The sequence below is a fragment of the Chenopodium quinoa genome, unplaced genomic scaffold (assembly GCF_001683475.1).
Source record: "Chenopodium quinoa cultivar QQ74 unplaced genomic scaffold, ASM168347v1, whole genome shotgun sequence".
NCBI lineage: Eukaryota > Viridiplantae > Streptophyta > Magnoliopsida > Caryophyllales > Amaranthaceae > Chenopodium > Chenopodium quinoa.
The window spans coordinates 4,156,763-4,289,855 of NW_018743920.1; the positions used below are offsets into that span (position 1 = coordinate 4,156,763).

Below are 133,093 nucleotides of genomic sequence, written 5' to 3' on the forward strand. Positions count from 1 at the left end.
AGCTCGGTGCCATCCATTTGTTTGAGTCTGAAGGTACCGGGCTGAAGCTCTTGATAAATTTCATAAGGTCCCTCCCAAGATGCTGAGAGTTTGCCATGAATGCGACTTTTTTGAACAGCTGCAGCATTCCTCAAAACTAAATCCCCAACTCTGAGAGGTCGTTGATAGACTCTTCGGTTGTAGGACTTGCTCATTCTGAGCTTGTGTGCAGCCATCCTTTCTCGGGCTAGATCTCTAATCTCGTCAAGGAAGTCGAGGGACTCTTTCATGAGCTGCTCATTTTCCTCGGCTGAGAAGAGATTCACTCGTAGGCTTTCTGAGCCCACTTCCACTGGAAGCACTGCTTCGGATCCATACACCAGCTGAAAGGGTGAATGCCCCGTTGCCTCCTTCTCGGTTGTCCGGAGTGACCAGAGGGTTCCCGGAAGTTCCTCTACCCACTTGGACTTTTGATCCTCTACTCTTTTTCTGAGAGCGTTAAGGATCTGTTTATTTGCGGCTTCGGCTTGGCCATTACTCTGAGGGTGGCAAACCGCGGAGTAAGCCAATTTTATCCCGAATTGATCAGTGTATCGGCGCAAGGGCAGGTTGTCAAACTGTCTGCCGTGGTCGAACACAAAAACTTTTGGGATGCCGAACCGAGTTATTATGTTCTGCCAGATGAACTGTCTGACAGTTTGCTCAGATATGCTTGAAGCAGCTTCCGCTTCAATCCATTTGCTGAAATAGTCGATTCCGACTATCAGCCACTTTCTTTTGTATGGGGCCTCGGGAAAGGGTCCCAGAATATCCAACCCCCATTGTGCAAATGGAAGAGGATTAAGAATTGGCTGGAGATCTAGGCATGGCCGATGGATTACCGGTGCAAATTTTTGGCATTTCTCGCATTTTCTGACCATGTTCTTTGCATCTGAGATCATTGTAGGCCAAAAATACCCTGCCCTGAGAGCTTTGTGGGCTAAGGTTCTCCCTCCTATGTGGTTTCCGCAGATGCCGAGGTGAATCTCTCGGAGAATATAGTCGGCATCCGTTGGACCCACGCATTTCAATAATGGAGCGGAGAAGGATTTTCTGAGGAGTTGGCCGCCGAAGACGAGGAATCGTGAACTGATCCGCTTTATCTTGGAGGCCGAATTCCTATCCTCGGGGAGCTCGTCCCTGAGTTTATAAGCCAGGATGTCATCCATCCAGCTCGGCTCGAGTGCAGCGCAGCAGATTGATATTGCTTCGGCTACACTCTTTTCTCGGCGCACCTCCACATAGACAGAACGGCTTAACTCAGTCAGAGTTGAGCTTGCAAGTTTGGAGAGTGCGTCCGCTTGAGCATTTTGACCCCTTGGGATCAGCTCTACTTCGAAAGATCTCAGCTTCGCAATTGTCGATTTGATCCTTGTGAGGTAAGCTGCCATTGAAGGCTCTTTAGCCTCATACTCCCCCCGGATCTGATTGGCGACCAGCTGAGAATCTGTCTTGAGGTAGACATGCTCGGCTTCCAACGATATGCACAGGTCTAAGCCAGCAATGGCTGCTTCATATTCGGCCTCGTTGTTAGAGGCTTTGAATGAAAATTTTAGTGCATACTCGAAGGTTTTGCCTTCGGGAGAGGTAATGACGACCCCTGCCCCCGAACCGTTCACGGTGGAGGACCCATCCGTGAAGACGGTCCAGATTTTCCTCCTTGCATCCAGAGTCTCCTGATAGGAGCACTCGGCCAAGAAGTCTGCCAAGGCTTGCGCCTTGATGGCTGTTCTCGGCTGATAACCGATACTGAACTCGGTGAGCTCGAAAGCCCACTTTGCTAGTCTACCGGATTTTTCAACCTTGCCGAGGACTTTCTCTAATGGCTGATCAGTTAGAACCGCTATTTGATGAGAATCAAAATAGGGTCGCAACTTCCGAGCAGCCACCACCACTGCATAAGCCACTTTTTCTAACAATGGGTAGCGCGTCTCGGCATCCGTCAGGGTGTGGCTGACGAAATAGATCGGCTGTTGAACTTTTTCTTCTTCCCTTAGCAGCACCGCGCTTACCGTGGCTGGACTGACCGCCACGTATAAGTATAGGATGTCTCCTACGACTGGCCTTGCCAGTGTTGGGAGTTGAGCCAGGTGTTCACGGAGCTGCTGAAAGGCTGACTTTTGTTCGTCTCCCCATTCAATGCCTTTTGTATTTTGGAGCTTCAGCGCCTTGAAGAAAGGGAGCCCTTTGTCTGAGGCTCGTGAGATGAACCTGGACAAGGCAGCCATTCTCCCGGCTAGACGCTGAATATCCCTTTTTGTCTTCGGCTCGGGGAGGTCTAAAGCAGCTTGTACTTTGGCGGGGTTTGCATCAATCCCCCTCTTGCTGACCATGAAGCCGAGGAACTTGCCTGACTTCACGCCGAAGACACATTTCTTCGGATTCAGCTTCATTTTGTATTTTCTGAGGGTGGCGAAGGTTTCGGCTAGGTCCGTGACATGATCTTTTTCTTTTATGCTTTTGACGATTGAGTCGTCAACATAAACCTCCATGTTTCGGCCTTTTTGCTCGGCGAAAACCTGATCAACCAACCTCTGATATGTTGCCCCCGCATTTTTCAATCCGAAGGGCATCATTCTGTAATTGTACAACCCGGAACTTGTTATGAACGCTGTTTTAGCTCGGTCCTCGGGGTGCATGAAGATCTGATGGTATCCCGAGAATGCGTCCATGAAACTGAGCAGAGCATGCCCGCTTGTCGAGTCGACCAGTTGGTCGATCCTCGGCAGCGGATAGGAGTCCTTGGGACATGCCCTATTCAGGTCCGTGAAGTCAACGCACATCCTCCAGTTACCATTTGCCTTCTGAACCATTACAACATTGGCCAGCCACTCCGGATACTGACAGGGTTCAATGAACCCAGCATCTAGGAGCTTATCGACCTCAGCTGCGATGTTCTGGTTCTTTTCGGCGGAGTAGTTCCGCTTTTTCTGCTTAATGGGTCGACTGGAGGGGTCGACATTAAGCCTATGGGAGACGAAGTCCGGATCAATCCCGGGCATTTCTGCGGCTGAGAAGGCGAACACGTCTCCACTGGCCCGTAGGAGTTGGACGAGTGCCGCACGGGTGTTTGGCTCCAGTGACGACCCGATGCTAACACATCTGTTCGGATCTCCTACGGTCAGTTCTATTGACTCGGTCAGGTCATCCGTTTCCATGCTCTTAGAGTTGGATTCCTCGAATTCCGGCCTGCTATCAATATTAGCAGACTTTCCTGACCGCGGCTGGCCATCAGAGTCGTTCGGCTCTGAGGCGGAGTCAGCCTTTTGGCCCCCATCAGATTTCTCGTTGTCTGGGGCTTCATTAGCCGAAACGTCTGAGCCTCTCGGCTTTTTGGCGTTTCGGTCCCGGTGCTTTTCCTCCCCATCGCCACGGTCGCCTCGGCGAGACGTGGATGGCTTGAGGTGATTGCATCGGCGGGCTTCTTTTTGACTGCCCTTTATTTTCTCGGAGCGTCCCTCGTCTGAAACGTATATCATGATTTGATGATACGTGGAGACGACTCCTTGAATGCCGTGAATGAGGGGTCTCCCCATGATCACGTTGTATGCAGATGGAGCATCTACGACCAAAAATTCGGCCATGATATTCCTAGCTGCTCGGCCTTCGCCGATGGTGACAGGAAGTGTAATCTTCCCGTCAGGATACGAGGAAGAGCCGTTGAATCCAGACACCGGGTAGGGTGCGGGGGCCAGGTGCTCGGCTCCCATCCTCAGCTGGTCGAACGCTCCTCGGAAGAGGATGTTCGCCCCGCTACCGCCGTCGATGAGGGTCCGCCAGACGTTGCGGTTGGCGATGCCCAGAATGATTACTAGTGGGTCATCGTGGGGGTATACCACCCCCTCACAGTCTTCGGCTGTGAACAGGATGTTCGGCGCCGGTGACTGGGACTGCCGAAGCTCAGCCTGATGAATCTGATGGGTTAGACCCCTCAGTTGGCGTTTGGCTGTGCCTCGCGAGATTCCCCCGGAAATAACTAGGATGTCGAGGGACTCCTTGCCCTGAGGTCCCTTATCCTTCTTCCGAGCGAAGTTGAGGTCCTGCCGAGAATCTTTTTCAGCTTTTTTCTCCTCGCGCCTGTCCGCGAGGTATTGGCTCAGGTACCCCTTGCGGACCAGATCCTCAATCTGGTCCTTCAGCTGGACGCAGTCCTCGGTGCGATGTCCGGGTGAGTCATGGAACTCGCACCACTGGTCCTTTCCCCTCGTCTGATGCCAGGGAGGCAACGGACGAGGTTTTTTGAATCTCCCCTCGTCCTTCGTCGTGCTGAAAATCTTAGCACGGGGAAGGGAGAGTGGAGTGTATGAATCGTACCTTCCCGTGTAGGGAAAGTGTCTTTCCTTCTTCGGCTCGGCAGCAGAGGACGGTTCTGAGGCCTTAGCCTTCCCTTTCCTCTGCGCCGAGACTTCGGGCTGCTGCCCTTTCGGCTTCTCAATTCTCGGACGAGACTGAGACCTGGATCTGTTCCACTCCTCGGCTCGGATGAACCTATCCGATGCTTCCAAGGCTTCCTCCAGGGTCTGCGGGGGATGCATGACCATGAAGTCCAGGAACTTTCCAGCTTGGAGGCCGTTCCGTAGCGCGAACACGGCCAGGCCTTGATCCAGGCTTGTGATTCCGGATGACTCGTTGCTGAAGCGAGTCAGATAGTCGCGGAGGCTCTCGTCCTCCGCCTGCTGCAGACTCATTAGCTCTGCAGTGGTCTTCTCTCGGCGGTTGGCCGTAGAGAATTTGCTCTTGAACTTGTTGGAGAGGTCGCTCCAACCGGTTATGGAGCCTTCCTTGAGCCCTTTGGTGATCCAGGATTGGGCAACACCTTTGAGGGTCGTAGGAAAGTATTTACACCAGGTAGCCTCAGACCTCGGGTTCAGATACATGTGCCCCTCGTAAGAGGCAATGTGATCCTTAGGATCTGAGGTACCATCGTAAGTAATATGTGCCGGGATTTTGACCGTTGGCACATGCTCTTCCAGAATCCACTTCTGGAAGGGCGAGTTCGATGGAACCATGACCGCCTTCCCCTTGTACCCGGCCTCAGGGACCTCGCTCCCTCCTCTCTCAGAGGTGGAAGTGGTTTTCGTCCCCGGCTGAGACAAGGTTGGGTGGGGTCCGGTATCCTCTGGGAAGGTGAGGCGGCTATGCACACTCACCTCCCTCGAACCCAAGCGTTCGTGAACGCTTTGGCGGGCGAATTCCGGGTCCTTGGAGGGCCCCATGGAATTCTGAGCTTCAGAGTGGTCAGAGGGTTGAGGGTTCCTCCTCCTCTCCTTACCGGAGTTTAGGGTGTCCCCTCGCCACCTCTGGCCGAGCTCTCTATGTGGTGGAACTTGTCCACCATCATCCTGACCGATCCTCCTTTTCAGGTTTCTCGGCTGGTGATCATCAGGCATCTGGATTGGAGCCCCTTGAGCTTTAAGGAACTCCATGCAGATGGCCACTGCTCTGGCCACTTCCTCGGTGGAGGGTCCGGAGGGAGGAGTCTCCCGCGGATGTGACCTGGATTGCACGCTATGGCGCGGCGGGGAGTTCCTCGCACCTGAGCCACTCGGTCTCGGGGATGGCCCCGGCTGCCGTGTGTGGTGCGAGGTGTTCTCCTCCTGGAGGCTAGGACCTCTTGAGGCTTCCCTTTCCGGAGAAATGGGGGCCTCCGATTCGGAAGAGGCTTGCTCCGGGGAGGGATAAACCGGCTGGCGTTCCCTCACCGTAATCTGGCCTCCTCCCTTCTTAGCCTTCTTGGAACTCTTTCCACTCTTAGTCATGGCGACTGCCGGAGTGTTTGATGACTGACGCGAAATTTAGTAGCGTTCCCCACAGACGGCGCCAAATTGTTTCGGATGAAAACAATCGAATCTCGGAAGATCCTTTTATCTTGAGGGAACTTGGTCTCGGTCCGAACGACGCAGGAGCCGAGGGTTTCCTGCACAACAAATACACGTAAACTAGCCTCGGGGGGACGCCGAGGAAGGCCCCTCCGATGCTTAAGTCAGTATATTAGAGAGAGAAAGCTGTGCAAGAGTTTAGTTGCTTGAGGCTTTATTGTCTTACCAAGAATTGACCAAATTGTTGGCTTTTATACCTTGGCTAATGAAGGAGGCGGATTGGGCCCGGAAGTCAGTTGGGCTGGGCCAAGCTGATTGGGCCGTTGACTGACCTTGACATGGCTTTGAGGATGTTGATTTTTGACTTTAGCACATTTGGAGAGTTGAACCTTAACCTTGGGCTTTTAATTGGATCATTCAGTGACCAGGCCCAATTGGACTAAATTGGACCCAAACATGCTTAATTCCTTCTTAATTGCCAAAACGTACGACCCCCATGAGTCTTCTTTATACAATGAATTCAAATGAAGTTGCTTTCATGAGTGTGACCTATAAAATTTTTTAAACCAGAAGCAGTCAAATATATAATATAATTAATCATGCACAAACTTTATATTATAATTTTATAATATGGTTTCATACTTTTACCCTCCTCATGCACTACTACTTACCAACGACCCTTTTTTTTAACAAAATCTCAAACACAAAATGCCATTAACTCCACCATTAAAAACTAGATATCTTAAACTAATGATTTGACTTGCGCATAATTAGGTTGCTTAAAACTTTAACACTTATATAAAATGCCCTCACCATAACTAAGAATAAACACACCAATAATCTCTAACTCTTCATCTACTTGTTAAAACTTAACAATACATTAAACTTTTATCTTAACAAAGAATATGTCAATAAAAATTCATCCCCATCAACTCGCGGCACCATTAGCAACTCCGGTTTCTGATCTATCAACCTCGCAACCGGATGATCTATCGCTCTCCTCTTCGGGAGAAGGAGAGATCTTCACCATTTGGATGAAGTCACTCATTCTTGGAGGTAAAGGTTGTACCGTTTTCGACTCGAATGGTGAAGTTGTATATAGGGTTGATAATTATTCTTCTAAAGGTTGTAATCAAGTCTTCCTCATGGATTCTCAAGGCCGTGTTCTCCTTACAATCCTAAGAAAGGTAAATGAACAAAACAAATATTATTTCAATAAAAGGGTATTTTAGTAATTTTATATATGATATCGCTATCTTTAATTTGTAATCGAGTTTACTAATACTATTTTGTGTGTGATGCAGAAATTTAGACTATTGGCACGTTGGGAAGGATATAAGAATGAGAAAACAAAGGGAGAATCATGGTGGTTTCAAGTGAGAAAAAGTTGGAAAATTCCTAAAATGCCCTTGGGAAATGAGGTGGTAGTGAATTTGTATCATGATAAAAAATCACCCGCATTCAAGATTGAGAAGAGCAAAAACGACTTAACATCATGCAAAATTGTAAATAGATTGGGAGGTCTCATTGCTGAGGTAAGAATCAACATCAATTTTTCATATATTCATCTAATTATTTCAACATAAAGATTAAATTTCATTACATATTATATGATACTAGTACTACAATGCAGTCGTCTTATATTTTGATGTTTGTATTATGCAGATGAAAAGAAAACAATCAACAGGAGGCGTAGTTTTGGGAAGGGATGTATTGACATTAATGATTGAGCCTAATATCGACCATTCTTTAATTATGGGATTAATGGTTGCATATAATCTAATTCACTGTAGAATGTGAAGACTTTTTATTTTCTTTTGTACTTAAGGATATAAGTATAGATCGAGTGCCCAATGTTTTTTTGGGGTTTTGGGATCATGATCCAATTGTAGATATTCTTTTTTTTTTTTATCTTTTTTTATTTCTATCTTGGACAGTTGTTTACAACTCGATGCTGTCAAAAAAGATACTAAGATGTATGTAAATGACATGATTTTTATCCGACTCCCATGATTTGCATAATTGCATATGACTATTGTTCATGTACGTTATATTATCATGTATATACACTCCAAATTTTGGTTTCAATCAATGTTTGTTGTCTCTTTGAATTTCCGTTTCTGTTTTCATTTCCATTGGCCGGTTTTTGTTTTTGTTCGACGAGCGATGATGTCGAGAAATACAGCTTCATGATGGGATCATTCTTTTCCTTCTTGCATACTTGTTGATGATCTAGTAGTAACATTGATTTACGTTACAAGTTGAAAATTTACAAACAATAATAGATAGAAATTAAAGATTATCATTATTATTGTCATCATCTAAAAGTTTACATCAATTTCTGCTATGATAACATTACTACCTTGCCAAGAATTTGAACAATCCTAACAAAAAGAATCGAAAAAATAACTTGGTATAATGACAGGAATTTGTATGCTATACGACTATACGAGTATAATTAAGTAATAGAGTGTGAAATTATGGTTTTTGTGTAAGTTTTGAAGCAAATCAATCGAAGTAATTTTTGGATGAACAATGATGTGGACTTAGACCAAATTTCAACGTGCAAATTTGATTATCCTTATTCTTTGAAGTACATGATCATTACTTTAGATTTATTTGTTTGTTTGATTTGGGATTATGATGCGTGGGTTCAATCTATTGTAATTGGGTCCACAAAAAAAGAATGTCCCAAAGGCCAAAGAGAGATTATTATTCTCATTCCTTAATACTATTAAAGCTAATGAGGTATTTGCTTTTTACACTATGTTTATAGTAATACTACTGATATGGTAGCTTAAGATATAATAGTACCTAAACAAAAGAAAGTTCGTTTTGATTTGTTTGTATTTTAGTTTTAGGTCATTAGATGGCCTTGGCTTTTGAGGATATGTTTGCCCTCTTTTGAAGGATACAAGAAGGTCTCTTCGGTTGGCTATACGGTCAGGGATTCTGTGTCATGGCCAAAAAAAGAAAATTAAAAAGCCGTAATCCTTATCATGACTTCCATGTTTTACTCTCGCCACTTGACATTGATATGGTAACTTGTCATTTGTCATTGAATGACCATAACTTGCCAAAGGTAGGCTCAATTTGAAATAATTTTTAGCCTTTAGTAAATAACAAGTATAATAGGGGAGAAGACTTTGTATATAACAAGTCTACAGCAATTAGCAAGTAAAGTTATGGTTCAAATACCAATTATTGCAAATAAAAATATACAAATGGAAAAATATTTGTATTATACAATTAATCTTACAGCCAAATTGATAACAAATTTTTTTTCTCATGTCTCCTTTTCCAACACTACATCCACCATTGCAAGTAGGCAGGAGCTAATTATGGTTCTACCACTCTTTGAAAATTACATTTAGAACTTGTCACGGACATGATTAATTTCCCTCCTCATCCATGACAAGTTTCGAGTGATATAGAAAAAAATATTATTAGTTCTAATAACCTGTCTCTCTAAAGCTACTCTGTATTATATTTCATTTGAAAGGATAATTTTGGCTCGGAATCATAATCTACGCAGTCCGCATGTTTTGAACGTCTTCTACAAGCTCTACCCAATTTTCTACCAGAAAAATAAAATGTTCAAACTAATACCCCCTCTCTGTTTTTGTAATTATTGAGATTAAAAAGTAAGACGATTTCAACAAATATGCACAAAATTATAATTTTTTTATTATGTGTAAAACATTAATTATGGTCAATGTGCAAGTAGTGCAAAATGTTTAATCAACGCAATTACAAAAAACCAAATGGAGTACACAAAATTAGTGGAGTAAAGTGGGCTCTTCAAAAACAGCCGGCCCAAACAAACAGAACCTGAAGCCCAATCTTACGTGGCAAAATTATCCATTTTTTCTTTTCATATTTCCAGAATCTGCAATTTTTATCATTTTTCTCCATTTCCATTATTTTTATTTCTCCACTCCGTCGAATCCGAAATTCCGGCACCGGAAAATTCAATTATTCCGACGAATTTCGAATTTATTCTTACTTATATTCTCATTTCAAATAAAAAAAATCAAAGAATAATCAAAATTATTAAATAAAAAAAATTGCAAAAAATAGTGAATAAATGTGGTATAGATCTCCTTCCTTCATCCTTGATAACCAAGCACAAGAAAAATTATTACTTCAACAACAACAGCACCAGCAAAACGACGACGTTTTGAACCCACCACCACCTCCTTCAATGTCGGAAACTTCCGTCCTAAACCCTAACCCTAACCCTAATATTTCGGCGTATTATCAAACAAGGGCGGCTCATCATGCGGTTGTTACGAGCGATTGGTTGGCGCAAGCTCAGGCAGCCGTTGCCGGCGGAGTTTCCGGCGAGGTTACGGCGGCGGAGGTGGAGGATGGTTGTGAGGTTGAGAAGGGGGGAAGTGTGATTGAGGAGTTTAATAGTTGGCGAAAACAGCCTGATTTGGCTGAGGCTGTTGCGGCAATTAGGGCTTTGGCTTCTGTGATTAGGTCGAGTAATGCTACTACTATGATGGAACTTGAGATTGAGCTTAAGAAAGCTTCCGATTCTCTTAAGGTAATTTTTTGATTGATTTTGTTAGTTTTTATTTTTTTTTTTTTTTTTTTTTTATTTTTGGGAATTTTGAGCTGGATTAAGTGGTGTAAGTAATTTATCTGGGTTTAAGAAATTTGGGTGGAATTCTCTTTGATGATCATCATGTACTTCCTTCCTTTTTGTTCGATTGATAGTTTTGGATTCATGGGTGATTTTGTTGATCAATAAAGGGTATGCCTTTCAACATTTACTTACTATTTAAGTTCCGAGTAATGAGAGATAGGGAATGTAGCGCGAAGCAAATTATATGTTTCAAATGATTGTATTAGCGTTAGAATTTGTTGAGGAATGGGGACCCTGTTAATGGTTGTTTTTGATTTATTGTGACTTGTATAATTGACAATTTAAGTTGGTTCTGCTGCATGCTGTGAGAAACGTTGTATTTTCGGGGTTATTTGAACATGAAGTGAATGTAGGCTTATGTACAGGTTTTGTATCTAGCATCAGTGCATTACATAGTATTATGTGGAACAACTTGTTTTTCTTATAAAATTGATCAAATGCAGATGTTTGAAGTGATTGCTTGTTTTCTGTTTTATGTGATGTGAAGCTGCTTTAGAACCTTGTAATGGTTGAAATAGTACCTCATGGATACTATTGTTGAGCTAGGTGTAGCCTTTTTTGTTTTAGTTGTTACTTTCCGGTGCCTTGTTAACTGAAATAGGATTTGAGAATGCCACCCCCTTCTCCATCTCTTCTAATTCAATCCATTTGCCATCATAATATTTCAGTCATGGGATGCAACGTCCATCTCGTTAACTGCTGCTTGTGATCTGTTTATGCGATATGTAACCAGAACTTCTGCCTTAGAGTATGAAGACTTTAATTCCGCTAGGTCTCGCTTGATCGAACGTGCAGAGAAGTTTGGGGAGATATCTTACAAGGTGAGTATAGCTGTCAATGAGTTAAAGAATATTTTAAGGTCATGAGGTGGAGAAACTAGAACAATACAATTGAGTTCATTGTTGCAGGCACGTAGAATTATCTCAATGCTTAGCCAAGATTTCATATTTGATGGATGCACCATATTGGTTCACGGTTTTTCTCGAGTTGTCTTCGAGGTGTTGAAGACAGCGGCGCAAAATAAAAAGTTGTTTCGTGTTTTTTGCACAGGTTTTCTTCTTATCATGTTACTGTTCTTTAGATTTAACTTTTCATTGCCTTGGGCAGGATCTACTCTCCGTTCTCAAACAAGTGCACAAGCTGAACTGCTGAAGTGTAAATAATGGCCAAACAAACTTATATAAGTTGATTTTTGAATTATAGGGTTGTTATGACTCAAGTCTTTGAACAATTTCTTCATCCAATAACAGAGCCAAATGTGAATTAGTTCTCAATTGCCTTGTGGCTATTCAAATTTTTATGTTTATAAGTTGCCTATGTTGAAATTTTTTGACCCTGCATCAGTTATGGTATTGTAGAACTGTTTCAGATCCTCATGCCAATGTGTGCAAATACTAATGTGTGGCAATTTTATACGAAATGTTATTTAGGTTTTTCATTTTTCTGCCTAACTTAAAGAATATGATTTGTCCACCTCTGATAGCTAAATCTGTCTTATATTACTCATGAGTTCACGCTAGTGGGAGTAATTTAGAGAGGCTTCAGTGTTAATTCATGTAATAAATGACCTGAGGTTAGAGTACTTGGGAGTGTTGGGATGTATGAATGTGCAAATTGTCAGTGGAAAACTTCTAAGGAATATGTCTTCTGGGACTTATTTGTTCTGTGGACTCTGTTTTGATTATATTGGGAACTTATATGAAGGGTTTTTTACCAGAAGTAACTTCTTCTCTTCCTCAAAAGTAGATTCTATGTACTTTGTTTTTGTAGGTGTACATATTATTGCATTTTCGGTTATTGGCCTTCCTTTGCTTGCTTAATTTTGATTGCTTTTGTTTATATTTTTTAACTTCCATTGTGTTAAAATTACAGAGGGAAGACCCGACAGGACTGGATTACGTTTCTCAAATGAAATGGCCAAGCTTGATGTTCCTGTAAAACTCCTTATTGACTCAGCAGTTGCATATTCTATGGATGAGGTTGATATGGTTTTTGTTGGGGCCGATGGAGTGGTTGAAAGTGGTGGCATAATTAACATGATGGGAACCTATCAGATTGCATTGGTTGCTCACAGCTTGAACAAACCAGTTTATGTTGCTGCTGAAAGTTACAAGGTATGTTCTCTCTACATCTCTGTAACTTGTTTTGTCTCTGTGTGCTCTGGCGGTGTTTAGGGAAGGGGTGTAAGAATTATGAGATGCTCTGTCTGTCTGTTTTAGTAACAGTTTAACTCTTTAAAAGTGCCTGACTTAGTAGTAGTATCTGAAATAAATAAGCAAAGCTTTTCTATGCTAACCTATTACAAAGTACTTCATACAGAATTATGGAGTACTATATCATAAGCATCACATCAATTATATATATACTGAAGTTTTGAATATGAGTATAGCTTTATGACAAGGTAATCGGATATTCGGAGTACCATAGGCTGTTTATTGATTGAGTAATCTAGGCTAAAAATCACGGTCAAAAGGTCTGTATGGTTCTGGATTAACATTTTCTTTTACTGGTATGAATTTTCTTCCTTTTCTTTTTTTTTTTTTTTTTGTTTTTTTTTTTTTGTGAAGGAGGTATGAATTTTCTTCTTAAAAAGCTCAACTTTATTTTTCTTGTATGTGAAAATCAGTGGTCACTTACTCCTGAGTTTCAATCTTGAACCAAATAGTCCGTTTCCATTCCTTATTAAGCTCTGAAATTATTATTAACAACATTGAGTATAATTATGCTTCTCTGAAGTATAAATCATTGGTTGCTAATTGCCTGTAATTTGAGATTTCTCTGAGGTGGTTACTGCGAAACCAATTATACAATAGCATTACATCGGGGTGATGGATCTTAGATACTAGCTGGTCTCTGTTTGGCGCTTAAGAGTCTGGACACTAGATTAGCCTACTAGTGTATACTGGTGCAACTAGTTCATTTGTCTGAGTATCAATGGCTTGATGCGACTACAATTATATGTTTCGCTTGGCTTCCAACTGTCTTGTTCCTGCCCTTGCAGTTTGCCCGTCTCTATCCTCTGGATCAAAAAGACATGGCTCCTGCCCTCCGCCCTATTGACTTCGGTGTGCCTGTTCCATCAAAGGTTGAGATCGAAAAATCTGCCCGTGACTATACACCTCCACAATATCTGACTCTTCTATTTACTGATCTTGGTGTTTTAACACCGTCTGTAGTCAGCGATGAGCTCATTCAACTTTACTTGTAGTTGTGCCTGGATTGGATTTTGATTGTTGGGTTACTAATGTATCAGCATCGCGTAACTCTTATTGTAATGATAAAATCCCACATAGGGGTTCAAGTTTTGAAATTTTTGGTTGAAATTTTTGGTCATCAATGATATTGTTGTTATATATTACCATTTATGTATTAGACATTTATGAGTCGTGACTATGTAGCCTGTGGGCATCAAAGTATTAATCACCTACCTCATAAACTCGAATGCGCAGTCTGAATTTTGGTCATTGTTAACTAACTGATGGTGCAAGTTTTATTTCACAGTTTTGTTTACTGAAATTTCTAATAATTGAATTATGCCTAGCCAAATTTCGGGTAGAGCCAAAAGTGCACGGTGCACCGGTGAGGGTTGTGACCTTTAACCTGTTGTTCCAAATCCCAGATTAGGCGGGCCTGTTCAAGTTTGGACATAAATTGAGGCTAATCATCATATCAATTAGTATTTTCTAATTAAGTAATAGAAAATTAGATGAAACCCGTGCATCTTTGTTTGTACGGAGTATTTCTTAAAACAAATATTCGTTGTACTTAGTATATCATTTGATATTTTTATTTTTAAAAAAATTGTGAATTTTCTCTCATTCATTATATATATTTAGATAAAATTCCTAATCACAATAGTAGGATCTCTCATCCAAAATACTTCTCTTAACTGTTTGTTTGTCATCGGAAAATTATTTCCAACTACTTTCTCACTTGCATCGGATGCCTTGTTCTTCAATACAGGACCATTACTAGCTATAATCCTTATACCATCGCTTGCAGCTGATGCATATGTCCGTTTACTGCATAATTAACACACAAACACAAAAATTATTATATGTACATGCATGCCACTATTAATACCAAGTATCTATGCTTTAACCTAGGAAAACTAACGCGACCTAAAATACTATATATGTAACAGAGGTCAAAGGTAGTAGCTGGATTTATCCTGATATGATAACTCGATTTATACCTTTGACCTAATCCAACCTGATAGAATTAAACCGGATTATTTTCCAATTACGCTTTGATAAACCATAAAAAATACCATACCCATACAATTGTAATTTAATTGGCTATAGTACATATCATATCATATATGGAGTCAATTTCAATTTGACTGACTTGGCCACTAAGTCACCAAACAGCATAAATATTTATTGTCGATCTCTAACTAAAAAACAAAAAAAAAAAGTTAAAATAACTAGCAATCTTTTTTCATCTATTTATCTATCTATTTTAGATTAAGTTATGATATTACCAATTAAACTTATCGTCGTAACTTTATCATAATCATAATTCAAATTACATTGTCGATAACATATAATCGACATTGAGAGACTTAGTAAATAACGTACGTATGCAACTCACCTCAAAAAGAAAAGGTTGTTCCTGATCACTGAAAGCCTACCCATCATATTTGATGATTTCAACAGACAAGCTAAGGTTCTTTTTGACGAGGAAGAAAGGATGAATGAAGGAATTCTAGGGTTTTACACAAGGAAATCTTAGTTTAAAGTTTGAGGTTTAAAGGAAGTTACACGTATTTATAAAGCTTTGGAAGGCGGTTATTATGTAATCTAACTTTTATCAGGAAAAGGATTCTTAATTTTTTTTTTAATAAATATTGTGTTTTGCTAGTCAAATCCATAAATTATGCTTCCTTCGTCCCTTATTGTTTGTACCATTTAACTCAAAAAGTGGGCCCATGGTGCAAACAAAAAGAGACCAAAGGGATAAGGTTGTTAGAAATCTTGTTATAAAATAATTATTTTTAAAAAAAAATAATAAAAAATCAGGTTATAGACTACCCCGTAGTATATCAGCGTGTTGTGTGATTAATAGCTCATTTGGATTGAGTATTTGGATTTTAGATTGTTTAACGATTTGAGTCTCATCCTTAACAAAATCCACTTATTTCGAGAGTGAGGAATAGTTCAATTGGTAAGAGGATTAGAGCTTTCCTCTCAAATTTAGGAGTTATTGGGATCAATTCTCATCACCCATGCAACCTTGTAGGCTTGTAGCTCTATAAATACCGAAAAAAATCCTTATATTCCCACAAGGAAAATAGGCTTCTTTTAAAAAAATAAAATAAAATAATATACATTAGGTTTCTCAGATTAGATGAAAATAACAAATAAGTATCCGTTAACTGTTAATGGAAACACCAAGTTGTTCAAAAAACAGATGCCAAATACAACCACATATACGGATATACCCTTTTTTGTTCTTAAGTTAAATTAGCAAAAAGCTATGAAGCTTATGATTAATGATTTCCATGCATTGTTGTAGAAATTCAAGAGAATAACGTAAGAAGCCTCATAAAATATTCTAGGATATTCTATATTGTATCTTGTATCTTGTCACAATTCCTAAATTTAGATTAGTGGTTTCCTTACTAGTGTTACTACTTAACCTCACTTCCACACCTTTAATTTTGATTTCGTACTAATCTTCAATGCATCAATATTAATATGCTATAGTTCATAGTGGAATATTAATTGGATATTTCTGTTATTAGAAAATATTATGCAACTTTCCTTTGAAATCAGATTAGTGGGAATAAAATTAATAATAGAAATACCAAAAATTCAACATGTATTGTATGTCTAATTATGCTGCAAAACTTATACTGAAAATAATAAAAACAACTAATTTTGTTTGTGTTCAGAAAGGTATTTGGGGTGTCACTTTATAATCCATTATCGCTCGTCAAGTCCTTTGACTTTGTTGCTGACTGTTTGGCAATGAAGATGTGTCCAAAAACTTCTTAATAGGTGTTACGTGATAGAGTCAAGATGCGAGCTGTCTGGAAGAAGAGGAGAAATGAGAAGCGGGCTGCCTGGGATGACCAGAAAAGAAGATAGAGACCAGAAAAGCGAGGAATTAAGAGCAATCAAAGAGGAAAAAGAACCTTGTTGTGCTGTGGACTACTCAACTAACGAGGACAAATTGGAACCTCTCTATAGGATTCGATCTATGTTCAAGGTAATGGGGTCAATTGACCCCACTTATTTTTGTTTAAGAAAAAAAAAATCTTGTTATAAATATTTGAAAGATGAACAAATAGCAAGTTATTTAATATGAGAAAAGTGGTATAAAATTATGATTAATCTATCAATACTAATAACTTATATGTGTCAATAATGTGCAATATAATATATAAGTAGTTTCATGTTATTTGTTAATTTATAAATAATTATAATATAATTTATTTAATTTGAACCTACTTATCTAAAATGCTAGATTCGCCACTGCCTCCAAATGCTGCTGATTACTACTCTAGCTAGCACTGAGAAAGAAGAGATTGAAGATCCATATGATGTCAATATTGAATATCCCTAATTAATATCTTCTGAGCCAAGCACTTAAGATGCATTTTATTCTAAGTCAAGCACTTAAGATGCATTTTGCAAATAGTATTGGTACTAGGTTAGATCTCGTGCCATGCACGGTAATCTATAGTTATAAACTATTGATTGATAAGTATTATAATCATAAATTAGTCGATGAATAATAAAAGCATGTGATAGGTGGATTTGATATTTGCATTTTTTAATTGTAGCGGTTGCCCATATTATTTTTAGAAAGATTTGTGAAATCTTTTTATTTTGCATATAATAATTCCTATGACATTAATATGGAATAAGAAAAATTGGTTTTATTAATCCCAACTTTAGGCCATTTACTTTAAAGAACCTCAACTATCGATTATTCTTGAATAATTCCAACTTTCGGGGGTATTTTCTTTTAACAAGCCCAAATGACTAATGACCTGAAGAAAATGTGAACTTTTTTAAAAAAAAAAAAAAATTTGATTGCCACATTTCATAAGCTAAATTGTCCAAAAAATAAAAACAATTTAAAAAAAAAAAGTTTGAACCACCCTCCCTTCTCTTTCCTAAGCTAGCCCAGCCCCCTATCGGAAAACCCATACTAAAAAACAACCCTCCCACCCCGCACCATACCCGCCCCGCCACCTCACCTGGATCGAAGACCAAGCCGGCGATGACCCTACTTAATCCGACGACCCCCACCCAACCCAAACCCACATCCTAAAACAACCACAAACGAACTCCCACCAACCCTAAACCCCTACCCACAAAGTTGTGAGCCCCCTGCCCTTGATTTTGTCGCCAAAACCACCCAATCCAACCTTACCCTTTTCATCAGGGTGTTCGTGGGTAGGCTTTTGTGGGTGGGGGTTGTTTGTGGTTGTTTTAGGTGGGAAATTGTACATGGTTGCGGTGGGGCAGTGGAGTTTGTGGATGGGCACGTAGAGTGGGGCTGCCGGCAGTGGAGCTAGGGAGGGGAAAGTTCCCGACAATGAAAATGGGGTGTTAGTTGCTGGCAGTGGAAGTTCCCGGGTTGGAGGTAGTTTAATTTTGTTTTTTTTTTATTATTTTTTAAACCAATAGATGGTTGACACGTGGCAAATGACATGCTATTATAGGTTAGGTAACCGGTAAGGCTTGATAAAAATCAATAACACTCAAAGTTAGGATTATTCCCGAATAATCAATAGTTGGGATTATCTAAAGTAAATGGCCCAAAGTTGGGATTAATAAAACCAATTTTTCCAATGAAATATGTAAAAAAAATAAAATTAAAAAAAAAAAAGGAAATTCTCTCTAGTAACCACAAACTTTTATTTTTTCTCAATGATAAAATCTGAAATTTTTATAATCAACGGTAATCACGAATTAATATTACTAAACAAATGGTAACATTAATGATATTAAAACATCATTAAACGATTAACTAGGGTTAATCTTGGTTAAGTAATAATAGATTTACATTAGTATCCTTTAAATTATTTAAAACAAAAAAATCCAAATCCCTCCCCAGCCACCAGCCAACCGCCAACCCCCTCCCCGAGCCGCCCAGCCTGCTCCCTCACTTACCACCACATCCACATCACCAAGCTTCATCAATTGACACAAACAACGCGCCAGACCACCGCAGCCAACCACCTCCAAATTCGCACCACCAAATCACCATTCAGTAGCACCTCTGCTCCCTCGCATCTCCCTCGCCCCACCTACTATGTTCCTACCATGGTTAGCAGCAAAACGGCAGCTAACCGCCGCATTCACCTCGCCACCATGACTACAACCACCGTCAGCCGCCGAATTAACCACCAGCGCCTCCAATTTGTCCCACAACAGCCTCCATCGCACTCAGTTCCCAGCCGCAAGCTTCAATTTCATACCAAAATCAAATGTCTTTTGAAGCGGGAGCTCTTAATTTCGAAGCGGTCGTTCTTAATATGTTCAAATTTCAACCTTGAGGCAGAATGTTTGTGATGATGGGTTTTGATGATGAAGAGCAGCAAGGAAAATTAAGAGAGGAAACGAGGGTTTGATTCATTTTTGGGGGATTTTTGGGGTCGAATTTGTTGATTTTTGGGGTCAAATTTGTTGATTTTGAGTATGGATTTATGTTGTTTTCGAGGGAGGTGGTGGGTTTTCTCTGGGTTTTGACGGGGAATGCAGTACGGTGAGGCAGGGGCGGGGGATGCGGGGAAGGGAGGTGAGGCGGCGACGGGGGTGCTCAGCAGCGGCGCAGGTGGCTAGAAAGGGAGGTGCAGCGGGGAGAAAGAACTATGGAGGGGGAAAGAGAAAGGAAGAAGAAAGAAGGTTGGGGGTAATTAAATGGGGGTAGTTATGTCTTTTTGCACTTTAATTGCTAAACCATGGTTAAAGAATTAACAAATTATTTAACTTGAGTTACCATTGGCTTAGTTATATTACTTCGTGATTACCATTGATAATAAAAAGTTTCAGACTTTACTTTGTGGTTACTAACGAGAATTTCCCAATTTAAAAAAAAAATGGTATTTTTGTAAATGATTTGTTTCTTTAATTAATAGATTTTATTTATGAGAGCATGTAAGTATTACAGCTGTGAAAGAACTAGTTTACTACAGCACAATTTTTTTTTTTTTTTTTTTTTTTTTTTTTTTTTTTTTTTTGGTGCTAATAGGTGTGACCGTGTGAGCATAGTTTATTGATCATGTCACCTCAATACCTCATGCATTCTTCTACATGGGTATGCGCAGTCTGAATTTTGGTCATTGTTAACCGATTGATGGGCCAAATTTTGTTTCACAGTTTTGTTTACTGAAATTTCTAATAATTGAAATTATGTCTAGCCAAATTTCGGGTAGAGCCAAACTTCGCACAAGAAATTGTGCACGGTGCACCTGTGAGGGTTGTGACCATTAACCCTTTTGTTCTAAATCCCAGATGAGGCACCCCGTTCAAATGCGCGATAAATATAGTATTTGCAATTGGTTTATGCTAATTCAATCTGCATTTGAAATTTCTACGAAATATAAGTAATAGAGTATAGTTATATTTTCAATCCTCCGTTTCAAATTTCAAAATACTCCCTCTGTCTCTACATATAGTTCTCGTTTGGAAAATAACACGAGTATTAAGAAATGGGAAGAGAAAGCAAGTACTAAAATTACATGGGAAAAACAAATTGGTAATCATTTACAAAAAAAAGAGAGAAAAAACGTACTTTTTTCAATGAGAAATAATATTAAAGTAAACAAGTAGAGTAATGATGCACAAACAATAAGTAAAATTAGAGAGTACTTTTGGCACTTCACCTAAAACAAAAAAAAAAAAAAAAAAAAGTGATTTCCAAGGAACATTAAATGGTAAAAAAGGAAATGAAAACTATATATTTAGGACTATCAAAAATAAAAATGGGAACTATATTTAAGACGGAGGGAGTAGGACATACACTACGATAATGCCAAAGTAATAAAACTCTAAAGGTAATCTTGGTAATAAAATCATCAAGTATGTTTAAACAAATACAAACACACAGATAACATTGCTAAAATAATGAGTATTTGTCACACAGTCACACTATCTCCAAGCTCGAGCTACGCTTGTTAAATCAAAGTATAACTATGAAGAATATGATCTATCCTTGTTTATTGTAAAGGAGTTTCTGTCTTAGCTCCGCCACATCAACTTCGTCAAAGTGGTTCTCCGGCATCCAGAATCCAGTCGTAGGATCTCTCATCCAAAATACTTCTCTCAACTGTTTGTTTGTTATCGGAAAGTTATTTCCAATTACTTTCTCACTTGCATCGGATGCCTTGTTCTTCAATACAGGACCATTACTAGCTATAATCCTTATACCATCGCTTGCAGCTGATGCATATGTCCGTCTACTGCATAATTAACACACAAACACAAAGATTATTGTATGTACATGCATGCTACGTACTATTAATACCAAGTATATATGCTTTAACCTAGGAAAACTAACACGGCCTAAAGTACTACCTCCGTTACATATTATGTGCAACTTTTGTGTATTTTATGTGAGATATAAAATAAATAAATAAAAAAAATCAAAGTTGCACATAATATGTAACGAAGGTGATAGCTCGATTTATATCTAATTTTATATGACCTAATCCAACCCGATAGGACTAAAACGGATTATTTTCCAAAATAATTCAATTCATTTTTGATAAACCATCTAAAAACACCATACAATTTTAATTAATTGACTATTGTACATACACATATCATATATGATGATTCGGATATAATCTTGAAGAGTCAATTTTAATTTGATTGACTTGGCTACTAAGTAACCAAAAGGAATATATATTTATTGTTGATCTCTAATTAAAAATAAATAAATAAATAACTAACAACTTCATACAAGTTTTTTTTTTTTTTTCTTTTTTTCATCTAAATAATCTATCTACTTAAAATTTAGTTATGATATTACCAATTAAACTAATCGTAGTGACTTTATTATTATCATAAAATAATATACAATCGACATTGAGAGAGTTAGTAAAATAACGTATGATACTCACCTCAAAAAGATAAGGTTGTTCCGCATGATCACTGAAAGCCTACCCATCATATTTGGTGATTTGAACGGACAAGGTTGATTGATCTTTGACGAGGAAGAGAGGATGATTGAACAAATTCTAGGGTTTTACGTAGGAAAATCTTTAGTGTTTAAAGTTGAGGTTTAAAGGACTTGGGAAACACATATTTATAAATCTTTGGAAGGCGGTTAATATGTAATCAAACTTTTATTAGGAAAAGGATTCTTAACTTTTTTGGTTTTTTTTTTTTTAAAAAAAAAAAATATTGTAAATAGAGTTTTTTTTTTTTTTTTTTCAAATTTTCACTTATCTTAAGTTAATTGAACATATTGAGCTTTAAGTTTTTCTGAACGGAATCGATCTTCTACTTATTAAAACTTATTTTAGTTGTAATTTGAACTTGGATAATCCTTATTAAAACTTATTTTTACTGAACATAACTTATCTGACGTGAAATAATGTGAACAGAACATACCCTAATCCATACATGAGTGTGTTGTAATGTTATAGGACTAGTAGCTCACTTGATGTTGAGTATCTCCGTTTTTAAGATCAGATCTTCTAGCTAACAATTGAGTCTCATCCTTAATTAACATTATCCTTTTTTGTTTTTTTTTTTTTTTGAAACCTCATCCTTAACAATCTACTTATTTCCCACAAGGACAACAATTTGTCAATGTTTTCGCTTTTTGACAAAATTAAATTGACACATGTAGGTTATTTATTTATTTTAATGTACATTAGCTTCTTGATCAGATTATATAAAATTAAGTATCCGTTAATTGTTGGTGAAAACACCCAAAGTTGTCCCAATAACAGATGCCAAATGCAACCACATATACGAATATACCCTTTTTTGTACTCAAGTCAAATTAGCAATGAAGGTGTATGATTAATGATATCCACGAATAGTTGTATAAATTTTAGAGTATAACGTAAGAAGCCTCATAAATATTCTAGGATATTCTATATTGTATCTTGTCTCAATTCCTAAATTTAGATTAGTGGTTCTCTTACAACATAACTTCACTTCAGACCTAGAAACGTACTGATTTTCAACGCATCAATATTAACATGCTATAGCTCATTGTGGAATATTACTTGGATATTTCATATTTCTTACTAGAAGAGTTATTTTTTAAAAAATAAAATCATAATCGTTAAATTAGGGTAAAGTACCAGTAACTTTATAAACTAGTTCTCAAATAAAGAAAAAGAAAACAATTTAAGGAATTTACAACAGTCGAGCCACTAGACAATGCAATCTTTTCACGTCCCAACATATAGGAATGTATTAGGAATTTGTCAAAGAGTTATTTTAATATTCTTTGATTGTTTTCAAAAGATATTTACTTTTTAGGTCGATTTAAGTTCAAAGTAATGCAATAAGAAATGGACCTTCGCTAATCTTGCCACTGTATGCAGAAAGCCAGTTAAGAAATTGAACATGGTGAATGGTGACTGAACCAGAACCAAAAGCCCAATGGAGCAAAACCCACCATGTTCATGACAGTACAATTAGAATATATTCATGGGCCTCTAGCTTCTTCCTTATTATATTGGCTTAGTATTTAATAATTAACTAATTATCTCATGCAACCACTGTTATTAAGGTTTATAGCTTTAATAAGACTTCATAATTGAATTATTATTTAAAACAAACAAACCAAAAAAAAAAAAAAACCAAAAAGATCGTCTTGCAAGACAAAACAAATAGCACAATCGAAATCATCACAAAGAAAAACTCGAAAACATCATCATCACCAATTTACACAATTACACTAGACCAATAATTGCTAAATGTACTTTGCATATATAACTCAAAAAAAATATATATGTGGCTCATAATTTTTTCCAGGTGGGTAAAAAAGTATCTTATTCAACAGTAGCACTGATGCACTATCTTAGTAATGTTTAATTCATTCACAATCCTTATTTTGGAAAAACACACACACACACACACAAAAACTCATTCACAGTCTTTGAAAATGGAGTATTTATAGAAAATCAGCTTAACAAAAAATGTTAAAAAATAAATTTGTAATAGTTATGAATATTCTTGGTATTATATTATTGCGTCACCTATATAATACAACTATTGCGTTAGATAATACTCCCTCTATCCCTATTTTTTTTTTCCTCCATTTGACTTTTCAAGGTCTCCAATGTACATCTTAAAACTTATTTATCTCTTATTTTACATGCGTAAAAATTATAAAAACTTGATATTAATAAAATATACAACGAAGCGAATTTAACAAGATCTCACATTACTACGTCACTTATAGATTAATGAGAATGTATGGTCAAATATTTTAAAGTTTGACCTAAAAATTATCAATGAGGCAATAAATTAGGGACGGAGGAAGTAAGGGATAATCCATGAATGATCGAAAACTGAGGAAGAGCAAGTGAGATGGGCTGGTGTGATTGAAAAGTGAGGAGCTAAGGTTTGAAAAAACTAGTGATTGAAAAAAGAAAAAGAAAAGGAAACATCATCATCATTAAGTGAGCAAAAGTCACGTTAACCATGTGTGCTATAAATGAAAGTTCCAATTTCCTTCGCTCGTGTGGGACGCAGGAAAAGGACATACATCGATATAGACCAAAATAAGATTTTTGAAAACTTGAAAGAGTAACTGCTGATTTAATCCGTTTATCTTCATTAGATCAGTAAAAAATCATATAATAAACGTCTCTTTAAAAACATATCAAACGCATTGATAGTGAATCATAATTTTTTTTTTTAATTACACTAATTTATACGTAATTTTGTCATGCATTTCTAAATTAATACCAAATAAGGAAATATATTTAATGCTTATTTGTAGCCCTAAGGTCTACATATAGCATTACCCTTTTTTATATAGGAAAATTATAATCTAAGGACAAATTGGTGATGGAAGCTCCTTCAATTCAGAGATGTAAATCATTTAAATGCAATTTTGCATTTGATACAATAGTTTTATAAACTTACAAGCTCATAAACAATATGCTCTGCGGTCTGCCCACTGTTTGGTGCTTTGTGCTTTGATGGCATTATTTTTTATTTTTTATTTTTTATTTGTTGTAGGTAAGATGAAATCATGAAATGCTCTATCGGATCGAAACCCTCCACAAGTCAACATGATTTGGGTTAGCGTGCTAGACAATTTGGAAAAGTGGAGGAAAGGTAAGGGAAACCCATTTCCCAAATTCTCACTAGTGGAAATTGAACCTTCAACCTTTCAACATTTGAAAGTGCTCTCCTTTTTACTAGACTAAACTTAGCTTGATAAAATTGAATATGAGCATGTTTTGATGGCATTATGGTTGGTTCCTTTATATAATAAGCTCTTCGGCAAAAATACTCCATTCATTTGTTAAAGTTACTGTATTCAATTCGACTTCTTACAATTTCCAATTCATGATTTTTTTTATATATGTTAAAATACTAGTACAATCATTTTGAACTATTGTAACGCTTTGACATAAAGTGTGAGTAGAAAATGTTTAATCATTACAAATAATTCAAAACGAAGGTAATATATAGACCAACAATTGCTTAAATATACAATACTTCCGTCTAACCTAATTAATTAATCTAAAAACAAGTGGAAACTAAAACCCTGTCTATAAGGAAATTTTTAAACATTAACATACAATCAACTACGTCATCCTCACTTATAAAATGACCGATAACATTACCAATTTATTACTTTCTTATGTCTTTTTGCTCTATTAAACACATGATAAATATCATGAAGTACTATCATATATCTTCGTTAATAAATCGTATTTAAATTAGTATGATTGCTTTAAACTTTTTGAAAGAAAATTGATAAACTTGTTCTCTTCAAACCATTGACAACCACCAAGTTGTCATTTTAATTATGGTTTGTATAAATAAATAAAAATGGTTAACTTAGTACTCCGTACTACTAAAACATCAACATTGGCAGATACGAGTAGTACCTTATAAATAAACAAAAGAACAATATAGTACAGGTTTTACTTTTGTCACTCCAAAAAAAAGCAAACGCGGTAACTTTTTACACTTCCCAATTTCCAACAGTAAAATATTTAACACACGTCTTTTCAGAAATTAAATAAAAAAATTTAACACACGTAGTTTAACACGTGGGTCGGCACTCGGTAGTAAAACCTCAAACAAGTTTTTACAAAATTCAGTGCTTCCTCCATCTCTTATCTACATACCTATTTTTTTTTTTGGGTTTTAAAATTATATGTCTATTTCTATTTAAAAAATGTACTTTTTGACAATATTTTCTTTTTTTTATGAGTTGTCATATTTTTCTTTTATTTTTTTTTGTATTTTTGAGATTATTTTCCAACACTTTCTATATTTGTACTTCCCAATTAATTTCCGTGTAAAATGAAAAGTAGGCATATAGATAAGGGACGGGGAAAGTAAAAAATTATGGTATACGGAGTACTTTTTAATTGCTTTTTATTTATTACATTTTGATTTTTATAGTCAATTTTTAAAAACTTTGATTATAAAAAACAAAATCATATCAGGTAAGATTGTACTACGGTATTAAATTTGTCTTGAAATGTACAAAGCACTTTTTTTAAATATCAATTTCTTAGAATTTTTACTCCTATCATATTGAATATATACATGATCGATTTTTTTTTTATTTTTTTTTTCAAATACTCCCTCCATCCCTTAATTTTTGCCTCATTGCAAAAATGTGGGTTAAACTTTTAAAACCTTAACCATGAATTCTCGTTGATCTATAAGTGATAATATATCCACGTGGGATCTTGTTAGAATTGTCTCATTGTATAGTTTATTAATATCAAATTTTTATAATTTTTACGCGTATAGAAATGGAGATATATGCGTTTGAAGACGTGTATTAAAAATCGTAAAAAGTCAAATGGGGCAAAAAATAAGGGATAGAGGGAGTATGTATATTGTAGACCGTGTGTAATTTAAAACGTAAAGAATAAAACAATAGAGACAAAGGAGTATATATATATATATATGTATGTTACTTTGTAGTTTCAACTTATAATGAGTATTTTTATTTTTGAAAAAAAGAAAACCATAATCAATGCCATGAAGTTTTTTTTTTTTTTTTTATTAATTTTGTAGACAACGGATTATTTTATAGTACTTAAGTAGATATTGAAAAGTGTATAAAATGAGACTTATATTTTATTTTTTTAAAAAAAACAAATGTTTTCATGCTATCTATATAATAAAAATAAATAAATAAATTACATCACATCAATATGCACAATGATATAAGAAAAAGACTTCATTTAAAAGTTTAATGTTTTTTTTTTAAAAAAAACTACTTTATAACAATTTTAATTTAATGTTGATAGGGAGAAATACTTTACTCGTACGGTATAAAATGAACACTTTTTACAGGTCAATCAGTTCAGTTACACAAGTTAACATGATTTAAACTAGAATATAAATACAAACATTATTTAATGTACGAAGTATCTAAAAAAAAGAATCCAATTTTTTCCTTAGCCAATACTCCGTACCTTTCACAGATAATTAGCCAGCTCAGTTACACGGGGCTACTGCTTGAGTGTGAAATACAACATTTCTCAAAAAAAATAAAAATAAAAAATAAAAAGAATCTACCATGATTTGTTTGTTTGTTTATATATCCATCATTCATTTCATTTAATTTCCCCACTTCATTCCAACTTTCAATTTCTAACACCTCACCCTTTATCTCTTTCTCTCTCTTACTCCATACTTAAGTGTCACTCCCTAATTAAAGAGAATCCTACTACAAACAACCCAAGGAAAAAAAAAAAAAAAGATAGAGAAATCTCAATATTAATAAACCCCTCCAAAAAAGAAAAAAAAAATGGTTTTATCATTAGTAGGAAGTATAAAAGGTGGAGAAATTTCATCAGCAGGTTTACGAATTGTAATACTTCAGATTTCAGAGGTTGAATGCTCTAATATTGTGGTTAAATCTGGGTTAAGATCCTTAACAAGAACACCCATCAATTCAATATCGTCAAAAACTAGTTCATCTTCGATGATTATTGATTGTTTTCTCAAATCATGCCATTTATGCAAGAAGCCTCTTTGCCCTGATAAAGATGTTTACATGTACAGGTAATTTACTTGATTCATTGCTACGAACATACATTTTTTATTAGTGAGTAGTTATGTGAAATAGTTGTATATGTATGACTTTATTGTAAATTATTACATGCACTTGGGATTACTCAGATCGAGTACCTAGAATGGTGCTCTTGCTGGCGCGTGAGGTATCGTTTGGATACGTACTCTTTGGCTTTGATATCATAATGTATATAGTTAAATAATTTTGGAACAATAATTAATTAATTTTAGATATTTTTCATAGAGTAGTAATTTATGCATGATTTAGATAATTAAGTTTGATTATTTTTAATTGGATTTTAATTACGCCCTTAGTCCATTAAATATTTGTACTTTTCCGATTAATAAAGTTGTTTACTGGCTAGTGGTGGTTATTGTCACATTGATTAAAGATGTCATAAATGATGCTTATCCATAAAGTATCAAAAAATATCCTAAAAAATCAAGTGAAATTAGGTTGGTTTAGAGTTTAGAACTTCTACTTCAAGCTTTAACCATAAAAACTAAAGTGGTAAATCTTCATCATATCGGGTTCTACAAAAGCCCACGCCAAACAATAAGACGTACTTCACATAAAATCAATTGGTGATATATGGAATAGCACACTAATTTATATGTTACACAATTAATTTTAACTCACACATTGATTAATTTTCTAGCACAAAGTCTTAATAAACTTATCTAGCAATAGCAACAAGAATACTTACTAATTTTGACATATGAATCATGCCCATAGAAGTCCACTTCATAAACAGTGTGAAGTGTCAACATGATCTATAATAAAATAATTTCCTATAGCCCATTGGACCACATAATTCCAAATAATTGAAACCAATGCAATTTGACTCATAATTATTTTAATAGTAAACCATACCAAGTACTACGTATTATATACTGTATTTATATTTGTTATTGTACTTACATTTCAACTAAGTTCACTAACCTACCACCCAACTTAATGAACAGCAACTAATTAACTGGCAATTGCAGGGAATTAATGAAATATAACACTGAAATTTTGCATTAATTAGAATAATGTTTAATTTCCACCAAAAAAAAAACAATTTTAATAGTTCATCTATATGTTGTACACGGTACACTAAAGCTACTTTATTGCATCATTTGCTCAATTGAGAGAGCTCCCGGTTAGCAAAAAATGAGTGTATGAATCATACGTATGTTGCGAGCATGATATACCTAGGTGTGTAATATGAAGTACATAGTTCTACTGCAATTATTATTATGAACTTAATTGTGTACTTAATTAAACGGCCCTGTTAATATTATTAGCAAGGAAATATTGTTATGCTAATATATTTAATCATGTATGCAGGGGTGACCAAGGATTCTGTAGCATAGAATGTAGGAACAGGCAGATAATGGTGGATGAGATGAAAGAGATTGAAGTGAAGACCAAGAAGAGGCTTGCTACTTCTACTACTTCCATAGATTGTGCTGGATGTGAGACTTGTAAGCTATTAGAGGTCCTTCGACTTCGTCGACATCACCGTAACAACAAGTTTAAATCATTAGTCCCTCCTACAAAACAACAACCACCTTTACTCTCTTTTTCATAGTTTATATGATATGAAATTATGAACCATATGATATAATGTTCAGTTGATCATATATACAAATATATACGAAGTAGTAATTAGGAGTATTTTGGTGTAGAAATTTGGTATGGTATGTAGCTAGCTAGCTAGGGTTTATAAGAGCACTTTACTAAGTGGCCTGGTCGGAAATTCCAAGTTAGATCATTTAGCAAATGTAATCAATTTATTTTATTTTTTAAGCTAAATTTCGAATTTTCAATTATTATTTACGAAATTGAAGGAATTTCATACAAGTATGTTTATTTAACTGAGTACATGTATCAACTTGAAGGTGATGATTCATCACACTCGAGCAAAAGGATGTTTTTCTTTTAACCGAGATACATTTTTCCATGTTTGAGCTAGCTTTATCGTCTTCCATTGATAGTACGCACGTAGTACATGTTTAAGGTTGTAATTTGGATCGGATCGGACCATATATGGCAGCCAAAGGCTCCTCAATATAACACCATCATGTTTCGATTCCCGTCACTATCACAAAGCATGATCGTTGTCTCTAACAAAAATATAGAGCTCGAACTTGTGACGTCAAGGTTACAAGGTGATCTGAATTCCCCCTAACTCCACCAAGCTTATTATTACTTTTTTTTTATAAAGATAAGGAGAAGAGCCCTATCGGACCAGAACCTCTCACAGGTCCAACTCAACCCGAGTTAGCGAGCTAGATATTTGGGAGCGGGGAGGAAGGGTAAGGGCTCCACCAAGCTTAATTGCTAGTTGGTTAATGTGACATTAATATGCTTACTACGTTTTGTTCAATTTTTAGTTTATATAAAATACATTAAGGATGACTTCAAATAAGTTTCAATATGTTTGATTCACTAATAATCCAGGTTTTTTTTTTTTTTTTTTTTTTTGGTGTAATATTTTTGGGTATTTTTTGTGAAATATAAAATATTCTATCATTGCACATAATTTGAAACATAGGTAGTATTTATAGTTTTGTAAAGAGGCAAATAGACAAGTCATACTTCATACAATAAGTTCAAATAAGTTAATTTTTATTGAATACAATATAATTAGCATTTTTCTTAACTTTTTAGTGGCCTATAAGCGAGATAACAAATTAGAGTCCTAACTGACAAAGAAAGTAAAACGAATAAATGAATTTGCAACAATTATATATGCGAAGTATATTTTCTGTTATATAGTGGTTATTTTCTTTATGCTTAATGAAATATCAAAAAAAAAAAATAAAAAAAAATCAACTTTCTTATTTAAAAAAAAATAAAAAAAATAACACTCAACTTAATTAATCATACGATACAATGTATGTGAGCATTTTTTATGCAAAATCACTAGAAATAGTCTTCGGAAAACTAATTCATATATACCTGAAATAACTTACTTAAAGCTTGAACTCAACTTGAGATCACTTAACAAGATATGGCCTATCTCAAATCAATCTAACACAAAATTTGAAATTATGAAAATACACATTTTTATCTATTTTAATAGAAAGTTAAGTAGACATGGAAATAATTAATTTGGAGAAAAAAAATTAATAGTGAAAGTAAGCAGTTAGGTAGTAATATAGAAATTGTGGAAAAAAAGTTGAGTAATGTTGCTATGTACGATTAAGATTTGGACATGCTAATGAACCTGGGCTATCGTCTCTAACAACTATGTTTATATAACATCCTTGAACATGAGAACGAATTCATAATCTTTTAATTTTATACGATACGATATTATTTCTTTCATTATGAGACATTTTTGAAAATTTTAATACAACTACTAATTGGGTAGCTAATGTCTAATGTCGACCACCTTACTACAAGGTAGTTGTGTTCTATATCTAATTGACCATGAAGCTTAATGAGCTTAATCACTCTCCTTGAATTTTATTCTTACTATATTTGTGGTGAATAGGCTTCAATCAATTGAAAATGGACATATTTAATGCTATCAAGGGTATTTTAGTCATTTAACCAACAAAATTTCAAATTATTGTAAAGAAATGAAGTTGCATCACTTTGCTCGCTTGATCCTTTCTTAAAACACGGTTATCTTCCTAATAACACAAAATTAGCCAAATTCAAATATCATAAGGTTGAAGAAGCTTTAGCTACTCACTAAACCTTAAAACCATGAAACATTAATACCACGTACAATTAACAAGTCCAAACTACTTCTCCAAGTCATCAATCAATTGCGTTGGGTTTGATGCCAAAAAAAAAAAAGGAAAAAAAAAGAAAGATCAGACGAATCAATGAAATTCCAACAAATTCTACTTCCACACCAACAACACTAGATCTTAGAAATTTAATTAATTTGGTCAAAAACTTTCATAAAAAAAAATCAAATCAAAAATACCCAAAATTAAAAAAAATAAAAAAATTAAAGATGCTACATACAATAATACAACAACAATCTAGATTTCTATCGATTAAACTTTTTAATCTATCAATCAAAATCAATTTCAATTCTCAAGTGGGTTTTCTTAATCGGGTTCGGGTATCAAAAGCAACTCACAAAAAATCGTAATACTTCAAAATCCCCCTTCTTCAATTTACAATTCATTATCCCTAATCTCAATTTTTTTTTTCTTTCTTTCTCTCTCCTCAAATCTCCCAATTTCTTCTCTTTCTTCAGCACCGCCGTGTTTTCCGCCGGCTTTTAATCGCCGGCAACCGTTCTCCGGCTTTTATTTTGTTGTATTTTCGCTTCAATTGGTTCTCTGAGTTGCGATTTTTGCAAACCCTAGTTTTGCTTAAATTGTGAAATTCCCCAATTTGATCAGTTATTTTGGGTTGGATCAAGTTGGGAATTTCTGGGTTTTGGTTTTTTTCAGCTGGGTAATGGAGCAATTGAGCGTTTTTGCGGGAAATTTACGAAGGGTACGATATTATTGGGGAAGAAGGGTTTTGTGAAGTTGCTGTAATTTTGGTGAAAAAGAAGTTAATTTCTTCTTTTTTTTTTTTTTTTTTTTTTTTCTGGGCTTAATAATTCTATAATAATAAAAATATGATGTTGCATAATAGTAGCAATGGTAATATTCAAGGAAGTTTGAAGCAAAGTTGTAGTATATTAGCAGTTTTATGTGATAGTAGTAAACTTAAAGAGTGGGAAACTGAGGATCGGCAGCGATACCCTTTTCCTGAGCTTGAATCTTTTAGCCGTTTAGAGGTATGTGCTGAATTCATACTTTTTTTGCATAGTTGTTTAAATTGTGTTTTTGTGGGGAGAAAGAGTGATTTCTTGGAATAATTTGCAGGTTAGGACACTGAGAAATCCGAGCTTGGATGAGTTTGGGAGGACCCTTGAATCGTCGAAGCCGAATGTTGTATATTTACAGGGGCAGGTGTTGCCAAATGATGAAATTGGGAGTTTAGTATGGGATGGTGTTGATATGTCTGATGCTGAAGTGATATCTGAGGTGTTTAATCATGTGTTGCCTACCACGGTATGTGCATTTGGCGTTATTTTGTAGTGTATTCGTGGTGTTCTTATGTAATTGCAATGCTTTTTTAAGAATTTGTACTGAAATTTTGTGATGGTAATAACTATGTTATGAAGAGGATGAAGATAGATGTATCAATCAGTTATGCTAAGACTCATATAGGGAACTTATTGATTAGGGCAGTAATGCTTGTCCTGTCTTAGGAGCCTTGTAAGTAATTGAAAGGCATCGATTCATTTTATTGTCTATGTGCTATACAGCAGGCAGTTATGTAATATTGAATGTATTATGCTAGTGCCAAGAAGTAGAGGGTTTGTTCTGATGTGAAGCTGAGTGAGAAATTGAGAATTACCCTTCATGTTGAAATTGACCTTCTGCTTTAGATAATATACAGAAGCAAGTTCTGTAAAGGTTGTAATTTTGGAAACAGTGTCTGACTGGCCTTGGGGTAAAGTTGGTATGCTTTTAGACTTTCACAGGACTTGTTGAAGCTTACATTCTTGTTGTTGTTGATTTGCTTCTTCTCCTCTATGGTTTGTAGCTTAGAAGTGGTATCAACTCCAGGGCTTGTATCCTGACATTATATCTAAAAATGTACCAGGGTTTGTAAAACAAGGAAGTATATCACTGGAGAGAATTTGATATTGAGTATTGTAATTTTGTAGGTTTATTTGGAGATTCCTAATGGTGAAAAATTCGCAGATGCTATTCATTCTAAGGTGAGTAAAAGCCTAAATTTGTCATTTCATTATTGTTGTGTGTTGAAAGTGGCTACCCATATCATTTGCTGCTTAAAATTTGATTTATCAGGTAGTATATCGACTAAGACTTGTTATCCCTCCTTTTGGCAGGGGGTCCCTTACGTCATATTTTGGCGGAATGCATTTTCTTGTTATGCTGCTGCTCACTTTCGGCATGCATTCTTTTCAGTTGTACAGAGGTATCGGTTTCACTTAAAACAATGTTTTTCTTGTTACATAACCATATACTTCCTCCGTTCTAGTAATATTGCAACAACTGGACTTTTACACTATTCATCACGCTTGTTTGACCACATATTATGATTTATGCGTAAAGTAAAATATAGTCCTGTGGGATCTTGTTAGATTCGTCTCGTAAAATACTTTCATAATATCAACTTTTTATAATTTTTACTCTTATATAATTATAGATATTTAGCATATAAAATGTGCTTTGGGATGCGTAATTTCATCCTTGTTGCAATATTTGTGAAACAGAGGAAGTATTCTATGTAGAATAATTGTATTGTGAGACAAGGGAACTTGTTTAGGGCCATTACTTTCCATTTTTTTTTTTTGTTATTGGACTTTTGATTACTTGTCCATTTTTGAAATCTTATCCCTTAGGTTTACTTTCCTTTTAGGGCGCCAATAAATGATCTTTATCTGTTGTTAGATTGTCCTTTGATTTTAATCTTGTTATTCAATCTTCATACAAACATATTAGTTCCTCAGATATTGCAGTGTTGGCAAAAGGCACCTTATAATTTTCAGATCAAGTGAATAGGATCCTGTGAATCTGCCATGAGTTTAGAATTTGGCATGCTTAGTTGGTAGTTTGAATTTGACATGGTTGGTAGTTTGAATATGACATTGCTTGAAGTTTCTTGCAACTCTCAAAAAACTTTTGGCATGATAAAAATGCGTTAAAGTAGTTAGGTTGTCTTTAATACTAAATTCTGTCTCAAGCTTATTGTGGCCAAAATTTGCATGATAAAAGAGCTAATTTGAAGACAATAAGAGGTTTCATTGATGACAGTATGTTTTGTCTTTGATGTGGGAGAATATTCAAATAAAAGATTTTTTTTTTTTTTTAATTATTTTTTTTTTTAAATTTAACCATCAGTTAAACTTAGAGAACTCCTAATTTCCCAAGGAGCTTCAGGGAGAGCTTTTTATTTAAGGCTGGAGGTGAATAAGCTTTAGAGTACCTCAATTTGGGATCAGTTAATATCAGTATATGGCCTGTGTTACTGATCAACTGCATGGAGAAAAACCTGATTGTGTGGTGTTTATTGCTTATGCATGTTGATATGTTTAGGAACTATAATCTAACTCTTTTTCCATGCAGTACGCCCTGCCATACCTGGGATGCTTTCCAACTGGCTCATGCATCATTTAGTCTTTATTGCATTCGGAACAATGCAGTGGTTCCCCGGAACAGCCAAATGGCTGGTTGTAATCTGGGGGGGCCATCTCTTCTTGGGGAGGCTCCCATTGTTGAAGTTGCTTTGCCTGAGGCTGATGATGGTGATGAAGAAGATGGCTCTGGGAGTAATCTTTCTGCTGTTAAAATCCATGACGATGAAGTGAGTGTGAGATTTTTGATCTGTGGGGTGGCATGCTCATTGGTGAGTCACTGAATTATGAAGCCTGCTTGTTTCATGGCTATGAAAAGGACATTTGCTGATATACACATCTCTTTTGTAGGATGCATATTTGTTGGGATGTTTGGAGGATGGACTGAATGCACTTTTGGGCATAGAGGTAAGTTCACCTGTTCAGCACCCCCCCCCCCCTCTCTCTTTTTCCCCTCTTTATAAACTCGATTTATCTGTTTTTTTTTGTTGCCATGTTTTTTTTTTCCCCTCCATGTATAAGCATGGAGCTCATCTTCTGTACAGATTATTTTGTATTTTTGCATATGGACACTTGGTTGAGCAATAAGTTTTTTGCTGGTTTTCTCCATATCATGCCTCTTTAACGTCTATCATGTCTGTTCCAATGCACTGAATGTCATGAATGGTGCTGAATGCAATTTTATGGCAATTCCTGGCCATGAATGTGGCTGGGAAAATTAGAAGGGCTTGTCTATTTTTCCTTTTCTGTTCTTTTCTTCTTCTTCTTTTTTTTTTTTATTTTTTTTATTTTTTTATATATATATTTTTTCTACTGTCTAATATGTTTTTAATTTTTTAGATGCGTGGGAGCAAGCTTCAGAACCGCTTCAGGTATTGTATGAATGTATGCTTGGTGATGTTGCTGCTTATTTTTCCAATGTTGAAGGGTGATAATAAAATAGAGAGAGAGAGAGAGAGAGAGAGAGAGAGAGAGAGGTGGGGGGGGGGGTAAGGCTGATAGAATTCCATTAATTTGAACCATTTATGGATCAATGAATTTTGCCATTTCAATGTGTTGCAGTGCCCCACCACCACCATTGCAGGCAGGTACATTTTCACGTGGTGTTGTGACGATGAAATGTGATATATCTACCTGTAGTGCTGCCCATATATCTGTCCTGGTGTCTGGTAGTGCACAAACGTGCTTTGATGATCAGGTGAATTATTTTCTTGGCTCATTTTTGGTTCTTGATAGTTCTTGAGTTGGACAATGTATTTATACTTTGTTTTAATGAATGCTCAGCAATTGGAAAATCATATAAAGAAGGAGGCAATTGAAAGAAGTCAGCTCATACAGGCAGTGCCTTCTTCAGAAGAAATTAAACTGCCTTCATCTGAGCCTCGGACATCTGACTCAATTGCTTGTGGGGCAACAGTTTTTGAAGTCTGCTTGAAAGCACCATCATGGGCTTTGCAGGTTCTTGATTCAGACCCTTGTTCACATATATTTTCTGTTGGAAAATGATATTAGTGGAGTTTATTAAGCAGATCCGGTAATACGGAGAATAAGCATCTTTTTGGGCGATGAACTTTGCTCGGATATGATTGCCTACTTTTCTTTTTCCATTTTATTTTTTCATTTCATTCTATTATTGAGTGGAGGCGGAAGCAACCAGTCTTTGTTTATTTGTGAGATAAGCTTTTTATTTTTTTTTTAACTTTTTGGCTTCTGATCCCAAATTTTTATTGCTCTTGTGCTTGATTTGCAACAGTATATCACGGGTCCTGCTTTCAATTTGGGAAAGTTTGTTTTAAAAAAGTTTGCCTATAGATACAGGAGTTTGTCTTTCTGATGGTGATGTCTTATAAAGGTTTTTAAGTGACATGCTTCTGTCTGCTATAGATTATAGATTGCCTTTTGGCTTGGCTGACAACTTGATGTGGATAGCAATGTAGTAATAATTGGTTTCCTGGAGTGTAGCATTGAACTTTTCTTCATTGAAGTGCGCTTTCTTAATGCCTCTAAAGGTCAATGTTGTATTTTTGTGCAAAGATCTTACCGTATCTTGGTTGTCTCAGTTTTTTTATTTATTTATTATTTTTTTTAATAAGTATTATATTCTAATAAAGATTGATGTTTTAGGTATTGCGGCAGCTGGCGCCGGAGACATCTTACCATAGCCTGGTAGCCCTTGGAATTGCAAGCATTCAAGGACTGGCTGTTGCTTCGTTTCAGAAAGATGACGCTGAACGTCTTCTTTTTTTCTGCGCAAATCAGGAGAAAGATAGGCGCCCGCATAATGATGATCTCACTGCTCCACCTAGTTGGCTTAGACCACCTCCTCCAAGCAGAAAGATTTCTGGAACTGGTCAAGGATCAAGTCCTTGTTCACACGATTGTTATCTGTCTGAAAATCAAGCTGCTACAACAAAAGCTGAGCAAGACGATAAAGAAACTAGATTTTATAATGGGACTTATAATCCAGCTTTTCCCATCCGGCAGAAGATAAAAGTAGCAGCTATGAGGCCCATTCCTCAATCTAATATTCGGAAAATGATGCCTTTTACGGGTATAGTGCAGGCAGATAATTATGATACTGGCCAAGTGAAGCTTAGTTTGCCAGCGCTTCCACCTACAAAACATAGTGTCTTGACATCAAATCCTGCACCAAATAGAAGGGCAACAAATGCTTTTCAGGCCAAGCAGATCATATCCTTAAATCCAATACCTTTGAAGAAACATGGTTGCGGCAGACCACCTATCCAGTTATGCTCAGAGGTAAGGATCCCACTTTTGAAATCATAACACTATCACTTGGCTTAGTTTACAGTCTTTACACTCTGTAATGTCTGGCACAAATTATTTATTCCTTGTTACTGTATATGATGCTATCCATCAGGTCTGTATTGCATCTATTAGCTGTAAAATCTTAAAATTAGAAGATGCAATACTCCCTGCCCTACGCATTACCATGAGCATTGTCTGACTTTTTCATAGCTGTGCTTCACTGGAAGCTCACTAGCTTTGTCTTTTGGAAGTATAAAGTAATCCACTCGGATATTTGATGATTTACGATATTGGACAGTTCAAGATTTTTGCAAATTTTGTCCAGGGTTGATTATATTTCTGCAATATCAAATCGCTTGTTCTGATTAAAGTAATCCTTATTGTTTTATCTGAATCTTGGGTCATCCTAGACTAATTACTTTCCATTTTCAGGACGAGTTCTTGAAAGATGTAATGCAATTTCTTATGCATCGTGGACACAGTCGGCTTATCCCTCAAGGTGGGCTAGCAGAGTTCCCTGATGCCATTCTCAACTCTAAACGTCTGGATCTATACAACCTGTATCGAGAGGTATTATGTGGTTTCTTCTGATGTTGTAATGTGTAAACTGATGCTATTAATGCAGTATGCTGATGTAGTGATGTGGATAAAAATCTACGGAGAGGGGTCATCTTTCTTTAATGTACTATGTTTGTTTCTGGAAAACAAGCTGAATTTTTTTCGCTTTCAGGTTGTTTCAAGAGGAGGTTTTCATGTTGGCAATGGAATCAACTGGAAAGGGCAAGTTTTTTCGAAGATGCGAAACTACACTGCAACCAATAAAATGACCGTATGTTCTCTTATTACACCTGTCTTGCTTTTTTTGTAGTATGTAAATTATCTTCCTCCACTCCTAGGGTGCAATGTTATAATACAGGTATATCTTAGGGCAAGGTATGCTACATTTTGTCTATTTTTTTTTCCCGCCTCTCACCCTTTTGTTATGCTTTTTATCCCCTTTTGTTGGGGGTGTACCTCATTTTGAGGGGGAGGGGTTTTCATACTGGTTTCTCCCTACTTCCCCTGCTTGTAGTTGGGAATGTCAAATACTTTACCCCTCTTCCCTCTTTGGTGACATGATAACCCTGTTCAATCCCATGTCAGCTCTGAAGCCCTGTTGGACATTCTGACTTTGCAAAGTTCTGAATCTTTTGATTTCGAAAATGCAAAACTTTTCCACCTGATTGTGATGTTAAGGTATGCTTCGTCTTCAACATTTGTTGAGCTACTCCGGAGAGGACTGGTAGCCTTTAGGGTTTGCAAGAGAGAAGATTTTGATTGAAATCCAGAAAAGGCCTGATTTGCAGCTAATCACAAAATCTTAATTTCTAATCAAATTCCTAATATCAAAATCTTAATTTCTGAATTTTTTAGAGATGTTAAATTAAACAGCTATCGCTGACGACCCTTGTCCAGCAAAAATTGGGTCTAAGTTACCTCTATTTCTCTCTTCGTTATGTCTTTTTGTCTTCCATTTTAATATTTTCCTTACCTGCATTCCTCCTCTTCTATCTGCAGCTCTTAGCTCAAAGCCCATTGCCATCTTTAGCTAAATTTTTCTCTTTTTCTTATTGCGAGTTAGTTTAGTTGGATTGCCACTATCCTCTGATTTTTTTCTTTACCAACTACCATATTACTGGGGCTTTGATTTTAGAATTTTATCATTTGAACATAAAGTTTAAATGCTTTTTCACTTGAGGTATATATATTTATTATCTATTATGGATTGATAAAATTTATAAAAATTTGATATTTTAAAACTAGACAGGGAGACAAATCCAATAATTATATTACATAATAACATTTGTGAATATACTTGTGTATAGATTTATCTATGGTCATATTGTTTGCATGTGTGTACTTATTACCAATCCTGTGAAGTCTGTCTTGTCATGTAGCAACTCACTCTCTCTGTGCACCTTATCCTTGTTTTTCTTTGTTATCTGAGTTTTCACATCTATCCTCAATGTCTCATTGGCATATTCCTCACAATAGCGCATGTTATAGTTGAGGGCACTCGTCTCCCTTGATTCTGGTCCCTGTGTCATATTGTGGACTATATGGGAGGTGGACTTGTGGGTGTTTTTTTGTTGAAATGTTGCTGTTTGTGGTCTTTTGTATAATACACTTCTTATCCTACATTCTTTCAATTTCGATTTTTTTCCTTAATTCCATAGTTGAGCTTATTAGCTTCTAGGCAATTGCTGTGACTTCTTTTGGGTAAATATCCACTAGAGACTTGAAATTGTAAGATGAGATATTGATGTTTGCTTGTGATTTTGGCAGGGTGTTGGAAACACTCTTAAGCGACATTATGAAACATACTTACTAGAGTACGAATTGGCTCACGATGATGTAGATGGAGAATGCTGCTTGCTATGCCATAGGTATGTGCTTAAATTTTAGTATTGTCCCATCAGTTTCATTAATCGTTACGTTCTTGTGTTTTTTTGCTTTCCCATTTGAACATTTTTTCACTCATTCTCTGCCACCTATTAACAGTAGCGCAGCTGGTGATTGGGTCAATTGTGGTATATGTGGGGAGTGGGCTCACTTTGGTTGTGATAGACGGCAAGGTCTTGGCGCTTTTAAGGTAAAGTGAAATTGTCCAATATAGTACGGAGTACTATGTTTTTACAATCTTTTAATAGCGGAGAATGTACTTGGATTTTTACTTGGGCTCACAACAATGTGTCATCTTCGGTTTTGCAGGATTATGCAAAAACAGATGGATTAGAGTACATATGTCCACATTGCAGCGTCACAAATTTCAGGAAGAAGTTGCACAAGCCCTCGAACGGGTTTTCAGAAAGTCTTGCGTATTCAAGACACGTGTGATACTCATATTTTCGAATTTCTTTTCATCCTTTCACCTAGGGTAGTACTTTTGCTCCCATGGTTGAAAAATTATTTCGATATTCCTGGGGAAGGGTTATCAATTGAGGGATTTCTGGTGATATTTGAAAATGGACGATACACCAGAGGAGGCAGGCAATACACAGAAAGCGGATGGAGAAACAGTGAGGCAAGGAGGAGGTGAAACACGAAAGCTTTAATCTTAATATAACTTTTGTTTCGTTTTTTAGCAGTCCTTTTTTTCCTTATCAAGGGAGGCGCCGTGAATGATGGCAGAGTTTATCTACAGGAATAGGAAATAGATCCCAGGAAAAAAGGTCTAGTGTAAAATAATTAGAGCATATGATTTGTATTTAGGTAGATGTAGCATTATCAATATCAAAGCGATGGATCATTCAATTCTTAATAGGAGTTGACATTGTTGTTCCTCTGTCTAACAACAGTGTAAAGTGCCTTATTGTTATTTTTACCATTTTTGTCTCTGCCTTGCTTCCTTTTTCTTCTTCCCTGCGTAATCGTGAAACTAGTTGTAGTTAGATGATGTGCGAACTTATAATCGTGTTTTGAGAACATCACCCCTCCTTTAAATGTTACTTGTTCAAATGAGGAGCTGTCTTTATCAGTTGTTTCAAGGTACCAAATCTGTCCTATTTGATGATCAATCCCGAGTTCGACGTGGTTATTTATTTTTTTTTTTTCCAAAGATAAATATAGAGTAATGGGATTGAGTCAAAAACTTTTATCTTTATTCAATGGTATACTTCGTATAAGCATCTACTGCAACAGAAAATATATAAATTCACTAAAATTAATGTTCAAAATTCATCTTTTTATTTATTTATTTATTTATTATTTTATTATATATATATATATATATATATATATTTGATCCATACAATACGAGAATTAAAGTATTAGCTTCTTAAAAACCTCTGAAAAACCCTTTGAAGGGACGGCAAACTTTAATCTGAGGCATGCCTAAGAGGAAGAACGCCTAAGAGGAAGAACAGAGGAGGAAGTGTAGGATGTTTCGAAACGAAGAAGGAGATTGAGGCTATAAACATTCAAAACAATGAAGATTTACTTTCTTCAAATACCAAAACTTTTGATTGCCTCATATGCATGGATATTAGGCCAATAAATAACATCTTCCAACCCTACAAATTCACAAATAATCCTACTATTACTACTACTACTTGCTCCCACCCTTTTTGTATAGATTGCATTTCTAAGCACATTGATGCTAAGGTTCTAGAAAACATCACTTCTATCAAGTGCCCTGATGTCGGTTGTAAGATGGAAATCGAGTTCGATTGTTGCATCAACATCATCCCCAAACTTGTTCTGGATAGGTTGGTATTTGATTGTGTATGTTTAATTGTTTATGTGTTTTACGTAAATTTGAAAACATGACTAGTGAAAATATTAAGTTTTACATGTTGATACATTTATAAAAGTCTCAAATGGTGTGTAGGTGGGAGGAGAGTTTGTCGAAATCGATGATTTTATCATCTACGAGTTTATATTGCCCATTCAAGGATTGCTCGGCAGCCCTCCTGGAGGCAGAGGAGGGCTCGTGTGGGGAGGAGGCTGGGGTCGAAAAATCGACAAAGGTGAAGGCGGAGTGCCCACATTGCCAGAGAAAGTTTTGCACCAAATGCATGGTTGCATGGCATGATGGAATGGATTGTGAGGCATTTGAGAAATTAGAGGATATGAGAAGGCTAATGAGGATGTTTTGCTTAGGAACCTTGCCAAGGAAAAACGTTGGGTGAGGTGCCCTAGATGTAAGTTCTACGTTGAAAGAATTGATGGGTGTTCAGAATTGATATGCAGGTATGTTATTTATGTTCAATATTCGTTAGCATTACCAATTGACAAGTGACTTCTAAGCTTTAATAAGCAGTGGCGGATCTTGACCGAAAATATTAAAGAGGCCGTGATTTAACTCTTTTACCCCCTCGTTCAAAACAAATAACTATGTCTCAATATTTTATAAGTGAAATAAGGTTACTTCGGGGCCGGACCCTTAATGACCCCAGTGGAAGGTAACGGTAACTCGTTCTTTTTATCATATAATCGGTCGATTGAAGTAATAAAGTATATTCTTTATTTTTGGTATAAAAATAATATCAACTTTTTCTTATTTATCGAATTTTTAGTTTCATTTATGTAATTTTAATTTCAATTACCTCTCAAATTTTATTTTATTTTTTTTTAATTTTTTATGTTGATTAAAATTTTCAAAAAAATATATTTTCATTGTAGATATTAAATGATTAATTGTATCTATATTATAATGTGAAATAATAAACCGATTAAATTGTTTTATCATTAAAAATATATGCATCCATTTAAAGGGATGACTTTATAATACAAAAAAATGTTGATATATATATATATATATATATATATATATATATATATATATATATATATATATATATATATAAATGTTGATATTTTGCTTTCTCTATAGTTGCCTTCTTCCTTGCAATCCAATTTGATTTCTTGTGACTCGTTATTTTTTTTTTTGTTCTTCCTTAAATGGTATTTTCCTATGCATGAATTGTCCACTTTTTAAGAGCAACTCCAATGGTTGTAGTTGGGGACTTGCTTGTAATTTTCAAAAATCTCTAACTACTAGTTTGACTATTGGAGTTAAAAAATACAATTAGCTTGACCAACAAGCTAATTTGCTTGAGAAAAAAGTTACCAAAATTTTTGGAGATTAATATATTAAAATTATTAAATTAATAAAGCTAATTGAGAAAGTCAAGCTTATTTAAATAGCAAGCTAGTAGCTAACCATTGGGGCATAAAATAGCTACAAAGTGGTTTTTCTTGAAATCATATTTGACAAGTAAAGCTAATTTAACAATTAGCTTACCATTGGAGATGCTCTAAATACCAACTGACTGTATCTATAAAAGGTGGAAAATTTATGCATAGGAAAATGTCATCGAAGAAGAAACTTTTACAACAAAAGAAAATGATTAGTCACAAGAAATGAGATAGAAGGCAACTATAGAGATAGCAATGTATTTCTTATTACAATAAAATCAAATTTCAACGGCTAAAATTGGTCAAATTTAATAATCGATTAAGATTTAATAATATAATAATATAGCTACTCAAAAGTCATCCTAAGATCATAGAAACTTACAAAAGAAAAAAGATTATAAGAAGTAATAGTTGGATGGTCTTCATACTATGTTTCATTATTCGAGCAAATGTATATATTCCTCAATCGATTTAATTTATATTTGTTCGAGTTGGGTTCATATCTATCATTAACATTCAGTGTTCATGGAAAACTACTGCAGGTGCGGTCACGAATTTTGCTATGAGTGTGGATTATCCCTCTAATGATGAGAAGAAGATGGATGAATGCCGGTGTCATTTGAGTGACTTCTAAATATGGGAGAAATGTTATAATTTATTGATACTTAATTGATCATCTTTTCATCTAAAACATTTGTTAAGATATATTATAATATACTCGTTACTTCGTTTATGTTAAGAATATCGTATACTTCATACTGATGTACCTACAGACTTTTAATTATCTATTTAACGGATCATCAGTAGGCTGAGGGTGATGTAAGACATCTTCATCGAGTTCTAGATGTCGAAGAATATCCTCTATTGTATAACTAGGTTTGTTTAGGGCAGCAACAGCAGGTACGACTTGATTGTTCTCCTCTTGAGCATGTACCACTTGATGATTATGCTCCTCTTGCATGTACAACTTGATTATGTTCCTCTTGAGATTGTACCACTTGATTGTGCTCCTCTTGAGCAACCGGGATTGGAGCTTCAACGGGGACATCTCTTCCAAGTTTATAAACTTTGCATAGCACCCAGCCATTCAATTGCAAACAAAAAACAAAAAACTTGAATAAAATCCATCTAAAACAGAAACGTATATACGTAAAACAACACAAATATATCATATAACCTAAATATCTAAATTTAGGAATTGTTTCAAATGTATAGTGTGATTGCTTACCATATTTTTTGGCTTGGACCCGCATAAGCCATGGTGTTTTAATTCCCTGGTTTGTTTTTATTTTTTTGGAGCGGGTTCGATTTTAATAAAGAATGCTAAAGCCTTCCTATAACCAATAGTTATTCCTTGTTTGTTCCTTATTGTTGCATCCACCCCGGTAGCCTTCCAATAACCATTGCAAGCGGATCTTCTAGGTCGGCTTCCGTTTTCGTATAATTTTTCTAATCTTGTGAAAAAATACCATGTGTTCTCACTTTCGGGTTCATAATATACTGCATCAAAGATCAAGAATCATTATATACAATACCAACACAATGGCCATGATTTGAATCTCAATATTTTACAAGTGAAATAAGGTTATTTAAGTTCATTAACTACCCTTCAAAAAAAAGTTCATTAACTAATTAGTTACAATAATATATCGGGGGCCGGACCCTTAATGACCCCGGTGGAAGGTCCTCTCCCTTAATAAGGGCAACATAGCTTAGTAACTCGTTCTTTTTAACATTATAATGGTTGATTGAAATATGACTATCATAATATTTTAATGCAGATTAGACTTATTTTTCTTCAAGTAATAAAGTATATTCTTATTTTTTTATATAAAAATAAGATCATCAACTTTTTCTTATTTATCGAATTTTTAGTTTAATTTTAATTTCAATTACCTCTCAAATTTTTATTTATTTATTTAATTTTTTATGTTGGATTAAAATTTTCAAAAAATATATTTTCATTGTAGATATTAAATGATTAATTGTGTCTATATTATAATGTGAAATAATAAACCGATCAAATTGTTTTATCATTAAAATACTATGTTTGCTTAAATATGACTAATCTCATGCATCCATTTAAAGGGATGACTTTTTAATACAAAAAAATGTTGACAAATATATATATATATGAAAACTAATCCAATATAGGAACTTCAAAAGAGTAATACAAAATAAGCAATAGTGGAGGTGTAGTATGTAGGAAGGCTAGTGTGTATGGTATGCCTTCTTATGTGTGTGTTGAATGCCCATGACTCATATTTATAGTTGTAGATGGAGCTTGGAAGAAATGGTTGGAATATTCCAGAAATTCCTTCATCATTCTTGTATCCATGATGTTCTAGAAAATTCACGAATCATGTATTATATTCTAATTGCTTCCAATGTATAATGCTCTAGGACATTCAAATATGCTATTATTCTAGAGAAATCATGAGCAAGTAATGACCTTGGTTGATCATTCAAAGCTTCTAGAATATGCATTATACTCTATCAAAATAATGGGCCTAGAAAATTTGAGCCACACCCAACAAAATTTAATTTCATATTTGTTCGAGTTGGGTTCATATCTATCATTAACATTCAGTAGGTGCGGTCACGATTTTTGCTATGAGTGTGGATTATCCCTCTGTGATGATGAGAAGAAGATGGATGAATGTCGGTGTAATATCGATATAGGTGAATTTGAATGACTTCCTCCGTTTATTTTTAGTTGCTAAATTTTCCTAATTTGAAAATTGTTATTAGTTGCAGCACTTTCCATTTTTGACATTCCTTTCTCTCTATCTCTCTCCTACCCACATGTCCTTTTATTTTTCTCTCTATATCTCTCCTCTTAAAAAATTATCTAGGAGACCGTGAAAATAAAAGTGTAGCGACTAATAAAAAACGGAGGAACTGATAAAGTATATAATATCAGTTGGAGTTGGGAGGATGTTATAATTTATTGATACTTAATTGATCATCTTTTCATCTAAAACATTTGTTAAGATTAATTATAATATACTTGTTACTTATCGTATACTATATATGTTTGACAGATTTATGTTGAAAGATGTACGTACAGACTTTTAATTATCTAATTACCTTTCTTTTCATTAAAAAAAAAATGTAAGTATTATATTAATATAAATCTTGACGAACCAAATATATCAAATTAAAACAGGTCATTATCAGTTGAATAAAGGGTGTGTTATCTTCATCATGAAATTATGCAAATATAGCTTATAGCCCATTTTCTTCCACATTGTATATAGAATATTGTAATGGGTGAATATCGCTCCAAGGTAATTAAAAATTTAAAGTTGTTATTCTTATCAACCACAACAAAGTTCAAGTACGTAATATTCTTAACAAATTCAAAAATCAAACGATATGTTATTTAATATAAACTCTAAATTTTCTTTTTCAGAGTTATGTAGTGGTAATGGCATTTGTATGGAATTCTCCACTGATGTCCAGCTTACAAATTCATTTGGATGCCAAGTATCGTGTTCTTCAACGTGTAGTAGCTCTGGTTGAAAGCTCATGTCCATGTTAAATTAGTCGAATTTAACAACGGATCGTCAGTAGGCCGAGGGTGATGTAAGACGTCTTCATCGAGTTCTAGATGTCGAATAATATCCTCAATTGCATAATTAGGTTCGTTTAGGGCAACAACAGCAGGTACCACTTGATTGTGCTCCTCTTGAGCATGTACCACTTGATGATTATGCTCCTCTTGAGCATGTACAACTTGATTATGCTCCTCTTGAGCATGTACCACTACTTGATCGTGCTCCTCTTGAGCAACCAGGATTGGAGCTTCAGCCGCGACATCTCTTCCAAGTTTATAAACTTTGCATATATAGCAACCAGCCATCCAACTGTAAACAAAAAACAAAAAACTTGAATAAAATCCATCTAAAACAGAAACGTATATATACGTAAAACAACACAAATATATCATATAACCTAAATATCTAAATTTAGGAATTGCTTCAAATTTATATAGTGTGATTGCTTACCATATTTTTTTGGCTTGGACCCTTCGGAATGTGATGTTGTGTTGGAATGAACAGCATCATGATCATTTGTTTTACGTTTTTTTTCGATTTTAGAACATCATTTTTAAGCCTAAATTCTTGCATAAGCCAAGGTGTTTTAATTCCCTTGGGTTCATCAATTTTTTTTTGGAAGGGTGGGTTCAATTTTAATAAAGAATTAAAGCCTTCCTATAACCAATAACTATTCCTTGTTTGTTCCTTATTGTTGCATCCACCCCGGTAGCCTTCCAATAACCATTGTCACCGCATCTTTTAGGCTGACTTCCGTTTTCGTATAATCTTTCTAATCTTGTGAAAAAATACCAAGTGTTTTCACTTTTGGGTTCATAATACACTGCATCAAAAATCAAGAAATCTATATCTATACTTAGTATTTTAAAACACAAACCATCATTACCATCATGCCACATGTAAATTTTATTTTTCACTAATGCCACATGTCACCTCATTTAACCTTTCTTATTTTAATCCCATTTTTCATATTAACCTTTCTTATTTTAATCCCATTTTTCATATTAAAAAAAAAAAAAAGCTTTAATCCAATACATGTATGAATGTTGTTTGGTTTACTTTCCCCCAACTTTATATCTTCTACAATTACATTCAATTTTCACCCCTTCTTCTCCTTTTTAAACTATTCATTTTCCAATAAAAACATATTATAAAATAATAATTTATATTGTATACCTATAAATAAACCGTGCATTGCACGGGCCAAAAGGCTAGTTATTATATACAATTAATAACCACGTAATCTTAATTAATCACCATGAGATACAATGTAATCTATATCTATACTTAGTATTTAAAAACACAAACCAAAAAAGACCTATGTCATCATTCTATTACACTTCCCTAAGGCTGAGCAAAATTATCCGAAAATCCGAACGTAACCGAACTGAAAATTAGGGCACCTGTTTCAATAACCATAACGGTTCGGGTACCCGATCCTATAATTTGTTATCGGGTATGGTTATTGGGTATCATTTTAAAATTAACGGTTACCCGATCTGATCCGATAAGCAATTTTTTCATTTTTTTACTACTTAAATCTATTTATCCAAAATCTAAACTCTTACTTTACTTCATAATCACTTCATAATTTAAATGGTTAGTAATATTATAAGTAATTTTGTCATGATCATGTGGTTTTATTGTTAATTAGTGTTGAATGATATCATAATAACTAAATTATAAAGTCTAAATTTTCATTATTGGATAGTATATTGGGTACCCGATAACCGATCCGAAAATCCAGGTACCTGAACTTATCGGTTCGGTTAATGGATATCATTTTAGTGTTATTGGTTATTGGGTACCCGAACCGATAGTGTTAACGGTACGGGTACCCGACCCATGCTCTCCCCTACACTTCCCTATCTCCATCTCCCCTCTTCAATTCAACCTTTTTATTTTCTCTCTTTAATTTTAGTCCCTCCACCTTCTTTCTATCAAGCTTCATTTTGAATTAAAAACTTAAAATTTTCATTTCTTTAATTATGTTTTCAGTTACACATTCCATAATTATTTATTGATATTTCCTCACTCATCTCTAAATGCAATTTTCTATAAACAAGTGGTGCATTGCACGGGTCAGAAAACTAGTTAATTATAATTAAACAAAACAGAAGTATAAATTTGACGCATAATAAACACAATCAAGATAGAAAAGCATGCATACTAATGCTTCTGACTTAGGAATACATATCATCAGATTATGAAATTCTAGAGATACTACACCATTAAATTATGAAGGTACTGAACACGAACACCCATCACATAGAATATAAAAATATTTTTAAGGCTGCTATTCTTGAATATATCTTGAACAATACAAACTAAGGAAAATGTACAATAGTTTATACAAAATTTAAATTGTCGAATATGCATGAGTTAGCCTTGATATTCAATTATTAGTGACAAATTTTTGTATTAAGAATTCAAGAAATCAACGTAAGTAAAATAGTATAAACAGTTGCTACAAGTATTTACAGGATTCGATCCGTTTAGCTATCATGGTTAATTTTTAGTATTGTATTTATACCAATTATTTAATTGACTAAATACTTTTATTGAATATGAATTTTGATAACATAATACTGGTAGTCTGGTACGTAACCAAAAAAAAAAAAAAAAAAAACCCAAAAAAAGATCGATGTACGTGCAAGAATGAACAATAACATGATACCATAATTTCCCCCCCCCCCCCCCCTAATCATTAATTGCATAAATATATGGTTTTCTTGGCCAAAAATTATATAGGTGTATCCATAATAATAAAATATTAAATTATCTTAATTAAATTCATGATTTCTTGATATGCAATAATTGGACAATACAATCATATGAAGACATATCACAGAGTAGCATACGCGTACTATCAACAAGTAATAAATATTTCTTTTGTATAATAATCAAATAATAACTAGTTAAGTTCAAACTTTACTAACATTCACCATGCATACTATCAAGGATTAATTTCAGACGAATAAAAGGAAAACAAATAAGATCAGAATATGATTGATGATAACACACTTCCTTAGGCCCAATTTTATGAAATTAAATAATTAAAAATAATAATAAATTTTTTTATTAATCTTGTTAACTACAAGTCCACAACCGTACACAGTAATCGTACATACAAATACTTTTCATATTCGATCTCAACATGGAAAAATGTTGTATAAAAACTCCAACTCCTCTTGTGAAAATCGCGGCATGTCTTCATTGCGTTGTTGATGTTCAAAACTATCCTCGATCTCTGGAATAAGTAAGTGATGATTATCTCCATTATTTAGGGCAATAGCTTGATGTTGCTCCTCTTGTTGAAGATGCTGCTCCTCTTGACGATTGCGTTGTAAATTTTCAAAACTATCCTCGATCGCTGGAATAAGTACATGATCATTAGCTCCAATATTTAGGGCAATAGCTTGATGTTGCTTCTCTTGATGATTGCGTTGTAGATGTTCAAAACTATCCTCGATCGCTGGAATAAGTACATGATCATTAGCTCCAATATTTAGGGCAATAGCTTGATGTTGCTCCTCTTGATGAAGATGCTGCTCCTCTTGATGATTACGTTGTAGATGTTCAAAACTATCCTCGATCGCTGGGATAAGTACATGATCTTTAGCTCCAATATTTAGGGCAACAGGTTGTTCAATAGCTTGATGTTGCTCCTCCTCTTGATGAAGATGCTGCTCCTCTTGATTTAGAGCTTCAACCTCGACATCTCTAGCAAGTCTATAAACTTTGCATAGCACCCAACCATCCAACTGCAAATAAATAAAATCCATTTAAAAACGTACAGAAACATTATTTACAAATAAATTGCTTCAAAGTTACACTCAATAAAGTATATATTATAGTGTAATTATAGCTTACCATATTTTTTGGTTTGGAGCCTTGGGATTGTGATGTACCATCATGATCATTTGTTTTACATCTTTTTGGTTTAGGCTCCGAGGTTGAAGGAACATTATTAAGCCTAAATTCGTGCATGAGCCATGGTGTTTTGATTCCCTTGGTTCGTTTTTATTTTTTGGAGCGGGTTCGATTTTAATAAAGAATGCTAAAGCCTTCCTATAACCAATAGTTATTCCTTGTTTGTTCCTTATTGTTGCATCTACCCCTGTAGCCTTCCAATAACCATTGCCAGCGGATCTTCTAGGTCGACTTCCGTTTTCATATAATCTTTCTAATCTTGTGAAAAAATACCAAGTGTTCTCACTTTCGGGTTCATAATACACTGCATCAAAGATCAAGAAATTATTATATACAATACCAACACAATATTAATCACCATGAGATACAATGTAATTAATTATAATTAAACAAAACAGAAGTATAAATTTGACGCACCATAGTAAACACAATCAATAATGAAAAGCATGCATACTAATGCTTACGACTTAGTTAGGAGTCCATATCATCAAAATATGAAATAATTCTAGAGATACTAAACCATTAAATTAGAGAGTACCAAACACTCATCACTTAGAATATAAAATTATTTTTAAGGCTATTCTTGTATATATTATCATGAACCATACATACAAACTAAGGAAAACATACAGTAGTTTATACAAAAGTTAATTAAATCGTCAAATATGCATGAGTATGCCTTTATATACATTAGATTATTAGTGGCAAGTTTATGTATCAAGAATTCAAGAATATCAAAAGAAAAAAAAAAAAAAAAAAACATACGAAGACATAATAATGGGACAATATAATCATACGAAGACATATCACCGAAGACATACGACGAACATGCGTACTACTTCAACATATAAATTATATAATAATAAATATTTCTTTGTATAATCGATTTAACTAGTTAAGTTCAAACATTAATCGGTTTCAAAAAACAAAAGTTCAAACATTAACAACATTCACCATGCATAATATCAACAATTAATAATTAATTTTAGACGAATAAATTAAAAGGAAAACAAATAAGATCAAGACTGAAAAAAATCATCGTAAAACGTACGTGTAAGATCTTGAGGACCGAGCACACCGTACAATACAGTCTCATGCATCTTATTTGGTGGCAAAGCTTCGCCATTAATCTTCTTAACTAGGTAATGAGTAATCAATTCTTCATCTTTTGGGTCAAAGCGAAAACCCGGAGGAATCATATTCCAGATATTTACCGTTTCATTGCTCGAACTAGCCATGATTATTTAATTTGAGCTTATGAATGATACTTGAAGAAGGTTTATTTGTTGAAAGAAAAGTAAAGCAAAGAGAATTTAATCTGATTTTGTTGAAAGAAAAGAAGTACGGACTCACGGTATATATACACTTATTACAACTTATTATGCACGCTAGGGCAAATTTGCATTTGGATAAGGGTACTTTCCATAAAAAAAAAAGATGGATTAGGGTTATAGATTTAGGTGGATTTTCTGGTTATTGTTAGCTAAAAAGATAGAATTATAGTCCCTTTCAAAAAAAAAAAAAAAAAGATAGAATTATAGTTGTGTTAATAAAATAAAATTAATGCCCTAATACAAGATATAATTAGTAAGAAATATTTAATTACCACTAAATTATGAGATTGTATTTTTAAATTTTGTTTTCTTGATAAAAAAAATCTAAATTTTAGTTCAAAATAAATAAATGTTGTATTTCTTCTCCACTAAAAAAAGAATAATTACTATGTAGTCACTCTCTGCATTCCTTTCTTTTTTTTAGAATTTGAGTTTTATTATATGGTCAACTTTGTAAATTTTTAACTATAAAATTCACTATTACAAACCTCAAAATTATATCTTGTGTGATCTTGTTGAATTCAAATTGAAATGTTTTTCTAAATACCAATTTTATACTCCCTCCGTTTCATGATGTTAGTCCCATATACTATTTTAAGCGTTTCAAAAAGATCTACCCATATTGAATATATTCCATTTTTAACTTAGTTTTTATTTTTTATTTTATACATATTAAATTCCGATTGGTTAAATTAATTGATTGTTGATTAATGACATGTCTCTAAGTAAGGAAATCCCTCCCTTAAATTATGCAATTATGGGCTTTATGGCTGATCTTTCCAAAAAAAAAAATCAAAATCAAAATAAGGCAAAACTAATTATAAACTGTTTTTGTACTTTAATGTTGGATTTCAAATATTCTTCTTTTCTTATTTTATGTGATCAGAGGGGGACCTTCCACCGGGGCCATTTGAGGCCTGGCCCCCAAGACATAATGATTAATTTTGAACGAGAAGTAAAAGATTTAAATTCTAACCCCTCTAATATTTTTAGCCAAGATATGTCATTATATGTGATTGATTTCATATGGGACTATCATATAAAAATGAAGGGAGTAGAATTTATATACTCATATTGCATTTAATATATACATGCAAAAAAGTGAATTGAGTCATTGAATGTAATGAAAATAAAAAGGAACCCAGTGAGTATGAATTCGATACATAAATTGCAAGTGAAACAAATATTAACATACATGTACTCTTTTCACCTTCAAGGGACAAAACCAATTGACACATGTACTCTTTTCACTTTTAAGGGACAAAACCAATTGACCAAACTCCTACTAATAAATTTGCTATCTAATATAAATCTCGTCCCTTGCACTATCTTGGAATAATACCAAAGGCTAGCTAGCGGCTGAATTTTCAATATGTATGTAACATGAGAAATCAAAGTCGATCATTTTTAAAGTATGGAAAATGTAATAATACGACTGTTCTTTTTTTTTTTTTTTTTTTTTTTTTTTATGGTGTTTAGAGAGTCATAATGGACAGGGGTGAGAAAAGATTTCAGGATCTCTTGGAATCAGGAGGGAAGCTCTAACCACTTGAGCTATCCCTCACTCTCACTGTTCTTGCTAAATGCTAATATAATTGTTATATAATTAATGTTTATTGTAAAATGGCCATAGATTCTAAGGAAAATATTGTAATTCATATTGGAAAAATGATTTTTTTTTAAGAGATGCTTATAAACACCAATGGCTATAACTTTTACCTGATAAAAGAGCTTATAAACACCAATATAATTTAAAAATACTAATTAATGATAAAAAAAAATAAAAAATAAAAAAATTACAATCTATGTACCTATACTAAAGTGGAGAATTTGATTCCCTCTTAAACTCAACTATTTTTTTTTTTTAACAAAATCATTAATTTATCTACAAACTTCACTATTTATTTATGCTTAACTATTGACTTACATTTATGTATAGACTTCTATATTTCAATTAGGACTTATTGTGAAGAATTACATTATACAAGTCAGTTTTTTGTGAAAAACTACCTTATTAAAAAAATGTTGTAAGAAACTACCTTATAAAACAATTAATGTTGTAAAAAGCTATCTTTTGCCGAATTATTGCTTTAAGTAAGAGACATTAATGACACATTTTCAATCATTTTTTCTCATTTTTCCACCCACTTTCTCCATAACCTCCTTAGAACTCCTTAATCCCCTTCTCTTTCATTGTTAAATTAAGTACATGGTAGCAACTTACAACATTTAGTTTTTATAAGGTAGTTTCTTACAACAATTTATTTATAAGAAAGTTTTCCACAAAATTTAATGTATATAAGGTAGTTTTTTACAATAAGTCGTTTCAATTACTACTCCATATAAATTTAAAAATCGAGCATGGCTCGTTATCTAGTTGTAAACCAAGAATGAAATGAGGCATTTTGACATTGTGCCAATGCCTATCCATTTGATATTATTCATAAGATCATTGCTTTGTAGAACGGAGTACTTCCTTTGCATATTTTATTGAAATACTTCACATCATATCAACTAAGAAAGGCCAGGCCAGGTACAGACATACAAGCTCTAGAAAATTTGGCAATATAACTTAAAATCATCAAGAGTAGATCGAACATCAAATGCTAACCAATTCTAGAATCCTCAAGAATGGGTCAAACAAACATACTACATAAAATTGCATTGAAAAGTAATTTTCAAGGCTAAATAATATCAAATGTTAAACAACTGTAGGAAATTTGAAAGTAGAACGTACAAAAATTTTCCAATCGCCCTCTCTCTAGTAGAGATTAGAGTTCACAGATAGTTATATTCCTCCTTATTAAGCATGAGCATGGGTACTACTCCACTTACCTCCACATTGATAGCAAAATTCAGAGTGACACCTGAAAAAAAATAATAACGAAAATGTTTAATTAATACTTCTTATATTAGGCTTACATATTAATAAATTTATATTTCTCCGCTTAAACTTCTTATGTTACATATTACATATTAGTAGTATAAAAACAATGATAATATTCATTTCTTATATTACCTTTTTTATTGATCTTCGGTGAAATGAATCTCCAATATTGCAACATTATTATCAAAATAAAAAGTTCAGGCACAACAAACAAGAATACGAGTAATTGAAAATAATTTGTATGAATAATCGAAGAAATAGCAATTAGGTTTTACCTAAATTAATAATTAGGTTTAACAAGACTTGAATTATTTATTAGAAATAAAATTAGAATTTATATATTTTATTATACTTTATACTAATATTAAAATTAGAAAACTAACCTGCAAGTCATATGAAGACAACCCTCAGTTTTCTCAACAAAAATCTTACAATTAGGGCATCTCCTCCATGACTTATCCTTAGCAAGCTTCATCACCATTATATCCTCCTTCTCCCTCTCATCTTTCCCTAGCTCAAGAAACTCTTCGCAGCTTACGCCGTCGTGCCACGGCACTTGACACCGTGCACAAAACAATCTCCGGCAGCTCGGACACTCCGATTCCCTCACCTCCACCCCACCATCATCCACCATTAAAACAGAGCAATTTTTATATGGACAGTAAAATTTCTGACCCCCAGGGATCATTGCTTCAAATAAAACATTTTCCCACCTTACAAACACTTCTTTAGGTAAAATTGCACTGCAATTTTCTGGTTCTATTGCTTGATTGCATTTAGGATCAGGGCATTTCACTATTTCATAATTTTCCCTAATCTTCGACGCCACGTATTTGATTATACAATCAGTGCAAAATTTATGATTGCATTTGTTTAAACCATTGAAAATTTCTGTTTTTGGTTTGTAATCCATACAAATTCCACAGAAAATGGGCTTAGTTTCAGATGATTCACCTCTTTCTCTGTTTTCTTGAATGCTCTGTTTTTGGGATTTTAAACAGGAAATTTTAATGAATTGAAGGAAGTGACGAAAATGAGTAAAGAGCATCCTCTGTTTTTGGGATTTTAAACAGGGGATTTTCATCAATTGAAGGATTTGATGAAGATGAGTAAAGAGCTTCTTGAAGGTGTAATTCTTCTGCATATTTCTCATCCGATATCGGAACCGGTTCATCATTGATCAAAGCTAAAAGATAAGCTTCATCAACATAGAGATCAAGATTTGTAGAAGCCATTGAGAAATTTTACTTTTTTTATGGGAAGAAGAAAATAATTTGTTTGAATATTAATTCAAATTTATGGAGTAGTATTAGCATGTATTGATAGTAATTAAATTTGAATTGACTGATATCTTGGAAATGGTTAGTTAAGTTAAATTAAAAGGAAATTTAAACGTTTTTTTGGGCTTTCCAAATTTCAGCTTTTAGTATTTTTGGTTTTTTAATTTGTTTCCCCAAGATTTTTGGAGGATGAAAATTGTAGTAAATAAGATGTACAGTCTTCAACTTATCAACGGTATTCGATATTAGATTCCCAGTGTATTTGGCCGCTATTATGAGTTAATTCGTGGAAAGCTTAGCTCTTTTTAATTATCTTTGATAGAATACGTTGGATTTGATCAAGAGATAATGCTTTAAAGTTTAAACAGATTTTTATATATGTCAAATTGTCAATGATATTTGTTTGAGGAGTTAGTTACAATATAAAAAGATAGAATTACGATTTTTAAGCCAATACTGAGATCAATACTTGAGTATGAAGCATTGATAAATAATTATGGAGTAATATTTCTTCTATGGGAAGAAGAAAAAAGTACCAAGTAATAATGTGTTTTTTATTTTTTTCAAAGAAGAGAAATAATGTGTATTAGTGTAATTAATTACTTGATCAATTAATTAAATATAGGTATAATACGGAGTATTGGTTGGTTAGATAGAAATCATAGGATCAAAAGGTATCTAAACGGTTTTAGGGCTTTTCAAATTTTAGCTTTTCCGAGAGTAATATATATGATATGGCTGTTTTTTTTTTTTTTTTAGGAAAATATATATGGCTGTTTTAAATTGTACTCTATATCTTTTTCTTTCTTTTTTTTTCTCTTTTTTCTGGATAGGATTTTAATTTGTATCTTAATGGACGATATTTAATTATTCCCGGTTGTTGGTTAGTTAGTTATGAGCTAAAAAGATAGAACTTTGTAGTTTTGTTGATAATTAAAAAAAATCATTAATTATACGGAGTAGTAAAAATAGAGACATATTTAGTCAATGATTACTTGAGTATTGTTATATAAGGGGAAAAAAATAATTCTATGGGCATGTAGTGTTCATAAGTAAATAACTTAAGTTGCATAGATTCGAAATGTTTTTCAATTTTTTTTTTAGATGATCAAGAGTAAAAGTAATCAAATACTGAGTATACAAAATATTGTGTGATTTTCACTAAAATTATATAGTAATTGATATTGCATAGTGTTCACTCTTTTAAAATAAGGATCATATTGTAAAGAGTATATAATTGTTGGAAAATAAAATGTCTAGAACTTTGGTTTATTTTTGTCTATTGTTTCTCGGCAGATAAAAAAGAATAACTATAGGGCCAAAAATTTGCTAAGCTTAATATGATACGAATTAACGGACTTAGACCCCCTTAAGGATGCCCGTAGAGGCGTAGTGGTTTGATATCCTTGCTTGGTTCTCAGCTTTGGTAATTTGGTTAGGTCACGAAGATTAATGTATTTTTGGATATTTGTGTTTTGTATCAAAAAGTAGTAAGTTTAGTGTACATTTGTTTTTTGGGCTCTAAATCCAGTTGTGTTTGTGGGTTTTAACTGTATACTGGTTTTTGAATTTGGGCCGGTGTAAATGTGTAATAGTTCTCAAAATTCTGCCATTCCCTAATTAATTTTTTGGTATTATACAAGTGTTATATTATTTTTACCTTAAATTAACATAGAGTAATAATTTGTCCATCTCTTTCTTTACATTATCTTATACGGAGTAATTCATACTCCGTATTATTTATTGCATTATGGTTTCCATTTCAATGACTGTCTTCGTTGTACACATATTACGATCCTTTTATTTTAGTTCTCAATTCAATTATGTTGTAAAGACGAAAATCAACAAAGTATCCTTATAAGAATATTTCTGGCTAGTGTTATTATTATTATTTTAATTTGAAAGTGTCATCTTCCTTGGCTAAGTTGTAAACAGTCCTTCTATATCATTCAAAAGTCAAAATTTTAGCCCATATATAAACTAGTAGAATTACAAAAACTTATTTTTAGGATAAGTGTTTATTGTCTCCGCTTAAAAGGAAACTTAGTGCTTTAATTTGAATGTTTCCTCTTATTTTGAGGGTTGGAGGAATAGGAATGATGAAATAGAGAATAAGGCGTGATGTGAAACTGAGTTGGAAGGGTAAAGAAAGATGCATGCAAATATGGGGTAGCCAATTAGCCATGATGATGAGTGGAATATTATGATTGCATGATGGGGTCTTTATGTACCCCATACCATATTAGCATATTACATGTCCTACCACCAAAGTTGTAATTAAGTTTTCCTTCAACTTTTAACATCATTACTTAATGGTTGCCCTATACTTGATATAATATCATGTGAAAGTATGGTCAATAGTCAACACTCAAGGGTTGTCGATCTCAAATAAGGCTATGGAAATTCAAAAAGTCGATCCGAAATAATATTGAGATCCTTAAACACCCGATGTACAAATATAATATATTTGTGATTTTCTTTTGGAATGAATATAACCAACATTCACAGGAAACATCTGAATGTAATTTTTTGCCAAATCACTGCATAAAGTTTTAAAAAATTTTGGTTTATTGTTGCAAGAGGTCAGGTAGGAATCTAATCTCGAATTTTTAAAGTATCATCAAAAAATTTATCAACTACAGAGTACTCGACTGCTAGTATGCAGTAGCTAGCTAGCTAGAATTGAGAGAATTATTTAAGGCGTACTCTAACATAAGCACTAGGAAGAGGAATAATGTACTTGTATAACACTTACTAATAGTATTAGGAGAAGTGACAAAAATGTATGATCCCAAACTAAATAACTGGTTTATACTTTATAGTCTGTATGTATTACTAATATCATTGAAAATTGGCACAACACAAGTGAACAACATACAATTAGTTACTGAATTTGGTTTGTATAAGTCCACTTGCTAGTAGTGTAGCAGTAACCACAGTCACTGAGATCACTCCATTATGCACGCGAGCTGTCGTCTGTTCTGTTGTTGTTGGCGCAATTTTTGTGCTTAGGCTGACCTTTTAATTCAATGGACTACGTACTTTATTTATGTGGAAACCACTAATTTAAAGTTGGTTTTTTTTTCCTTCAATATTTATCGATTTCCACAACCCTAAAATCCAACTCTATCACATAGTGATTCTATTAGGAAGATAATCCACATGTAAATTGAGATTATTGTCGCACATTAAAAAATTAAGTACAAAAAATATGAACATATAAGATTAGTGGCCTAAACTTGTGGGTTGATTACTATTCTCTAAAATTAGAGACGACCTATAATTTTGTAGCTAGTTTATCTTAACCAATTTTGTAGGGTAGGATGAAGTAGTGAATAATCATTGAATTTATTTTCCCCTTTTCCTTTTTTGGAGGGGTTATGGTATCTAATATTGTAAAATTGGTTTTATATGTGTTCACATGTTAGAGATACACATCTTGACATCTATATCTGACTGGATGAAAACAAACATAATAATTGTAGGTAGATAATTGCACCCGTGTTATTTCACAAGAATATTCTCACAGAAAGTTAGCCAAATTTTTCCAGGATTCAATCAAGAATCAAATAATAAGAGGACTAAAGGAAATCCTCTTCCATGATTTCATGCTGCCTGTATCAAACAATTCATAAATATTGCAAGAAGATGAATATTCTCTCGAAATGTAAAGCATTCCTAATGAGAACTTATGAATTTGTAGGAGTGATCTTGTACAAAATACTCCCACGAATATACGTGTTAATGTAAGAAGTACAGAGTATTATCACTCCCACGAGTACGTGTAATGTAAGAAATACAGAGTATTATCGTTCAAAGTAGTCCTAATCTGAATATTTTCGTAGTAATTACTTAATTAATTAACAGTGTCACTCTGATGCAGTACACACTACACACCAGCAGTGGCGCAGTGCTCAACAAGATTAGATGCATGAGTAATTCAGATAAGCATATATAATTTCAGAATCATAGTAACTACTTTCTGTTGAAAACATTCTTGAAACGTTGGGACAAACAGACCAAGCCAATTGTCCACATTTAACAAATTGGTGAAAAGCACTAACTTAATACACAGTAAATTGCTATTATATACTCCCTCTGTCCCTTTATATTTGCCCCATTTGACGTTACGCGATCTCCAAGACATGTGTTAAAACGTTTATATCTCAATTTTTATATACATAAAAATTATAAAAAGTAAATATTAATTAAATTTATAATGAGACGAACCAAACAAAATCTCACATGACTATAGTTCCTTTGGTTGAACAATGGAAATTTATGGTCAAAGTTATCAAAGTTATGGGCAAACAAATAGAGACAGAGGGAGTACTTGTATACAGTTATCTTATTACACTATGCATATCATTACTTTAATTGTTACCTTAATAATTCAAATTATACATTTAACATGACAATTAATTTCAAACACGCCACTACATGACCTGTTGAAATATTCGAGCCAAAAAGACACAAAAGAATTATTTGAAAGTGAAATTGTTAAACCCAAAGTAAGATTAAAAACAACTAAAAAGGAAACACAAGATCCCACCTACAATTAACAATCACACTATACACACCCCACTTCACCAGTCCACCACACTACTCAAATTTTCCTAATTTCTTTCAACCTCATCATATAAACCCAAAAAAATTCATGCACCCTCATTTCTTTATACCAACCAAAAATGCAAATCTCTCTGCTTTTTTTCCTCTCCATTTTCTCTCTCCTCTTTTCCCTCCCAATACATTCATTTCCAACCGCTTCAAAACTTGAACAAAGAACCTTCATCATTAGTGTTAATCACCATGTGTTCCTACTCACTTTCACTGGTATCAAGCTTCATTAGACTCATTATCCTCCCATCCTCCTAAACAAGTTCTTCATACGTACGATACCGTTTTCCATGGCTTCTCCGCTCAGCTTACTAACGCTGATGCTGATATCCTGTCGAAACAATTCCACATTCTTTCGCTTATACCCGAACAAGTCCGGTCCCTTCACCCCACTCGCTCGCCTCTTTTCCTCGGCCTCGAACCCTCCTCGACTAACACCTCGTCATTGCTCGAGGAGTCTGACTTTGGGTCTGACCTTGTTGTCGGTGTCATTGACACCGGTATATGGCCTGAACACCCAAGCTTTAACGACCGTGGTCTAAATGCTATTCCTCTAAAATGGCGTGGGTTTTGCCCTAGTGACTTCCCTTGTAATAAAAAAATTATTGGGGCTAAGTTTTTCTTTGAAGGGTATGAGGCTACTAATGGAAAGATGAATGGCTCTACAGAGTTCCATTCTGCACGAGACTCCGACGGACATGGTACACACACTGCCTCTATCGCCGCAGGGAGATATGTCGTCCCCGCGGACACCCTAGGCTACGCTAAAGGGGTTGCCGCGGGGATGGCTCCCAAGGCGAGGTTGTCAGTGTACAAAGTATGTTGGACCTCAGGGTGTTACGACTCGGATATTCTCAAGGCATTTGATGAAGCTGTCAAAGATGGTGTGGATGTTATATCATTATCAGTTGGTGGTGTAGTAGTTCCATATTATCTTGATTCTATTGCTATTGCTGCTTTTAGGGCTGTACAAAATGGGGTCTTCGTATCGGCCTCGGCCGGTAATGGTGGGCCCGGGGGCTCGTCGGTGACGAATGTAGCCCCTTGGGTGACTACTGTGGGTGCAGGATCAATTGATAGGGATTTTCCTGCGGATGTAGTGCTAGGAAATGGGAGGAGGGTTCCTGGGGTGAGTGTTTATAGAGGGCCCGACGGGCTTGAGCCCGGTAAGTTGTACCCGCTAGTGTATGCGGGTAGTAGGGAGGGTGGTGGAGGAGGTGGTCAAGGGTATTCGGCTTCGTTGTGTTTAGAAGGTTCGTTGGATCCGAATATGGTTAGAGGTAAGATTGTGTTGTGTGATAGAGGGATTAATTCTAGAGTGGCTAAAGGAGAGGTGGTGAAAGAAGCGGGTGGAATTGGTATGATTTTGGCTAATGCTGTGTTTGATGGGGAAGGGTTGGTGGCTGATTGCCACGTGGTGCCCGCCACCTCCGTTGGGGCCGCTAACGGGGATGTTATCCGAAGGTACATTGCCGATAATTTGAAGCGGTCGGCTATGCCAGTGGCTACGATTGTGTTCCGAGGGACCCGGGTCGGGGTTCTGCCCGCCCCGGTGGTGGCTGCGTTCTCGGCCCGTGGGCCGAACCCGGAAACACCGGAGATACTCAAGCCGAACTTGGTTGCGCCCGGGTTGAATATATTGGCATCGTGGACCAATTGGGTTGGCCCGTCGGGCTTGATTACGGACCGGCGAAGGGCGGAGTTTAATATATTGTCAGGGACGTCGATGGCATGCCCGCATGTGTCGGGCCTTGCGGCCTTGCTTAAGGCGGCCCACCCCGATTGGAGCCCGGCCGCTATCCGATCTGCCTTGATGACGACGGCGTACACCCTCGACAACCAAGGCGGCATCATGAAGGACGAGTCTACCGGGAACGAGTCCACGGTGATGGATTTCGGGGCAGGTCATGTCCACCCTCAAAAGGCCATGGACCCAGGTTTGGTCTATGACCTTACAACTTATGATTACATAGACTTCCTTTGCAACTCCAATTACACAACTAGCAACATTGAGCTCATAGCCCCAAAAAAGGCCAATTGCCAAGGTGCAAAACGGGCAGGTCATGTGGGTAACTTAAATTACCCCTCAATCTCATACGTTTTTGTACAATATGGACAACATAAGATGTCTAGTCATTCAATCCGAATAGCTACTAATGTAGGGGATCCAAACTCAGTTTATCGGGTTAAAATCTTCCCACCCACGGGCACAAATGTGACCGTGGAACCCGAGCAGCTCAGTTTTCGACGTGTTGGTCAGAAACTAAACTTCTTGGTTAGAGTCCAAGTCGAGGCCATACCACTATCAGCAGGATCATCCAACACAAGAAGTGGTGCAATAATATGGTCTGATGGTAAGCATACTGTCACAAGTCCTTTAGTTGTAACAATGCAACAACCACTATAGGTATTTGTAGCAGTTCTTGTTAAATGTAACATTTTTAAGTAATATTTTTGGCTCAGAATCATAGAACTTTTGATGTATAAAAAAAAATGGAAGTGTGAGTTTGAGTGAGTACAATTATGAGAATCTCTGCAGGGTGTTTTCCACTTCAGAAAACAAGTGAATGAAGAGGAGTATCTTGAATGTTGTAACAGAATCTATAATATTATTAGTATATGAATTTTGTACAAGTATAATTATTAAGCTTCTTTTTTTAAGTGTATAAAATTCATTAGAAGAGACAGCAAAAACAAAACATAGGAAAAAACAAAATACTGTGGGTTTCATGTGTTGAATTTAATTTAATGGAGCTTTGTTTTTTGTGCATATAAATTTGTTGATGGTTATGTAGCAGTGGTAAGTTTGGTGGAGTGGAGTATTGGCTGGCTTCTTCTGCTTGAACAAAACTACATTATTTGGCTTAGCATTGCATGTGAATAAACTAGTACTAGCATTAATAACAAATATCATAGGTTGAGGACCAAGAATTTACACTAGTACTAACTTACATGCATAAAGTCTCCTTGAATACAGTAACAATTACGCAAATAATAAGGGACGAAATGTTTATACCTTTGCTCTTATAGTGAGTAAACTGTATTCAAAAGTGTGGAGGAAATGGCTCGAGCCAATGTTCAAGTACCAGGCACTACGGCGCTGAAGTGTTCAGTACAAAGGCCAAAGAACAAACAATGAAATCCTTTATCAGAGTTTTGGGTTATATTGATCAGAAGACAGGAGGAGGTCCACTGAACAAAGACTATAGAAACTAGCTAGAAGAAAACATGGACAATTGAAGGTGTTGAATATTCAAAATTTCAACTTTTTTTGAAGTGTCAAAGTAATTAGTAGTAAGCATATCTTAAAGCTGTTATTATATTAAAGTAGTAATAGTTATCCATTAATAAACAGGTTTAACAGTATGGTATGAACTTTTATGATATTGTTGTTTCTGGCATCTTTATTCCTGATAAACTGGTAAAAGGGGGCCTAGTCTCTAAATCTAACCTTTCATGTAAAATAAAGGACCAATAATTGCTGTCACTTTGGTAAAGGGGTCCTAGATTCACATTTAAGAAGTAGACCTTACATGTCTCACCCTTGTTTTTTTTTATTTGTATCTTCATTTTGGAAAGAGTAAGTTTAAGAAACCTAAACTACTGCATTTCTTATGTACTTTAATATATACGGAGTAATGGAATACATAGTAAGTTTTTTCTTCTCTACTTTGTGCTTGTTATGATTCTTTCTCATCAAATGAGCATATTTTGCACAAGAACTTACAAATTACATTTATAGGTTAAATTTCTAACTATTTATCTAGCATTCTAGCCCATTAGATAGAGTCGTGTAATTTCCAAATATTTCTCAAACATTAAGTTTTAAAAGACAGTAATAGACTAATAGATACATTAAGGCAATGTAGCTAATGTTTTCCTTTTCTTACCTTTATTTTTTTTGAAAATAGATAACTATGTAGCTAGTAAGGGGCTGGGCCAAAACCAGGATCAAAAGGCCCATAGTGAACAATTTTTCTAACACATACTGTATAAAAAAATTGTTACATGCCACATAATATGCAACACTAAAATAATGATAAGTAGAGATAAAAATCGGGTCATTTGAGTCGGGTCAATTTGATTCTATTGCCAATATGATTATTTTAATAAATTGATCATTTGTGTCAAAAAAAAAAATTGATCATTATAAAAAACACTTATTACTAAGTCGGGTCGGGAATGGGTATAGATCATGGAGAAAAAATATTTTGGGTAGAGTTCAGGGTATATCGGGTATGGGTCAGCTTGCCAAATCTAGTGATGGCATATTAAAATGATGGCTGGGCCCATCAACATCATAGCGTACATATGTACCGTAGAATATGGGCCTAATTTAAGGCTGCAATTGATGGAAAGCCATGTGGTCAGATAAGCTTGTTAGGGAGCTTTGTGATCGGACCATTAGCCTTTGAACTCTTTTAGTAAGATCCAATGATGGCTGGGCTTATTAATATGCACCCAATTATTTCTTTTAATGTAAAATAAAATTTTATCTCTCCTCTTGCATACAATGCAAATTTTAAAGAGACAAATTATGAGTTTTTTTTTTTTTTTTTTTTTTTTTTTTTTTTTTTTTGACAAACTCACTGTTTTGGACAGTTTTGGTCTTATTGTAAGTAGTGATATTTTAGCTATTGAGGCTAATCTAGCATGATATTTTAGCTGAAGGCTAATGAGATATCAGAAGTTTGTCAAACTCAAATATAACATATGATTTTTCATAATTATCATTATCTAGATTGATTAATTTACAAACCTTCATGTGCAAGAACCAAGAAACACATTTTAAAACAAAAATAAATATATGAAGAACTTTTTTTGTAATATACTTTAAAATAATACAAATGGATTCCCTGGTCAGTGACTTTTTGTTGGCAATTTGGCATTGATAAATGGATATAACCAAAGTTGAAGGGCGTGTGACCTTTCCTAAAACGTGTGAGTTTGGCTTTTCTAGATTTTCCGTACGTTTTTTTCCGGCTAAAACGAAACCGTTGCTTTCGTATTAGTGACTAACACTCGTATGTTTTTCTCTAACATTGACTAATTGACCGATACGGTGAACCTGATTATCGATGTCAACCTCATAAATTAGCTGTTAAATCGTTGCATCTTGCATGATCTATCTAGGCTCTATGAGAAGATATTATGTGAATCAAACTCACAATAAGAGAGAATAAGTTATAAGACATTTTGTATAGAGTATAAGTTTTAGAACACCTCAATTTTTATAATTTAGATATAAGTATATAGACATATTATGTAAGTATTTGAAATATTCATACAAATTATTGGCACATATATATTAATTTTGGGTGGGTAGACTCACAGTATAATGAACCCACCAAATACTTTGTGTTTACCTTACTAACTACTATACATGATACGGTTTCCAATCCTCACGCTTGACAATTACTCAGAGTAATATTATACTTGTATTTTAATAATTAAAGAGTAAACATTATACTAAATCTTATGATATAGGCTACATATAAACATTTAATATATTTATAATTGATATTTCGTTCAGTTCATACTTAGGAATGCATAATGAGAATATTACATGTCAACAATCAGTGTAATTTAGTAATAATTTACAGAGAATTTCATTTATTATTACTTCGTATCATTTTTAGCCCCTGCCCTTATAATATACTACGTATATATATATAACAATTAGGATTTTATAAGTAAACATGAAAAGTTATACTAGTATAAGAAAAATATACAAAGTACATGAAAATATGGATGATCAACTAGCTTTATAACTTACTTAGTTAAAATCTTGAGTGCCGATATTTATTAGGATTTGAGATAAAATCTCGTTTACATCTATTGTCAATATGACTCGCCAACGCTCTTAGGAAAAAAAAAATGAAAATACCAAAGCAAAAATCTAATATATATATATATATATATATATATATATATATATATATATATATATAAATTAGGCATTTTTGGAGAGCATTTGGAGCGCCACGTAAGAAATATACTTATTTTGACCAATAAGAAGAAAGATTTGTATTTTATTTTTGAATTAAAAAATTATATCGCCACTTAGATAAAAGTAACGAATTAGATTTGATATATCTAAAATTTTAATGCCACGTAAATTATAATACACGAATTAAATTATTTTAATGAAAAAAAATAAAGTAAAAATATAGGAAAAGATAAATTTATTAATTTAATACTACGAGTATAAGAAATCCAAAAAAAATATACTAAAAAATATTTAAATGATAAACGCTTATAATAAAGTTTGATACCTATCATTATAAGATGAATTTTGATAATATTTATGATAAGAAATACAAATTGTTCGTTAGTTATATTTAAATTAAAATTTGTAATACCTAATATTATAAATTGACACATCATACGACACAAAAAAATTTCGTATCAATAAAAAATCCCATCAAACGAATTTTGTGTTAGTAATTTTGTATTAATTTTTGATCATCAATGGCCGGGTAATTTTTAGCTTAATTTTTAAAATCCTATGTTTAAATTAGTATTTCTAATTATTACTTACATTGTATTAATTTGGGATACTCAACGATTATGTATTTAAATTTTATTTACTACATGTTTTTTTACATGCAAATCTAACACATCATACGACACAATTAAAATTTCGTATCAATACAAAACCCCATCAAGCGAATTTTGTGTTAGTTTTAGGTCATCAATGTCCGGGTAATTTTTAAAATCTTATGTTTAAATTTATATTTGTAATTATTAGTTACATTGTATTTATTTAGGATACTTAACTATTATCTTTTTTATGTAATGACATACGATTAGATGTTGTATACTTAATATATGGATGGCTTTGGTTATTTTTTGGAGATGATGAAAAAATTCCAATGCATAGATTTGATTTTATATCACAACAATTTTTCATTTATTGACAAATATATTGATTTATTTTATATAAATGTAAAGATTTAATTTATATCAATTTCATTTTGGCAAACATTTCACGGTTCAATTTATCCATTGATGTAGTAGGTTGGTTGTGGACGAGGTTGGTGATTCTATCGAAATAAAAGATATGGTAAAACAATGAATAATGATTTAGGATTTAAATTATTAAAAATTTATCATTTCACATCAAAGATTTTATATAACGGAAAAAAATATCATATTTACAATTTATTTATATTTAATAAATTCATTATTTTTTTGTCTTAAATTATTAAATACAATAAATTAAATAATTAAAAATCTTAGATGAAAAAAACCGTACACCGCACGGGCTTCCATCTAGTTTGTTTTTATTTTAGTTCCATCAACTTAAATTCCTATTGTTTTTTTTAATCCTTTCATTTACAATTTATGTAGTCAAACTTTTAAAATCTTTACCCGTCTTTAATAATTAGAGATGTCGATAAGAAAGAACATATATGTCGGATCTTGTTATATTTTTGTTTCAATTTATAAATCAAAAGCTAGATGGTTAAATGTTGAGTGTGGACATTGGATAAACCTCAAATAATTCTATAGTTTATTTCCTAGATTTATTTTTTTTTAATTTAATTCCATCAACTTAAAGGACCAGGCCACGTACTATATCAAGTTGCCCACTTGTACTCATGGACCTTGGACCCATACACGCATCTTAATAGAAGTATATGATGGATCCCATGATTAATTATGTAATAGTTTCTGAATTTATCCCTAGAAGTATGATTGAAGTTAGATAGTTGCACATAGTATATACATTTTGGGTAATAATCTATCTTTTTTTCTCATGAAATTAATAGCGTTACAACGCCAATCTTATCTAACCAATTACTATTAAACCCAAAAACGAATAAATAAACAGAAAAGAAGAATATGTCATAGAAAATTAAAGATAAGAATTGCAAAAGATGTTGACATGCATAGGTTCAAGTGTTCAACTTGCAGTAGCAATACTTAGCTTATTGATAATCATTGACTTAGGACACGTAAATTTAAGTGCTTCAAATCTCTATTATACAACCTAAATAAAGCTGATTAATATAATACTGTATGTTAGCTCGAGAGGCAAAGTTGACGATCGAGTAGATGGGTATTAAAGAAATACTACGTATGTTCTGTACTGTGTTAAACAGTACATACATATAACAAGTGGACTAGCTTCATGCCCTTTAATCAATAAACATACGGAGTTATATAATACGGAGTACTACGTATGTTTTTATATACGACTATACAAGTATTATATTATATTGTCTATGTACTGTATATTAATTTTAATTAAGTTCGCTATAAGATTACACGATAGGGTACAGTTTGACACGAATATTAAAATTGTACAACATATATGGTTGAAATATACGAGTAATTAGTTAGATAGTCAAATACCATAGATGATTCAATTCGATAAGATGCATTAGGTGTTCTCAAGGATAGAAAGGGAGAGTATATAATTAAAAACAATTAATGAGATTTGTGCTGTGTTTTTTTTTAACTTAAGAACAAAGGGATTGTGACAGAATCTAAGATATACGACCCATAACAAGGAAACAAGTACACGATCGATCGATAAAAGGTTTGATCGAAGAGTATATTATCATTTTGCTGTGTGTGGAATAAATACTTAAGGCAATATATATAGCCATATAAAAAGAAAAAATTATATACATATATAAAAATCATTGTTAATATTAGATTGTATGAAACTCCTCGATCAGAGTTATTTTTATTAATCAATACGGAATATTTCACGTACTATATGTATGTACTCTTAGCAGATGACTTAAGAGAAAATGATGAGGATCATTGATAATGATTGCTTTTTATCTATTCTCAATTTTGTTTCATTTCCTTGGTCCAGAGTTAATTTTTTTCCTACACTTCATCTAACTGAATTTTTAAAAAATACTTATAATACGTACGGAGTAATAAATAATAATTGTGCCCTTTCCCGGTCCTTTCCCGGTCCCCCCTTATCCCCTCCTCTCTCCTTGATCTTATTGTACATTTATGTGTACTAACACTAATTTGTTATAAGAAGTACATTTTTTTGTTGTTGCATCTTGCATGTAAAGCTTGTGGGAGAGTTATCCCCTCCATCTAGCTAGATTCGGAGATCAATACTTACTACTTTGAACACTTTAAAGATCACTATCAATAAATACTAATTCTGGATAACGAGAGTATTATATACAAGCATAAACTTGAGCCGAGGTTTATGTAGTCAGTTCACCATAATCCAAATAGACGAAATATATAACATTAGGCTTGTTTAGTTGTATATGAGAAGTAATAATAGAAAATATTTCTCCCACCTTATAATATGAGTAGTTTATATAAGGATTTTCAATTGTTATTTGTTAAGTTTTTACTTTGCACGGAAGGTTATAAACTTAAGATATAGTGTTTATGATTTTTGTCCTCACTTATTCGACCCTATCAATTCAAGTGATCGACGTACCATGGTACGTTCTTATGGTTAGAGTTGTTCAGAGTGTGGTATAGATCGCACCAAATCGCAAACTAAATCGCAATTTTGCGATTTGGTGTGGTTTGCGGTTTAAAAATTGCAAAGCGGTTTCTGAAAATGACCAAACCGCGGTTTTGCGATTAGGTGCAGTTTCCAAAAAAATTTAGACCAAACTGCACCGCAAACCGCATCAATAGACCATCAAACCGCAAACCGTTAAACCATTTTAATACTATTTCTATTGAAAATTCATAAAATAACTTTAAAATATATTGTAATCTTTGATTATTAGCTAATTAAAAGTTAAAAGAGTTTAATATTTTAATTATAAGTTAATAATTACAAAATAAAACAAAAGTTTTCTTTTGAAAAATAAATATTTATAATTTTTAAAAAATGTGGCTAAACCGCAAACCGCAACGCACCAAATCGCATTTTGCAATGCGGTTTGATGCGGTATGGTTATAAGTGCGGTTTGAAAAAAATGCAAACCGCACCGCAAACACCCCTACCTATGGCTCGATATCAAAGAGTCGATGATATTTTGTTTAGACTATCTATGTAGGGAGTTATGCGTATACTCTCGATCTATTTCATTCATTCTTAACCCAATATATATAATTTTAGTTTTAATTATTAATTTAAAAGTCTTCTCCGATACGCAGTTACGTAACTATGCTAATACTATTAGTCGTTAATCATGTATATTATACCGTAGTAAGTGTCATAGCTTATTTTATTTACCACTTTACCTTTATATAAGTACTCGCATGCATCCATTAAAAGTACCACAAATTTTCATACCCCGTACCAAATAACAGTACACTACACAAAATTGAATCATCATCAATTAATAGTGATCAATAAGATAACCTACATTTGTGGTTCAACCCGCAAACTCGCTTACACGTATACTACATGTACAATACGTGCTTCAAATCCAAATGCAAAAGCAGTTGCAAGCAGATGAACACACGCAATTGGGGGTTGCTAAGCAACTGAATACGAGTAAAATACTCCGTAGTAAGAAGCTTTAGCAATCCCCAATCTCGTTCACCCTTTCCCTTAATTAACAGGGTTGTGTGGTCTATTTTATATTTTTCTGCGTTACTATTATGACCATATATGATAGACAAAACTGGCCGCAACACTCTGAATTACGGCTTAGGTGCACTGAGCACCCTGAACTTTGCGTAGTAGTCAAAACACCACCAACTATGGTGTTAGGTGCAACGCGTGGCATAAATGAAAATTTCCGGCAATTTATTTCACCGGGAGGAGGTGAATCTTCACTCTCTAGAACAGTTATGTAGTCTTCCATCCACTTAACAAGCATGGATTCACCTCCTCCGATGAAATAAGTGGCCGGAAATTTTCATTTAAGGCACACGTCACATCTAACACCATAATTGATGGTGTTTTGACTACTACGCATAGTTCAGAATATTCAGTGCACCTAAATCATAGTTCATGATGTTGTGGCCAATTTCGGCTATATTATAAGAGTATGGACCTTATACTATACGACCAGTAAATAATGTGATGATGGCCTAAATAGTTGACCAAAGTGGGCCCATAAAATTCTTTCTTGTTAGCTTTTGTTGTGGTCTTTACCTTTCTCTGTCTTCTTTTCCCAACTAACAGCAGATTTTGGTGCATGCATCTTCCTATCTTTTCAATTCAATTCTACCTCTTACTTTTCAATTTTTACTCCCTCATATAATTTTTACTCTTACCCGGTTAAATAAAGGAATATTCTTTAAAATAGTACGGAGTACAAACTCATACGATTACTCGTATTAACATCAAGATTTATTTAAAGAGTTGGAATTAATTTGATTTAAGAAATAACATTGTACTCCCTTCGTATTTTATTACTTGTTTTATTTTTTTATGTGTGGAGTTTTAGGAGAAATAATAAAACTAAAAGTACGTAGTAATAAAATTTGATGAAAGTGGGATTGGTGGAAGAATAGAAAAAACTTAAAAAGCAAAAGTAAGTATATGAGGGAAGGAATTCAAGGAAAGAGAACATGAAAAATATTAAAAGACGACATGTGAAGACCACTAGTGGAGATGAAAATAGTAAAATATTGTTCAAAGTTTCAAAAAAAAGAAATAAAACAAGTAATAAAATACGGTCGTAAAAGGAAAGTGGAGCAAGTAATAAAATACGAAGGGCGTAGTTTTTTTTTTTTTTTTTTGTGTGAAAAGTTAAAAATATTATTAAAATGAAAAGGTCCAAACCAATACAAGCTACCAAAACTGGCAACACCAAAACAGAAACATCCCCTCCTATACTCTCTATTTGTAGATCAGATTCTTGAACCAATCTACATTTCTCTTACTAGTTTTATCAGGTATTACAAAATCTATTCTGTGCTTAACATCAACCAAGAGCTCCTTAATAACTATCTCAGGCCTTCTAATACACTTGTCCCAAACAGCTCGATTCCTCTCTTTCCAAATAACATACAGCAGCCCTACATATAAGCTTTGGATAACCTGTCTTCTGAACCTTCCTAGAATCTGTCCCAATTTCTCATTACAGTCTTCAAGAGTACTAGGACTCATCTGAATATTCAGGCTCTGAGCTAGAACCTTACAGCAATTAACTGAGTAAACACACTCAAAATACAGATGCTCAACTGTTTCATCTGCATTATTGCATGAGGGGCAGCTGGCATCAACACTCACACTTATCCTCTTAAGAAACTCTTTAACTCCGATATTTTTTCAGAGAATCATCCAGCAAATGAACTTATGCTTGGGGATATTAAATTTGTTCCATACCTAATCACACCAGGGAACATGATCATGATGCTGAGAGAGCCATTTATAACCACTAGCAATTGTGTAACCCTTCCTATCTTCCTTCCAATTATTACCAGTATAACCACTCTTCATCTGAACTCTCACCCACCAGATTTGTCTCCAGTTCCAGCTAGCACTATTAGGACACTTGAACCTCTTCCAACTCTTCCCTTTTCATTAACCCATTTAAGCCATAAGTTATCCTGTTTCTGAGCAATATTCCATATCTGCTTCCCAAGTGCAGCAATGTTCCAGATCTTATAGTTTTGAATCCCTAACCCTCCCTGCTTTTTACTCCTACAGACAATATCCCAGGCAATAGGAGGGGACTTTGTATAAACAGCTTTCCTAGTCCATAGGTAATTTCTATATATAGCAGCCACCCCATCAATCACACTCTTAGGAAACAAGAAGATAGTAGCCCAATAAATGTGCATAAACATCAGCACTGAGTTCACAAGCCGAGCTCTACCAGCATAAGACAAGGTCCTACAACCCCAAGTTCTGACCCTGCTTGTAATCTTGTAAATAAGGAATTGACAATCATCCTTAGCCAACTTCTTAGCACTCACATTGATTCCCAAGTATCTGAAAGGAAGAGAACCTTATTTAAAACCAGAGCTTCTAATAATTTCCTCCTTAATGTCCTTCTCTACATTACAGCAACACAAGTTTGACTTCCCTTCATTGGCAACCAAACAAGAAGCTGTTGCAAATGTAGCTAAGCTTCTAAGAATAAGACCTACTAAAAATAATCATATCATCTGCAAAAACCAAGTGATTCAGCCTCAATGTTTTGCATCTAGGGTGGAACTTAAACCTCCTATGCATCCCAACTTGACCCAAAATCCTAGATAAGTATTCTATACAAAGAACAAAAGGCAAAGGAGACATTGGATTCCCTTATCTCAACCCCCTTTTTCCTTTAAAAAAGCATGTCAAACTCCCATTTATGACCAAAGAAAAGGAGGCTGAAGTTACACAACTCATAACAAGCATAATGAACTTCTCAGGGAACTTCAAAGCCTTTAACATTTCTTCCAGAAGCTCCCATTTCATAGAATCATATGCCTTTCGAATGTCAACCTTGAGCAAACACCCAGGAAGAGAGTTCTTTCTGCTATATCTAGCCACTATATCCTGAACAATACTTATGTACTAAACAATCTATCTTCCTTTAACAAATCGAGCCTGGTTCTGAGAAATAAGCCAGGGCAAAACAATCTTCAATCTATTACAAATCATCTTTGTAATGCACTTATACAGCACATTACAACATGCTATAGGTCTGAACTCTGTCACAGAAGTAGGATTTTCAACTTTAGGAATCAGGGTCAAAGTGGTGCAATTGATCTCTTTCAACATCTTGCCATTCTCCATAAACTGTAAACTAGCATCAGTCACCTCCTCACCAATAACACTCCAAGCATGCTTGAAGAAATTACTGTTATAGCCATCCGGACCAGGAGCTTTATCCCCAGGGATAGAGAATAAAGCACTCTTCAATTCACATCCTGTCTACTAAAAGGAGCACACAACATATCAGCCTACTCTTTTGAGAGAACATTCCCTTGTTGAACAATCTCGTCTTTCACACACACCCTATCACCATCATTAGTCCCAAGCAGAACCTTATAATACCCAACAAAAGCATCAGCTGTCTTCTCAGGATTATCACACCAATTCCCATCTCTTTCATTTATAGCAATCACCCTTGACTTATACTGTCTCTGCTTCATATAGTTGTGAAAAAATCTAGTGTTATTATCCCCAACTTTAAGCCAATTAATCTTGGCTCTCTGGGAGATAAAAGAGAAATACTGATTTTTCACCATCTTGAAATCCTTTAATAGCTGCCTCTCAATTTCCTAAGCATGAACATTTGACTGATCATTCTGCAAAACAAGCTGAATATTCTCAATCTCATGCTTGAGCTTAAAATACTTAAGCTCAATTTCAGTACAATATTTTCTATGCAGCTTTTTCAACTCAACTTTCAGAAGTTTGAGTTTCTTCACCACTCTGTACATATGAATACCATGTATATCAGTATCCCAAGCATGCTGGACAATAGACAAGAAATCTGAGTGCATGGACCACATATACAGATATTTAAAAGTCCCTCTCTGAGTATGGCCAGAACTATCCAACTGAATAATAGCTGGGCTATGATCGAACCAGGACTCGGGCATATAGTTCACATAGGAATCAGGCATATTATTGACCAACATTCATTCATTAAGGTCCTATCAGTCCTACTCACCACCCTACTTCCTCCATCTTGCTTATTATTCCAGATAAAAGAACAACCAACTTTCTTCATATCATAGATCTCACATTTCTGGACACAATCTCTAAATTGCATCAATTCAGAATAAGTGATGGGGTTCCCAATTCTATCTTCATAGTTCAAGGGTCAGTTAAAGTCCCCTAAGACCACCCAAGATCCTGTTATTCTTACCCCAATATCACAAATATCAGCCCGTAATAACTCTCTCTCTTTAGAATCATTCATACCATATACAATAAAGCACCAGAAATCCATCCTCAAGGCAATATTAGTAACCTTAAGATGAATTAACTACGAAGTAACTCTAAGAACTTGCACCTGGAAGAACAGAGGAAGCCAAGCCACCAAGATTCTTCCACCTTTAACCAGGGTTAAATTTGAAGTCACACACCAGCCCTGTAACATCCCATTATACAAACGAAAGTTACTGGGTTTTATTTTTGTTTCCAAAACACCACACAATCCTATCTTCTGCTTGAACAGAAAATCCTTGATTTCCTTCTGTTTTGAGAGGCTATTGAGACCTCTCACATTCCAAATAAGTATTCTATTCATCCTCACCCCCGCCAGGAGGCAAATCTCCAAGCCCAGCTCCAAAAACGAGTGCATCATCACCTTGTAATCTCTCAAAGGAATTACAAACTTGCACAACATTATCACCATTAGACCTTGACACCTTCCCTGAATTAATTCTATTCTTAGGAGTTGCTCTAATCCATCCCTCTTGAAGATCAGTATCTTGTTCACCCTCTCCCATTGTAACAGGTTTAGCTACTTGTTGCACATTTCCACCAGAAACCACTTTTGGCCTCTAAACTTTCTTCACCTTATTGCATCTTTTTGTAATATGTCCCATCTGCTTACACACCTCACATCTAATTGGTTTCCATTCAAAAATACATTCATCTGAACAACACTACCAGTCTCCGACATGAATTTAATCCCATCAAGAAAATCCCCATTAATATCCATTTCCACCAAGAATCTGACATAATTCACTTTCTCCTTCATCAGAGTAGCATTATCATGCCTGATCGGAGTGCCAATTAACCCAACAATCTTTTCTAAGCAAGATTTACCCTAATATTTCAAAGGTAGCCCAGGAATTTGCACCCATACAGGAACCTTGGTAATATCCTCAGAATTCAACTCCATTCCATCTACCCATTGCTTCATGAAGACCGGATGGTTATCAAACAATACATGAGTCGAATTTAGAGCTTTTTCTTTAGATTCAGAGTTCAAAAAACGAATAAGAAATACTCCTTGTTTCAAGGGAATCACCTTATCAATTTTTTTCACCCCCCACATTCTCTTACAAAAACCCGAAAAAGCATTCACATAAGGATTAGCCCTAAACACATAAGCAACAATACCCAGATTCCAGTATGCAAGTTCATCAGAAACATCATCAATTGATAATTGCAACATAGGTTTAGCAATATAACTTAGTGGATTAGCCTGGTCAATGTTTATCTTCAACCATTAACATCTTAATTGTTAATAATAAAGAATGATATATAAGAAGTGTTAAATTAACATTAAACTAACAAGACCTTACATGATTATTTTCAAAAATAAAAAAAATAAAAACTTGCATGATTATGATTATCTTTAATAAAAAAACACTATCAGTAACAAATATTATATTGCTAAGTGTATGAGCAATACAAATCTACGAGAATTTCCTTTAAAAAAAAATATGAAATATTAACAAATTTTCTAATTTAAGAATTGGCAAATTAGCATATATTGAGCGATTTGAGCCCTTGCAATATTGCGTCAAGAAACTATTTGTACGGTTTAGTGAAGGTGTTTAAAAGTCCGACCACATTCTTTTACCACGACGGAAGCAATACAAAGAAATTCAAACAGTCAAATGCATATAATCCTACGTATGAATTTGATAAGAATTTGGTAAACATATGAAACATGTTAATTACTCGTTTAATCTGCACAACAACTACACTTCATATGTACTCCTATATTGTGGAATCATTGTCACTTTTTTTTTTTAAAAAAAAACCTCATCCTTCTGTTTTTAAACATTTGTTCCATTTGAAATCTTGAGAAATTCCATGAAAAATGAAATCCAGCAATTCCGATATAATCTTTTGTACTTCAAAACATGGTCATAATGTAAAGTTTTACCCCATTCAATTCACCAGAGTTTAGCTCCAACTACATCCGAATCTGACTCAGATCGCACACCTGACTTATGAACATGTCGTTTTAGTTTAATTTAAGTGAAACAATTGTTGTTATTATTATTATTATTATTACCACCTCTGTTAATTATTATGTGCAACTTTTGAATTAGCAATAATTAATGGAAATAGTTGTTTAAATTGCGTCCAATAAGTTTGTTTTCCAATAAGTTCAATCAAGCCTAAAAAATAAAATAATTAAGTATAATCAACTCTGATAGTATAGATTCCAATAAGTTAAATTAGGTTTATTAAGTTTCAATCAAGTTCAATAATTCATTTAGTTTCAAGTCCAGTGAGGTTAATTAAAAGAACACACCCTTATTTTAGGGTCATCTTAACCCATGAGTAAAATGGATGACAATGATAAAAGAAATTCATCGTCTCATAAAAACTCTAGAGAGTCCTAATGCTCGTATGCTAACTTATGCTATTGTTAATAATCTGAATTAATTAATCTAATTAAATACTATAATAAGGGTAGTTTGAACTAGCTATTTAGATAAACTAGATTAGTGTCCATGCGATGCACGGTAGTAATAATTTTTTTTTCCCATAATTAATTTGTGAAATAATATAAAAATAAGGCAACTCATGTAGAATAAACAATACAACGCATATAAGAAAGATGAAATAATAAGGCAAAATTTTTTTAAAACTACAATTGAGAAAAAAATAAATTATTTTTGATTAGTTGTGTGTTGAAAATATTTAAAAATAGTATACATCATATTACATTAATGATGCATATTATTCCCAATAAAACTATCAATGTTGATGTCGTATGACTTTTTATTAATGAGTTAGTTTAGTTCAAAAAAAAAAAAAAAAAAAAAAAAAAAAAAAAAAACCTATACAATGTACTTCCAAAAAATAAGCTAAGTAGAATAATTATTTTTTTGAAAAAACTTAATGATGACATCATATATTATATTGGCGGGAAATTTTTTAATGATAGATTGGCATAGGTCCAAAATGATCGAGGTAAGCATGACCTCTTTTAATAATAGTTAATAGATTTTTGAGGGAAAAAAAAGTTATAAGTTGGAAAAATTATTACAGAAACCTACCAATTGGTTGTTGGTGTAGTGGTGATTGAGGCTGCACTTGGTAGGGAGGACTGCGTGTTCGATCCCTCACAACAACAATTGGGAGGGGAGTGGAACCTAACCACTCAGAACTGAGCCTCGAATCCGGATTAGCTCAAAGGGTGAAACGGGTGGAACACCAAAAAAAAATTATAATTATTTCATAAGATTTCAAATCAACACCATGAATAGAATTGTCTTTTTTTTTTTCCATTGAACCCTACTATCGTACAACTATATAATGGTAATTTAATTGTTAATATTGTATTTTTGGCTCCGGAATTTTATACTCTCCACTATATTTCAACCTTCTAAATTATAGCTTATTCTCCCTTAATTAAAAGGTCTCAAAATCTTATGTAACTATTTTAAGTTAATAGAACACGAAATAAAAAAAAGAATACAATTATTATAAAGATAATATATAAGATTAGGAATAATATACAATTATATTTGTATTATACAAATATTCAAAAAATAAAAGATTTTTTCTAAAAAGGGAGGGGGAGTTTTGGAGGGAAAAAACAGTACTAGGAAGTGACACGAGTCATTCCTGGTGTCTATTTTAGTATTGTGTTATTGATTAAAACTTTCTCCACAATTGGATTATATTATGTAGAAAGTATAGATCGAGAAGTTGTTGCGCTGAGTAAGTTAGATTGACTTATTTTGAATTTTTTTTGTTAAAGGACTAACTTAACTAAAAAGTTGAGATGATGGTTCAAGCCCAACAATAGGTTTTATACCCTATTACATTCCTTTATACGAGACATCGTTGGGCTTGAAATGTTGACATAGCATGGACTGCCCCATTATACTCAACGCTTAATATTTCAATTTAAAATTCAATAATCCAAAGCCATGATATTTGTGTCACATTAGCGCTAATGCCATATTAAAGGATCAAATCAACAAACAAGTTAAGCTAATGGTTGAGGCTCATAAATAGGTTTTCACTTCCTCTATTCACTTTTAATCTTCTTACTTATCATAGCAAGAAAAGAGGGGTTAGTAGAAAGTGGGTTTTTTTAAGACTTGTTTACTTCACTTGGAATAGATCCTGTTTGATTTTAATAAGGTCTATTGTATGAATATATAACATAGTTGAATTATAAAGAGTGTAATGTGTATTTTGGAATAAATTTAATTTTGGTATATGAGTATATCTATATACTTATATATTGAAAGACATTCCTAAAACAGAATATGTATCACATGGCACTATTCACGTGTATTAGATGTATGTCATATCATCTTTTGCATGTACTAGATGTCACATCATCTATTATTATACTATAAACATGTTTTCATGGCAATTAAAGTGTTTATTACAAGATTTGAACACAAGACCAATAAAAATTGAATAAATATTCTTACCATCTTTGCTATCTTTTAATTGTGTTTCATATTCAATTATAGTGTACTAAATACTTTGTATAAAAATCAATTTGAGAGCACTTATTTAGTTTCATAGTTATTATTGTTTACTTAAAAAATTATATATTTTATAGCTCAAATAATATTTATTGATATTAAAAACGAAACTCAATGTATCGCTCGAGCCACACACTAGTTACATATAATAAGAAAGATAACTACATAATATTATTAAAACATAAGTAAGTTAAAAAACCTTTTTAAATTCACTATTATCAGACCCCCCCCCCCCATATTTTGTATGTCTACACCAATAATAAAGTACGAAAGTTGTAATTGTTAAAATAAACTTTAAATGCATATTTATGCAAGTTAATTAACAACCAACATGAACGCATATTTTTTAAGTAAATAATTTATTATTATAAAAACACTATAGGTTAGCTCTGATACCAAGTTAGAATGTGTAATGTCAAAATTTTCCATTGATTTAAGGGGTTCCATTGTTCAACACACATTATATTTAACTATTTGCATATTTACATTGAAACCTAACCTAAAATGGGTAAGATAATATGTACACACTATTAACACATGTCTCTAAGAAGTCTTTACATATTCTTTATTTATTGCGCATAATATTATTGCAATAATGTAAAATATCAATAATGACATTACATGTTAGTCAGTAAATTAATAATGTTGTACATACATATCTACCAGATACGCACATTTACTGTTCTGCTTAACTATTAAGTTTGTAATTATAAACTGATCAACTTGCATAAAAAGACACGCTCAAATTTATTGAACCTTTAGAAGGGTAGTGCAAAACTTGTGATCTTGACAATGGTCTTACATGTTGAAACTCGTGGTTTTAGTGACAAAACCACCAAGGAACTTTCATTTTATACGTATGTTGCGTGTGAATTACCTTAAACTGTACTGTATTATGTACTTTATTATATTGCGTAAACTTTAAGGTGGATTTTGGGAGACCTAATGTTAAGCTGCTTGTAATGAATGTTTTTTTTTTTTATCCGTATTCATGTGAATGATTTTCACCCAAAAAAATCACGATTGTTTTCATGTTAGTGCAACATAATTATTTGAGCCAAGTGCATTCAAATTAAAGACAGATGTTAGAACGTGAATGATATGTGGCCAATGTGGATATCCAAGAAACTGTTGATCAATCCTTGTTGTAGCTAGTGAATTAGGATCATAACCAAGATCATCATCATGGTGATTCTACCTTGAATCGATAGGTGGGATAGAATTAAATCGACAAAAAATCAAACCGTAGGACCGTACAATACAATAACAATTAAAAATTTGGTTCTAAAACATTACTAGCTAAATGAATATATAACATATGCTACTCCCCTCATGTTTGTTCTTTTCACTTACTATTTATAGAGTCAAACTTATAATACTTTGATCATTTATTTGTACTTATATATACTAAAACATTGTGCGAGTATTTGTTGGTCGTTTCAATCTATGGTGTCCAATTATCAATATTCATAAGTTACAATTGTTCGTGCGCCATTAAAAATCTATACAATTGGTTATATATATGTGCATCAGAAACCGCTTAAAATGCATGTGAATAGGATAAAAATAAATAAAAATGGTGGGAGTACATGTTTTTATTTTCACGTTATGATCATGATAATAATGTACATTATTAATAAACATAATACTGCTAATACAAACTTATGACAGTATTCAAAGTATTCTTATGCGCCCGTTGTTTAAGTTGAAAACAGGATTGAGTTAATTTTATTAGGAAATAAATACGATTGTATTATCCTGATTGATTATGTTTTAATTATGTTCATACCTACTATTATTTCGTACAATCCTATGTGATTTTGCACACAATTGATAATGATGTAGACGAGATTTGATTATAGGTCTTGAACACGAACTCTAAAACTTTAACCAATTAAACTAATTGACATCCACATAGGCTCATATGTTGTATTACATAACACTAGCTAATATAAATTTCAATTAGGTAATCAACTACTCCATGTTCTACATACAAAGTTACTTTTATTAACATAAACTTCCTCTATTATTTTTTTTACTTGACTTGTTTATTTTATAACGTTTGCCAATGTAAAACTTTAACGATCAATAACTTTAATTCTTCTTAAGTAAAAATTATAAAAGTTATATATTATGATATTACTTATTGAGACGATTTTAAAAAGACTCATAAATATGTTTTTCTTTACATATTATTCACAAAAAACGGTCAAAGAAGAGATGGTGAATAATATAAAAGTCAAAACAGGTCAAGTAAAAAAGAACAAATGAAATAATTACTTATATTTAAATCAACGCAGTGCATTAAATATTAAATTTAAGCATTTGACCATATCAATTATTACGAAACAAAAGAAATAAACTTTTTCATCAAAAATAAGAAGAGGGACATAAGGTGGCCACACACCTTACCATACCACAAGCCATCTCAATCCATTGTCCTATAATCACAACTGACATCACACCTGACCTTCCCTATAAATAACCCCACCCAAAATTCACTTCATTTCTACACCCATTTTTATTTTATTTATCTCACAAAAACCAATTCATCCAAAAATAAAAAACCTTCTTAATAATATTTTCAAGCTTTATTAATTAGAGAAACAATCAATCATGTGTGGAGGTGCTGTAATCTCCGACTTCATTCCGGCAGGCAGATCTCATCGTCTGAATTCCGATTATCTATGGCCTGAATTAAAAAAGGGTGTTAGCGGCTATTCTAAGCCTTTGAGATCTGAAACTGTTAATGTTGTTGATGAAGATGATGATGCTATTGCTGATCAAGCTTTTGAGGCTGATTTTCTTGAGTTTAAAGATGAATCTGATGATGATGTTTCTATCATTCCTGACTTTAAACCCTTCTCTTTTGGCCTTTTTAAGCCCAAATCTTCTAATGGTATGCTCCTTTTTACCCTTTTCCCTTTTTTATATTTATTTATTTTTTTTAGAGTTTTTATGTTTATGTTCTGGTTAGAAATTTATCTGGGTTGCTGAATTTTTGTGGGAAGTGCTGATGATTATTTTGATTGATTAAAAAGATACGAAATTTTGGGTTCTTGAAGTTTTAATTTCAGTTTAATTCATGGTAGGTGAGGTGGGTAGTAATTTTTTTTTTTTTTTGGTTATCATTTCTTATAATTTACAGCTTTGTAATTGCTTGATTGTTTGCTCGAAATTTGTGGGTTTTTTTGGGTGGGTTGGTGGGTTTAGTTTACAATTTGTATTTTTGCTTAATTGGTTGCTTGAAATTTGGTTGTTTAACATGTGATTATGTTTGCTAATTTCCTTAATCATAATAATAACTGTGATTAATAATTTGGGAATTTATATAATTATTCACGACATTTGTTCATGATTATATTTATTTAGTATCCTTTCTTATAATTTACAACTTTGAAATTACTTGATTGTTTGCTTGAACTTTGTGGGTTTTTAGGTGGGTTGGTGCGTTTAGTTTATTATTTGTATTTGCTTAATTGGTTGCTTGAAATTTGGTTGTTTAATATTTGATTATGTTTTACCAATTTCCTTAGTTATTAATAATTTGGGAATCTCTATAATTATTTATGATATTTTCATGATATATACAGTATATTTTTTGCTTAATAAAGGAGTAATCTTTGTTGAACTTGGTTCAATTTGACTGATGAATTGTTTTTTTTTGGTTGATGTCAATTTATGGATTGGTTGATTTTTTTGGCCTCTTTGTCTGCGTGTTGTAGAGGAACATTTGTAGAGTGAAATTTTTTTCCATTTTGTTGTGTATCAAATTTGGGAAGATGAACTAAATTAACAAGATTAAAAATTATATGGTGAAAATGATTTTGCAAGAGCATAGATAACATGAATTCATAGAATTGATGATGGAAAAAGTATTTTTGTGGACAATTCTTCCTCGAGATAAATTTTTGGTTTATGTAGTTGATCCCATCCTTTCGGAAATTCGGGATTAAGGCTTTGTTATTGTTGTTGGTGTTGTCGAATTCCTGCACGGCTCTTATTTTCTCGTTTGGGTAGATTTGATGAATTTGAAGTGATCAGCTGTTAATAAAATTTCATACTTGTCAAATTTCAACAGGACTTTTTTTACCATGTGACTGATTAATGTCATCTTTCTGAACTTTCTAGGAAATTTTGGTCTGACTAATATGTTTTCAGATTTACTGTTACTGCGAGTTTGTTTAATCTTGTTTCACCCGGAAAATTGCTGGCTTGTGCATTTGCTTATTATGTCATTCTTCTGATGTTTGAAGGACTGAAGCCTGTGGAGTTCAATAGCCAGGCTGAGAAAACCGCCAAGAGAAAGAGAAAGAACCAGTATCGTGGTATCCGACAACGCCCATGGGGCAAATGGGCTGCTGAGATCCGTGACCCAAGGAAGGGTGTTCGAGTTTGGCTCGGAACATTCAACACTGCTGAAGAAGCTGCTAGAGCATATGATGCTGAGGCACGCAGGATCCGTGGTGAGAAAGCCAAGGTGAATTTCCCTGAGGAAACCCCAGTATCAGCTGCTGCTCCTAGGCGCACTGTTAAAGCTCGCTCCCAGAAACCCGCTGCTAAGACTGCCTCACCTACACCACAGAACATGAACCAGAGATTCAATATTATGAACAATGCTCAGAATGAGTATTACAATAATTTTGCTCTTGTGGAGGAGAAGCCGCAAGTTAATCATTTTGAGTACTCGAACCCAATGCCTGCTCTGGGAGAGGTAGCAGTTAACCCCTTTAACTCCCTTTCTGGGGGTAGTGATCTGTTTTTCAATTCAGATGAAGGTAGTAACTCCTTTGATTGTTCTGACTTCAATTGGGGAGAGAACGGCCCGAAAACCCCAGAGATATCTTCATTCTTTTCAGCTGCACTCGAAAGTGATGACAGCGGAAATGCAACAAAGAAGATGAAATCGACATCAGGAGATGCTGTACCTGTTGAGGAGAACAGCGGAAAGAGCCTGTCTGAGGAGCTGTCTGATGTTGATCTCGAATCCCAGTTGAATTTCTTGGAGACGCCTTACCTTGATGAGAACTGGGCTATTGAAGCTTTTCTTGGAGGTGATGCATCTAATGGAGGTGTTAATCCAATGGAGCTGTGGAGCTTTGATGACTTCCCCGGAGGAGTCTTCTAAGCTAAGGGTGCGCTTAGCAGACCTTATGTAAATAAAACATGTTAGTTACCACCTCTGGTCAGTTAGTCTTTGTATCGCCAAATCATTCAGAAACAAACTTTGGATTTCGAGTTTAATTTTTAATCTAGAGGTGGTGATTAGAATCTGTTTTTGTCCAATTTTCAGGAGTGTCTGTTCGCGAGGTGACTTTTAAATATGAGATTGCGTAGTGGTCTTATTGGGCAGTTGCAGTTATATGGGAGTACATAGGTAAATTTAGGTTCGTTCTTGCATTTGAGACTCTTTAAGTTTCAGAATATGTACTTGCTATGTTTATCCCGACTTCATGAAAGCTGAACCTCTGCTTTCAGTCTGTTATTGCACCTCTAATTATGGTTTGTTGCTTTATTTCTAATGCGTCTGCCATTAGGACAAGCTTCAATGAATGGTCATGTATTTTGGTTGGCTAAGCCGACATTTTATTGAGTCCTTCAGAAATGGCTCGAAGGGTAGAGTTTGTAGTGAAAGACTTTGCCCGATTTTCCCTTGCATTAGATTGCGTACTTTCATAACATGGCAAGCTATCTTCCTAGTGCCTTGGGCATAGATTGCTTACTAGTTTGGGTGTGAGAATTTAGGTAGTAAGTAGTTGGACAAACGCAACATTGTCTATTTGATCAGGGTATCCTATCTTTGCTATGTTTAAATGTTTGATTAGCTAACTTTGATAGAGCCTTAAGCATAATTGATAGGTTTAAATCCCCCTAAAGTGGAAGGCTTAATATTAGCATCTAGTGTTTTCTTGACACAATCGATAGGTTTAGTTCCTTGAAATGGAAGGCTTAAAATGCATTTGACGGATGATATCCCTTACTCCATACCTTAAAATGTTTCAACATCTCTCGTGTTTTCAATCGAAGCTTGTATTTACGGAGTATTAGGAGTAGCAAACTAGCAAAAATCCCGAGATACCCTTGTGATATGCCAAAAATGAAATTGGGTCCTTTAATCTTATCTTAAAAATGAATTAATCATCCTTTCGTTAAGGTAAAACAAAGATTAATCGAAGTAAGATTTTCCTTGAGTCGTATTAGCAAATACTCAGAACCACATTGCTGTAGTATAGTTGTCAAGACGTACAAATAATGAAATCATTATTTGAAGCGTTACTAATTTAAGAACACGTTAGTTCCTGGGAAATTGTTGGGGTAAAATAGCACAACTCTCTCAAACTTTGAGCTGCAAGTTGCTACTAAAATGTTCTAGTACTATTTAGTAATATTATAAAACGTAACGCTTAAATAATTTAGCAAGTTGCAATATTTTCAATTGTCACGTCTTTGATATAAATAGAATATGTTAGGGCCCCCATTTTTGTCTCCATTTTGCTAGTGGACGTATGTTTATCGCCCCATTTTGAAGGGTGTTATTTTAGCTTTACTTGGTTTGGCTTCATTAGCATTGAGCTATAGGCCGGAGAATTCACCTCTTTATTCTTTAGGGTATGAGTTATGGACTTATGGCCAATATACTTGCCATTCTTCACGTGAAAGGCCATGGTTGCGACGTCGGTGCCGCTGAACGACTTTTGCTGCGGCGTTGCGCAGACGTTCTATATTGGAAAACTTCCAATTAAGTTCCTTGTGTTTCTAGGGATAAGGGATGGGAGTGACTTAAATTTTTAGTGTTACATTTGGTCATTTATGAGATGGTGTAATGTTGTACTTTATAGGGATGATGGACTGATACATAATAAATTTTAGATTTTAGTAATGTATCAAGTGCATTCTAGAGTCGCTTTGATGGCTGAAAGCGTCACTCATAATTTAGAGATTGGGGGTCCGTTTCTTATTTATTTAATTTTATATGCGTACTATTTGTTGATTTTTATTATAGCTGTTACATAATGAGTGACGTAGATGTATATTTTAAAACCATTTACCTATTAAAGGGATGATCTCATGGTGTATTTTAAAAGTACGTACCTAGACGTGTCAATTGAAAGAGGTTCGCCTCTCTGCTTGTCTTTATTACACTATTTTGTTTAAAATTATGAAATGTGACTTGAAAAGAGAGGCAACTTAAACACACCCTCATGTAAAACAAAAGAGCGCTACAAGAATTTAGCTCATTAGCAAATTAAAATAGCAAATCAAGCAAATGCCTACATACAGAGTACATTTAAGGTCGTAAAGTATTTAAAAACAACCGTATAATGGTTTCTAATAGTAGAATTTTGTTGTGATTAAACCAAAATCTTGCTCTAAAGGTGAAAACCTCATTGCTAAATACATGGGGATTTAGCTTTTTTCCAAAGTATTTCCATTATTATTGAATCATAGAAGCTGATAAGATAAAGTACAGTACTAATATATGTAGTACATACGTGATAGTTCAACTATTGAAATAAATAATGTGATTCTATTATTTAATTTTTTTTTCTAGATCAAGAGAGTACTTAATGATTAATGGCCATTTAGAGTTTTGTGTAGTTGTTGAAATAGTAAATACATATTAATCATCGGTCTAAAATAAGTAAATTGCTTATGATGACAGTAACCTTTCTATATTGATTTGAGAGGACCTCATTGATTTGTTGTGTGCGCGACTACCTTATTTTAGGTACTTTGTTTAGGTATACTTAGAAATGCTATCATTTGATGAGATCAAGAAATAGTACTATCAAATTATTTGTAATGATTTAACTTAAAATATGAGTAGAAAATATCAAATCGTTGTAAATTATTTAAAACAGTGATAGTATACAAGTTTGAGAGACTAGTTAAATATGAAATATTTAATCCCAATTGAAGATATATGCACGTTGATATTTTGATCTATATGGAAAGTATATATTTATGGCGGTACTTTGATGTCGTTTTAATTATAGCCGTGTAGAAGATGGTTGTGGTGATTGAGATGTGCAAAACTCAAAGATTTCGGAATTGATTCATAAAATTCCCCACTTAGTCAACATTGTTGTAGATTCTTGGTCATTGTATGTTTGTATAATCTTATGTGTCAATACTACTTTAGTTATGTCTTTGACTTGAGGGGATTAGTGGACCCTATTGTCATAATTTTAATAAAGAATAAATCTACCATTTAAAGTCACAATATGTCTCGATATTTCACCTTAAAATAAATAAATTATTAAATTACTCTATCTCATAAGGGAGATAAGACCATAACAATGGAATCAAGACATCTGGCTATCAGGAATAAGGACACTCTTCTTTTGGTCATTTCATGATAGATTATAAAGCTTTAATAATAATGGCGGTGGTTTACTAATTACTGTCTTAACTTATTTAACTTATATAAAATTATGAAGTAACGTAAAATGTTATCTCCAACTGTACTACTATGTTCTATCCACGCTGAACAACGAACTTTACATTTTTCAAATTATTATAGTCCAAGTGGACTATTTTTAAAGTATTTATTTTATCATGGGACCTTGACTCGGCTATAAACATCAAAACATTATGGAGGTTTTATTAAGGTAATGATAAGAGAGTCTATATTTGTTTAGCGTTTACACCCATCCCATCATCCTCATTCTTCACTAGTCACTAGTAAGATCCGAATCCCAAACTTATAGAATCTTAGGTAAAACCTTATCAAATGAATTTGAAATACTATTTGACTGACAAACCATTTATATTTCGTATCAGTTTTTTAATATAATTTACTCGAATAGAATTAATAGCGTTTGACATGACAAATAACACACATTAACTTCAATACAAATCTTAAGAATAATTTTAAGTTGTTTATTTCATATCTTGTTAGGGTTGGTGAGTGCACAACGAAAGCAAACTAAAGATGTGGAGATTGATAAAAATAATTAGGAGAAAGATAAAGGCAAGACAAGTAGTGAAGAAATGGACACACAATATTTAACGTGGGAAAAATTATCAAAAAATCCATGAACGACGAACACCACAATAATCTTATATGAAAAATAAGAGATTACAAGAACCCTTGAAAGGGTGATTAGTACAAGCAAACTCTCAATATTGAAACTGTCAAAGGAGTATTACAAATAGAGAATAGTGGATTCGTGGAGAAGGTAAATAGGTAAAGAATTATAAGGAGGTGAGATAAGTAGAAAGACTTGTGTATAGGTATGACTTCTTGTGTGTGTATGTGGTATGTATGTTGATTGAATGCCCATGTCCTATATTCATAGTTGTAGATGGAGCTTAGAAGAAATGACCGAAAACTTCCAGAACTTCCTTCATTACTCTTGTATCCATAATATTCTAAAACTTCTAGAGAAAATATGGGCAAAGACTATCCGCTTGATTTTTCCGAAAACATCTAGAATATGCATAAATACTCCACTAAAATAACGGGCTTGTAAAATTTGGAATACACCCAACAATGTAGATTAACTATTGCCCTCTTGTCTAAATAAAGTTTTATTTAGAAAAATACATGATCTCTCCCAAGCATTTTGTAGTTAGTGGGACTCGAACTTGTAACCTCAAAGTCACAAACTGAGTTCCCAACTAACTTCACCAAGCTTTGCTTGGTAATAAATGATCTTATTAATAAGTTAAAACTAGATGAAACCCGTGCGATGCACGGTTTGTTTGTATTTTTTTCAAATAAAATATTTTACTAAATATATATTTATCTAATAAACTTTGTAATATTCGCTTGCTTACTACTTGAATTTTTTTTATTGTAAAATGAATTATTAACTTTGTTTCTCATATTTAGATAAAATTCGTAATTTAAAAGATAATATTTTATTTCACAAAGTTTCATATGTAGCTGGTCACACCGTGTGGTCGGGATTACTTGGTCAGGAATTCCTTGGTTGGTCAAGGGTTACTCAATCGATCATGGATTACTCGGTCAGTGTTTGGGTGTGTCTCAGCCGGCCACACGATATGGCCAGCCACACAAAAAACGCGCTGATTTTATTTTTATAATTAATATAAAATTTTTGATCTAAAATAAATTGCAATTCTTTTTTTTCATGGGCTAAAATATAATATTTTCCTATGTGATGCTCTAAAATTAAACTTACGTGGCATAATCCTATTGTAGCGTTTTAAAATTATTAATCCTACATGGCGCTTTTTTATTATAATCCTATGTAGCGCTTTAAAAAAACTAATCTTACGTGGCATAATCCGATTGTAGCGTTTTTAAAAATATTAATCCTAAGTGGCACTCTAATAATTTTTTAAAAATTAATATCCTACGTGGCGCTCTAAAAACTCGGGAAAAAACTCCCTTTTATGTATATACTAGTTTTGTGCCCGGGTGATGCCCAAATGGTTGATAAAATTTTAAGATAACATTTTTACTTGAATGTTATTTACGGTCAAATAATTCGTTCTAATAATGTAGGATATTTAGACATACTTTTTGTAGTTTTGTTTGTAAATAAATATCTATGTTATTATTGACTTAAAATTATTTTTATTAAACTTAAATTATTCTCACTGAACTGAAAGTATTTTTACCAAACTAAAATTATTTTTACTGATTCTCTAATTTTTTTTTAAAATAAATTAAATAACAATGCATTTTGTATGCGGCTAGCCACACCATCTAGCCGGACAAAGTAACCCTTATAAAACTGACCGAGTAACCCTTATAATACTAACTGAGTAACCTCTAACACTGACTAAGTAACCCCTATCTATAACACTGATTGAGTAACCACTATAACACTGACCAAGTAACCCCTATAGCACTAACGCAGTAACTCTTGTAATAGTTGGTAACACGGTTTGACCAGCTACGTATAAAAGTTTGTGATTAAATATATTATAAATGGATCTTATTTTACAGAATTTCTTAAAACGAATTTAATGATGGAAATAGAATTGAGTTATAGGATATTTAATAAAAGTTATGATTAATTTTGTATTATGAAATATTAGAATTATATCGATAATAAAACTTTATATAATAATTTTATCTTAAAAAACCTATCCAAACTTTGCTTACTTAGTATCATATGTGTCACAATAATACCTATTTATCTCCTACGTGGCGCGAAACTTGGCGAAAAAGTGGAATGTCAAGTGTCGCCGTCTCATGACCTGGCTGCGAGACCGACTTTAAATAATATATATATATATATATATCACGAAATAAAGAGTTGTGTAATTGACTCTATTGTCCATAAGTGAAATGGGCTTAAATCTTTCGGAAAGGTGGGCTTGAAATGGACACAAAATAAGATAATAGCCCAATTCTATAAAACTAACGCTGAGATTCAGCCTCTGGCTATATGTGCGACCCTACATTATCTCCAATTTTTTTTTTTTTTTTTTTTTTTTTTTTTTTTTTTTTTTTTTTTTTTTTTGAGGAACTACATATCTACATTATCTCATCTAATTTCACCATAAAAACTCAGAGTCAATTACTGTGACAAATGGGCTTGCTCATTTAGTCAGAATATGTAGTATAATGTATGTTATGTATTCGTGCTATTCCACAAAATATAGCCCGTATGAAATTGATGGTTACGTTTGCCAATATTATGCGGTTATGAAGGAAATACTTTGGGAGTAGGTAACATGAAAATATTTGTTTTGGGAGTGTGAATATTTTGATAAATAAGATTAGAATAATAGCTTCGGGATGGAATAAGCAAATATTTTGGTAAATGAGAATAGTTGCATTAAAAGCAGGTAAATACGAGAGGAAATTTACTATGAAATATCTAAGAATGAACTATATCATCATGAGTCTGATGTAAATGGTCTAATGTTGCAACATAATTTGCCGTGTGGTTAGCTTCTCTATAGATGTGACAAGAAAAAATCTTGGTGAATTGACTCAACAACTTTTTGACATCGTACATGAGGAGCTGGATTTTCCCACTAGATGAAAATTTTCTAATGAATGATAATGAAATCATATACACACAATATAACCCAAAATATGTGTGAAGTAATAAAGACCAGCAGCATGTATAGCTAGAGAATAATGATTGTATGCCTCAATTAGCTATAGTTTGGACTTTGAAATTTACTTTGTCTCAACTTTCTGCGCAAATCAAACTTCTACTTAAATTAATTAAACTTAATATATTATGGAATAAACTTATATACTAGCATAGCTTAGGTAGTGAATGAGCATCACGGCATCACCTGTCACAATTTGTAGGAAGTGAGCAATACTATTTGGTTAAATGTGCATTATCACCAGCTAAAATTTCTAGGGATTAAAGTATGTAATAATTATTCGTGTTGAATATGAAGTTGAATTTTCTATGAGAAATTTTACTTATTTAGAGAATTAGGTAAATAAGTTTTCTCATCTCGTGGGAAGTAAATGAAATCTAGCAAATAAATTCCCGACCTTGTAATTTCTAGAAAATCAAGAAGATTTGTTATACTTCCCAAGTATTTGGATGTTAATAAGAAAATAACCATTAGTCCATTAGCTAGGTTTTAATAATGATTTCAAGTGATTCAATCAATGCAAATCGAATGGCCGATCATACGCTTATAGGTTAACTTATTGAGTCAAATTAAGTTAAGAGCTTTTGGGTTAGTCTTACGATCGTACAAGAAGTATAAAATTGTGAATTTGTGACAGGTGCTGTTGCACATCTAATAGTATAGAAAGGATGAAACCCTCTTTAAAATGTCTGGGTTAAGTTGCATGCTTCTAAAGCAGCTTTATTGACAAATTCGCAATTCATTCTAGTAGTTGCCACTTTGTTCAATTCTTCATTTCACTTCCTTTTGATGTGTATGAGAGTGGGTTTTTGCCTTTGTTCTCCTCTGTCATTTCATGTACCAATTTTTTGAGGATAATGGCCAAATGTTTTGGGAGATGGGACTCAACAATGTGGCAACAACCACCACCTCGACTCCTATATTCCTTTCAACGTTTTTTTTCCGACTTTTGGGTAAATTATGTATGGAGTATAAAAAATACTTTAATTTTCCGATTTATTGTATAATTTCACTTAAGTGACACGTGGTTCAAATATTCTATTTTATCAACTTGGCATTAGAATCTTGTTCAATTGGCAACCTAATGAGTATAATTCAACCTCATTGACCCGATTATTTGTACTGTTTCAATAATATATTTGTAACTAATTTTTGAATTACTCAGTAGTATTTGACATATATGGATATGTTTTTGTGTATTATATTGGGAGAGTTTGAAATGGAGAATCAAGAATGCATAATGAAAGATGATCTTTATTCTTTGGGAAAGAGTGAAAAAAGAAATATTCCCACGTTGGTCTAATATGAATAAATGAAAACAATATGTTTCATAACTCTTTTACCTGAAACATTGGCTTTGATAAAGCAAAGTATTTTCTTTTTTTTTTTTTAAATTTTTTCGAGTTGACCACAATTTTTTTCATTAAGCATGCGGTGCTAATACACAATAAGGATTACACTTTCTCTTACTTCAATTCCACCATTTGGCGGGGTTATGTTTCCTATTACATTTGTAATATGAACTAACGCCAAATCATCAGACACTTTTGAATTATACATACACGAAATAAATCCTTTGACTTCGCATAATTCCTTAAATCAAGTAATCATTATTTTAAACACATATACTTAGCGTTAACCAAAGCAAATTGTCACTAATTCTCCATATTATTCTTTGTATACTATATAAATCTTACCATCTTATCCTTTACTTATAAGATCACGTTTACATATTTATTCATTTCACATTCATACCCATGTTTGTTTCTATTTCATTGCAACTTCCTAATCATAAAACCTCTAGTACATCAACACTATTATAAAAATAATATACTTTTATAGTTGGTTTTGGGTAAATACCCGTTCTTTCTATTCATAGCTAGAGCTCTCCCTTTCCCTTCTTTTTGACCATGAAAGTGCCTTTATTATATACAAACTTGATTTCACATGACACATGACCTACTAGTCGAACTCATGGTACCCAAATATTATAAGACCAAAAATCATGAACCTTAGCTTTGAAAATATATACATGTGAATAAGTGGGGCATTAAAACTTCCACACAAAAACAACTTAACCAAACGAACTAGAGGACCAAAAATCATCTCAAGCCATGTTATTGGAAAGCCTAATCCCTCTTCTTTATGTCTTGCTAATTTCCTTTCCCTCAAATATCAATTGCCTCATCTTATCCCATCATCATCATCATAAACACCACCCAAGAACTTCTTTGTTCATCTTTGGGGACTCTATTTTAGATGTTGGCAACAACAATTATATCAATACCACAACTCTTGACCAAGCTAATTTTTGGCCTTATGGAGTCAATTTCTTCCACTACCCCACGGGGCGTTTTTCTGATGGCCGTGTCATTTCTGACTTTATAGGTAATATTATATTGCTGATGTTTTTATAAAATTCATGCATGTTAGCTAGTTTAGTTGGTAAAGTATTCAAAAAGCTAGTGTACATATATAAACATGTTTAAAGTCTCAACATAAAACAATCCATTGTTTAGTTTTTCATTTGCATGTATTAATCCAACAATAAAAATGGTAAGGACCTTGACTTACCAGCACCTTCGATTTTCCTCAGCGGAGCGTGCTAATCTTCCATTGATTCAACCTTACCTTCAACCGCACAAACGACGATTTTACTATGGAGTTAACTTTGCATCTGCCGGAGGTGGTGCTCTTGTTGAAACATTCAAAGGCTCGGTATGTATCGTAGGGTGCAAGGCTTTCTTAATCATCTTCAACTTTTTTCTTTATTATTATTAATAATGATATAATGTAATCTTTACATATATAATTAAGTATAGTAAGCATATCTTCTGCTCATTTGACTTGAATATTTTATGGTATTGTATGTTTCTATTATTATTTGTTTAATGTGAATTATTTTGGCAGGTTATTGACCTCCATATGCAGTTAAAAAACTACAAGAAAGTGAAAAGATGGTTTAAAAACAAGTTAGGAGAAAAAAAGGCAAAGAGGAAGTTACAAAAGGCTGTGTATTTTTTTGGTATTGGAACAAATGATTACATAAGCCTTTTCTTGACAAACTCATCAACTCGATTTACTTACACCAAATCTCAATATGTTAGTATGGTCATCAGCAACATAACTTCCGTGGTCAATGTAAGTTTTCTTTGTTTTTTTTTATAGATATATACGAGTATTATTTTGTCAATCATTCATGAATTTTCCTATAAAAAAACAAGATTATTATACATATACCAATGATGCACTTGTTTTATACTTACATAAGTAATGTTGAAGCTCACCTAATCTATTGGAATATTCTTTTAAAGTCATATGATTTGACATAGACCAAAAACATGTTTAAAGTGGCTGATTTGAGATTCAGTCATAAAATCAACATAAATCCTCCAAACCTTACCATTAGGCCAAGTCCTTCAACGTGATACTTAATAGAGAAATCTTTCGTATTACCCTACATATAACGTGATACTTAATAGAGAAATCTTTCGTATTACCCTACATATGAGTAATGTTATACTATTTACCTAGGCGCAGGGGGTTAGTTTGACCTTACTGAAGATTTAAATAATGCAAAATTGAAGCACAAATTAAGATGAAGTTTTAAAATCGAAAGTAGTGGTGCCCATGCATGTAAAAAAGTTCTCAAGATCTCCAACAGCTGGGACTAGCTAAAACACATACAAAGATATAGCAGCAAGCAATATAATATGGACCATTCCAAAAGTCTGAAAGAGAGGCATTCAAGGCTGCTGCTTTGCGGCCCATCTATTAATGGCTATGACAATGAGAGATGCACTAAAGTTTCACCTCATTTTTGGACCACCTTTTTTATTTTAACTTTGACATTACTTCATATGAAGGTAATACGGAGTATATTATATGCAAAGGGCCAAAGGCCGCTACCTTTGTTTACTTGTTTATAGACTTACACTACTACACTTATTTTACCATCACACGTGATTTCTACCTAAATCATTTGGCAATTCCATCGAGTGTGTAATATTGACCAAATTACCAATCAATAGCTATATTAGGTGACTATAAAAACATTTATTGATTTTGAATTGCTACTCTTTATCACTCCGTACGTTAGTTTAGTAACTCTTAATTATTAGCTTTACCGAGAATATAGGAGTGACAAATAGGTCGTTCAAAACGACCTTGATCAGAGTCATATACAAAACATCTCATTTATGTGATAACATATATGGAAGATATATGGTCGAATAATCCGGGAATACATTGGAGCTAATAATATTTAGACCTTTCATATATGATATAAATAAAGTGAAAGACTACCTTTTAAATTCAAATGAAAAATTTGACACTTGCCATTACATGTTAAATGTTTAGACATCAAGGTCAGGCTTCACTAGTAAGACTACATATGCAAATAAGAAATAACGTAATCATGCTTCGAAAATACTAAAATCTTAATTATAACGTACGTAATTAAGGCTATAATATTGTTTCAAAGACAGTATCAATCCCAACCCTCTTTCTATTGTATGAGTCCTTGTTGATCTATCGTGTTGTTTTTTATTTAGAAGTCTTGATTATGCAGGATATATACAAGATAGGTGGGAGAAAGTTTGGGTTTCTAAATTTGGCACCAGTGGGTTGTTTACCCGCCCTTAGAATCTTAAATTCAGAAGGAGATGGCGGTTGTCACAAAGAAGTTACAAGTTACATAAGGCTACATAACGAAGCTGTTTTACAAGGCTTAAAAGAGCTAGAAAAGCAGTTACCAGGGTTCAAATATGCTCTTTTTGATTATTACACTAGTACCTTGCAAAGAGTCAACCACCCTTCCAAATATGGTATCTCTCTGGCCTCTTCCTTGCCTTTTTTTATTTGCACAATGAAAACCTACATATAGTGATACTTTGCAACTACAAAATCTAAACTAAACATTGCATTGTGAGGGGCTCATTGTCAAAACAATCGGTAATTACAAAATTTTTAAAATGCGAAATTGGCCTTAATAGCATCAACTATTATTTAGGTGTAGTGAGTGCGGCCACCAGTCCACCACCTATGATGAGTATTAGCTAAAATAACACCAACTTTTGCAATGGGTGCGGATGCCATAAATTAGGGGCCTTATGGATAAGCATACTTGGTGTTGTCCTAGCAATTAGAAATGAATACTTATGACACACACTGTACCCATTACAATAGTTGATGTTGTTCTGGCTACTGCTCATAGGCGGTGCTACTTACCGCGCGCACCCAATCAACCCAAGGCAGACTTGGTGTTGTTGAGGCCAATTTTTGCCAATTTAAATAAATCCCATTACTTCATTTTTTTTTTCTTGTTAAATTATTTTGATTGAGTAAATGGTTGTTAAATAGGGTACAAGGAGGGGAAGACAGCATGTTGTGGGACGGGCAAATTCCGAGGAGTACTCAGCTGTGGAGGAAAAAGACCAGTAAAAGAGTACGAGTTGTGCAATAATGTGGATGACCATATATTTTGGGATTCTTTGCATTACACGGAGAAGGCTAATAAACAAATTGTAGATGAGATATGGAGCAACAAAAATTATGTTCTTGATGATTCTCATCATTCTTCATATACCATCAATAATCTCTTCCATTTACCATAATTCAAAATATTATTTATACATTATGATCAATTTACATCTATAAGTCAAAAGAATGACAATTATACTAATCGATCGATATGCTTGTTGCTCATTTCTGCTTGAAACTCTCTCCAACTTGGAATCTTCAAGTTCAACAAGTTATTGAAGCAAATTCTCATGAATTATATACATACTATCTAACTACGAGTATTGAAGTTATTTTGGATACAATTTAAGTTTGCAGATAACTAATTTACGTGTTACATGTTAATTTTATCCCGTCTACAACCTATTATCGTATTTCCTTATTAAGATTTTTTTTTTTTTTTTTGAAAGGCCTTATTAAGAATTAACCCACCTCAAACTCTAATTAATTAAAATAAAGTCATTTTGTCTAGAATTTTCCCATTCAAAAGTATAAACTCGACGTACAAGCATAATAATAATCATACTTTGTTTAACTAATTGAGTTTGACTTAGATCTTCCACGCTAATACGTTACTACGAAATTAGTTGTCATTGACAGAATTATATATAATTATGTGATAAACTCCTTGTCATGAAGAAAGATTAAGCAAGGGGTTAGATAAGCTCAAAACGAGAATTTTTAAACTTTGCTAATTATTCAATTAACAATTTAACATTGACTGATACACTCCATAACATTATTCAACTAACCAAGGCCTAGTATGTCTTACAGAGTACGACCTATTCAATGATCCTGTTAGTCTACCATTTGATTCGAGTTATAATGGGATTCGATATCAATTTGCAGGTTATTGATTTCCATATGCAGCTGCAAAATTACAAGCAGGTCGAGGAATTGTTTAGGCACAAATTTGGTGAAGTTGAAGCTAAAAAGAGGTTAACAAGTGCAGTCTACTTGTTTAGCATTGGAGCAAATGACTACCTTTCCCTATTCTTAACCAACTCCTCCATTTTGACTACTTACACCAAATCCGAATATGTTGACATGGTCATTGGTAACATCACTTATGTTATCACTGTAAGTCCTTTCTCTTTAGTTTTATTCCTATATACACATTTCTAACAGATCAATTTGTTCGTTATCATTGCAAAATTTGCGCTTTCAGTGTTTTTGATGACTAAAATCAATTTTGAGTAATAACGTTCCATTATTGTATAGTTGTTTTGCATACTTATACGGACTAAGAATATTCAAAAGTATGACCCTCTAAAGCTAGAATTTAGGCAATGATAACGAACAGACCCTAAAGTACTACGTACATCAGATGCAAATGTCAAAAATGGACCTGAGATGATTGGTTTTACACCAACACCAAGATAAAGCTGTACTGTATGTAGGTTTGTAGCATTATAAGGATTTCTGTTGATTTGGCAGGAAATCTACAATACAGGAGGCAGAAAATTTGCATTCCTCAACGTGCCAAAGATAGGCTGTGTCCCTGTGTCTAGAATTTCTAACGCAAATGGCGAATGTAACACAGAGCCTTCAGAATACGCCATGCTACATAACAAAGCTCTTTTCCATGTTCTCGAAGAGCTAAAGTTGAAGTTACCAGGGTTCAAATTTTCATTGTATGACTTCTCCACTTATGCACAACAAAGAATTGACTACCCTTCAAAATACGGTATGTTCATCCTCCCAACTTTACGATAATTTGCACACCCATTTGATACATTACAAACCCGAAACAAAAGCTATAATACTGCTGGCCATGTTCTGTTCTTGCGATTTTAATGAGCTGATTTCTGCATGTTAAATGTGAAAATACAGCTTTGCGAATTCACTGGTGTTTTGTTATGATGAACAGGATTCAAGGAGGGGAAGACGGCATGTTGTGGAACAGGCAAGTTTAGAGGGATATGGAGCTGTGGTGGAGCAAGGCTAGTTAAAGAGTTTGAATTGTGCGAAAATGTAAATGATTATGTTTTCTGGGATTCAACCCATTTCACTGAGAAAGTTTATGAGCAATTAGCTGATGAGATGTGGAATCTACATTCATATGGATCACACAGCATCAAGGAACTCTTCTACTTATCCTAAACTCAGGCAGAATGAAGTAAAGCAATGTGTAAATAATCAAGATTGTAAACTATGTGTATTTTGAGCTCAGTATGAAGTTTGTATTGAATGCTTGTTGCTTTTGTTGAGCTGAATTGATGTTATACAACAAAGATATCGTATATAATCGCATCATACAAAAATCGGAACAGGTAAAGATTAGATTACAAATTGCTCAATGTAAAGAAGTATGATCATGTGTTGTTGATGGTGAGCCTAATGTTCACTACTTGAAACAACATAAGATTGTTAGAAATCTAACAGTCAAATACATAAGTCATTAGTAAAAAGTGAGTGCAAAAGTCAAAATATTGCAAATCTTGCAACCGGAAAAAAAAAAATTAAAAAAAAAAATACTTCATTTGTTTCTTAATACTTGCAACACTTCTCTTTTCACGCTTACCAATACACTATTTCAACCGTTAATATCTTTAATTACCAATGTGTAAAATTATAAATAATTGATATTATGAAAGTATAAATCGAGACGAGTAAAACAAGATCCTACATGACTATATTTTTCCTAATTTTTAAATCACCAAAGCTAGTCAACGTGAGATATGTGAATAGTGTAAAAGTCAAACTGTTGTCAGTAAATAAAACAAAAAGTAGTAGTTACCAACCATATATTCTCAATGGCCACATAATGGATTTGAAATGACATATAAATAACAGTGCTCGTATTTCTAATTTATATCAAGCTATAAGCTTGTATTCTCAAGTTAAGTGGGTCATAAAACAATAGTTTCATAGTAAGAAGTATTAGATTCTCATAAAAGAATGACTAATAAATGGAAGTCTGATTGATGTAGATGAAAAATGCCCATCAGAGATGCAATTTACAATAAATTTTGCTTTGATTTTGCGAAACGACATGCCAACAGCATAATTCTAAGCTACGAAAATCAGATTGAACAAAGTAGAGAAAATCTAAAAGCATCAAAAAAAGATGTTGAGAATTGGACATGCCCTAAAACTACATATCCCAACAGGTTTATATGGATCACATGTCACACTTCCTCTTTCCTACAAATACTGATGTTTAGAGGTAAGGAAACTATAAATTTGGAAGCTATTAACCTAAAATACAATCCTCAGCTATCCAATAACAGAAAAGCATCCACTCCCTTGAAAATATTTACAAAAGAAAAAACCTACTGTAAGTATTGCACCACTTTCTCACCATGGCCCTGTTTGCGTTCTCCTGAGCTTTTTCCGAGAACCAGTTTGTGCGTTGTTCATCATCTCCATCACCTGTATTGCAACAATAATATCATAATCAGCTAAGTGCATCTTGTTAATGATTCAACACTACTCATATGCATACCCTATAACTCAAGATAAAGAGCACTAAGACTCGCAGGAAGCTAATAACAAGTAGATAAACAAACATAGTGTACCTGATTTTTCTGCTGTTCCATAATTTCCGCCTGCAGTCAGAAGAGCAATTAAGTAAGCTGCATAGATCATGGTTCAAAGAAAGAATTTTCAGCCAAAAGTTTTTATAAACGCACCTGTTTCTTCCGTAACTCTAGATTCTCCTCTTTTAATTTCTCAACTTCCTGCTCCAGCTCCATTGTATAGGCCTAAAGAAGAAATCAGACAGCAGTGTAAGTGAGACATGTACAGAAAAAGGCGAAGACATGAAACAATTATAAACTACTACAAGTAGATTTTATAGTCCTCAGTGTCTATGTCATCTCATACTTGAATTACCGAAGAACAAAATATGATTAGCTGTCGAGAAATGAGGGGAAAAGTGCATGCCAGATATCACAAAAGCAACAACAATTTGTTATTACATTTCAATTGTGCTTTTTTAAAAAAACAAAAACCATTTCAAGTATGTTTAATTATAAGGAAGAGTATCATTAAAGGAAAATAGGCTAACTACTGTATATTACAACAGCACCAGCAATTAATCATTGCATTTCAAGTATGTTTAAGGTTTCAAATGGACCACAACAAAATGTCCCCCTCCCCCCTTTTCATCAGTGGAAACAAAAATAAAAATTAGGACATGTTGTTCTGTCTATATCAGAGGACGCTTTACTCATAAGGTCTCAACTATATTACACAAGATAGAAACTACACATGAAATACCTTACTTTCAAGTCCCAATATACTTTCAGCTATTAAAAAACTCGATATAGGGAAAGCGATACTAACTGATCTCTGAAATCAACAAAGTTGCCACATTAAAACATAGTCAGAGGACCATGCAGAGCATCTGTGACAGCATCAAGCAAGCATTCATGTCCCATGTCATTCAGAATTAATTTACTGGCATTTGAACATAACATTGCCTTCCCCTGTATACTCTAACCTCTATCTCATCTACTGTTCTCTATATTTTTGTCTGTTACTTTATTTTCACAATTTTTACCATATCTCTCCATTTCCCTCAAGGCTCTATTCTCCTTGGGGAGGAAGAAGCTTTACAATTTCTTAGATAAGAAACACAGATCTTGTGATTATATAGTGGTTCACCAAAATGAACTACAATCCAGCACTTGTTTTGATTAGCAAAGCATTTAACACACTTTGTCAGGTACCAACCCTGACCATATTTGAAGTTATTAAAGATACTTTCATGACAAAACAGTAAAACCAAGGTGTGCAAAGACTTTGCCAATAAATTATCACTAGTACCACATTCATACCACGGTCTTTTATCATATGTTTTAACCAGAACAACCAAATTATAATATATGAACAACTTAATTCAAACTCCATTCATCATCAATAATCTGAGAGCAGTGTACAACTTTGGAATATGTGATAAATGCAGCATGCTTGCAAATTACAACGTTACAACCAATTAGCCCTATTATGCATGTCCTGCAATGATAAAATAAGAGATAAACCACAAAAAACAAAAAGATAAACAACCAAGCAAAACAAAACAGATAGTCAACTCTCCACCCAGGAAATAGAACCATAGAATTGACAATAGAACCAAGAAGAATAGGAATATATGCAAAACCTGTTTCCGTGCTCGGGACCTTGCAGCAGATTCTCTATTTTTTATCATTCGCCTCTGCCTCCTTTCAACGACTTTATCAACTGCATGGATTCCTTTTCTCCCCCTAAGACCACCACCATTAAACATGTACGGAACTGGTGAAACAGAAGATGAATCTCCATTACTCCTTCCAAGCCCATCGGATGACAAAGCTGCAGGAGATCCGGCAGGAACACCAATTGCTCCACCACCTCCCAACCCAACCATACCCATTCCTGCACCACCTTGTTGAGCTGCACCAGTAACCAAGTTGTTGTTCATCCCTGGATCAGCTAATCCTACAATACCACCCCTCAATCCTGTATTACCTAGCTGAGCATTACTGGGTAGAGTCATCGCAGATGCATATGAAATAGCAGGCTGTTTCGGAAATAGTGGTTGTTGCTGCTGCAGGTGCTGCTGCTGTTGTTGCTGCTGTGACTGCTGGGACATCTGCACTGGTGTTGGTTGTTGTTGTGATGTTCGTACTCCATTAACATTCAATGGCAAGTTAGCTGATTGCAAGGACATCTGATGATTATTGTCCGCTAAACGATTACCCATCAGTTCAACACCTCGGCCAGATTGTTGAAAATTAATCCCAAAACCAGTATTAGTATTATTATTACTATTGTTATTATTAGACCTTGAGAAATCCGCAAACATTCCAGCAGCAGCAACAGCAGCAGCGTTAGCATTATTAGGTTTCGCAAGCACTTCTGTATCTTCCCTTACAACCCCAGCTCTCACCAAGAATTCCTCCAAAGTGATCTCCCCTAGTGTCTGCTCCCTCTGATTCTGTGCTACATTAGATCCACCTCCCCCATCCTTAGTTCCATTAAACTCTTTCGCTATATCCTTCCAAACCTCGTCAACCGTCTTCTGACTAAGCGTCCTAGGTAGTGTCAATGACCCTTGCCTCTGCAAATACCCACCTGAATTCCTCCCATCCTGACCACTACTCCCTACAGCAGCAGCAGCAGCAGCTGCAGCAGCCACGGCTGCTGCCCCCGCTCCTGTTGTCATACATTGTGTTTCCTCAGCACTCCAAATGTTCTTTAACAATTCATCCATATTCATAGACCCAAAATCCTTCCCCATCCCTCCTAATGTATTCTGAAATTCGTCGAATGTCAACGAATAAATCGAAAGCTGCCTTGCTAACCCGAAATTCCCTGACCCTAATCCTGACCCTGGTGGTCTACCACTCCCACCAGCACTCCCATCACCTGCTGCTTCATTCCCAAAACTCTTACCAAAGTTCATATTACTATTACTCCCCATTTCTCACCTATTTTCAATATTCCAACTATCAAACTAAAACACCCTATTCAAATTCCACTATTTTCCCACAAATCTAACCAACTTTAAACACCAAACTTACCACTATAAAATACCAATAACAATAAAATTGCACAAAATCAAATCCTTACTGGTAAGACCTGCTTCAATTCCAACAATCCTTTCAACCACAACCTGCAAAATCACAACAAATAATCAATGACATTACAAAAAAAAAACACTAAAAAATCACACAAAAAAACCCAAAAAAAATCAGGGTTTTTCAACAAAGATCTCATCTTATTCATCACATCATTTCTATCCATCAATCATGAACTCAAATCACTAAACACCCACTGATCAAAACCCAAAAAAAAAAAAAAAAAAAAAACCAAAATTCCAAAATAGCAAATCAATTATCCAAAAATAAAGAAGGGTTGAATAATTAGATGACTAAACTTCCAAAAAAATGAAACAACAACAAAAACAAAATTTAAAAAAAAAAAAAAAAGGAATTTTTATTTACCAGTGGGAAAGTTTTTAATTAAGGACAAGTGTCGGCTGTCTAGCAATTCACTCAAAATTTAAGAGCAACAACAAAAAAAAAATCTCTCTCTAATTTGCCTTGTTTCTCTCTCTACTCTTTAATAAGGGGAAGAGTCTTTGGTCCATTTTTATCCCTTAATTTTTTTAATAAAGTGGGCCCCATTTTGAGGGGGGTACGTGGACCAATAATAGTGAAGTTGGAGAGAATGATGCGACTCTGAAGAGAGTGGTAACCGTTGATTTGATTCTATCCAATCATATTCTGCGACATGGACTTCATCTCAACCGTCCACGTTGCACTACCTAAAGTCGATGGATCAGGCCTGGCCATTGTCTCACGCTTTCTTTTTTTTTTTTTTTTTAAATTATAATATATTTTGGATTTAATTTTTAAATAATAAATAATTTTTATGGGTAGTTAGTTGGTGGGGTTATGTGAGCTAAGATGCGCCGAGGGGGAACAGTTAGAGTAGCATTAGTCCAGCACTACTATTTTGCTTTGCTTTGATCATTTTATTGTTGTTTGTTTTATTCATACTTTTTCTTCCACTTTCCTCATTGGGTGTGTTTATCAGATCTATTCTACAGGGCCGTTTTTAGTATTTTTTTTAAATTGTATATTTCCGTCATCATGATTACTCTCTTAATCGGTCTTGTAACTCTGTTAATGTTCATTATTTTATATAATGTGTCAACTAAGTTCGGACTACATTAATGCAAGGAATGAAAAAAGGATAAGAGAAATAACTGGTTTGTTTTAAGGGGTAGAGATAGGGTTAAGATTGAAATGAATATTATCCTACCAAAGATATTGAAATAGAGACTATAGTAAGGGAAGATACACAAGGCTCAGAAGTAAGAACAGTTTTAAGTTTCCATGCATAAAGATCAATTATTATATATTAATATAGTAAGGGAAGATACACAAGGCTAAGAACAATCTTAAGTTTTCATGCATAAAAATCAATTATTATAGATTATTATAGCAAGGGAAGATACACAAGGCTAAGAACAATCTTAAGTTTCCATGCATAAAAATCAATCATTATAGAATTATCATAGTAAGGGAAGATACACAAGGCTAAGAACCATCTTAAGTTTTCATACATAGAGATCAATTATTATTTTATCATCATTAAATTCATCATTATTTCTTTATCCTGGTTCTATCCAATCCTTACCTTTATCTGTATCCTATATTCTTATCTCATACGTAGCGTCTAGATATAAACTTTGGAGTTGTGACTCATTTTATCTATTAGGAACATATTGAGCTTTGTTTCATTTTGTTTTAAATAAAATGAATAATTAATATATTCAATGTTCATACTTAGGTTGCGTCTTAAAGTTAATGGCTACAAACTCTATTCAATTAGTTTAATTTTACTTGTCTTAGCTTAGTCTACGATGTTTTGTTTTTACTGGCTTCCTAGAGTCAAGGTTGAAGAGATTTGGGGAAGTAAAAACCCGATTAAAAAGAGTTAAGAACGACTAAATACTTAAAAAGGAAGGTCAACAACAAAATTTGTGGATGAAAAACGTAGAAGAAGAGAATTATTGTTCATTTTATTATTATTGTATTGGATGATGAGAAAGGCATTACATTATTAGTATTTCCATGATCGAAAGGGTATGACTTATTTGCATAGGGAATGGAGAAGGGAGTGGGAACGAAGAGTATGGGCTGTACTAATAATTCTATTTTAATTACATATTCTATTTTTAGTATTGTACTCCGTACTATTATTGTTATTATTATATCTCGTGTGTGATGTGGCATTAAAGGGCGCAAGTTATTTGACTTAAAGTCCAAACTAAACAAACCTAATTAGTTCAAATTTTGTTTGGATTAGTTTGGACTTAATATACATTGAGAGATTTCAATCCAAAGAGGTAATGTACAAGTAGGGTTCATTATTGAGAGATTGATATAAAGGGAAAGAAAATCATTTTGAGATGGGGAATATATTTTAATATAGGCAATATATCGTTGTATTGAATTACTTTAGTTGTATGGTATTTAAAATAACTCTAATTGTCTAAAATCAAAGGATTTTCTTTGATGGTTGGAGAATTATTAAAGTTTCTTAGTTAGGATACGTTCTCTTCCCTTTAATTTAATATATGAGAAACATTTGATTATTATCAAATACTTGAAATTATATTAATAAAAATATAAAAACTGGTATGCTGAAAAAGAAAAAAGAAAAAAAAAAAAACCTAACTCATTAAGAGGATTTAATAAGACTCCATTGAATAATGTTTTTTTTCATATCTATTACTCTACAACTTACAATATAGTCTAAGTTCAATCATTATTGAAGATAGGATCAACCTAGCTAAAATTTAAATATTCATTTCGAAATATCTAGCTTATTTCAAGCAAAATGAACATAAGCTTAATCTTTTCTAATGACTAACAACAACTACTACTATTTGTTCCCAAAAAGAAGAGGGAAGGATAGCTCAATTGGTTAGAGTTTCCATCTTTGTTTCAAAGGATCTCAAGATTGATTTTCATCATACGCCCTTATCGTTCTCTAAACATATATATATATATATATATATATATATATATATATATATTACAAATAATAATAATAATAAATAAATAAATTACAGACTATAATTTTATGAATAGAACTTTTTGTAAATAGTCAGATTAGCAATCCATTAGAATCGAGTAATTCTCAGCCGTTATAAAAACAAGATATGAGTAATATTTTACACAAGTACACAATGGCTTAGATTGGACGTTAGTACCTTGATAGTCAACTCAAAAGGACCTCTTTATTAGCTAGCTAGTGTAGCTACTACTACACTACTACGTACGAGTATATAAAAAGCCAAGCAATATTAATACAAATCAGCCCAAATATAGATACGACTGTTCACCCGTCCATAATAGGACCAAATCCGGCCTAATAAAATTTGAAAATTTCATCACCTGGATTTCAATTTGTTATGCTTAGACGTGATTAATAAACAAGGTTTAAAATGCTGATCGTTAAAAGACTTTGTTTTGTTTTATCCACAATTTCCAGAGAATTATGTTCAAATTATACATAAAATGCATGTAAAAAAAAAAAATACACATTTTCTCTTTTCAAATCTAAGTTAAATACAATAAAAGTATTAAGGACTACAGAATATGTAGTTGTTTTACCAATTTTATGCACACTGTGACACTATCTTTCAAAAAATTTCTCTCATTTCTTCTGTTACACATCTTTTATATATGATGATCCCTCCTCTTCTCTTAATTCCCTCATTCCATGGATCACCTTGCCCTTTCTTTCTAATAAACCCTCGGTTGCTCTTTTTGATCGCTCCGTCGTCCCCTTTTTAAATGAAGAAGTTTTCAATACTAGCATCTTAGCATAAAATAGCGATAACATAAACTACTATCTTAGCTTAAAAGAGAATTGACGTATTTTCTAGTGATCACTTTCTTTTATTTAAAATACCTATTTTCTTCCGTAGATTTTTATATCCCATAGCACCTTATCATTTTCTAGAAAATGGAGCAATTCTTGCATTATTTTGGTGAATTAGGCATGATGTTTACACATCCAAGCTTGTTATGAAATCATACTTTAACACATGTACATAGTGTAGTAGTGTGGTGTGATAGTGCTTAGGTGCTTAGCATAATAGATCATGAGAGTATTTAAATCGATACAAGCTGTATCCATCTATGGCTATTGGCTAATAGACTAATAGTATATAAGTATATTCTATATCAATTAAACTGGATATACGAATATACACTAGGAACTGATTGGAAAAAAAGATTAAACTTTTCTAATCTTAGTACAGCTTTATTAGAGGCACTTATTATGTAACCAAATAAGTGAACAACACAAACATACACACTTGACAAACATTTAATTTGCAAAGGTTAATACAAACATTAAACAAATCCAACAAACAATTTTACCCAAAAACAGTAAAATCTAAACAACAATATACGAAGTATACTCATTTAGACATTAACACAAACACCTAGCGTGCAACCCTTCAAAACACCATTCCCATCACATTACTCCCAAAACCCAGAAACCTAAGCCGATTTTCCAGCTTCCTTCAGCTTAGTAGCCTCAAGATCAGCAGCTTTCTGGAGCAAATTCTCACTCCCACCTTCAAGAGCCATTTGAATAGGCGATTCACCCAAACCATCAGCAATCGCAAGCATAATCTTCTTTATTTCAGATCGAAATTCCTCGATATCAACAGTCCCACTATGATCGATATCAAATTTTTCGAAAATGGAGTCGTAAAGGGTAGTCAATTGCGCCGGAGTTGGGCCGCCGGAGTCGACACCGAAGTGGGTTTCGATGAGTCGCATGGATTCGAAGGCCTTTCGGAGCTCGGAACGAGAGAGGGTGCCGTCGCCATTGAGGTCGAAGGTTGCGAAAGTTTTGTCGACGCTTTTGTTGAATTGGGGTTCGTCTGCTACGAAGGATCTGACTGTTGTTCCGTCGATGATTACCACTCCCATTTTTGCTGCTTTCTTTCTCTCTCTTCGATGAATGAGTTGCTCTGGTTTTTTGAAGGCAACAGTGATTTTTTTGCTCTGGGTTTTGTGGTTTAGCCGTTCGGTTTCGATTGGGATTTTTTTTCTTTTAGGGGAGGAAAGTTTGTCATATTAATCAATAACATAATACTAAAATAAATGTCAGAATGACACGTGTTACTCTGTTTTTTTTCCTTTCAAAACTTTTTTTTTTGTTTTTTGTTTTTTTTACTTCCTAAACAAAAAAAAAATCACTTCTTTATATAATTGTAATTCACTTTCTTTAAAAAAAATTATTCACCAAATCATATATTGTGATTCACTCTCAAAAAAAATATTCACATATTTTCCATATTTTTATTGTGTAAAATATTATTCTATATCTTTTACTTTTTTTTGGTATTCTACCTGATTTACCGTTTGGTCTAATCCGAATTCGGGCTCAATTCTAGGTCTAAATTAAGATTCAAACTTTTTCAATTTCATTTGAAAATATGAGGATTATTTTTTGGTAGATTTTGAATTAACATTATAATTCGTTATAAAATTTTGTAAAAACCGTGCGTGGCTCTGGCACGAGACTTAATCTAGTTTTTTAAAATAATAATGTCTCATTTTGTCTGTTATGTAAGAATATAAGACGAGAAAATATAAGTTGCTCTCAGTGATAAATAAAAACGGTTTATCCCATAGCATTTTCGTAAATAAATCAATAATTTTTTCATTAATGTGGGCTCTATAGTTGATGATGATTGGATAAAGGTTGTTGATTTATTTACGAAAATGTATGTGATTAATAAAAATTGTTCATCATTGAGAGTAATTGGGGCAAGCTCAAGTAAGACGATAGAATTATTAATATGCAAAATGAGTTGTTTCTAATACTACCTATGTTGCAAATAATTTAAAATAAAGGTAGTAATATTTATTTAATTTTTTCTTTTTTTTTTCAATTATGACCTCAAATCGATTTCAAAAGGCTAATATGACTCTTAAAACGAGCAAATTTTAGCACAAAAATCGATATTTCTTGTCCTATTTGTCGTTGTTGTTGCACATGATTTTTTAGTTAAGACTTAACATGCAGTGAAATCTAACTTTTTTTTAAATTTTTTTTTTTTATTTAAGGTTGGTATTTAAAATATTGAAAAAAAAGGGATGGTTACCCCTAAATAAGGTGTTTTAAGGGGTGTTTATTTATAAAATTTCCTGAATATAATCGTCAATTACCAATTTAAAAGATAATGCTACCATTTTTGCAAGATCCTTTAATAAATTATAACGTTCTTTGCAACAAGAGTATTGATTGTTTCTCTCATAAAATTATTCATGTAATGTTTAAAAAATATTTGGTTCTAAACGATACTTGATCCTTTAATTATCACAAATCACAATATGACATATACAAGGACTTGGTAAAAAATAACACTTGAATTTTTTGACTAACAAACCATTAATTATAAGCCTCCCCTTGCATATATCATCCAAAGCCCAAATTAACCCGAAAGTTTCAAAGGAACGAAAAAGAAGCTGATTTTGGTGCACAGAAGAACATTCATTTAAATATGGCACAAACAGTACGAAACTTGTGTGTTACATTGGCACTAGAGCTATGTGCAACTCTACTCTTTGTTTACCCTTCTATCTCTTTTGCCACACAAGACAAGACTCTCTTCTTCGTCTTTGGCGATTCACTCTACGACAATGGTATGTCTTTGTATACCGGCGATAAGGAAGCCGGAGCAAGGTATTGGCCATACGGCGAAAGTTACTTTAAGAAGCCTGCTGGGAGGTACTCTAATGGCCTCAATATCCCAGATTTCATAGGTATTTTTTGCTTATATAATACAATAATATGTCGTATGTGTATAGTGTTTGCATTCAATTTAGCATATTAAAATGCCAATTTCTTGTCCTATTTGTCGTTGTTGTTGCACATGATTTTGGCAGCTCAATTTGCGGGTTTGCCATATATGCCACCACCATATTTACTGCCAGGGAATAAAAACTACACCAATGGAATAAATTTCGCTTCTACAAGTGCTTGTGTACTCGTCGAAAATTGTCCTAAGGCGGTATTCAATTTTTTTTTTTTTTTTTAATTACAAGTTAGAAGCTTTTACAATGGTTATAATATCTTTGTATTCCGGATTGATTTAATTTGTGGATTTTAATTTATATAGATAAATTTGAAGATGCAATTGGACTACTTTGTTGAAATGGTGCAAAATTTGACCAAGCAAGTTGGGAAATCGGAGGCTAATAGGCTGTTATCTAGAGCAGTCTATTTATTTGACATTGGCAAAAATGATTATGTTACTCTTCTCCAAATGAATCGCGAAAAACGTCCTCTCTCCTCTTCAGAGAAGAGTCTCTACGTGAAACAAATACTGGGCAACCTCACCATCCACATCAAAGTAATATTTTTATTCTCTCTCAATCACTTAATTTAAGCAAGTGCATACAATACTTAGAAATCGAATAGTAAATTACGGAACATGATATTAGAAAGGTAACACTGATGACAAACTGAAATAGTATATGTGACTATTAATTCTGGACTTGTGACAAATTATAATGTAATACTTGTTGGAAATATGGGATTCTCTATATTAAAGATGATTTATTTCCAAACTAATCAGATTTTCATGCTATCACCCTTGATTTAGACCATCTACAAAAAAGGAGGAAGAAAATTTGCATTCCAAAACATTGGTCCTATTGGATGCATGCCATCAATGAAATATATGCTTGGATTCAATGGAACTTGTGCGGAGGAGCCGCTAGAGCTAGCCAGGATGCACAATGCTGCATTTGCTGCCAAAGCCAACACATTGCAAAGCAAATTACCAGGATTTAATTACACAATCTATGACTTCTACACCGCATTACACCATCGTGTCTTATATGGCAACGTATATGGTACGTATAATTTATTCCTTCCTTTCTAAGTTATTTAATAGGTCATGAGTACGACAATGTAATGAAAAAAGTCTATATACCTTTTTATGCAAAGTGATGTGCTCAACACAATGTGTAGATTCAGTTCAATTTATATCAAAGTAACCCAACTAGTGAAAAAATGAGCTCTTTCTATAAATCAAATTTATCGAGTTCACACACATTGTTGGATTTATACTTCCTCGTCTTTTAATTATATTGATTGAAATCAACTATAGGTTTCGAGGAAACCGAAACAGCATGCTGTGGAAGTGGAGTGTTCAATGGTGATTATACTTGCCAGAATAGATCAATGACCTTCTCAGTGTGCTACAAAGTGAAAGATTATTTGTGGTATGATGCTTGGCACCCGACCCATAAAGCTTGCCGGCAATTAGCAAAAGAATTCTGGAGTGGAGGATACAACAATGTTGCTCCTTATAATTTAAGGACTTTGTTTGCCATGGGTTGAATAACTAGTTTCTTACAAATCTTGTTTCAACTTATAAATAGTCCAAGGGCTGAAAATTCAGATTAGCTCCATGTTATAAAAGGTCTACAATCCACAACATTTTTTTAAGTTCGAATTTGACCTAATTTAACCCTTTTATTTATTGGTTTATGCCCTTTGAATTTGTGATGTACTCTCTTCGTTTTCATAAAGGTAATTTATTAAGCATTCATTTTTTTAGCTGATGGTTCACTAACATTGATACTCTTAACTACTTAAGGCTCACAAATATTGTTATACTTCACTTTGCACAAAGACTGACAAAGAAAATGAATTCATATAAGGTAAGAACTGTAAGAAGGACAAAATCGGAGAAAAAAGTACGAGTACTACAAAAATATGAGCCTTAACTGCAATAATAATTGTAATTTGGAGTGACGCAAATTTTAAGCTGGACTCGTGCCCCGCCAGAGCTGGTTGGTCCTACGATCAGAAATGAACATTTTCTATTACAAAAATGAACATTTAGTAATTGAACATATTTGAAAAGTGGCTGGTCCTCCCCAACAAAAATGAACATTTACTAGGAAAAAAATGAAGATTTAGTAATTGAACATATTTGAACAGTAACATTGAAACTGCAAATGTATATCAGAAAATTGAGATGAATATTTTGTTAAATAACAATGAACATGTTTTTTTTAATGAAAAATAAATTCCAAATCAAAAGAAAGAAATATCTAAAACTTGAAATTAACATTGCAATATATAAAATGAACATTTATAATATAAGAGTAATATAAAGAGACTACTGAAAAAGAAAAAAAATTGTACATCTAATATTGTACTACCTTCATTTCTGAAAGTTCGACTCACTTACTATTCATGTGGTCAAAATAAAACAACTTTAACCACATTTAATTTTATGAGCTATACAATATAAATAAATTAGCATGTGAGATCATATTAGATTCCTCTTATTATAAATAATTCAAATATCAATTTTGTTACAAATTTCACTTATGCACAACCAGAGTTATTCATGGTCAAAGATGTATATTGGAGACCGCGCAATTACAAAGTGAGTCAAACTTTCAGAACGGAGGGAGTACAACTAAACATTTCAATAGTAAATAAAAATGAACATATAATGTTGTTGCTTATTCATCAACATTTTTTTTAAGCTTCAAGTGAAATCATACTGCATGAAAATTAACATTTATTTTATAAGAATGAACATCATACTGTATGAAAATGAACATTTAATTATTGAGAAATACAAAACATCCGTAATACAATTGAACATCTAACTTCATATTTTTGAAAATTGAAATAAAAAATTAAATAATTTTTTTATTATCGTGATATACAAATAAACATACAGTTTTATGATTATGAACATTTTGCTAATATTAATCTGAACATCATTAATATACTCTTCAATAGTAAATTATTCACAAGTGAACATAAAACATATGAGAATGAACATATACTGATTTTATAATGAACAAAATTGTATAATATGTTCAGTTTAATGTTCATTTTTGTTAAAGTAAATGTTCATTTATTGTCTCGGGACCAGTCAACTTTGATTGGGCGCGGGGTCTAGCCAATACTAACTGTTGCTCATGCTCGCCGTTAGACATAATTTCCAACCTTACAATTATTTCAGGGTACAAGTACTCATAACTTCATAAGAGTCATAACTCTGAAGTCCATCCACAGTTATGGGCCAATATGCTGGTATCAATAAGCCATTGTTGAAAGAATTATGGATTTTTTTTGAGAAAAAGCTTAGAGCTTAGGGTTATATTAGAGCTTTATTAGCTGAAACAGAGTCCATTACAATCATTGGGCACTCCTCCATCCAAATCAAGTCTTCCTCATAAGAGATAGCAGATTTGGCCATATAGTGGGCTGCCTTATTGCGATATGGATTTAGCGTAACTAATCTAGTAATCTACATAAATAATACGGTGCTACGTCGTATTATGTACTTTTCATAGCTAATCTAGAAATTTTATTAGATGTTAGATCTACACGTTAGAAAATCGAATGCACTGTAAGGACTGAGTAGTATAACACTATGATCAAGTCCAAGAACAACAACCCTAAGCTAATTCACCGCAAATCATCAAGTTAACAATTCCCCAAGCGAATTGAAATCAACCATATGAACAGCAGGAACAAGCAACAACGTGGAAGAAAATAAATCACAATAACACGTGATGTATATATGGAAAAATCCCTTTCGATGTGAGGAATAAAGATCACGGGACTTGTGAGTATGTAGTCCACCCTTTCTTCTTCTCTTATCATGATAAAATTAAAAGAAACTCAAATTAGTCCATAAGAAATCAGAACACACTAACAAGTACATACATAAGAGATTAACATTTAGAAGAGCAAAAGATGAAAAATATCACTAAAACGTATGTATTTGTCAAACAACGATTCTGAACAAATCAGAGCTTCAAACGACGATTCAACCATTCAAATAGAGACCCTATTTGCCCCAATTCAAACAGGGCTGACACATTTTTAGCACAATCCAATAGATAATTTTGTGAAAGCTAAATCCTAAAAAATCAAAATGAAGAAGTTTTTATCAAACCCTTTGCCTCCTCTTCTTTTCTATTTTGCCCGTGTGTATGTTTCACTGTTTCTTGGTACTCATTTACTTTTTGTTGGTTTTTGGATACAACAATTAAACCCCAACTTCAAGCTTGTTATAGCAGCCACTTCATAAATCAAAATCAAACAGAAAAACATAAGACCACCATTTCGGACTCACAATTTACAAGCATAACATATGAAGTATACAATAGCAAATTTATTTGTGTACTTTGTACAAGAGAACTAGACCCATAACATGCACGTCATAAAACAACAATCCATTGTACAATATACATATATCTACACGGTTCACTGTTTCGACTCGATTCAATTTGGATATATAGTGTATGTCCTTTTCTTATCCTTAAGAAACTTTCCCACCGGAAACAAAAATTGACATCCTCTTACTAATATGCGCGCAACCTAGATCGTACAATTGAATACTTTTCTTCATACTCATAAATCACAAATTGAAATTAAAGTAGAAAGTCAAAGGTGATATAATAGAGAAGAAGTTTCCCAAAAGAAAAAAATTACTTGTAAAAGACAAAATCTGTACCAAAAACAAAATTAATAAACTAATCCATAAAACATAATCATTTAAATATTTTGGCATTACCTTTGACTCATTCTTCGTATTTATTGCCAGCGAAAATGCGAAATGTATTCGTCTACACATGCTCGGATTTGTGTCTAGACTGTCAAAATAATACTTAATCAAATCATATTAACTTATTATTTGCACATGGATGATGACGATCATAATGAAATTGGTTGGTTTTCTACAGTATTCTAGCACTTTGATCAATTAATTAATCTTAATATTTATTATTTTAAGGAGGGAATATAAGTTATTTGTTTCGTAATATCAAAGATTGAAACAAGCATGTGATTTTATCCGACAACCTAAGTGGTACTACATACGGAGTATAAGCTAATGATTCACTTACCTATGATAGTTGTAGATGTTTTTTTGTTTGTTATTTTTTTATTGTTTCTAAAATGTTAAACTCTAGTTATTATTCTATTTAATACGAAGTTTATTCTTATGTGTTAATATAAATAATTAGTTGAAAATATATCTTAAAACTAAACATCACGACAATTTAATAAGACTTCATGTGATATTATAAATTTTTAAAAATATATTACAGAGTTCTATACAATATTTAAAATTTGGTTTGTTAAACAAGATATATCAAATTAGAGCATTTTTTTTATAATAAAGAGAGTACAAAATATAACCATGAATATGATGGGTGTTAGATTATTTGATTTGCACCTAATATAAATTAATTAATTATGTACTTCATCCTTAACTAATCTTCTATTATATGAGTTATTTATCTCTCCATCCTTAACTTATTGTCCATTATGAGTTAATTATTCCCTAAATCCTTAACTAATCATCTATTATATTCTTTTGTTGCTGAATATAACATATTTGTCTTCTTTGGTAACCGACGTTTAATCTCTTTCTTGTGGAATATGAAACACTATGAAAAGATGGTAACACTATTGAGTTAGTTAAACAGTCATTCATGTCAAAGATTAGTGGACGTGAACTTAAACAAGCGAAGTGAACCAATCAACATTGTCAAACAAGTCAATAGCAATGAACAAACTTATTAAATTTATTATTTTTTTATAAAAAAGAAAATTAGACTCAAATTCAAACAAGCAAAGTAAACCAGACAACATTGTTGAACGTACGACTCTCTTGGTTTGGCTTCAGGACTCTTAATTAGGAGGTGGCTATGCTTTTCGATCCTCAAGAGTGGGGTCGTGTCACGGGTCATGGTTTCAGCAATAGGGTGCTTTCAACTTTTGGGTGTTTTGTGTCTACACAACTTCCATCGCAAATTTGCTTAGGTATCATTGCAACTTTCGGTTCCCTTCACTAGTAATATCTTGCGCACTCTGTCCATCTCGAGGGTTTTGGTTCAGTTGGCAACTCTTGGCCCAAAACAAGGTTTTGGTAAGAACCTTTTTGTTGTCCAGGCTCCAAGGTAATTGGTATGATGCAAGGCTACTCTGGTTTAGTTATTAAACTTCGTGTTTCCTCTTTTGGTAAGTGGTATATCCCGTATGTGGGTTTGTTTCGGTGTGTCGGCTCAGCCACGATACAGAAGATTTTTCTAGCTTTTGGTGTTTGTGTGTTTAGCTAGGTGTGTTTGGTTGTTTTTTAGTTTCTTTTATAGCTTTGTAAAGTTGTAATTTGTTCTTTATTTATGAGTTCTCTTTGTTAAAAAAAAAAAAAAAAAAAAAAAAAAAAAAAAAAATGTTGAACAAGACCATAGCAAGACCACCAACAAACAAAAATATTTGATTTGTTAAAAAAGACACAGCTAACCAGATTCAATTGCCTGACATCCTCAAGTATTCACACATGTATTCCCCACTTCAATTAATTAAGCCAAAATTATGTATTAAAAGACTCGCTAATAAGTTTAATTATGTTGGGGGCCCTGCGCCATCGCACAAGTTGCACCACTTTACCTCTTGTAATGCAGTTGTCGCACACCCATCCACATTCCCACGTCTCTAATAAAGCATAAACGTGTTCTCAATAGCCAATTCTATTACACCTTTACCAACCATTTTCAAGAAATATAACAATACAAGTTGGGTTTTTATGCGCAAAGTTAGCAAACTTGACATTCTTCATGGCAACAACAACAACAAGAACTAGTAACATCTTGCCTACACTATATGCAACACTACTCTTTGTATCCCTTACTACCTGCAATGCCAAGAACAAGAATGACAAGAATCTCCTATACGTGTTCGGCGATTCGCTATTCGATGCCGGTATGACTCTGTACACCGGTGTTGCGGGAGATGGTGCTGAATTCTGGCCTTATGGTCGGACTTACTTTAAGAAGCCTGCTGGGAGGTATTGTGATGGTCGTGTTATCCCGGATTTCTTAGGTACTGCTCTTGGTGCTTATTTCGAATCAACTTAATTCAACTTGTCATAGATTTGTTGTTTGGTTAGTTGATGAATTATATGTTTATCGTACTTGTTTTGGCAGCTCAATATGCCGGGTGGCCGCATCTGCAGCCGTATTTGCAACCAGGGTTTGATGATTATACCAAAGGAACCAGTTTTGCTGCTGCTAGTGCTTGTGTGCTGGTTGAAACTCGTCCTGGAAAGGTATTTTTCTTTTTTTTTTCTGAAGAAAAAATTGATCCTATTTTTTGGAAAGGAAATAGTGAAATACTCTCTCCGTTTCATTTTATATGGCGGCGTCATGGTTATTAAGCGAAATTATGATTGCGATTACACTGAATACATGTTTATAAAATTGTGAAGAGTTAGGGTTAAAGATTAGTGATAGGAAATCAGAATTGAATTGTTTTTTGGAAGAGCGAAAAAGTAAGTGATTAATGAATTGCAATGATTGGAGTTGATCTCTTAGTTTGATGCAATCTTGTCGGCGAGGAATTGGGATGAGTGGATGAGACTTACAAGATCCAAGCAAAACAACCTCCGATCGGAGTTTCTGGATATTCGATCAGAGGTGAATTTCAGTCAAGTTCTGTAAGCAAGCAGTCATGGAAAATTTGGTGTATTCTTATATATTGATCCTGTTAGAGCTAAATTACTTTATAGGTTTGTACTCTTCCAAAAAGCGAATACCCGAGAACAGGAAGGAGCCATAGATGCCAGCGGATTTGAACTAGGCTGAGTTCATGGCTATTATTTTGTGCTTTTTTTTTAACAGCTTTAGTAAGTTCAAGGGATTCAAATGAGGCTGAGTTCGTTCATGGGTATCATATTTTCCTTTATTTGCGGCTTCAATAAGATAAGGGATTCAAATAAGGCTGAGTTGATAACTATTGTTTTTGGTCTTGTTTGCGGCTTCAATATGTGTAAGGCATTTGAATGAGGCTGAGTTCATAGCTATTCTGTTTGCTCTTGTTTGCTGCTTCAGTGTGTGCAATGGATTCGATCAATGCTGAGTTCATGGCTATTCTTGTTGCTCTTGTTTGCGGCTTTAATGTATGTGATGGATTCGTATGAGGCTGAATTTTTGGCTATCCTGTTTTTGCTCTGGAATTGAAACCTTAACTTAGTAAAAATGAAAAACACAAAGGGCCTCGAGTTAGCAAATTTATTGGAACAAGATGCATAACATCATTGGAGTCTTCAAAAAGAGCAGAATCCTTGGTGAATGAAAGAGGCCGAGGGGATGGGATCGAGGTCGATCACATGGCTATAATATTATAATTTGGATGCTTAGGGACTTGAGGAAGGAAGGAGGCACTTACCTTGGATGTGGTTCTAATAGACATTTGATCACGCAGTTGGTGAGCATGAACATCTCATTTAAAATTGTTTCAAGTTTCAACTACTGAAAATAAAAGGCTGAAGGCATAGCTACGATATATATGGCACCCAAGATGGAATGTTTATGATCAAATGAATGGCCAAATGCTGTGGGAAATTTTGGGTGCTTTCGGTATCTTCAATGTGGAACATCTTCATCAACATGTTGTATGAGTAATCAACAATGAATGTTAGCTCTCGATAATCATGGATCCTTATAATATGGAACGAAGGAGTATTACATCCGAGTAGTCAGTAAAAAGTGTATATATTTGGCCATTTGGGCATCATTACTTCAGAAGTAAGAGAGTTCACATCACTTTCATCTCAAAACCAATTGGTAATAGAATAAGTTGCTCGTTAATTAAACACACGTGTTACATCACGAGAGTCTAACTTTAAAGCAATCTAAACAAATAATTTTGGCGGATATAGCCAATATACTTCATTCTAGTACCTAGTATATGAAATACATCACAGTAAGTCTGTAAGACCAAGTTTCTGTGTTTTAATAAAAAAAAAATAGAGATAAAATTCAATTAAGATCTTCTGTTGTTACGAAATGCATAGCTACATTTTCTTTGGTCAATTATACTTTGTCTCACTTTTATTTTTTCGGCTGCCAGATAAATTTGGCCCTGCAAATGTACTATTTTGTTCAAATGGTGCGAAAATTGAAACAGCAAGTTGGAGAATCAGAGGGCAACAAGCTGTTATCTAAAGCAGTCTACTTGATTGACATCGGAGGAAATGACTACTTCAGCATTTTCGAGCCGAATAAGACTAACCTTCCACAGCTTCCTCTCAATCCTCATTCAAAGAAAACTTACGTTAATCAGATACTCAGTGAGCTCACCACCCACATTTATGTAAGAACTCCTAATCCTACTTTCTTATGATAAAACTTTTGTTATGCTAGACTTATTTTAACTTTTTTCATACAAAGCAAGTTCAGAATTATTCCTGACCAAATGTTATAAGAACAGAACAACAGGGTTAGTGCTGCATAATACTTTGGGAAATAGAATGATTATCTCTATTTGAATCAATATGACTAACAAATGACTGTTTTTCGTCAATGGTTTGATTTTCTTAGACACTATACAACAAAGGAGCACGGAAATTTGCGTTTCCTAACATTGGTCCTCTAGGGCACTTCCCCTCAATGAAGACCCTTTGTATGCTACGGCCCGAAAAGAGCTGTTTAGCTGATCTAGATGAGCTAGCTAGGATGCATAACGCTGCATTTGCTACACTGGCTAACAAATTGCAAAAACGATTGCCAGGGTTCGAATACTCAATATACGACTTCTACACCGCTGTAGACCTTCGTGTCTACAATGCTTATAGTTATGGTACGTTTATGTTTTGAATTCCTTTTAACAACAAAAAAAAAGACGTTCTACGTGACTATAATGTTAATTTTAGAAAGTTGAATTTGATCTAATTGATTACATTCTTCATATCAATTATGTGTGATAGGTTTTAAGGAAAGTATAACAGCATGTTGTGGAAGTGGAATGTACAACGGTGACTTCACTTGCCAGAAGACGGAGCACAGTTTCTCAGCTTGTAGCAATCCACCCGATTATTTATGGTTTGACGCCGGTCATCCTACCGAGAAAGCTAACGAGCAATTTGCAAGTGAAATGTGGTCGGGAGGACTCGACGTTGTAGCTCCTTACAACTTGAAGAGTTTATTGACCATGAGTTGAATGAAAGCGGCATCACACATTGCTCTTAGCAATGGATGAAACAAAGGTGTCATTCGATAATAATAGTGACATATATACTACTTGTAGCATGTGCGAAAAAAGTTGTCACATTGCTGTTTGTATTACATCGTAAATGTTGTCATTATACCGTTTGTAGATTTGAGTGCTTAGGGAAAGTATGAAAATAGTCCAACAATTGTAAAGGGCATGTAAAATTGTGTCATTTTTTGTCATGAGGTCTTAGGAAGACGATGTGACTAGTATTTCCAAATGGAATCCAATTATTTTTTCTACAAAGATTCTTTTTATCTTTAGTTTTGAGTTATTACAAGAACTTTAGCATAATTATATCTTGCAATACTATTACTTGTAATTAAGCGATTAAATAATATAGTACAATGGATTTGATGGCTTAACACAAACCTTAATTCTTGAATTTAGACTGTATAATGGGGCTGAACAGCATGAGCAACATAATTTTTTTTGGGCCTATAGCTGTTGTACTGGCCCAATGACACACTCATTAATCAAATCCAAGTTAGTAGAAGCAGATTACAGATCAACCAACCTGCATAAGTAGGCCTTCAGGCCCAATAAGATCAACAGCATGTGAGAACCAGCAAATTTTTACTAGATTTTTACTTATTTATTTACTCTTTTTTTTTTTTTTATTTATTAAATACCATACATATAAATTTATAATATTAATATGAGGAGAATATAGATTATTAGATTTGGTAGAGCGAATAAGATCAATTAATAAACCTTGATTATCTTGTCACATGGATGATGATGGGTACCAGACTACCAGCGTATCAGCCCATATGAAAAATTATTTTTTAACGCATTAGCATTTTGTTTTCTTACACAAGATGAATTATTTTGAGGAGGATCCTTATGAGAAAATACAACTTTATCTCCTTGATAAACAAAATATGTTTATTAAAGGGAAAATATGTAAATAAATTAATAACTTTTTGTCATATATGGGTCTTATAGTTTTTTATTTATTTATCAAATTGCCATGCTGACTAGACAAAAAACGGTATTGTTTTTTAATAAAAAAGGATAAAAAAAATGACAAAAATGTAAATAAATCAACAACTTTCATATATGGCCCACAGTTTTTGATTTATTTACCAACATGTCGTGCTGACTAGATAAAATTGTTGATTTATTTACGAGTTTGTCATTTGATAAATGGAGATAAACTGGACCTTTCTCGATATTTATATATTTTGATTGCTTCCCCAACTCAAAGCTTGAAAGTTGAAACAACCCATTTTTTCAGTTGCCATAATAGGTTTTTTTAATTTTTTTTAATTTTTATTTATTTTATTTTTATTTTTACCGTAACGTATGTAAGGATTTAATAAAATAGATTATAAAATTTTAATATTATATAGTAATTAGATTAGGTTCCGTGCCATGCACGGTAATTTTCACTATTTATTATTAGTTTAACACTATATTTAATTATAATAATTATCAAATTGCAAAATAAGATAAAAAAATTCGTAATTACGGAAATGATAATAAAATTATATCATACTAAAGAAAATAATGGGAATATTACATGCACGACTAATAAAATAATTATGGATTACATCACAAAGTTATATGTAGAAAAATATTATCGCATAGTATTAAATAAACAAATAATATTTTGTTGAATGTGTATAAATGGAATATAATTACCAAATAGTGAGGGAAATATTATTGCATAGTATTAAATATTCTCTAAGAAGCTTTGGCAAAAATATAAAAATAAAAAATAATATTTTGGTGTGAAACTTTTTATAAAGGAGATGACATATCAAATCTGGTTTCACCTTTATTATAATATATAATAATATAATAATATATTGTTATAGTTATATATTTATGTGTTAAAGTCTATTTGATGCAATATAATGTAAAGATTTTTTTTTTAAAAAAAAAAGTTCGTACTATAAATTAAATTCATGTGAATTTTAATATATTAGAAAATATTGCAAATAATATTAATATTAGTAATAAGAATCATTAATTCTATTTATTAAAAAAAAGAAAAAAAGAATCATTAATTCTATTATAATATATAAATTAAATATATACGAGTATAATTTTATTTTTATTTTTTTTTTGAAAAAATACGAGTATAATTTTATTGCTTAAATAAGTTGTCAATATAAAAGATATTAAAAGAAAATAAAATTATAATATATTTATTTTTGGAAAATGGTTTTTGGAGGATAAAAACGACATTAAAAAGTGACATGTGTCATTTTCGGTGTCTATTTTAGTATTATGTTATATTATTGATATTTATCACGACATATCCAATAATACTGTATAAAGTATACTTCGTACAAAAATTCTATGTAAAGTATCAAATTTAAGTAGAAAATGATCTATTTTTTTATTTTATTTTAAAAAAGGTTGGAGTGTACTTGACTACTTCTGCTAAACTTACAGATGATATAATCTAGTGATGTACTATACTCCATAGTAGCTATAAATAAATTCAATGTCAAACCATCTGATCACACCATTGAGCTATTCATATTTGATGTAAAAAATTTAAAATTTTGATATTGTTTAGCCAACAAATACGGTATGGTAAACTGGTTTAACCAATGTGGTATTTGGATGGAATGTTTCAAACTTTCAATTTACATGTATATTTTCAATGTTACCATTTAATTTTATTTTTATTATTATTATCATTTTGTTTTTATAATAAGTTACAAATTGATGATAATAAACGACTTAATTTAATAGTCAATACTAATACTTGTTTCACGGAAAATTGGCCATTAATATCAACCTTAAAATAATATTACTCTTTATAATCTACCGTTAAACATGATACTCCCTAATCTTTAATTGAAAATCGAAAATCATAAATTATACTGTAATTCATAAATCATAATATATGATGTTTTATGAATAAAATATGGACCGCGCATAGTACGGTAGAATGCATACCACGTCCTAATAATTAATCACTAACGTGCTTCCATTTAATCAAACTCTGTATCATCCAATATTTCACTTAATTTACACTCTAAATTTTAACCCAGAAAATATAACAAATAAAGCTGGTTTTAAATTCTTGATGCACAAATTTAAACACTTTGACTTTTTTTTCATGGGAAGAAGAACAAGGAACATATTGCTAACATTGACGCTATATGCAACTCTACTCTTTACCACCTCCAATGCCCAAGACAAGACTCCCTTATTCGTGTTCGGCGATTCGCTCTATGATGGCGGTATGACCTTGTACAACGGTGTCGAGGGAGCCGGTGCCGAGTTTTGGCCTTATGGTATGACTTATTTCAAGAGACCTGCTGGGAGGTATAGTGATGGTCGTGTAATCCCAGATTTCTTAGGTATGTATATATATTGCTACCATTAAAATTTGTTCAATACGTTTTGTTTCAACTAAGCAATTACTTGACCACTAACATATATTGTTACCTAATGTAAAATGAACTCTGTGATTCGAGTGGTTTCCATTAATCAATATTTTTTTCTCGTGTATGTGTACATGTTACGGCAGCTCAATATGTGGGTTTGCCATTTTTGCGGCCATATTTGCAACCAGGGCTTGAGGACTTTACCCAAGGAATTAATTTTGCATCTGCAAGTGCTTGTGTGCTGGTTGAAACTCGTCCAGGAACGGTATTATTTTTTTATTTTTCTTATTATTATTTGCTAAATTTACGTTTTGTGTCGTTTTTAAATTTTTGGGCAGTGAGCATTAATAGGATTTATATAGAAAATGAATAGATATATCAATTCCTTTAAAAATTTGATAATTTATTAATCCCTTTCTTTCATTTCTGTGCATTTGAGCCTTGAACTGTTATGTTTTTAATAACTGGCGATGAGCTAGATGCAATGAGCTTCATAAAGTGATTCAATTACATTTCTTCTAAAAGAATTACTAACATATGGCCTTAAAAAGTGGTCGTTTCATTGTTCAGATAAGTTCTAGTAAAGGTTACTCAAATTCAATTTATAACTAAAATACAGTAAAATAAGTTCGTTTATTTTTAAACAATTAAGTAAAATATTATTGAAGTTTTGGGATTATGATTGGGGATCTCGGAGAAAATAAATTAAATCCATCAATTACTTCTTGTAAGTTCTGTTGTTACTATATACTTCGTACTTCTTAGTACATTTCAATAATCTTAACATAAGGTAACATTTTACATTATTGAGTAGCAAAACTTAATTTACATCATTTTGTTCATAAATTTTTGTTCCAGATAAATTTGGCGAGGCAAATGTACTATTTCAACCAGATGTTTCATAGATTGAAACTGCAAGTTGGAGAATTTGAGGCCAATAAGATAATATCCAAAGCAGTTTACTTGTTTAACATTGGAGGAAATGACTTATTTAGCCTTTTCGAGACAAATAGGGGAGGATTCCCTCTCTCCCCTTTTTTGAAGGGAGACTACGTGAACCAGATACTTGGTAACCTTACCAATCACATTTACGTAAGATTTCTTAAATCTAATTTCTACTTTAGTATGTTGTGATTTAAGGGGTTAGCTTCACATTCAATTGATTATGTGTGTGACATTGGATATAAGAAGACAATAATAAAAGATATATACAAGAAATTTTAACCTACATGGTTCTGCCAAACATAACCTATACTCACAGTCTTACAAAACCCCGGACTAATCATTCAAACTAATCAACTAATGACGTTGTCTATGTATGTCCTCGATTATATAGACAATCTATAGCCAAGGAGGAAGGAAGTTTGCGTTCCAAAACGTAGGACCTATTGGGTGCATGCCATCAATGAAGTCTATGCTACACTATGATGGAAGTTGTCTCGAGGAGCCATTAGAGCTAGCCAGGATGTACAACGCTGAATTCGCTGCACTAGCTAATCGATTGCAATACCGGTTACCAGGGTTCAAGTACACAATATACGACTTTCACACCTCCTTACACATCCGTGTCTTAAATGGCAATAGATTTGGTACGTCTATGTGACAATGTTTCAATTCCTTTTTATCACACGTCCTAAAATAGTACTCCATATATGTAACTATAATATGTACAGATGTTTTAGGATCTACTCTAATAATTCATCACCTAAATTATGGATGATAGGATTCAAGGAGAGTGAAACAGCATGTTGTGGAAGTGGACCCTTCAACGGCGGCTTCACTTGCCAGAAGGAAGGGCATAGCTTCTCAATTTGTAGCAATCCAGCCGACTATTTATGGTTCGATGCAGGGCATACTACCGATAGAGCTAACGAGCAATTCGCGAGTGAATTTTGGTTGGGAGGACCCAACGTCGTTGCTCCTTGTAACTTGCAGACTTTCTTGGCCATGAGTTGATTAAACCTCCTCACATAGCTCGTTGCAACTGATCAAGCAAAGGTCCACTTGCTCTTTTAAACCTCCTACTATGTAGTCCCTTCATTCGGTTATTAGAGTCAAATACAAATATATTTTGCAAGTTTAGAAAAAAAGAAATTTACATTATGCAAAGCACTAGTATTAGTAGTATTAGGGCAAGTAATAGAATAGTCGTTCAGGTGAACATGTAGTCATGTACAATTGTGTCATATTCTTAGTCACGAGGTTTGAACCGTGAAAAAATATATTCTTAATCTACATATGTTAAGGGTAATGTAACTATTAGTTTTAGGCAGAAATTTCGAAAGTATACTATTTTTTACAAAAATTATTTTTGTGTGTAGTTTTGAGCTGAAAAAAGATTTAGCAGCACTAAATTCTTGAACCAGTAATTGATCATGAAGACTGGATGGTGGGCCTCGGCAGTATAAGAATGGGAAAACAGATTGGGCCAGTGGATGTTGTACTGCAGCCCGATGATATAAGCGGTCCAACCAAAAAATGGGCTTCTGGCCCAATAGGATCGACAGCATGTGAAGTACAGCAAATGTTTAGCCCTTTTTTTTCAATTTTAATACAATAACAAAGCCTTAGTCCCAAAATTATTTTAATATTTTTTTTTCAAATTTTTTTAATATGAAATGTTAAACTATATTCCACTATAAATTCAAAGCATCTACAAAGCTATACAATTGCAGTGTGCTATGTTTGATTTAATTTGACTTATTTTAGACGGCATAAGTTCATAAACTTTAATACGTGAAAGCAAATTAAATAATTCAAGTAGAAACAAATTACTAGAAAACAAAACGTTAATGACTAATGTATATGTCAAGTGTGAATTTCACGTTGTATTCTTTCTTCGCCTTATGTTTAGATTTAATAGTTACATGATGAATTATGATTAAATTTCCTGACATTTCCTACTCAAGGAGGATGATAGAAATAAACCTAGAGAAAGATTTTTTCTTCTTTACGAAATTTTGCTATATCTTGCAGTTCATTGTGTATATCATTGCTTCACTTGTCATGAAAGAATATGGTTGCCATAATTAAAAATCTCTAGTTCGATTGAACGACTTTTCTCCCTATCTTATTTCTTGTACGAAGTAATAGACAAAAGAAGAGTATCTTTTAATATTTTCAAAAAGGATTTGCCACATTTAAAATAAACTTTGCAAACCTCTGTCTCTTCAAGTTCTTTAATTTACACTTTGACTTTTAGCACTATCACAAACTGCGCTTTGATCATCGTTTGTAATTAAATTTATACATAAGGAAAACCATATTTACATGCGATTTTGTTAAATTTGTCTCAATGTGTGCAAGAATTTTTGGGATATTAATTTTTTTATATATTTTTTACTAGAAATATTAATAGTCAAAATATAACATTGACAACCGTAAAAAGGTAAAGTTTGAAGAAATTAATGAAATGATGGTAGCAATGAATAAAATCGATTGTATTTTAATTACTCACTACGTCAATCGATTGTATCTTGTTCCCCACTACTAATGATTGGTTGTCCAAAATACTTCGTTTTAGGAGTTGCTCTCACTTGTGAGGTACAATTATTTGAGCCACCAAATGGCAATAATATAAATGAATAAAAAGTACTTCATATAGTATAGCATAGCACGTTTACTATATTGTCAATTAAATTTTGTAAGTATTATATTTTGGACGTAGTATTCATTTTCTAAACCATTACAGCTCTTCCACTATGAAAAACACGAAAATGACTTACTTCCAATAGTTACAAACGACAAAAGTAAAAAAAAAAATCTTTTACAACTTTACTTTAATGTATGTGGTATGTCTAAACTTAGAAACTTCAAACTTGGCCTCAAATAACTACCACGTAACTTTTAACCCCTATCCTTATCTTAGCTTTCACCTTCTTGAACACTCCGTATATTTGTCCTCACTTTGGCTTTTACAAGCTAATTGAAATGTTAAAAAGTATCCTAGTACGGAGTAGATGGTATGATGTGTCTACACTTACTAAATATGCGTTTCTTAATGTTTATTTTCAAACAAATTTATGCATATCTGTATATACATTGTTCACTTAGCTTGTCGGGAACCTATTAATTAAGTTGATGATGAAATCAATAGGAAAAAAATAAGTATTACGTAATAAGGAGTATACATTAACAAGTTGTCATAGTTTGCTATCTAAACTAAATATAACATGATCTTGAAAAATTCAATCATCAATCAATAGTACTCGTATTGATACTACTATTGATTAGGAAATTATGATTTAATTTTCAACAATCGGTATAGTATATGTGTAGTATAAACAATGGAGGTGACAACTGTTTCAAAGGGAGGAAAATAGCATACGAGATATAAATAATCTAATTACGGACAATAATGATTAAACAAGCTTGCCTTAGCTTTCTTTTGCCATAAAAACTACTCACACGAGAATAATATACGATATACTTAGCTTGGTATAAAGAATTTTCAAAGAAATGAAGCAACTTTTGAAAGAGAAAATTCAACACACTTCCAAGAGGACGAATTAGGATGTCTGGCTGCTTTGCTTTTCAAGATTACAGGTAGGCCTAGACAAAGAAGATTCTTTTCCTGAATTGATGACACACATTTAAAGTATTGGTGGATTAGTTTTTTTTCCAAAAAAAGACAAGGGATATATATTAAATTATCAAGAACAAAACACACAATAACGTATATAAAATTATAAATATTGTAGAAAGGTAATAAGGCAAAAAAGAAATATTAAACCTTCATTAAAGGAAACTCCTAGTGCATATTTAGTGGATAATCTCTAAATTTTCATAATTACAAATGATTAAGATACAATATACTGTAACAATAATTAGATGTACCATAAATCATACAACATACTTCGTATATATTATAGACCTAATTAAGTAGTATATACTGTACTACTTGGATCAGTTAACAAAAGATTTGCTCCATCTAAACTAAAGAAGCTCTTGATTTCGTTTTGGCTTTGGAAATGTAGAAAACTTGGTGTGTAGGAAGGGCTTAGTTTCTATGGTCAAAAGCTTAGCTAGACTTGAATCCCTTCATCATCAAAGTCTAGTAAGCTTTAAATCTAACATAACAAAAGAAGAGTAATCCTTTTAATTTTGAATTTTTTGGTAATAACCACCTATATTTTATTTTATTTTTATTTTTTTTTTGTAATTTACCACCTACTATTTTTAAAAACATGAAGATTTCCCAAGCCCTCATACATGACGTCATCATGCCTTCTTCCTCGATTCTCATGTTCAATGATTTTTTTCAATATAAATTAAAATTAGATTAGGAAAAAATCATTTAGTAGTCGATTTAACATAATTCAAGCTCACACGAACATAATTAAGTCACTAATTAAGCTAATATGTGTCAATTATAATTTGTTATTCTTCATTTAAGGTTTATCCCAAATTCAGGGAATTTTTCAAATTGAGATAATTTTTCAAATTAAGCATTATTTACATTGATTAACTCTATATAAAACTAATATATATGCTCAATTTAGGATTGTAATTCATAATTTAGAAAAACGTTTGATTTTAAATATCCCTCAAATACATATAAACCCTAATTTTTCATATCAATAATTAGTAATAATTTCTTAACAATAATATCAATTTTGGTACTAATTGAAGACATAATACGTTAAATCGATGCAAACTAGTCCCAATTTCATAAATTAAACACTAAATAACAAACTCCTAATTTCATTTCAAAACCCTAAATGATGAACTTCATCTTATAATTAGCCCCAATTTTGTAAATTAGGTACCTAATTTAGTGGTTTGTTTATATAATTTGGATTTGCAATTCAAAAATCGAAGAACATTGGAATAAAATTGAAAAAAATCCGTGGTAAAATAAAAAACCCTGTAAGTGGTAGTTACTAAAACACCAACAATTGATGGTGATATTTGTCAAAAATTCCTTTAATTTTTAACCACAATTCTCCAATACCTAATTCCGAAAAAAAAACTGTCCACTCTCTCCTAAACATCCAACTATATCCATCCACTATTGCTATCAAAATTGTCATTCGTTATAAAATAGTTACTTGTATATCTCGTGGATTAACACGCACATAATCTATTATCTAAAAATTCAATAATTTACACATCATCACACACACCAAATAAAAAAAAATCCATGCACCGGACGGTGGTCCAATAAAAATGAATGTTTTACAAGGAAGATTTTTGGGGTTGCGAAGAATGCTCCACCTAAACCATATTCAAAGGGGGGGCCGATACATTTGGTTGAGTGGGCCCGTTCATGCAGCAGCCAGCGGGGTGGCTTTACGCAACTCAACTTCACCCATAAGTCCTTTCAAGCCCAACAAGCCCGGCCCGCTTCCTCTAAATTCAACTTCCTTTTTTTCTTCTTGCTTCCTGCCTAGTTTTGTGTCCTCTATACCCAATTCCTTTGGTACTTTTTCCTTACACTTGTGCTTTCTTCTTTTTTTTTTTGGGACCCTTTCCTAAAAGCATTGGAATATTATTAATTGGACCACTTTTTTTTATTTTATTTTAATTTATATTTATGTTTTGGGTGTTAGAATTTGATTTATTTGTTCTTTTTATTGTTTTGTTGATGATGAGTAATTGATAAGATATTTACTATATCTTACCCAACTAGGATTAGCATATTTTCATTAAACCACTTTTATGGAGACATTATTATAAACTTAATCATATGGTTCATGAACTTAAATTAAATCCCTAGCTTATTCCTACCACATGTGTTTATTAGAAAAGTTGTAACTCTAGCTTTACAAGGCACTACTTTTATTTCCTACCATGTGAATATGTGATTTATGCATGCAAATTATGGAATTAATTAACTTGTATTATATAACTAATGTTGTTATTAGTCGTTGAATTGTACTCTGTATTAGGTAGTTGGTTCATGAAAGGTGCAAAGACTTCATACGTACTATAGTACTTTCCAAATTTCATTTTGTTTTACAATTTAGAGTCTTCAATGCAAAACTTTAACCTTCGTTGTAATTAACAACTTAATTGCATTTTTAAGGAAATCGTTACGAAATACAGATACATTGAGCTAACAACATATCACACCGGCCTTATAATACTTTTTAATATATTTATATACATTGGAGAAGATAATGTACTAGTAATAAATTAAATATTAAGACCAAAAATAAACAAAGAGTATACAAGTAGCACAAAACAACTTAATACATACTAGATAAAATGAATTATATAAAATCGAACTATCATTAGTTAGCTTAATAATGTTTCATAATCTTTTACTATATGTTAAGAAATCTCATTCTAATCTTGTTGCTAATTGTTAGTTACGGTGTACTCCAAAAAAACAAGAGTAAAGATAAACATTTAACAATAGAAAACTTTCCATTTTATTTTTATTTATTTTTTGTCTTTTAAATGATAAGATTCGTTCGTGCTATTATTAAGCCAAAAAAAAAAGTCCTAGCTTAAGGGTAATAATCTAATTAATTTAATAAAGATTTTCCAAAGAAAAAAGGCTAAAAAAGAATCGATTAGTATAAATCATTTGGGGTTCTTAGCCATCATATGAATTATTGACCCATAACAACCCATTCTTGTTCTGCAGAGCCAGCGGAATGTTTGATAATATGCATGCATGGATTTATTAGAGGGACAAGAATAGCATAACCACATGCATAATTGTGTAAAGCATATACTATAATTAATAACGTTAGTTGTAATTTTGTGGTGGTTGAATTGATTAATTAATTATCTTATCTTATACAAGTATGTATATGTATATTACTAGTACTACTACTACATGTCTACATTACTTCTGCACTACAAGATCAATTTGCATACTTGTGTAAGTGAATATAATCCAATACATGATTATTGACTTCATTGAGCAAATTATAAATATAATTTCATCTATTTATTAAAGAGTTTGTTTGACTTTATATTCATCATAAATAAAAGCCAAATTGAATTCAGATTACCATTATTAGCTAGTCGTGGTTAATATATAGTTACTTTATCATAATAATCTCTCAGTCCGAACTGAATATTTATACAACCAGGCCACCTACTTCTCCATTTAAGTAGGGGGTTACATTAGAAATACTAATTGTGATTTATTTCTACTTTAGAACATATATATGACATTCTCTAATTTCAACTGTTTTAAAATATTACATTTGTTTAATGAAGGTCTTCTCAATTACTCTTTATTTGATTTATTCCCCTTATTTTGTTTGCAATTATATTACTTTATATCTATCTAAACCGACTTTACTACACGGTAATTTATAGTGTATGTAAACAATCAAATAGCTAGTTAACACATTTATGATCATTAATTCCAAAAAAAAAAAAAAAAAGAAATGTATAGCTTGTACGTAGTAACGTACTAACGTATGCAAATTCCTTTTTCATTAATTTGAGGAAGAGGCGCTATTTGTTACAGGGTTTCCAAAA

General features: G+C 33.4%; 15 protein-coding genes across 16 annotated transcripts; 11 read left to right on the forward strand and 4 right to left on the reverse strand.

Annotated features, from left to right (window-relative positions):
* Nucleotides 1–6,655: 6,655 nt before the first annotated feature.
* On the forward strand, nucleotides 6,656–7,952 carry LOC110688028 (protein LURP-one-related 11-like). Its single transcript, XM_021864696.1, has 3 exons — nucleotides 6,656–7,024; nucleotides 7,142–7,372; nucleotides 7,503–7,952. The coding sequence occupies exons 1-3, from the start codon at nucleotides 6,743–6,745 to the stop codon at nucleotides 7,635–7,637; spliced, it is 648 nt and encodes a 215-aa protein (XP_021720388.1). The 5' UTR covers nucleotides 6,656–6,742; the 3' UTR covers nucleotides 7,638–7,952.
* A 1,778-nt stretch (nucleotides 7,953–9,730) lies between these two features.
* On the forward strand, nucleotides 9,731–13,801 carry LOC110688027 (translation initiation factor eIF-2B subunit alpha-like). The gene is made up of 5 exons (XM_021864695.1): nucleotides 9,731–10,389; nucleotides 11,160–11,312; nucleotides 11,400–11,541; nucleotides 12,364–12,605; nucleotides 13,493–13,801. Exons 1-5 carry the CDS (start codon nucleotides 9,925–9,927, stop codon nucleotides 13,697–13,699), a joined length of 1,209 nt encoding a protein of 402 aa, XP_021720387.1. The 5' UTR covers nucleotides 9,731–9,924; the 3' UTR covers nucleotides 13,700–13,801.
* A 13,113-nt stretch (nucleotides 13,802–26,914) lies between these two features.
* Nucleotides 26,915–29,565, forward strand: LOC110688029. Its single transcript, XM_021864697.1, has 2 exons — nucleotides 26,915–27,692; nucleotides 29,035–29,565. Exons 1-2 carry the CDS (start codon nucleotides 27,436–27,438, stop codon nucleotides 29,276–29,278), a joined length of 501 nt encoding a protein of 166 aa, XP_021720389.1. The 5' UTR covers nucleotides 26,915–27,435; the 3' UTR covers nucleotides 29,279–29,565.
* A 1,706-nt stretch (nucleotides 29,566–31,271) lies between these two features.
* Nucleotides 31,272–40,977, forward strand: LOC110688030 (AT-rich interactive domain-containing protein 4-like). The gene is made up of 15 exons (XM_021864698.1): nucleotides 31,272–32,446; nucleotides 32,535–32,723; nucleotides 33,386–33,439; nucleotides 33,572–33,660; nucleotides 34,812–35,091; nucleotides 35,171–35,227; nucleotides 35,660–35,691; nucleotides 35,882–36,017; nucleotides 36,104–36,277; nucleotides 36,944–37,579; nucleotides 38,021–38,158; nucleotides 38,319–38,417; nucleotides 39,914–40,014; nucleotides 40,130–40,220; nucleotides 40,340–40,977. Exons 1-15 carry the CDS (start codon nucleotides 32,285–32,287, stop codon nucleotides 40,463–40,465), a joined length of 2,364 nt encoding a protein of 787 aa, XP_021720390.1. The 5' UTR covers nucleotides 31,272–32,284; the 3' UTR covers nucleotides 40,466–40,977.
* A 14,374-nt stretch (nucleotides 40,978–55,351) lies between these two features.
* Nucleotides 55,352–55,894, reverse strand: LOC110687716 (probable E3 ubiquitin-protein ligase RNF217). Its single transcript, XM_021864337.1, has one exon. The coding sequence runs from the start codon at nucleotides 55,892–55,894 to the stop codon at nucleotides 55,352–55,354; it is 543 nt and encodes a 180-aa protein (XP_021720029.1).
* A 4,705-nt stretch (nucleotides 55,895–60,599) lies between these two features.
* Nucleotides 60,600–64,244, forward strand: LOC110688031 (subtilisin-like protease SBT1.5). The gene is given in 2 exon segments (XM_021864699.1): nucleotides 60,600–61,070; nucleotides 61,073–64,244. Coding segments are annotated over 2 exon segments (2,334 nt in total). The 5' UTR covers nucleotides 60,600–60,949; the 3' UTR covers nucleotides 63,286–64,244.
* Nucleotides 64,245–73,235: 8,991 nt separating this feature from the next.
* On the reverse strand, nucleotides 73,236–75,350 carry LOC110687717. The gene is made up of 6 exons (XM_021864338.1): nucleotides 75,015–75,350; nucleotides 74,736–74,933; nucleotides 74,356–74,652; nucleotides 74,079–74,274; nucleotides 73,877–73,997; nucleotides 73,236–73,722 (listed from the first exon to the last, which is right to left on the reverse strand). Exons 1-6 carry the CDS (start codon nucleotides 75,348–75,350, stop codon nucleotides 73,236–73,238), a joined length of 1,635 nt encoding a protein of 544 aa, XP_021720030.1.
* A 7,303-nt stretch (nucleotides 75,351–82,653) lies between these two features.
* LOC110688032 (ethylene-responsive transcription factor RAP2-12-like) lies at nucleotides 82,654–85,742 on the forward strand. 2 transcript variants are annotated; one of them, XM_021864701.1, is made up of 3 exons: nucleotides 82,654–83,052; nucleotides 84,410–85,321; nucleotides 85,447–85,742. In XM_021864701.1, exons 1-2 carry the CDS (start codon nucleotides 82,770–82,772, stop codon nucleotides 85,279–85,281), a joined length of 1,155 nt encoding a protein of 384 aa, XP_021720393.1. In that variant the 5' UTR covers nucleotides 82,654–82,769; the 3' UTR covers nucleotides 85,282–85,321; nucleotides 85,447–85,742. The 2 variants fall into 2 exon arrangements, with proteins under 2 accessions (XP_021720393.1, XP_021720392.1); XM_021864700.1 differs by having other exon boundaries at nucleotides 84,410–85,742.
* Nucleotides 85,743–93,913: 8,171 nt separating this feature from the next.
* On the forward strand, nucleotides 93,914–97,834 carry LOC110688033 (GDSL esterase/lipase 5-like). The gene is made up of 5 exons (XM_021864703.1): nucleotides 93,914–94,589; nucleotides 94,798–94,919; nucleotides 95,112–95,342; nucleotides 96,772–97,027; nucleotides 97,563–97,834. Exons 1-5 carry the CDS (start codon nucleotides 94,316–94,318, stop codon nucleotides 97,814–97,816), a joined length of 1,137 nt encoding a protein of 378 aa, XP_021720395.1. The 5' UTR covers nucleotides 93,914–94,315; the 3' UTR covers nucleotides 97,817–97,834.
* Nucleotides 97,835–97,924: 90 nt separating this feature from the next.
* LOC110688034 (GDSL esterase/lipase 5-like) lies at nucleotides 97,925–100,499 on the forward strand. The gene is made up of 3 exons (XM_021864704.1): nucleotides 97,925–98,801; nucleotides 99,159–99,408; nucleotides 99,592–100,499. Exons 1-3 carry the CDS (start codon nucleotides 98,511–98,513, stop codon nucleotides 99,822–99,824), a joined length of 774 nt encoding a protein of 257 aa, XP_021720396.1. The 5' UTR covers nucleotides 97,925–98,510; the 3' UTR covers nucleotides 99,825–100,499.
* A 124-nt stretch (nucleotides 100,500–100,623) lies between these two features.
* LOC110688035 (bZIP transcription factor 23-like) lies at nucleotides 100,624–104,811 on the reverse strand. Its single transcript, XM_021864705.1, has 5 exons — nucleotides 104,654–104,811; nucleotides 102,829–104,322; nucleotides 101,357–101,428; nucleotides 101,243–101,272; nucleotides 100,624–101,096 (listed from the first exon to the last, which is right to left on the reverse strand). Exons 2-5 carry the CDS (start codon nucleotides 104,128–104,130, stop codon nucleotides 101,022–101,024), a joined length of 1,479 nt encoding a protein of 492 aa, XP_021720397.1. The 5' UTR covers nucleotides 104,131–104,322; nucleotides 104,654–104,811; the 3' UTR covers nucleotides 100,624–101,021.
* A 3,643-nt stretch (nucleotides 104,812–108,454) lies between these two features.
* On the reverse strand, nucleotides 108,455–109,294 carry LOC110688036. The gene has a single exon (XM_021864706.1). The coding sequence runs from the start codon at nucleotides 109,172–109,174 to the stop codon at nucleotides 108,737–108,739; it is 438 nt and encodes a 145-aa protein (XP_021720398.1). The 5' UTR covers nucleotides 109,175–109,294; the 3' UTR covers nucleotides 108,455–108,736.
* Nucleotides 109,295–109,420: 126 nt separating this feature from the next.
* Nucleotides 109,421–112,601, forward strand: LOC110688536 (GDSL esterase/lipase 3-like). The gene is made up of 5 exons (XM_021865307.1): nucleotides 109,421–111,085; nucleotides 111,140–111,264; nucleotides 111,373–111,606; nucleotides 111,859–112,111; nucleotides 112,369–112,601. Exons 1-5 carry the CDS (start codon nucleotides 110,755–110,757, stop codon nucleotides 112,599–112,601), a joined length of 1,176 nt encoding a protein of 391 aa, XP_021720999.1. The 5' UTR covers nucleotides 109,421–110,754.
* A 4,295-nt stretch (nucleotides 112,602–116,896) lies between these two features.
* LOC110688037 (GDSL esterase/lipase 4-like) lies at nucleotides 116,897–121,558 on the forward strand. Its single transcript, XM_021864707.1, has 5 exons — nucleotides 116,897–118,127; nucleotides 118,232–118,353; nucleotides 120,156–120,398; nucleotides 120,626–120,884; nucleotides 121,012–121,558. Exons 1-5 carry the CDS (start codon nucleotides 117,863–117,865, stop codon nucleotides 121,242–121,244), a joined length of 1,122 nt encoding a protein of 373 aa, XP_021720399.1. The 5' UTR covers nucleotides 116,897–117,862; the 3' UTR covers nucleotides 121,245–121,558.
* Nucleotides 121,559–124,299: 2,741 nt separating this feature from the next.
* LOC110687615 (GDSL esterase/lipase 4-like) lies at nucleotides 124,300–127,390 on the forward strand. The gene is made up of 5 exons (XM_021864254.1): nucleotides 124,300–124,621; nucleotides 124,792–124,913; nucleotides 125,507–125,740; nucleotides 125,985–126,237; nucleotides 126,372–127,390. The coding sequence occupies exons 1-5, from the start codon at nucleotides 124,345–124,347 to the stop codon at nucleotides 126,602–126,604; spliced, it is 1,119 nt and encodes a 372-aa protein (XP_021719946.1). The 5' UTR covers nucleotides 124,300–124,344; the 3' UTR covers nucleotides 126,605–127,390.
* Nucleotides 127,391–133,093: the final 5,703 nt, after the last annotated feature.

Excerpts from the sequence above, each read along its gene's own strand:
- LOC110688028 (XM_021864696.1), top strand. The coding sequence starts at position 6,743 with ATGTCAATAAAAATTCATCCCCATCAACTCGCGGCACCATTAGCAACT. Across the intron at positions 7,025-7,141 it reads TCCTTACAATCCTAAGAAAG|AAATTTAGACTATTGGCACG; the intron begins GTAAATGAACAA and ends TGTGTGATGCAG. Across the intron at positions 7,373-7,502 it reads TGGGAGGTCTCATTGCTGAG|ATGAAAAGAAAACAATCAAC; the intron begins GTAAGAATCAAC and ends TGTATTATGCAG.
- LOC110688027 (XM_021864695.1), top strand. The coding sequence starts at position 9,925 with ATGTGGTATAGATCTCCTTCCTTCATCCTTGATAACCAAGCACAAGAA. Across the intron at positions 11,313-11,399 it reads TTGGGGAGATATCTTACAAG|GCACGTAGAATTATCTCAAT; the intron begins GTGAGTATAGCT and ends TCATTGTTGCAG. Across the intron at positions 11,542-12,363 it reads GTTTCGTGTTTTTTGCACAG|AGGGAAGACCCGACAGGACT; the intron begins GTTTTCTTCTTA and ends TTAAAATTACAG.
- LOC110688029 (XM_021864697.1), top strand. The coding sequence starts at position 27,436 with ATGGTTTTATCATTAGTAGGAAGTATAAAAGGTGGAGAAATTTCATCA. Across the intron at positions 27,693-29,034 it reads AAAGATGTTTACATGTACAG|GGGTGACCAAGGATTCTGTA; the intron begins GTAATTTACTTG and ends TCATGTATGCAG.
- LOC110688030 (XM_021864698.1), top strand. The coding sequence starts at position 32,285 with ATGATGTTGCATAATAGTAGCAATGGTAATATTCAAGGAAGTTTGAAG. Across the intron at positions 33,661-34,811 it reads TTCTTTTCAGTTGTACAGAG|TACGCCCTGCCATACCTGGG; the intron begins GTATCGGTTTCA and ends TTTTCCATGCAG. Across the intron at positions 36,278-36,943 it reads CACCATCATGGGCTTTGCAG|GTATTGCGGCAGCTGGCGCC; the intron begins GTTCTTGATTCA and ends TTGATGTTTTAG.
- LOC110687716 (XM_021864337.1), bottom strand. The coding sequence starts at position 55,894 with ATGGATTACAAACCAAAAACAGAAATTTTCAATGGTTTAAACAAATGC.
- LOC110687717 (XM_021864338.1), bottom strand. The coding sequence starts at position 75,350 with ATGCCTGATTCCTATGTGAACTATATGCCCGAGTCCTGGTTCGATCAT. Across the intron at positions 73,998-74,078 it reads TTCTTTGGTCATAAATGGGA|AATACTTATCTAGGATTTTG; the intron begins GTTTGACATGCT and ends TTCTTTGTATAG. Across the intron at positions 73,723-73,876 it reads GATATGATTATTTTTAGTAG|ATACTTGGGAATCAATGTGA; the intron begins GTCTTATTCTTA and ends TCTTCCTTTCAG.
- LOC110688032 (XM_021864700.1), top strand. The coding sequence starts at position 82,770 with ATGTGTGGAGGTGCTGTAATCTCCGACTTCATTCCGGCAGGCAGATCT. Across the intron at positions 83,053-84,409 it reads TAAGCCCAAATCTTCTAATG|GACTGAAGCCTGTGGAGTTC; the intron begins GTATGCTCCTTT and ends TGATGTTTGAAG.
- LOC110688033 (XM_021864703.1), top strand. The coding sequence starts at position 94,316 with ATGTTATTGGAAAGCCTAATCCCTCTTCTTTATGTCTTGCTAATTTCC. Across the intron at positions 94,590-94,797 it reads TGTCATTTCTGACTTTATAG|CGGAGCGTGCTAATCTTCCA; the intron begins GTAATATTATAT and ends GATTTTCCTCAG. Across the intron at positions 94,920-95,111 it reads TTGAAACATTCAAAGGCTCG|GTTATTGACCTCCATATGCA; the intron begins GTATGTATCGTA and ends TTATTTTGGCAG.
- LOC110688034 (XM_021864704.1), top strand. The coding sequence starts at position 98,511 with ATGATCCTGTTAGTCTACCATTTGATTCGAGTTATAATGGGATTCGAT. Across the intron at positions 98,802-99,158 it reads ACATCACTTATGTTATCACT|GAAATCTACAATACAGGAGG; the intron begins GTAAGTCCTTTC and ends TTGATTTGGCAG. Across the intron at positions 99,409-99,591 it reads TGACTACCCTTCAAAATACG|GATTCAAGGAGGGGAAGACG; the intron begins GTATGTTCATCC and ends TATGATGAACAG.
- LOC110688035 (XM_021864705.1), bottom strand. The coding sequence starts at position 104,130 with ATGGGGAGTAATAGTAATATGAACTTTGGTAAGAGTTTTGGGAATGAA. Across the intron at positions 101,273-101,356 it reads TAGAGTTACGGAAGAAACAG|GCGGAAATTATGGAACAGCA; the intron begins GTGCGTTTATAA and ends TTCTGACTGCAG. Across the intron at positions 101,097-101,242 it reads TGGAACAGCAGAAAAATCAG|GTGATGGAGATGATGAACAA; the intron begins GTACACTATGTT and ends GTTGCAATACAG.
- LOC110688036 (XM_021864706.1), bottom strand. The coding sequence starts at position 109,174 with ATGGGAGTGGTAATCATCGACGGAACAACAGTCAGATCCTTCGTAGCA.
- LOC110688536 (XM_021865307.1), top strand. The coding sequence starts at position 110,755 with ATGGCACAAACAGTACGAAACTTGTGTGTTACATTGGCACTAGAGCTA. Across the intron at positions 111,607-111,858 it reads ACCTCACCATCCACATCAAA|ACCATCTACAAAAAAGGAGG; the intron begins GTAATATTTTTA and ends CCCTTGATTTAG. Across the intron at positions 112,112-112,368 it reads CTTATATGGCAACGTATATG|GTTTCGAGGAAACCGAAACA; the intron begins GTACGTATAATT and ends AATCAACTATAG.
- LOC110688037 (XM_021864707.1), top strand. The coding sequence starts at position 117,863 with ATGGCAACAACAACAACAAGAACTAGTAACATCTTGCCTACACTATAT. Across the intron at positions 118,354-120,155 it reads TTGAAACTCGTCCTGGAAAG|ATAAATTTGGCCCTGCAAAT; the intron begins GTATTTTTCTTT and ends TTCGGCTGCCAG. Across the intron at positions 120,885-121,011 it reads CTACAATGCTTATAGTTATG|GTTTTAAGGAAAGTATAACA; the intron begins GTACGTTTATGT and ends TATGTGTGATAG.
- LOC110687615 (XM_021864254.1), top strand. The coding sequence starts at position 124,345 with ATGCACAAATTTAAACACTTTGACTTTTTTTTCATGGGAAGAAGAACA. Across the intron at positions 124,914-125,506 it reads TTGAAACTCGTCCAGGAACG|ATAAATTTGGCGAGGCAAAT; the intron begins GTATTATTTTTT and ends TTTTTGTTCCAG. Across the intron at positions 126,238-126,371 it reads CTTAAATGGCAATAGATTTG|GATTCAAGGAGAGTGAAACA; the intron begins GTACGTCTATGT and ends TATGGATGATAG.